This window comes from Rhinolophus ferrumequinum, chromosome 14 (genome assembly GCF_004115265.2).
Source record: "Rhinolophus ferrumequinum isolate MPI-CBG mRhiFer1 chromosome 14, mRhiFer1_v1.p, whole genome shotgun sequence".
In the NCBI taxonomy this organism is placed as follows: Eukaryota; Metazoa; Chordata; class Mammalia; order Chiroptera; family Rhinolophidae; genus Rhinolophus; species Rhinolophus ferrumequinum.
This window is the reverse complement of record NC_046297.1, coordinates 7,259,788-7,403,966: the sequence shown is the minus strand read 5'-3', so window position 1 is coordinate 7,403,966 and position 144,179 is coordinate 7,259,788.

Sequence of the window (144,179 nt, the reverse complement as noted above, 5' to 3'; positions counted from 1 at the left end):
CCAAGAACTGTGAATTTAGTAAATCAGGGCAAGGGAGATATCTGCCATCTTTTGTCATGGGTATGGATGCCAGAAAAAAATCTCTTTTGCCTTTTCAAAACGGTGTTTACATCCATGTCATTCTGCCTCATCAAAGTGTGCACTCTTTTAGACGAAGGATATTTTGTTCATCCTTTCGCATCCCCTACAGGACCTAGTGTTATATCTAGTTCTGAATATGTCTTCCACAAATGTTGCAGGAATTGGGTTATATTCAATATTGTGGAATAAATGCCAAAAATCTAAAATACTAATGAATGCAAAGAAAGTCCAACCATTAATAAGGCTCAAGTGATCTTCAACTAAGCAGAAGAGACTAATTCATAACGGAGGCTGAAATAAAAATTGAGTAGGAAATAATCATGGGTTCCTATTAGCCAAGTGATCGGAAATTTTGGAGAAGTTTACTCACAAATTAGAAGCTAATGAGAATGATTAGTGACAAAATAAAGGATTAGGGAACAATTTAAACTTGAGATGTTTTGGGAGCAGTGCCAATTTAAAGAGATTATTGGATGCTGTTTTATAAAAAGAATAAGATGACCAAATACTTAAGAGAACCATATAGTTGTATTTTAGTATTAATGGATATTACCCATTAAAAGGATTAGAATATTGTACTAAACAAATAGTAAGTATAATCAATATCACAGGAAGACAGGATATAATCTCTAAAGATGTTCAGATGAGAGAATGATTTTCAAACATGTTATAATTTAGGACTCCAGCTTTTTTTCCCCACTGACATTTCTAAACGCATCTTAAAAAGATCAGCTCGGAAACACTTCAGTGAACTTTATAATCAAAATGACTTATGATTTCTGAATCTCCTCTATTTACCTAAACTCTAGGAACATGCTGCTCACTCAGAGTACGGAATTGTTTCTATATTTCCCAGAGTTGAGAAATTCAGATTTATTTGCCAAATTTATTTGCAACATTTATATAGTGTTTTCTATGCTCCAAGCTTTCCAAGTGCTTTACAAAGATTCACTCGCGTAACCCTCATAACAACCTTATAATGGAGATATAATTTTTATTATCCACTTTATCAAAGATGGAAGCTGATGTGTGAAGAAGATAAGTAACTTGGCAACAGCCGCACATGGGTTCCCAAACTACACTCCTTCTCACAGAGCTTTGCTCCCTCTCACTGCCTCTCACCATGAACGCCCACCGCCTAGCGCCTTCGTGTCATTCAGTCCAAAACAATGCATGGATTTAAATATGACCTGTGCCCATAATGAAATGAGTTTATATTTTAATAAACATAGTGGCTTTATTCTTTATAGTAAATTTTTTTTCCAAAAAGTACTCGTTGGGAAGCTATAGATTTTCTTCAATGAACGTGCATGTACCTCATTATTTGTACCACTATTTCTTGCCCTTAAAAGAAATGTGTAATTCCTACAATGAAATCAGTATTGTTATTTTAACTCACTCCCTCTCTATCTCTTAAACCATAAATTATGTCCCCTCTTTGGATTTAAGGCACAACTTTCGTTGACTACCTTTTGTCAGTGCCTCAAATCAAATTTATTCTCTTAAAATGAAAATTTTCTAGCATGAGAGACATTCTTAAAAAAATAATAATAATATTATCTACAACGATGATATACTACTACGTTTCTACGAGAATGGCCAAAATCCAGAACACAGACAGCACCATTTGCTGGTGAGGATGTGGCAACAGGGCCCATCATTCATTGCTCGTGGGAATGCAAAATGGTGCCTCCATTTTGGAAGACAGTTTGGTGGTTTCTTACAAAACTAACATATTCTTAGCATACGATCCAGCAATTGTACTCCTTTGTATTTACCCAAAGGATCTGAAAACTTATATTCAACTTATATTCACACAAAACTCTGCACATGGTTGTTGATAGAAGCTTTATTCCTAATTGCCAAAACTGGGAAGTAACCAAAATGCCCTTCACTAGGTGAGTGGATAAACAAACTGTGGTCCATCCAGACAATGGAATATTATTTAGTACTAAAAAGAAATGAGCTATGAAGCCATGAAAAGACATGGGAGGACCCTGATTATATATTACCAAGTGGAAGAGCCCAATTTACAATGGCTACACTGTGTATAATTCCAACTATATCACATTCTAGAAAAGGCAAAACTATTGAGAAAATAAAAAGATAAGTCGTTCCAGGGTTTGGGGTGGGAGAGATGAATAGTCAGAACACAGTGGGTTTCTAGGGCAGTGACATGCTCTGTATGACACCATAATGATGAGTATAGGTCCTCATACATCAAACACATAGAATGTACAACTATAGTATAAATTATGGACGGTGCATGATTATGCTGTGTTATGTAAGTTCATCCATTGTAACAAAAGTGCCACTCTGGGAGGTGACGTTGAAAATGGGGGTGGTTATGCATGTGTGAGGGAAAGGGGATCTATGGGAAAGCTATACCTTCTTAATTTTGCTGTGAACATTAAATTGCTCTAAAAATGTAGTCTTAGAAATTGTCATGAGGGTTATACAAGATATCATGTATAAAGGGTTAAGCACAGTGCTTTCTGCAGCAACTGTGAAATCAAATGTTATTTCTCAGTGGTCATCAGTTTTAGTGTTTCTTTCCTCTGAAAGCTGTTTTTAGTCATCATTTCAGTTTTCTCTGCCTCTGTCATATTCTGAGAACATAACAGTTGGTTGAAGAGCTTGAGTGTTGAGTCCTGGCTTAGTGTCCTATCACTGTGGTAACAAACTACCATAAATGTAGTGGCTTAAAACAATACCTATTTATTTTTGTGTTAAAAATCAAGATGTAATCCTAAAATCACGGCATAGGTAGGGCTGTATTCCTTCTGTGAATTCGAGGGGAGAAACTATTTTCATGCCTTTTTCAGTTTCTAGAGGCCCCCTGAATCTCTTGGTTCATGGATGCTTCCTGTATCTTCAACACACATCATTCCAGCCTGTTTCCATCATCTCCCTTTTCTGACTCTCATTTTGCTATCACCCTCTTTCCCTTATAAGGCCCCTTGTGATGACTTTTAAGTCATCTGGATACTCCAAGATGATCTCCTATGTCAAGATCTTTAACTTAATCACGTCTCCAAAGTCCCTTTTGAGGTATTAAGTTAACCTCTTTACTGTCATATACTGTAGTCTGAGTAAAATACAGATATTTCAAAATAGTTTGAAGAACATAGTAGAATAAAATAAAAGTCAATATAAATAATTATAAGTAGCATGTTTATGATGTGAGGCTGGTAATAGTAGCACCCCACCATGTAATGGAGAAATTAATAAATATAAACACTCCAGGATACAAAAAAAAAACATAAAAAGAAGTATGAGGAGCTCTAATCTGGTGAAAGAGAGGCATATAATGAACACGAATAAAGCCAGGAGGACAGAATAATTTACTGCTGCTTGAGCATTCATAAATGTGACAAAACATCAAGTGAACAGAAAAATAAAGACATTAAAAGAGATGGCTGTGGTAATTAGTATTGTATGAATTATGACCAAGATCAGAATTATGATTTGTAGTGAGAGAAGGAGATGGAAATGGAAGGGATGATTTAGAATAATCTGTGAAAGGAAGAAAATAAAACAACTAAGAATTAAGTGACAAAGCCTAAACAATGCAAAAAAAGGATTTATTATAATAAATGATTGGAACTGATTTAAGGAAGTAGAAAGGAAAGAAGTAATGTAAGACCACAGAGTTTTATAAAAACATATACTGTACACACCTTGATATTTTTGAAGTTGGTTTAAAAACAAAGTAAGACTAAATATAGATACTGAACAAAATAGAAAGAACAAATATGTAAAGTAATAGAATGTAATTTTTCTACCACCATTTAAAAATGTATTTTTGCAGTACAAGTCACAGAATTCTTTCGTGGACTGCTTTGTTTATCACTATTCTTTTTAGAAATGAATTCCTAAAATGTGACTGAGCATAGGTTTATAACAGAATTGTGATTTAGATTTTTGGAAGAATAAATGAGTTGAGTTTTATATCCTAGTTGATTAGTAACATTATGTTACCAGAGGGTAGTGGGGGAGGGTGGTGGTAGATGATGGTAAACAGGATCAAATATATGGTGATGGAAGGAGAACTGACTCTGGGTGGTGAACACACAATGTGATATATAGATGTTGCATTACAGAATTGTATACTTGGAACCTATGTAACTTTACTAACCATTGTCACCCCAATAAACTTTAATTAAAAAAAAATCATTTTAGCTCTACTATCTTCTACTTGTTCAAGGCAACGTGAAGTGCCTGTTATCTAAGAAACGTTTACACTTTAAGTTCTACGATGTAATGTGACTCTAGATGATAACTTCACACATTAGTGAAAGGTAAAGGAGTTCTCTCTAAAATGTCTTCAATATAAATCAAACTACTAATTTTGATTCCCAAAATTGCACCATTTCTTTTTGACATTTATGTAAAAATTATACTCTTTAATTGTTTAGTTAAATGATGTACCAAATCACAGTAAGCCTTGTAAAGTAGAAATTATTCCCAGAGGGGTCAGAAATACAAATTTGTATGTAATAGCTTATCAATCATCACTATGCTTGGGCATGTGGCAGGACAGGTTAAAGAAATGGACAAAAATTATAAAAATTAAATTTGTTGCTGCAGACCGTCCTTATAATTTTTATCATACTTTGAGGAAAGTAGAACTATACATTAAATTCTGAACACTTGGACAGTTATTGACATAAGCCTGTCTCAAAAAGATAGGAAATAGGTTTTGCAAAAATATGAAAAAATTAGATTTTTCCTTTTTGTAAGAATATAAATATATGTTCAAGGAATGTATTTGGAGAATAAAAATTGATTGAATACTGCAGTTAGAAAATGATTAAACATCTCTGTCCAGAAGGAGAAGAAATCAGTTTATTTAAAATTAACACTAACCTAAGACTCTAACTTTGAAATTTTACAATGGACTATAATTCTTGGTCTCTTCTTTAACACTATTCAATTTAAATGGTAAATATCAATGCTACTATTTATGTTTATTTTAGAAAGAAATTATTCCCAGGCAGAATATACAAATCCGTGTCTCCCCTCCTTGACAATGACCGTGAAGGGGACATTTCTCTTCTGATGGCTTGCCTCACTTCTGTCTTCAGAGCTCTTGGCAAATTTAATATCTTCAAGAAGAGACTGAATTTATTAATTACATATCAGTCAGAACATGATGGCAAACATTAGTATAACTAGGAAAAGCAAATGTCACTAAACACAAGACAGAAAGGAACTCCACGATGCCCCAAATTGTTATGAGAACGAGCAACAGAAACGTTTAAGAGTAACTGGGAAATAAGAAGCAAAACTGGAAGAGAAGAAAATCGAGGATGAGAAGAGACGAGGCATGGATCCTGGTGTCCAGTGTTTATGAGTAAACAAAGCCATTGCACACATGGCCCACGGTTACTGAATTGATTAAGCTTTTATATTATTTACAGTTTCTCCTTTATTAGCTTGTTATTTATAAATTATGTCATTAGTTATGAAATAATGTGCTAGGGATTAGACTGGACTTTTCTGAATTATTCATACCTAATTTAAATTAGTGTTATATGAATCATAAAATAATCTAATTCTGTTTAGCCCTACTTGATCTTTGTGTTATTATTGTTGAGTATTTTTATTTTGTATACCACTTTAACCTCACAAAACATTATTACCATTATTTCACGAAGTCAGTATTCACACTGACCCACCTTTCTATGCTTTTTATTTCTTCTTTTGTCTCCAAGATTTCATCTGGGTTTATTATGAATGTGACTGAAGAATTAAGTTTTATTGTTTTCCCTAGTGTAGTTCTACTGGAATGCATTTTCAGTTTTAGTATGTGTGTAATGTCTTTAATTTCCCTTCATTTAGTTGAATGTACATTTCTGGATATATAAATCTCGTCTAGCAGTTATTTCTTTCATTATTTTGAAGGTTTCCATTGTCTTCTGATGTAACTTGTTTCTGTTAGTAAATTGACAGGCTTATGTTTGCTTATTTGAAAGTATTATACCTTTTTCTCTCTTTTTTTCATTTTTAGCATTTTTACTATGATGTGCTTTTATCTCGTTTGTTGTATTTATCCTGTTGGGGGTTCATAAAGCTTCTTGAATCCATGGCTTGATTCTTTCATCAGTTCTCTGCCATTGTCTCGTTAAATATTTATTGTGCCCATTAGCTCTCCTTCTAGAATTTCAGTTGCATATATGTTAGATTTTTTTCATGGTGTTTGATATACCTCTTGCTTTTTCCATATTTCCATCCTTGGGCCTATTTGTGTTTCAGCCTGGATTTTTTTCTCTGACCCTTCTAATAGTTCACCAATAATCATTTCTCCTATGTCCAATCTGCAGTTAACCCCATCCACTAAGTTCTTCCGTTTAGACACCTGTTTTTCTCTTTAAGAATTTCAATTTGGTATTTTTATAGCTTCCTATTCTCTTTACAAATTCTAATTTTTGTCTTTTAATCTCTTAAATGTATTAATAATATCTATTTTAAAATCCATACCAGATAACTCTATTATTTAGATCCATTGTGGGTCTGTTTCCATTATCTGTTGTGTTTTTCTCAAATCTTACCTTTTTATATGCCAAAAATATTTTTATGAATTTTGGTTCCGATGTATAAACTATTGTAGAGAAAGTATATGGTTCTGCATGATCTTATCTTCTAGAAATAATATATAGTACTTTTAATTTTGTCAGATATTTGGTCTAGGGGCATATATTCTTAATCTGATTAGGGACTGAGATGATTCAAATATGTTTTTGTCTTTGTTAGGGAGGTCTATTTACGATTTATCCTTACTCTTACAGTATAGCTTTCTGGAGTACATCCCAAAAGCACTGATGATTTTCAGGTCCTCCTTCTTGACAATCCCTGGACTCCAACTTTTGTTTATTGTAGCTTTGTTCAGATTGCTGAACATTTGCTCAGCTTCTTAACCCCTTTACCACGACTTTCACTTTTGCTTTGAGGGGGAGAAATAGTGATAAATACTGCTTGCCTCTCTTAATTCCCTTTCTTTCCCAAATCCTGGCTCCTCAAATTCTTAACCTACAGGTACATTTTATAATTTTGCAGATTTAGTAGATGTTCAGCTAGGTGGTTAGTTCGAGATCACCTAGACTGCCTTTTCCAAAAATGAGTCTCCTTGCTCATGTATCCTGGTAACTCTGGCAAGAGAATATTAAAGATCTAAACTCACAATGTTGAGAATTACCATTACGTTTGCTCTAAGAGTCATACTGTCTTTGTGAAAAGAGCAGTGCAACTATTGAGTATCACCCAATCGACGACAGGCTGACAATTGGAAAGTATGGTGGGAGGATACATTTTTCTCACATGAAGAACATGAGAAAACATTTTTCATTTGTATGCCATTGAAGTTCTAATAATACTTGAATATTATCCACAAAGCTGTAAAGCATTCATCACTGTTGATGAAAATAACTGAAGGAATATTTAGGAGTTTGAATTTCCTTTTAAAGTTTGCCTTTATCGTATTTTTCACTAATTTTAGCTGTTTGCCACTTCTGGGCCAAAGGAGTGAGTACATTAAGGCCACTAATTTGGATTATCCTATATCTCCATGGAAAGTCAATTTTCAGGCTGCATCTGTAGTCACCTTTTTCACTCGTAGTTGACCTTTCTATTTATTGAAACATCTGATTCAGCAAGTGGAGGAATTCTTCCTCTCCCTCTTAATAAAGTGTGGATTCTTAATTTCATAAGAGTTTAGTGTTCTAAAAAGCATTTCCAGGTCCTCATATCCTTACATGTATTTCTGTCCAAAGAAATCTTCGAGTCTTCACATCTTGCTCCGTTACTATACTATGTGCCTTTGAAAAAATATTTTCCTTCCCATTTGCAAATAATGTGATTTTTGCAAACAATGATAAACACCCCTTATTTAAAACAGCTCCATATTTTTATATTATACCTTTTTAAAGGAGATATCTGTTTAATTTATTTTAAGGACATTTATATAGTATCATGGTATCAAAAGAAGTAATATAAATTTGTTACATTTTACATTAATGAGATCAAATGGATTTGAAGACAATTCAGCTTATCAGTGTGATCTTCAAGATTTGTTACATCTTATCAGTTGCTCTTTATCAATTAGGGAGAGCATTAAATAATTACTTAGAGATATGAGATAAGTGATTGATAATCACAAGGCCTTTGTGAAATATGTAGAACAAATTCATGCAAAGAAAGTTAGTAAAAAGTATATTTGTTTTCTTATTATGTAAAATAGGAGCAACTAGATAAGTTTCCAATCAGGTAAGGTCTATGTGAATATTCATATTAACTATTTCCCAGTTATTATTTCCTGAGGAAAAATATCAGGCTTTTAATGCATCAAATATTCCGAAGCTATAATACTACCCTGAATTTTAGCTTGATTTTCTTAATCATCTGTCCACATGGCATCCATGCCAGAGTTATCAAGAATGTCAATAGTACTACAGTTATTTGATAATGCTTTGTGCTGCCAGAAGTGGCCCTGAAGAGAGAAAGAACCATATTATCTCATGCTGTGTAATTTAAGCAGTACCAAAAAAGGCTCCATTCAGTTAAATTGGCATCCCATCATGGCATCTTGCCTTCTATTTTGAAGTCCCCACCATGAAATTCATCATGAATGAAGTGGGCACTTTTTAATGCTTTGAAACATTATGCAGTATTCATTGTACTGGCATCCAAAGTATAGTGTTAACTACAAAAAAAAAAAAAAGGCGTAGAAAAATAACTAGTCATTTGCCTGTATAAATTATATACCGTATGCACCCATGTAGATATATTGTACATAAATATATACTGTCAAAAGTCTAGAAAAGTGAACCTAACAAGGTCAAATGTGGCTAGTTCCATAGACTAGTAGAGTAGGGGTGTTTGAATCAGGATGCCTTTATTTTCACTCTATATGTGCCCATATTGCTTTGCTCTTTCTCAATGATTATATATATTTTCATAATAAAAATTAAAAATTACACCTATTTAAGAACTAAGCTTCAGCTAATGCTACAAACATAACAGAAAGAACACTTTTTAATAGTGAGGTTGAATTTAGTTAGGGCATAGGAATTCCTGAATGCCTGCAACTAGTCAAAACAGTGGTTCTCAAATTTCAGCCAGAAAGCTTTATAACTTGCGAGAAGAAAATTGATACAATTTTCCAGACAATTCCAGCAAAGAGAAAGGTTACTCTGAATTATCTAGGCAATAAGCCCGTTTTTCTGCTTCCTGAGGCAGTGGGCAGTAGGATATGTGGAAATTTAAACATCTTTGATACAGTCATAAAGGTTCTGCATCGTGTATTCCAGCCTTAATAGCAACTCTTCCTTCCTAAGTAATGAGTTATCTCCAGGTGATAGAGTCGCACGACCACTGGACTACCATTTCTGGTGTTATCACATCTTTTAAGAAGCTTTCATTCTATGAAGTCAAAATAGATAAAATGCAATCAATCTATTAATTAAGCAATGTTACCAAATGGAAACTATAATATAGGAACCAAAGAAGAGTCACCGTTCCAGGAACATTTTGAATATAACAGATGGCTTCCTTCCTTATGAAAGGAGGCGTAAGAGAGTTAATCTTGTTTCTTTAATGGAAGTTAAGTAATCCACCTGGTATGTCTGCTTTCTTTAACTTTACAGTTACCAAAAATGTGTCAACATATGAAAGATTTTTTTTTAATGACTGCATTTTGCTTTTCACAGTTATTTGATGCATTCATGTGTAAGTTTAGATTATTAGGTTTGAAAACTGCATTTTGAACATAGGGATAGCTTGTATAATTGCAAATATAAAGCTAACTTTTAAATATTTTCTCTGCGTCAATAGTACTTAAGTCAAAATAACGTATATATCCACAAATTAAACAAATAGTTACCAAGTAAAATCTATTGGGTAATCTGCTAAAGGATGAAATGACATTAAAGGACGGCCAGAAAAGCATACCACTGAACGTGATGTACAAAATACCCTGAAGATTCAGACGTAGACATCATGAAGCTTTCTTTTCCCCCCAATTCTTTCAATGATATCCTTCCAGTTAATTTTATTTTTTGATGAACTTGTAACTACTGGTAAAAAAAAAAAAAAGGGGGCTAAACATTTCTGTCTCTAAAGCAGCTATTACTAAAAGTGGATTGAGTGGAAAATGTGCTAATGCATTAAAACAATAGCCAGGTGAACAAGGGAAAGACTATGCCTTATCCTGCAGGTCACATTTTAATAATATCTAATAATTCATGTGTAATTATTACATTTCAGATACTTTTTAAAGTAGTTTATTAAGTATTAATATTAACTCTTTTAAAATACAGAATAACTCTATGTAGGTATTATTATTATTACCCTTTCTCAAGTGAGAAAAATCGAGGCACAGAGGAGTTGAATAATTTGCTCCCAGTCACAAAGCTAGTAAATGGGATCGAAACTGGGAAATCTAGCTTGAGTCCAGCATCTTAATTCCTATGCTACACTGCAAAAGCTATCTCTTAAAAAAAGAATAAAAATAAAAGTTACGTTTTTATTTTCCTACTGACATTTGGAGAAATCACTTCAGCAATATTAACACTAAATGGTAAACTCTTAAAATCAACACTTTGGTACTTTTGAATTAATACTCTGTAGTGACAATTGTAGTGTATGTACATGGGAGCATTTTCGCTGATTGATAAAAGAAATTAACATTTGGCTTCTTATGCTGAACGTTGGAAAAGTGTTCATTTTTGTAGCACTCATTTCTCACTAATTATTCAGAGACACAGAAAACTTAGAAACTTGCATGTTCTTGCAGACTATCGTTCTCACTAATAGTGTAACTTTTGGCTCATCTAAGTGAAAAAGACTTAGACACACAAGGAGACCCCAGGGTCATTCAGTTTTAACGCAGTTCAGAATATGTCCATCCAGGAACAAGGCAAAGCCAGGTAGAACATTCAAACCTGCTCCAAAGATCACAGACTTTACATCTCAGGAGAGTAGATCCAATACCGGGTTTATTTGACTCTGCCTCTCCCGAATTTGCACTATGGAAAGTCTGCCCCTTTCCTCATCTCAACTGTAGCATTTATCCCCAGGTCACCATTTGTCAACACTCAGTTCCTTTCTCTTCTGTTTTTTTTTGAAAATAGGACCTACAATATTTGCAAAATTTGTTATGTTTAATTCAGTATGTTGCCATATTGTATTCAATATGAACCCTTCTGTCTCATAATCTTCTAGCATTTATTGGTGTCATCTGTGGACACCCACCATCCTTAAAATAAGTTAGTGAGCAGAACCTCCATTAGTCCTGGAAGAATAAAATAAGCTAATGTATCGCATTCTCCTAAATATCTACTGTATATCTTAGGAAAAGGTGATTGAGGTATCGTTCTAAAAACATTCAAGGATCATGACACTTTTGCCAAACTTCGGTCTTTTTCTAAATATATATTTCAGGACATGATTTATGGAGGCAGTTTATGTTCACGACTTAGGACATCGCTGTATAAATTCAGTAAATATTGCTTAAGGACCCGCTGTCACATGAGTGCCCTGATTCGTTAGGGATGTCTATCTAGGTGATTAGTTATTTGACTTAAAATGAAGACATTAAATTTCCACTTTCTAAATTATGGCACAAAGGCACATCAAATCAGCACAAGTGCATTAGGGTATTCGAGAACCATATTCAAATGGTCTCCTTTTTAGATTTCTTTAAATAAAAATTTCATGACAGTAGAAAGAGCCCTGTGAATTCAAAGATGAAGACTATTATTTGCCCTCTTCTTACCGTGGCTCACCAAGGTATTTAGAAAGCCTGGTGAGTGTGTTATCCAAACACTTTGTAGTCCTAGCCCAGCAGGCACCCACCCCCTCTGTGCCAGGTTGCCCTGCCTCTCCTGTGGTTACACTGTTTTTCGACTGTCATTTTTATTGAAAAATAAAAGCTAAATTGGAGTTTCAGAATACCTTCCATTTAACTCCTTTAATAAAATGGGAAAGATAAAAGGAACCTAGTCACAAGAGAAGTGTTTTTGAAAGCTGGGCCTTGGATATCAGAGATGCAGAAATGAAAGGCTGCTTCAAAAATAGAGCGCACTGGCCTAGCTAGCCCTGGCCCTCTCTCTGCAGCTCTTCTCCTGGACTAGACCTGCTTTTAGCTTTAATTTTTTATTCAAGAAGTTAAATGGGAGACATGAAATAGTTTGGATCAAATATCACAACAAATGAAAAATGGACAGCAGATGATTCTTTCAAATGCATTTTCCTTATGTACCTGGGCCGGATAACTTAGTCAGGAAATTGTGTTGCTATGTGTCGGAAAAGAGAATATTCCTTATGTTGCATTTCTTTACATAGAGAAACTGTTTTTTCCACTAATGTTATGGAAAGATTAGCATTTCCCAACGTGTGTCCTGCTTAATATGCTCATTAACGGAATCAGTTCTGAGATACTTTACAGTAAAACAAACAAAAATTATTTAGTTTTGTGTTGGCTTATCTGACTTGCCCATGGAATAATCTTTTAAAATCTTCCATGAATTAAGATCCCAATGTGCTAGGCTGGTGGAATTGTGACCCCGATCCTCAATTATACCATGAAATAATTTTAAAATCTTTTCAAAAGAAGGCACCCGCTTCGCTGTATAATTACCGGTCTAGTAAGCCCAGTTATGTACATCCTTGCGTGAATTAATATCTATCACAGATCAGTAACTCTGTGGATATCAGTAGGATCTGAATGCAAGTTGGCGGTGAGATATGAGTACAAGTACCCAAGACAGCATAATTCAAGGATGTCTGAATTTGGTGTTAAATATATTGTTACACTAACAGGAACAACTAAAGGGAACGTGGACAAGGACGCAGTAAGGTTTGGCAAAGGAAATGGATCCATACAGTCTTTACATTCTGGAGAAAAGACTGATTTTACTATTAAATAGTCTAGATCTGCACTACTCAGTAACCTCAGTGCTCTGTTCTGTTATTGCTGGAATGTTCAGCTGCTAATTTGCTGATGGTGACTCAGAAATTCCCCCAGCTGTATTTTACCATCTTCACAAAAGATGCTCTTTGGAACTGTGATCTTCTCTCTGGTCCTTCTAGATGTATAAACCCATATCTATCTATCTATCTATCTATCCAGCTATCTATCTATCTATCTATCTAATATATACAATTTATATATATATATATATATATATATATATATATATATATATATACACACATATATATGTATATATATACACACACATATATACACACATATATGTATATATATATGTTTAATATATATATATATATATAACATATAAACATATATGTTTATAGATAGATATTAAAAGAACACCTTGTTTCAGACACTTGATACTATTCTAACCAATCAGCGGGAAATGGGGAAATGGAAGCTCTGTTGACAAGGTGTCCATATCCCAGGATAGTCAACGCTGGTGCAGGCCAGTTTGTAAAGAGACAACTGCTCTCCCGACAGCCTGCTGTTGAGGGGTGTGCTAAAAGCACTCCAGTGGCCTTCAGTCAGTGCTGCCTCATTATGGTGAGCATGGTATTATTTTAAAATTATCTTTTTATATTTAATTAAATAACACCTAGGCTACAAAGTAGCTCTTATTGTTCATGCCAGCGTTCGGTAGGATTACCTTCAAAATACGTTTCATAAAATAGGCAAAGAATAAACAGAAAGCAATTACTTTGCTTTATGGAGAACAAGATAAAGGAAGGAACGGGAGTAAATTTGGCAGCCTGGCATCTCATCCTATGAAACAATCTCTTTTTTTAAAGGGCATCATTATACTTAATGATTGCATAATTTTCCCTAGGCTCCAATGAAAAGCAAAGAAGAATGATTCAGCAATGCTAAAATGTAAATAACATTACCTCTGTCTTAGGGTCTTCAGTGGAGTGTAACTGACCTGACCCAAATTGTGGTCTTTATCCAAACCATTTTCCCATTGAGGGGTTCACTTCCTTTCTTGCTTGAATTTTCTCTGGCATGTACCCTGGTCAGAGACAAAAGGGTAATTTGATGGCACTGAATACCATATTGTTTTTCAAGCATTCATAGAAAAGTTTCTTTTGTACAGTAACATAGCTTTTGAAAATGTAAAGGAGATAAGTATGTAATCATGGAAATTCTAATCTAGAGTGGCTTAATTTCATACAGATTTTCAAAATGTGGGATAATGTCTTTATTTGTTTTGTTTGGTTAGAGGACTTTGAAGTCCAGATGTCATAGCCCATACTACTTTCAGGATTTGCTAAAATGAAATTCATTCATTACATAGTATGAAAGTTTAACATTTAACATGTCATACCTTGGTTAAGGTGATATATTTCTAGAATCACTGGCGGTTTTCTGTTGTCCCCAAACTAAAGGACTCTAAATACAATGATTGTTTCTGTTCCTATACTAAATATGCACTGCATGTTCAAAACTCATTTTACTAATTGAATTGGTAACTACATATTTAGTGAACGTGTATGTATATTGTTGTTATTTTGAAAACATTTTCTCACTGATAAGGCAAGAGGAAAATATGTGTAAGCTAATTGTAGGTTGACGAGGCAAATTGGTTATGTTTTTCTCTGATTGCTAGATATGTTTGGTGAGAATTAAACTCTTCAGAAGAGAGCAAACTTATATATTATAATCATACAGAATTTACTTTTGGCATATGCCCATACTAAATGACATTAGGCATGGCTGGTGACTAAAATCTTGCTCTAAAATATTCTGCCAACATACTGGGGATATAAGGAGAAAAGCAATAGTGAAAGTTTTTTTAATATATATTTTCTTTATTTTATATTTTCTAAAATGCAGTAAAGATAACTGCCAGACATTTTTCAGATGTTGATAAGACCAGTATGTATTCATCAAAATGATAAGATATACCATTTGATTTTTAAATTAAAGGTTTTATTTTCAGATCATTTTATTAGAGTCATACGCAGTTGTAAGAAATAATACAGAGAGATCCCTTGGACCCTTAATCTTTTTTTCCTCTAACAACATCTTGCAAAACTGTAGTACAATATGGTAACCACAATATGACATTGATAATCTGGATGTAGAATATGCCAACCACTCCAACATGCCTCCTATGGCTTTTTTACAATCAACGTCCTACTTCCCCCCACTTCTCCTTAAACTCCTGCCGCTATGAATCTGTTCTCGCTTCTATTATTTTGTCAGTGCAGTAATGTTATATGAATGAAACTATTGCGTTTTCCACTCATAATTCTTTGTACACTCATCCAGTTTTTTCATGCATCTATAGCCCCTCCCTGTTTATTGCCGACCACTATTCCTTGGTATCAATGTACCACATTTTTTTTGTTTTTTTGTTTTTGTTTTTGTTTTGTTTTATTAGTTTGAGGTGTATAAAGCATGTAACAATTAGATATTTACACCCCTCACAAAGTGATAACACTCCCTCCCCCAAGCTACCACCCCTCTGACATCTTATATAACTGTTACAAAATCATTGACCACATTTTAAACATTCACTTGTTGAAGGACGTCTGGGTTGTTCCCATTTCTGGACTATATGAATAAAGCTGCTATAAACATTTGTTTTCAGGTTGTTGTGTAAATATACTTTTTCATTCTCTTGAATAAAAGTCTGGGAGTGGAATTGCTGGTTTGTGTGGTAACCGGCAGCAAGTTTAGTTGTTTCTTTTGTTTTTGTTTTAATAGTTGTAAATGATGTTATATTTTTAAATTTGGTGACCATGTGTTAATTGCTAGTATATATAGAAATACATTTGATGTGTAGGTTTGTCTTGTATCCTGTGACTTTGCTGAACTCCTCTATTACTTCTTCATGAGTTTTCTCATTGATTCCTTGGCATTTTCTACATAGACAATTACTCAGCTGCAAATATGGAGCTCATTTTTTATTTTCCAACCTGTATGTATTTTATTTTCTATTCTTGTCTTTGCCAACACTCACGAATAAGTTTTAAGAGCAGACATCTTGTCTTTTTTCCAATTTTAGTGGTAAAACATTCCATTTTTCACCAATAGGTATAATGTTAGCTGTAGTTTTTTGTTAGTTGTTCTTTATCAAGTTGAGAAATTCCCCTCTCTATTCCTATTCTTCTTAGGATTTTTGACATGAATGGGTGTTGCATTTTGTCAACATTTTTTTTTCTGCATAGACTGACAAATATGTGATTTCCTATTTTAGATAGTGAATATAGAGTACATTGAATGATATAGAACATTGAACCAGCCTTCCACTGCTGGAATAAACCCACTTGGCAAAGTGTATAATTCCTTTTTTATATTGCTGAATTCTATTTGGTGATATTTTATTAAGCGTTTTGCATCTATATTTAGGATAGAGATATAGATGCAAAGCCTATCCTATCTTAAGACAGGATAGAAATGATATTGATCTGCAGTTTTCTTTTTTATACCGTCCTTGGTTTTGGTATCAAGGTAACGTGAGCTTCAGAAAATGAACTGGAAAGTGTTCTCTCCTAGTGTCTGGAAGAGAATGTATTGTGCTTGTGTTAATGCCTTCAATATTTGGCGAAATGTTTCAGTGTGCTAATCGAAGACTAGGTATTTCTTTTGGGAGAGATTTTCAAAGTATGAATTCACTTTCTCTAAGACTTATAAGTTTATTGAGATTATCTGTTTCAGTTTGAGTCTATTTTGGTAGTTTGTGTTTATAGAGGAATTGGTCTATTGTCTAAATTGTCAAATTTATATTTGTAGAATTGTTTGTAGTATTCCTTTATTATCCTTTTGGTGTGTGCAGAGTCTGGAGTGATATTCCTTTTAAAATTCCAGATACTGGTGTTTGTGTCTTTTCTTTTTCTATCGTCTTGCTAGAGGTTTGACAATTTTATTAATCTCATGAAAGAACTACCAATTTGTTTTATTGATTTTCTCTATTATGTTACTGTTCTCCATTTCATAGATTTGTGTTCTTATCTTTCTAATATCCTTCCATTTTATTGCTTTGGGTTCATTTTACTCTTATTTTATTAGATTCTTGGGTTCCAATGTTAGATTTTAAGCTTTTCTAATACATGCATTTAGTGATATAGGTTTCCCTCGCAGACTGCTTTAGCTGCATCCCACAGATGTTGATTTATTGTATTTTCATTTTCACTCAGTTCATTGTATCTTCTAAATTTCCCTCTCCCTTTTACCCAATACATTGATTAGATTTCAGATGTTTGGATATTTCTTTTCACACTTCTGTTATTGTTTTCTAGTTTGGTTCTTTTGTGGCCAGAGAACACAATCTGTATGATTTCAATTATTTTAAAATTTCTGAGGTTTGTTTTATGGCCCAGTGTATGGGCAATCTTGTACATTCCGTGGGCATTATTAAAGAACGTGTATTCGGCTATTGTTAAGGGCCGTATTGGGAGCAGCAATTAGATATGGTTGCTTAACAGTGTTGTTGAGTTTTTCTCGCTAATTTTCTGTCTAGAATTTCTATCAATTGTTGAGAGAGGGGTGTTGAAGTCTTTACATAGTGAATTTGTCTATTTTTCTTTCAAATTTTGTCAGTTTTGCTTCACATGTTTCGCAGCTCTGTTGTTGCTGCATACACATTTAGGATTACTATTCTTTATGGTGAGTTGGCCCTTTTATCATTATATATTGTCTCTCTCTGTATCTGATAATTTTCTTTGGTTAATGTTTGTATAATATAATTTTACTGCTGTCTTTGGTTAATGTTTGTGTAATGCAATTTTCACTATCCTTTTTGTTCAAACTGCCTCTCTTATTATAGTTGAGATTTTTGTAGACAGTATATAATTATGTCATGTTTAAAATCTCCGCTAATCTGTTTTAATTGTTGCATTTAGTCATTTATGTTTAATTTACTTACTAACATTTTAATGCTTAAGGCTGCCGTGTTACTTTTTGTTTTCTCTTTGTTCTCTCTGTTTTTCATTGCTCTGGTTTTTGTTTTGTTTGTTTTGTTTTACATCTGCCTTACTTTGGTTATTTAAACTTTGTTTTTTAGAATTCCATTTTGATTTATCAATAGCTGTTTTGAGTGTGCTTATTTGTAGAGACGTTTAGTGATTTCTCAAGATATGTTATTATACATATGTAATATCTCTGGTTTTCAGCGTCTAAGGCACTCAAAACTCTACAGCTTTGTAACTGTGTACCAGACATCTATGGACATTGCTTGACTGTACCCACAGAGTTTCTCCAGGCATCCCTTTTCTAGTTAATTCAGAACAGCTCAGGTTTTATTTGTTTTCCATTCTGGGTTCAGCATAAAATTTTAGTTGAAGGAAAAAAATCTTCTGATTAATAAAAGTTTGAATATTTCTTAATTTTCAACTTTTCTCATCTGGAGTTTTACAATAGAATTAAACATTACTGGCTATGTTTTGACTATTTTATCAGCTCTTCCCAGAATGGTCCATAGCTAGTTACATTCTACATACATAGAATAGAAGTTCATTTATTATATACAGTGACTGTCTTAGGGCACGAGGGATTAATTCTATTGTAAAACTGAGTTGAGTAAGGTTGCAACTGTCATATATTGTCAAGAGTTTTGCCAAGGTATGTTACAGAGAACTAAGAGCTTAAAAACAGGAGCCAGTGCTATTTCAAATGCGGAAAAATAATTATACCAATCAACTTAAAATAAAGAAATGCGTCTTTATTCTAAAAGAGGAAACAGAAGTAGTTTTTGAGCATCTAATCAAATTACACTCTGCCAATTGCAAAGACAAACCAACTGTATTAACTCTGCCAAATATTTACTTAAAGCTTAAATACAAAGAATGAAGATAACATCAAGTTTTGAATGGCATCCTAAACTCATGAATATATTACTGACCAGTGCATGCAGAATATATTTGACGATAGGTATTTATCATCTAACAAAGCTTCAAAACTTTAGAAATCAGTCTCATACAATACTCATTTTTCTCCCTGCTCACAGATGAAAGAGATACAACTTTTCATCTTCTAGATTTTAGTTCGTCATACACGATCTACTCTATCTGTGCCACTCAAGTGCATCCCCACTGGGGGCAAGATGGTGTTTCTGATTTGTTGTGATACAAGAGTTAGTGACATATCTATTGTAAACTAGAAAATAGCAAATGCACCCCTTTCCGTTTTCTCCTGGGAAGTCTGATGATGCAATAAAGTCAACTGGAAGAGCCTATGGATTATAGTGAAGTTAGTCCCTCAGGGCAGACTTACCCAGCCAGAAACCATGCTTTTCCTCAGCTCTTATAAAACAAAACAAACGAAAACATATGGATGAATCTGGTGGCAGAAAGAAGAAAAACATATTAAATGCAGTAAAAAAAATGTCTGCTTCCATGAGCTTGTCAATATTGCCTGAATGATGAAACACAGACAATAATCCAGAGGGCTCCCTAGGATGATTAAATGTTCTTGTGACTAGCCAGTCTTTGGGTTTCAATTGTGACAACATGGATGGATCTTGAGATTATTATGCTAAGCAAAATAAGTCAGACAGAAAAAGCCGAGAACCATGTGATTTCACTGATATGTGGGATATAAAACTGCAAACAAGAAAAGAACAAGACAAACAAATGAAGAAACAAAAACTCATAGACACAGACAATAGTTTAGTGGTTACCAGAGGGTAAGGGGGGTGGGGGGTAAGAGGATCAAATATACGGTGATGGAAGGAGAACTGACTCTGGGTGGTGAACACACAATGGGATTTATAGATGATGTAATGCAGAATTGTACACCTGAAATCTATGTAATTTTACTAACAATTGTCACCCGATAAACTTTAATTGACAACAACAAAATACTGACAGCAAAAGTTTAACACCATTTCCTACAGATAAACAGTGGTGCAGATTCTCTAGACAGTTAAGGTCTACAAAGAGGACTATATCTTAGTAGCAGAATATTTTGACATAGCAAAATATATTTCATTTTAAGCCTTAACGAATTATATTCTGTGAGGACAAAGAGCTGCCTTATGTTTGTTAGAAATTATATTTTTTAAACCATCAAGAACCAGTTAAGACAAAGGCGATAGGAAGTCTTAAACCAATCACACCATGGTTTTCACTGTAACCAGGCTGATATAGAAGAACATAAGAATTCCTTTCACTGGAATAAAACGTAACAAAGTTTATGCATAAAATCTGGATTATCAAAGACCAGTTGAAATTAAATATTCTTTCTTATGCATTATAGTGATCTCAGAGACATACAGTCAAATAAATAAATAAAGACATAACCCCATTCTTTGAGGATTCCAATAACAGGAGAGCACTGGTGATTCTCTATCGACTAGAACGCCAGAGAGAACAGAAATAAAATAGGTGATTTCTTGTAATATATTAAGAAATGAGTATGGGTTAGGTACGTTATAGTCCAAGGTACTTGTATGCTGTTTCTCTTTCTTTGGATCCTCTTAGTGTTTTGTCCCAATTACTGTTGTTCCCCGAAAGTAAGACCTAGGCAGACAATCAGCTCTAATGTGTCTTTTGGAGCAAAAATTAACATTAGACCCAGTCTTATATTTTATATTATATTATATTATATTGTATTGTATTGTATTGTGTTGTGTTGTATTGTATTGTATTATATTATATTATATTAAAGACCCAGTCTTATAGTAAAGTAAGACTTATTAAGTAAAACAAGGGTCTTATATTAACTTTTGCTCTAAAAGGCGCATTAGAGCTGATGGTCCGGCCAGGTCTTATTTTCAGGGAAACACGGTACATCTATTTGTGTCATGACAAGGTTATAGCCATTTGTAATTCTACTTGCAATTTAAGTAATAGTTTATAGGAAACCTATGGAATACATAGAAAAGTAGCACAAGAAGCACAGTCAATGGTATAAATCGATTTTAATATCTACATGAAATTGAGTTAGACACCTCCAACAAGGTGAAAGGAAGAAGGATTGGAGGAAACACATTCTTGGGCTAATTATTTTCCTTTTATGATTATTACTCTATGGCTTAGAGAAAAAGTTAAGAAACAAAACAAAGCACCGGTGTAATGATGCAACTGTTACGTCTAATGAATCATTAAAATATATACAGAAAACATCTTGCTAATCATACTAGTGAAGAACTAAATGTGTATTAAGAGATAAACTGAAATCAAACATCTGCTATTATTGGGCAAACAAATAACCATCAGAGGCATTTAGGGATCCTTCATTCAGAGTGAGAAATTTGCCTTCTTGGAGTCTACTAAAGCAAAAATAGAGTTAGAAAATAAAATTAAGTAATTGTGTTGTGTTTAGGCTATGGGGAAGAAATAAATAAAAAGCTAATTGGACAGAAGAGTAGCAAGAAATCAGGAAAACCAGATTTCCTTATTGCTTGGGGTGTTTTGCTTCAATAAATTAGAAAGGTGTAAATTACACTCCAAATTGAAATTCAATCTACAACCATAAATAGAAAAAAGCAAGTATGTATCTCCCTTTGCATTTTGATCCATGGGACATTTAGAGCTACTATGACAAGGGATCACCTGGTGTCAGAGCTCTTTTTTTAAAAAGTGCGTAGCCTTCAACAAAATGAGAATGCAACAGAAATGGAGTCTTGAGGGTGTTTTAAAATTGCCATTTAAAAGAATCTTGAAAAAGGTCAGACTCATTCAAGGTTTGGGGAAGGAATTGAGGAGGCAGCTATAATCTATTACAGGCCAGTTGCTAAAGAGTAGATACCTTGTAACTCAGACAGAAGTGGAAAAATATTGGGAAATACTGGAGCATAATTATATCAGTAGTGAAACTATACTATATTCCAAGCCAAAATCTCTTTATATATTTATACCTATTATGATTCTAAATTTTTTCTAAAATCTGATTCTGTCCCCACAGTTAAAACCAAAAGCTTGGTCTAAGTGGCTAAGATCACTTTTAGCTTCAGAATCCTTTGATTTAAATATGTATATGAAGTGAAATAAAGTTTAATAGAAGAGCCACTAATTTTAATTTAAGACCTAGGGTGAATTTCGGGTTGGGCTTGGTTATCTTCCTTTAAAAACTTATCAAATTTCCATTCCATCCTAGGTCCATAATTTAGTGAATAGTTGTAAAAAAAAATAATAGTAATTAAAAGTCACATGAAGATATGTTCAAAAATATTGTTACTATCTATGATTATGCAAATTGAAATAAAAATATATATCAGTTGACTGGAAAACATTGGAGAGAAGGGTGATGCCAAATGGAGAATCAGAAGTGCTCTTGTGCTGCTGACGGCAGCTTGGGCAGGTCCAGTCAGCCTGGGGAGAGTACGGAACTAATCAGGCAAATGTAGCATTGTCTCACTCACCCTCTGAGGAATGGAGCCACTCACTCAGGGTATTCGTATCCCAAAGAAATGAGATGCAAGCCCAGATCATGTACAATATGTTTATGAAAATGTCCTGTGCAGTGGCAGAAAATGGAAGCAATCTCTGTCTGTCAGTATGAGAACAGGTAAAATGTCATGAGTATACACTCTGGATTAAGGCAATAGAGACTACATACGACCTACAGAGAGCTTAAAAAATATATTGTGTTGTGAAAAAAGGAAGAAACATTTTGTCACATTACATAAAACCATTGAGACAGATGAAACATATATACGAAGTAAACAGGAAACCATTTTGTTGACATCCACACAATAAAATGGTTTTCCTTGTGACAGGAGAAGATGACTGAAGTACAGAGATTAAAGAGAATAAATAAACATCAGCAATAATAAATAAACAGACAGATGAATAGTTAAAAATGAAAAAACTATATCGTATCATGATGAGGAATACAGTTAATCAATCCTATACATCTGAAGTCTAGAAGAAATAGAAGTTAAAAAAAATTAATATATGTTATTTGAAATGAAATGAAATGAAATGAAATAAACAGAAAAAAAAATTACACCTTAAGTTGAAAACAAAACTGAAAGAAAACCTCCATGAAATTTGTACAGACTGATCACTATATATTCACTATGCGCCAGGCTTGTGCTAGTTACTTTTAATGTATCATCTCTTTTCATCCTCACGGCAGCCCCATGAAATAGACATTCTTATTCTCAATTTACATTTGGGGAAATTGATCCTTAAAAGGTTCATGGTTGCCCAAAAGCAGATATATTTTTTTGTGTGGTAGACACAAGATTCCAAACAGCATTTCTTGGCACTGAAGCTCACGTCTTGAACCTTTATAAAAATTAATACTCCAGACGAGTAGTCGACTTGTTGGGTTATCACTTCGTGAGGTGTGCAAATGTCTAATCACTATGTTGTTTTGTACACCTGAAACATAATCATAAAACAATATACATACTCAAGCTTCTGAAAAGAGTTGTCCACATTTGCTATGTCTTCTTTCTATTCTCTCTCCCACCCATGGTTTAATTATTTTTCATTCCCACTGCCCTCTGGCAAGTGCTGTCACGTGACGTTCCATGAGACCTCATCATTACCAAATCTACTAACACTTTTCTGATGCATTAGACAATACTGACCATGCTCATGAAACTCTTAACTCCTCTTACCCCATCCTTGTTTTGTCCCCTTCATCTTTTCATAACACTCTGACTCCGTTGTCCAGCTTTCGAAACATTGGTATTCTTCAGGGTTTTAATTTTGGTGACTTTAGGGACTGGTAATCACTCCACATGTTCACTTGTGATAATCTCAGGCAGGCATCGTTTATAGATCGATGACTTCTAAAATCTATTCACTTCATCAAAATATAGAAATCAGATTTAATGTGTTTCCCTTTTTCTCCATAATCAATCAATGGACAATTCTTGATGATTTTAATTTCTAAATGTTTTTCTAATCCATACTCTGTTTTTAAACACTATTAACACTGTGTCGGTTCAGACCTTCATTCTTTCTTGGCTGCATGGTCACAGTAGCCACCTGGTGGATCTCCTTTTCTCTGCTTTTGTTCCTCGTTACTTGATCCACAGGAAGTCGTATTAATCTAGCTAACCTACCAGTTTAAAGCACCTCTTTCAAACTCTCTAATCGCTTTTCATTCCCTACAGGGTTATCTTAATTTCCTTGGTAGAACCTACAAATTCTACTATGACATGGTTTGTATACTACTCTCCTGCATCCCGTGTTATTATCTAGGGATGCTGACCTAATAATTCCTTATACTAGGCTGGCGAGTATGTTATTCTTTATAATATTCTCTTTCTAGAATACCTTTTTTGTCTTTCTTTTCCTGTGTTTTATCTTTTCACCCTTAACGATCCAGCTGAAGCACTGTCTCCTCCATGAAGCCATGTGTTAATGTCTAGCCCTACCATCCCATCTCACTGTGCCTCCAGCAGTATGCTTCTGTTTTATACTAAAAGTAATGACCATTGTGTCCGTCTATTTCAGTGTATACTTTTTTTTGGTAATTTATATTTACTGTATTTCTATTAAATTTATAGGGGTGACATTGGTTAGTAAAATTATGTAGTTTTCAAGTGTGCCATTTTATAATACATCATCTGTATATCGCATGGTGTGTCCGCCACCCAACGTCAATTCTCCTTTCATCACCATATATTTGACCCCCTTTACCCTCTAAACACCCCCTCGCTGTATTCATTCTGAGAGGAGAAATGCCTGCATGGTCCTCAGTGTTCAGTAGACTTTCAAAGAGTCTGATGAAATGGGTCCCTTGCGATTGCTACACATTATTATTACTGTTATTTAGAATATCCTACTTTTCAGGTTCTGTCCTATATTGAATATAGTTTTCCATGCTTGGTTTTTCTCTCTTTGGTGTATGGGAAAGGAAAAAAAAAAGAAAAGGGTGTCTGACAAAATTACGTAGTCATCATTGAATAATAGATAAAGAAATCCTTTGAGGAGTTTGCTTTTGAATATGTATGTTTGACTTGATTTGCTGTCTTTATCATCATCCATCATCACCAGGAAGTGTAAAAAGACCCATAATTGTTTTGGGTTTTCTGATGTAAAACGAGATAAATGTATATAAGATTATCAGTTGAATTTCAGGGAAAGGGTATTGGTGGCAGTGATATTTTCAGTTATCTAATCTGAATTTACTGAGAATCTAAAAAGTGAGCTTAATAAATAGCCTCATTTTTATCATCCTTTGATACAACATTTGCACAAACTGCAAACTCATACGGGAACAGTTATCCACAACTATTACCTTTTATTTCATTATTTATTATTTTAAAATAGGTAATTTAATAATCATTTTAATATAAATATCTTATAATATATTATAATATACTTATACTATCTGTGGTCTATGTAACTTCTTTGGTGCTTCTGTTTGAAGTTAATGCAAACAATATCTGGTAATACTTTTATTATCTTATATCTAAAGTAGAAATGCATATTCTTTGTTGAATCATTTTCCCTCAAAAGACTTCAGCATTCTACTGAAATTTATTTAACTATACTAACCTTAATGGCAATTTGAAGTATATTTTGAGCATAATTCAAAGATATTGCTTCTTTTCTGCCGAGTCTCTAAAATAGAATTTTTACATTTTATTTAAGATTATCCTTAACATCTTTGGAAAGGTAATATTGAGAGCAGAATATAGATAAAATCCATAGGATTTTAACCAAATCATAATTATACTTGAAAACTGTCGGTACTCCTTTCTCAAAGTTGACAGAAAAAGTTATCCAAAATGAGTAAACATATAGATGACTTGAAAAACGCTAACAACCAATGTGATATATTTGAGATTCGTAGAATTCTATGCAAAACACATGTTCTTTTTTAGTTGTGTATGGAAGAGTCACAAAAATAGACTATCTGCTAGGTCATAAAGTAGGTCTCAATCAATTTTTAAAAGTTTCAGTCATACAAAGTATATTCTCGGACCACAACAGAATTGAATTAGAAATCAATGATGGAAACATATCTAAAAAATCCTTAAATATTTGAAAATTGAACTACACACTTTACACACTTTCAAATAAGTCATCATTCAAAGAAGAAATCATAACAGACATTAGAAAATATTTTGAACTGAATGGTAACTCATTATATCAAACACTGTGAGATGTTCGTCAAGCAGTGGTGAGAGGGAGATGATAGCTTTATATGCTTGTGTTAGAAAAGAAAAAAAAGCGACCAAATCAATGTTGTAATTGTTCACCCGGATGAGCTAGGAAAAAAAGAGACCAAAATTAAATCCAAATCAAGTAAAAGGAAGGAATTAATAAAGATTAAAAACAAACTTTGGTTAGTATAATAGCTCATAGGCAAAAAAAGAGGGAGAATAAAACAAAGGCTAGTCTTTGAAAAAAAATTTTAAGGATCAATTTTTTTAGCATGACTGATTAAGAGAAAAAGGGAGAAAAATACATATAACTTGAATTACATATATAGTGTTTGTCTTAGTCCACTCAGTCATATTAATCTAGCTAACCTACCAGTTTAAAGCACCTCTTTCAAACTCTCTAATCGCTTCTCATTCCCTACAGGGTTATCTTAATTTCCTTGGTAGAACCTACAAATTCTACTATGACATGGTTTGTATACTACTCTCCTGCATCCCGTGTTATTATCTAGGGATGCTGACCTAATAATTCCTTATACTAGGCTGGCGAGTATGTTATTCTTTATAATACTCTTCTTTATAATAATACCAATTCTTTATAATAATACCAAATATTATTACAGAGTGGGTGATTCACAGACGACAGAAATATATTTCTCATAGTTCTGGAGGCTGGGAAATCCTAGATCAAGGCACCAGCAGATTCAGTATCCAGTGAGAACCTACTTTCTGGTTCATAGATAACCATCTCCATCTCATTGTGTCCTTAACATGGTGGAAGGGGTGAGGGAGCTCTTTGGGGTCCCTTTCATAAGGGCACTAATTCCATTCATGAGGGCTCCACCCACGTGACTTACTCACTCCCCACAGGTTCCCCCATCCTAATACCATCACACTGAGAATTGGATCTCATCGTAAGAATTGTGGGGGAGCATAGATATTCAGGCTATAGTAGGGTGAAGGTTGGCAGGGATGGGGCATGAGGGAATTTTGAGGGGTATTAGAAATGGTTTGTATCTTGATTGGGGGTGTGATTACTTGGAGTACATATTTGTCAAAAACACATCAAACTGCACACTTACTTTTTGTAAATTATACCTCAATAGAATTGATTTTCAAAGTTGCAAGAACTGTCTTGTGTGATACAGTAATGTAATAATTACAGCAATCTGACCATCAGGAATGATTCTGAAGAAGTTGAATAGGGCTATTTAACAAATGTTAGTCACAAATACTTTTTGAGAATGTAAGTGAAATACATTTGAACTCTCATTTTAAAGTGTTTAATTTAAGGGGGCAATGAAATGGTAGTATTTACTGATTACATACTACCTAGTGAATTATTTTCCTATTTTCTCTCATCAACCTTTTTTCCCGCTTTATACATGAAACATTGGAGACACAGAGATGTTAAGAAAATTGGCCAAGATCTCCATCCTTTAAAGTGATGGAGCTAGCAATAACGCTGGGTCTGTTGGATTCCACAAAGGATGCTTTTTGTAACTGCATGAGGACCTTTATGGAGACTTACGATCTTTATGAATAGTCTCTATACTATGAAGTGATATTTTGGGTTCCTAGAATTTCCATGAGACACTTGGGCAGTACCCACAGTTTTAGAAAAGTTTAACTTAAAGATTTATTCTACTTTTCCTTTGGAGCTTTTTTTTTTTCTGTTGGCCCAGAATTTCTGAAGGATCCTGCATTTCAACATCCAACCTCACTAATTTGGATCTAAGAGATAACAGTTGAGATAAATGAGGTAATAGTCCAAATTATAAGATATTCTTGAAGAAATATAGCTTCATCACTTTTAGGCAGCGAGTGTAACTTGAGCTGTCCCTGTGAGGGCCACCTATACAATTTCTGTGGTTGAACAGATTAGAATGATTTCCAATTAACATACCAAAGCACTCTCCAAAATACTGCTGATTGAAGCTTGCATCGTGGATCCCTTTTATGTGAAATCCACTAAAATGTTTTAATAGTGTATATCCCTAACTTGATAAATTTTTTCACTGTATACCTGATTCTTCTAGAAATCCTCCCTGCCTCCTTTCTTTTTGGAAACTGACAAGACTAAAATTTTTCAAAAACCCAAAAAAACAAATCTCTTAGAAATGCATAATGTGAAATTAGGAAAAGCAGAAATAGAGAGGCTTAGCTGCAGCAAAAGTTATTAAAATGTCGAGAGTGGTACCACAAGGCAGGTATAAAAGTGAGTCCCCTGGAGTTGAAAGAGAATTCATATTTATCGCAAGTCCCAAGGATTCCTCTTGCAAGAGAAAATATTTGCAGTAGGGGACAGCGGAAAGCCTTTTTTATAATAATTTCTTGAGCTGCTTGTAGCCAGAACCATCCCCTCTGCTGTTCCCTGTCACTTTTGGAGGTCTTTGAGCCAAGCTCAAGCTGCATGCCTGTCCCAACAGTGGTGTTTTCTCTTCAAAGGACTGTGGCTACAGCCTCTCAGTTCTGTGCAGGAACTGAAAAGACTTTGAAATCGGTGCAGCCTCACTGCACAGCTAGTAATCAGCGGTAGAGAAAAACACGCAGCTCATTTGTTTAGAAGTTCACTCGCTTCAGTGTGATTTAGACATATGTGAGGTAGGTTTTGCTTCGTCCTGCTCAACCCCGTGCCAAAGTAGAGCTGGGTCCCCTTTCAAAGAGTTCCTCAGCCCTTCCCATTGCTGAGCTTCCGCAACAATGGGGCTTTGAACGGGGAGGGAAAAAAAAAAAGAAAAAGAAAGAAAGAAAAGAAAGAAAGAAAGAGTAAAGGACAGATGACACCAGTGAGAGAGGCTGACAGCTCAGTCCAAAGCCAGACAGCCCCTCTAGTGTCCAGGACAGAAGGGCACATCTGAAGGTGGGCTGAGGTCTGGGTTCAGAACAGCCCAGAGAATTAATTTAAAAGAATGTCCCCGCCCATTCCCTGTAAAGGCCGCCACAGCAGCTCTAGTAGAACACTTCCCAGATCACAGGGCACTTAACCATGTAGATTCTGCCGTATTCCTAGAGAATACCCTTTCTGGGAAATAAATCTGAGAAACAGCTGATTCTAGGCTGATTTCCTACCAGGTACAACTAACAAATAAAAACCAATGATGTTTTCATGGAATAGGGGATCTGAACAATCAACACACATGACTATCGACAGGCCATTTCCTCCAGAAACGATGCTCTTTGCGAAGACCGGTCTGTTCATTAGTCATGATGCGTAACAAGTGGCAGTCATTTTGATCATTGCAATCAAGGTCTGTCTTTGCTAACCTACACGGACATATTGATAGCGCGGAGGTATGATGCTGATTCCACAAGCAAATGGATCTATCATTACGATCTTACTGAAAGCCCAGAAATTGCTCTTATATTTAAAACCTTATTTTGAGAGCCATCCGGCTATGGAGTATACAAAACCACTTGTAAAGTGCGCCAGAGATTTTTGAAGTAAATCTGAACAGGTACAAAAGATCAAATATAATGTCTGTCATATGGGTTTGATGTGTTTAAGCGCACCATTCCAGGCCATCTTTTTAAACCACACGAAATTTGTGGGCACAATTAGAGCAACCATACCATGTAGCTGCTTGTAAGCTAAAATAAAGATTCAAAGGAGTGAAAAGGCTAATGAGAAACAGGGCTGTGGGAAGACAATAATTTAATTACACGCCTATAATTAGGCAGTTGTGTGATAATTTGAGTGTGGCTAAGCCCGGTGAAAATTTAGTCATCCACTGCAGTGCTTTATCAACAACAAGAATTTGAACATCTTGAAGATTCAATAAAACTGACTATGCTCTATAGGAGGAGAAGGCTGTGAGTGGTATGGAGGAGAACAGGCTTGGCGCTACACAAACAAGTTCCAAATCTGACCTGATTACCTACTGACAAAAATCACCTTGGCCAGTACAAGTAACTGGCTGTAGGATGGATGGCTGAGAAAGCAGATGACAAGATAGAGGGTAGCATTCCGGATTTTCATGAAGCTGTGACCTTGGAACCAGCACTGTGGAAGAGTGGGAACAGAGAAGGGGAAAGTTGAATGGAAGTGCCTGTCTGACTAAAACCCCAAAGGCACACACACTGAGTTCTGGAGTTCAGAGGGCTCTTCAGTGATGGCCAGGTCTTCATAGGCCAGTGTCAATCTGCCATTGTATGAGGACCACTGAGGGAGGAGGCATAACCTTGGATGAGGAGCTCTCTGCAGATAAAAACATCTTTGATGTGCTCACAGCACATAGCTGTCTGCTGATAGCACTACCAACAGAAGGGGGTCCGGGCAGTGCTTGACAATGGCCACCAGACTAACGGAAGCCCCAGGTAGTTCCCTATAAAATGGACATAACCATACCTACAACTCATAGTTTTGTCTTATTGGACAATGCCTAATGTATGGGTGCAATCGCTGTGGATTTCAACACGGTATCAGTTTTTAGAATAGCAGACTAAGAAATCATACAACAATTCATCACATAAAATAACATTAAAGTAAAAGCTTAGTTACAAAAGATATGTTGAAAGTATGCTTCTACTGAGTGGTGACGACTAACCTATGTATTATTTATAAACATTACAAAAGGAATGAAGCAGTAAGTGAATATTCAGGACATTTAAAGGATTTAGTTTCACTTACTATTAATGGGAAAAATACAACTGATTCCTAGATCTCGGCAGTTCACAGATACAGACTGGTGCCTATCTGCAGTACCATTGTTTAATATCTTTAAGGTAGCTTTTCTGATACTGTCTAATAGTATAGCATAGGCAGTGGCTACTGTTCCCATGCAGAACTGTTTTTCCTTAACTTTTATTAAATCAAGTGTATAATACCATTCATAGTTTTCGGAAGCACTCTAATACTGCACGGTGACATACCCCAGACCAAGTCTTAGAGCATTTTTTTCTACCATGGTTTAGTAATACAGGAATACTGCTGTTCCTTTAGCTATAAGGGACTGATAATTTTTAACGGTACTGTTACTACATATATAGTCTCTGCTTGTTCATTTTTTGAGTATCAGTTACAGTATTGCTATAGACTGAGTGTTTGTGTCCCCTCAAAATTTATATGTTGAAACCTAATCCCCATGTAGTGATCTTCAGAGATAAGGCCTTTGGGAGGTGATTCTGTCACTTAAAAAAGGATGAGCCTACAAACGCGGCCCCAGGGACCTCCTTTGTCCCGCCCCACCATCATGTGAGGACACAGCGCTAACAAGGCCCCCTACAAAGCAGGACGTGGCTCTCACCAGACACTGAATTGGCCAGGGCTTCTTAGACTCCCCAGGCTCCAGAATGGTGAGAAATACATCTCTGTTATTCATAAGCTGCCCAAACTATGCCATTTGGTATAGCAGCCCGAATGTACTAAAACACTGTGAAACAAACTATATATTCTCTATACTTTCCCTAGTTTTCTCTTGCTGGGTTGTAATATCGACACAAAGCTTATTAAGACACAACTGTCTGTAGAACATATATTACCAGTGTGCTCCCACCAGTCCTTCAGTATTTCAAATCCTGTGGGAGTCTGAAATCTTTAAGTCTCGCTTTAGATGTTGCGTAATTAGCATTTAGTTAAAAATATCAACCCACAAAATAAAACGTGTCACACAAATCTGTCCTTTGCAGATTTAGAGCAAAAGACTAGAGGTTTGTGTAAAACACACACACACACACATGTATTCCTCCGAACTCCAATGAGTTTGAAAAAAACATTGGTTGTTCAATGAAGAGAGGGATTTTGTCTGTCTCCTTTCTTTGGTGATGAATTTGAATGTGTTAATTTCAGGGAAAAGCGAAATTACCACTGATAGGCATGACAGTATATTGTTTATCCTCAAGTTTGTCACAAGGGTCATCATGGTGAATAAATTATTGACAATGAAAAAAATTCTCAAGTTTCTTTTTGGCTTCCCATGAAAATCAGTATTCAAAGTACTTTGCAATGTGTGAAAAGTTGATTATACTTTTGGATAATCATAGATGCTTAGATATATTTCACTGTTAGTATTTTCAGTTGCCTTTCATGAAGACTATAACATTACTTTAACTGACTAAGCTAAATAATTCTATGCCTGATGAGCTTTTATTGTGGTTTCTGCTGAAATGAAAGGATGACACAAGCTTACGGTTTGCTAGTTGAAATAATTTCAGCAGGCTGCCCGGAGCAGGGGTTGTATCTAGTTGTTTGGTGCCTGGCCCTGAGGTAATTAGGGCTGGGGAACAGTGGCCCAAAGCATGGGAGCCCAGTAGAGAAGGTGGGGGGCAGTGCATCTGGAGTGGTTGGTTTGCATTGGAAAGGTCTGCTCCCAGGTAAGTTATTTACTCTCTCTAGGAATGGACTAGCCCCAGGAGGGACAGTCCCCTCAGGGTCAACGAGGCCCCAGATGTCAATACCTCTGGATCAGAAACACATGGTGAATAGAGGAACAGAATAGAAAGCCTAGGAACAGACCCCAAATACCTAAGTATTTACTGTAGGAAGAGAACATTGAAAATTGGCCTGAGCAGGGCTTTGAAAGATGTGGGATTTACATTTATTTACATGTAAACCTGTATTTACATATAGTGTTGTAACTACTGATAGGAAAAACATAAGATACTATCAGTAGTTACAATACTATGTGTAAATACAGGTTTACATGTATTCACATATATACCAGATCCTTATTTTATACCTTACACACAAATAAATTATAGAGGGTATTTGTTTCCTAATAAATTCTAATTTTTATTACAAAATGCAATAAAATAAGTTTAAAATAATGAATTGAGGAATAAATGTACTTTATAGAATGTAAAATATGTCTTTTTTAGAACGTATACCATCATTTTTGGATATTGATATTTGTTTTCTGATTAACCCATATACATGTGCAATGAAAATAAGGGAGTATAAGTTTTTTTTTCCTCTCCAGGAGTATCATTTTAAACAAAAAGAAGAAAACATATTTTAAGATTTCCTCTCCGTATAAAATAAATATGTTGCTGATATTGACCGATGGCTGTGAATAGCTAGTGTTCAATTGCAATGGTTCTACTACATATGTTATTCAGACCCGACTTGAATCAAGATAATTAGCAGTTTTAAACTGTTTGCTTCATATGTGTGCATATAGAACTGGACTTTAGTACCTAAGTGATATCTTATTTCTTTTATCAGAAAAAATAATACAGATTCTCAAAGTAGGCAGCACCAGCCTGTCAAACTACATAAGATTGACCCACCGTCACTGTCTGCTATAGTCCGTTTCGCATGTCAGTCACAGACTGTTAGTATCTCTGTGTTTTAAAACCATAGTGATTCCGAGAAGGTCTCAGATACTCTTTCTCTGGATCAGGATCAGTTCCTGCCGTGTTTCCCCGAAAATAAGACCTCGCTGGACCATTAGCTCTAAAACGTCTTTTGGAGCAAAACTTAATATAAGATCCGGTCTTATTTTACTATAATATATAAGACCGGGTCTTAATATAATATAATATAAAATAAGACCGGGTCTTATATTAATTTTTGCTCCAAAAGGTGCTTTAGAGCTGATGGTCCGGCTAGGTCTTATTTTCGGGGAAACAGCGTACTAAAGAACACTGTGTTTGGCAAGTCATGTGAATTGTTCCATGGAGTAGCAAAATGTCTATCCATGACAAATGTTCATAAGAAGAAATGTGTTATCATTTTAACCTAGAAGGGAATTTGATGGTCTCCACAATTTAAACAAGAGAAGTTTCGACATTTTTTTTCTGGAAGCTGTTCTTATCAACTATAACTGATTTCCACCTACCACACGATCAAGAGCTGTCTTGACCTGATCATTCCATTAATTCAATATCACTTTTCCTTCCATTCACATAGCTGTAGAGTTTAGATTGCTTAAGTCCAGGGGATCACAATATTCTAATAGATCCAATTCTCAGAGATTTTCACCTAGGATATTCTCTCAAGGTGTCCGGTGTGATATAAAATCCCCACATCTTTGAATGTGTTCCTGGAACATTACAATACTCTCTGTCATCCCACCAGGAGTCACAATATCTGACTAGATCTCTAAGCATTCTGGTAGAAAAGGTCTTAGACATTTGGAAACAGTTCATTACTTTCACAACATGAACAGTATTTTCATAGGAATACTCCCACATTCCTGGGGCATTTTCCTGGACATTCTAAAAGTTGGTTCTGTAGAAGTACTCCTAAATTGTCCTGTGATACACCCTGAAAGAAAGCCCCCATTCCAGTAGTTGGCACAAATCTACCCCCGTTAACCTGTGTGTTGCATTAATGGAATCTCTTCAAGAATTTAATACTTTCATCAACAGTCCTTATTTCGGATTAAAAGAAAGGACGAAAAGACCTTAATATTTTTTTCTTGGGCAATAAATAGAGCCAGTTTCTCTTCAGAATGCCGTTCCTTAATTTTGGTAATGAACTTCCATTGTCTACCTTATAATTGAAAATCTTCTTGAAGGTTTTCACATCAGAAACCCTAGAAAAATTCCGAAACACCATTAATTAAGAAGTTGGCTTTCAAAGTAAGCTGTTTTTGAATTTTTTATGCCTTCTCTATTCCACATGATGATTCTGATTCACTCACAAATGGTATTAAACAGCTGTTTCATAAAATTCAACATCTTAATGGCAATTAAGACAGATTACATCCCAAAAGCAATCAGTTCAAGATATTAAATTAGGAACCCCTTGCTTCAGAATAAAGTAGATGAGGAAATTCCTGGCTGCCTGACAAGATTTGATATCCTACTAAAAATATGCAAACTAGACTGAGAGATTTTGTGTTTTGGATCTGTAGACAGTGGTAATTTAGGAATATTTAGCACTAACGAAGAATATCATCAGATCAGTTCAAGTAAATTAGCACTTCTCTTCTTCCTCCAGAGTTCCTCCATTATGTTTCATTCAGCATTAAATCTAACCGTGTACTTTTAGGAATAAAAGTGGGGCCTGAATTACAGATCCTTGGGAAAAATTGGCAGCTGAACACCAGCTTTCCACATTCATTTGTCAACATCAACAGTATATTCACGTTATGGTAGCATTAACTTTTTTTTTTACGTGTTTCAAAAGATATTTCCTTATTTTAAAAATGAAATTTATATGTGATAATATTTCATGCATAAAATAATATACTAATATCTTAAAATACCAACCAATGAAATGGAAGACATGGTCTTTTAACTTGCTATTCATCTTTCTCAACTAACATACTAAAATATTATGAGTGCAAAACGGTTTTTTTAAGATCACAGTTCAAATAATTATTTAAGTTGTGATATTTGTGTCTTATTTTTATGGACTTAAAATGTCCTTGTGGTATGAAGTGTATTTAGCATTTTCTAAAGGAAGAAAATCATTTCTATTTGAGTGGTGTGAGTTGGAACGAAAAGTATTTGTGTACTTAATTCTTTTTCTCTCTTCAAACTTCTTTTTTTATGCCTATTTGAGTCAATCGTGAAATATTTTTATGAGGCTATTTTGTTGTTTAGCTCCCATGTAATGTTCTCTTCTTCAAAGTTTCCTGTACTTTAGTATGTACAAGGTACTCAGATTCCTAGAAACTCAATGGAAGTAGGGCTGCAATAGTGGACGGTTTGATTCATCAGTTACTTCATTTATTCATTCTTTAAACATTGCTGAGTACCTACTATTTACTATGCAGTTTAAAAAAATCATCTCCCTTGCAGCATGTAAGTTAAACCAAAGTGTAAGCTTTTCAGAAAATTTTATAGTTTTTCTTTCAGTGGTATTCTGTTTTGGCGGATTTCTTTCTCAACTCCTTTGCTTAATAGACATGTGACTTTGGATGAGTGAATAAACTTACTGAGCCTCAGTTTTCTTACATAATTGCTGTGAGGATTTATTGGATTATGCATACAAAAGTGCTATTAAATTTTAAAACTAAACATGGAGATATTATTATTATTGTTGTTGTTATTATTAGGTTGATATCCAATCAAAGGTATCAGAATTACTATGATTATTATCACTTTTAATGTTACCATGATCTGTGTGTTAATGTTCTGTGTATTAAAAAGAAATGCCTGGTAAGTGTTAGGAAAAGTAAGAAAAGATGACAGGAGGACAGTACTACCCAACATTTATTGTGATGGTGATCAGTTTCTCCAAGAAATGGTACTAATAGTTGGTTCTTTGTTATTCATTTCTACAACAAAAACCGAGATGTTGTATGCATACTATTTTAAAGCAAAGTATAATTTACATCTTACAATGTAAGTAGCTTATTTAATATTCTTCATGTTTCATGTCCAGTAGCCTTCCGACAATGACAACATATTTTTTCCTCTGAAGTTATATCAGAACATTATGCAATATTATGGACATTATTGTACATAATCTGAAGGGGTTAGATGATCAATACTGAATTCAGACCTACTGATCTTCAGTTGTTAAGAATACCAAATATACTGGAAACCTAGAAGACAGCAGTGACTGTGGGTATAAGAAAAAAATTTCAGGTTTTTTTTTTCCCCCAACTGTTAATTTGCTAACTCCATTAATATGCTTTGGTCCTTCATTCTTTTTTATCTAAAAAAAAAAAGAGAGAGAGAGAGAGAGAGAGTCTATTTATTCTCAACCAGAAGATGTCATTTAAATACTTTATATCATTAAATCGGGTAGGTTGAAATGAACTGTTCTAAACCCTCTTTAAAATATGTGTTATTGTCTAGGCCAGAGAATTTTCCCCTCATTATCACCTCATAAAACAACTAGGAGAGGAGACTAGACTTCTTCCCCTAATGCAGTTGTAACGAAGTGAAAGTTTTCTGGTTTGCTTTGGATTCTTCCTCACAGAATTTTGCAACCCAAGCCAGAACATACCTTGGCTCATGTATTAGTGCATTTTTTTTCTTCCCCAAAATTAGAGGTTAAAGACTAGTGAGCTTAAATGAAAGCAAGGAATTCTTGAACGATTTGTGGCTAATCACTTACTCTGAAAATTAATGAAAGTCGCAAAAAGGAAAATCACCAAGTTTCACAAAATAATCGTAATACTGAGAGCTTTTAACAGGTTTAACATAAATATTTCAGAGGGCACTAATGGAAGCTCTGTTACCATCAGAGAGTAGTAGTCTCAAAAACAGAGAAACTAATTGTGGCCTCAAGTATGTGTACCAGCTGGTAAAGTTTTAAGGAACTAGAAACTATTGAAAAGAGAGGTTGGATGTTTGCGTTGTAAAATCCACATCTATCTCGTTCTAAATTATACTAACTAAAAATCAATACTAGTTTAAACCCCACTAGAGAATTCTAACAGGCAATAATGAAATTTTCATCGGTCTTATTCTAGAATTTTCCATCAACACCTCAGTCTAGAAAGTCACATGAGTTAAATTTTAATCTCTCGTAGGTGTTTAGAAGAGAAGGAAGCAACTCTGAAGAGTCATGCTCCTCTGCTTCATGCACTCGGCATTTCTGTAGTACAGATTTTATAAACATGCCCTTCACTATTCATGGAAAAATTCTGCTTTCTTAATAACAACCACATTATGAGCTGCTGAGGTCTTTCTTAAAAAACCACACAACCGCACACTAATGTAGCATATAAACTATGATTTTATTTTTTTTAGAGTTAGTTCACAAAACAACTTGTACAATAGTGAATACACATACTTTTCTAATTTCTGAAATTTAAAGACATGTCTGTCTGTACAAAATTAGGAAACAGTTACTTGTTTATTTTATTATCTGCATACCAATATTTGGGAAACAAATGGAAAAAAGCAACGTAGAACAGTAGTCAAGAAAGGTGGGATATATGACTTCACATTTTCTTGTTTTCTTTGGGGAAAAATGCTACAGGTTCATTTTATTTCTGTCTTCCTAAGTAAATGCTGTTTTATCTTTGAAGGTCCCTTATAAACTCTCAGTGAACCTACATTGTCTATTTTCCTAACTTAAGTTGAAAAATACATTAAATATCTATTGTACTTCAATGATGAATATGACATTTATTGAATTAAGGTAATTTAAAACTTGTGTGAAAACTTCTAAGGACTATATATATACTTCAAGATATCATCCTATAAAAATTATTACATGTGTATATTCAAAATAGTTTCTAAATGAATTTCAGGCTTAATATTAGATCAGAATATTCAACTTAATTTGGAAAGAATAAAGGACAATGTAAGGATTTATTGCCTCTGGCAGTATAAAGCTTTAGAAAGGAAAGCAAACCCTAAATTGATAAAATTGTTCATGAATTCTATGGCAAGTTGTTTGTGATAGTATTTATGAGTGCTAATGAATTTATCTAAATGTGTGGGAACACAGCTGACCAAGACTGCGGACCTGGCTGTGCATTCAAATATATTCAATTGTGTTTGAAGGACTCGAAGCGGAGCCAGCTGGAGAGCTAAAATATATAAAATATATGATTAAATATGTAAAATAGTCACTTTATTGTAAACATAGTTGAGTAGTGGTAATTTCTTTTGGTTCAGCTTCATGTCTACACTTGAAGACGATCATTCTCATAGACGATATCTCTTCATTAGGTAAAAGAAAAACCAGAAGGATATTTTTGAATACATTTCAATTAGTGCTAAAAGTTAAGGGTGAGACATCTGAGCAGAAAAATATTATTCCTATCATTACCATTACCATAATTCTTTTACCACTGCCTGGATCTAGGTATAAGATATATGTATGTATATATCTATATCTATATCTATATATCTATATATATATATACACACACACACATATATGTGTGTGTATATACATATATATGTATATATATACATGTGTATATATATATATGTGTGTATATATATATATATGTATGTAATTTTTTTAACAGAAAGGAAGGGATATTTGTTAACAGTTGTTGTCTTTTCTAAGTACTATATTAAGCCCTTTGTCTTTTACTGATGCAATCCCTTAAATCCTTTTTTGTTTCCATGACTAAGATGTAAACCTTGAAGTCAAAGAAAGGAGTACAACTTCAAATCAGTATATAAAAGAGTAAACACCAAATTCTGTGGAAGTGACAGACTAATCAATTCTTCATTGTTGATAAAGGAGAGAAACTTTAGATACGAGGTACTTTTCAGAGGTATTGAAGAAATGGTGCCCAGAGTGGGTTGGGGAGCCAGAGCACAAGTGAATTATTTTGGACCCTGGCATTAGAGGCTGTCACCCACCCTTCTGTCAGATGCTGTTGGGACCTCCCACTGCACCTCCCACCCCTGTTTTACATGGTCCCCACTGGAACGTGCAGGTCTCCCCTTGAAATCTGATCTGAACGTCAGCTTCCTCAGCCTTCTAGAAATTTCTTCTACAGTCAATTAACTTTTCCTATTTTCAGCTTCAACTTGGCCACCTCCATGATTTCACTGAAACAAAATGCTTCTTAAGATTGCTCTTCCCAGGGAGCCCTTTCAAATGGAAGCATCTTTTTTCTGCTGCAGCCTGGGTATGTCTTGGCCAGAAAGTAGAATAGGAGTATGCTTTGTTCCATAGGGCTCCTTGAATGTTCTAGATTCTTCCTGTAAGAACTCCTTTGAGGTTTAGACCCTCCAGATGTAACATCTTCCTCCTTCCTCATTGCTGGTCACTCACTGTCACTCACTGAAAACTCTTGACTCAAAATCTTCCTTTATAGTAGCCTATGTTTTGTAACTTTCCTGCCAATGTTCTGGCTACCCACTTGGTTCCCTTCACTTTCTGCAAGAAAGATGGATAAGTGACAGCTGGAAAATCAGTGTGACTTGTCCTGTGGTATAGATGAGTCCTAAGTGCTGGCATTGAGTCTCTCTCTAAAGCCATGAAGCTGAACTTAAATAACAAAATTTGATTTACTATGTCATGCTGGAATGGCGTGCCCACAGACTCAATGTGAGATTAGTATACAAGTACCCCTCTCGCTGTGAACCTGATAATACATGTCCTTTGGTTTCTCCCTCACACTGTCCCTTCTTTCACTCATCCTCCAAAGGGTGCAACTCCCTATAGGGTGCAACCTGTGCCAATAGATGCGTTTAATATTAACATTGTAAAAACTTCCTTTCACTTTGCTTTCGTAGAAGTTTTGCCAAGAAATACATTTGAGAGTTTACTAAAGATGAATACTTAAAGGTTCCTGGCAAGGGTTATGGAGCCCCACCCGGTGTTTCTGTTTTGTTTATGCTAGTTATGATTGCCACTTCACGTATGGATGAGGGCTTTTAGTCCCAGATTCTTTTCCATTCTAATCGCTTTCATCACACGTGAAGGCTTCAAAATACACTAATGTGACACACGAAAGCGTACCTCCTCATCCAGTCACCTTTTCCTCCTTCCCACCATCACGTCCCACAGAAAACCCTGAGACTGTCATTACCTAATACCTAAAATTGCTGATGCTAAAACCGTGCTTTCCCAATTATGATCTTTGTACTGTCTTTTTTGCAAGTGTTTCTTCCATAAAAATCTTTTATCTCTATCCAAAATCCGTTGACCCCACCATATTCTCTAACCTTTCAGTGTGCTTTATTCTGGTTTTTTGTTTGTTTGTTTTTTTCCCTTTTCTCCAGGTCAAATTATATTGAACTTCATTATAATTTTTCTCTTGCAAGCATCCTCAGTTCTCCAGCCTATCTTTCCCGATTGCATTCTTACTCTGCACGAAAACCGAAAAATAGGTTTTTGATCTTTCTCACAGATAAACCACTTCCTATCTACCAAATCAAATGGAAACGGGTTGGGTAGCCTCTCATTTTAAAGACTGGAGAACTTCTGCTGCTCTACCTGCTTCCTGTTTCTCTTATTCCAGCCAAATCCCTAGTGTCTCTTCTGATGAAGTTGCAAGTTCTGTTCCCTCCAGTAGTAACGTGTCATGCTGCAGGTGGTTTTCCTTTTTTGTTGTTTATTGTTCGAACCTGGCTTTGCATCTGCTCCTACTTATATGTTATCTTTCCCCTTTTCCTTTCAAGCGCTTCTGAGGGCAACTTTGGGAGGAGTTCAGAGACTACTTTGATTTGAGGCAGGATTAACAAAAGTATCGTTTACATTCATGGCATTCTTTCCATTCTCTTTTTCTTATGGGACAATGTTAGAAGCTGTGTAGGGCTCCTCCACCACCTTTATATTTTGTTGTTGTTTTTTAAATGAATTGCTGATATATTTCTAAGTTAGCTTTTTAGAATTTTGTCAGAAATTTGTTATACATATAAAATTTTGTAATTCCCATTACCTACAAATATGTGACAAATGTATTACTCAATTGAATCTTCAATTTCTTAAATACCCAATTATTTTTGAATTTGTTTATTATGAGTTTGAGTCTATGAAGTATTCATTAACACAGGTTAACATTCTTCCTCTTTGCCTTACATGATTTCATATTCCATTTGCTTTTCTGCCATATTTTTATGTCTTCACCCAATGTTGAGTGAATTCATGCATTTTTTTTTTTATCCTGATTCTTGAATGGGAAGCATTTCCAGGGGGGGAATAATGGTTACATTCTAAATTAATGCTAGCCAATCTTAGTTGGATCCTAAAAGCTACTCTGCAATTTTTTACTTTCATTTTGCACATCAGCTATTCCAATTATTTTGCTTCGAACCCCCACACATATAGGAGTATGTTTAAGTCCTACTTTATTACAAATTTGGATGCGAATTAACCTCAGCTTTTTGCCCTATTACCCAATTCTCCTTGTGCATAATCATTATCTTTGCTCTTTTCCCTCCAAATCAGTAAAAGAAAAAAAAAGAAATAAAACACTTTTTCTTAAGATGAGGTCTTCTAGTTGTGATAATTAATGCCATGCTCTTCTCCGGAATCCTTCTGCAGCAATATCTCCCGTCAATCATATGGTATATTTACTCAACTCCTCCATCAGTCTTCAAGTCTTCCAACGTACCCTTATGCTAACACTTTCTTTACTATGATTCCTCCTCAATCTATTGCCTATTGATTTATTTTCTGAATTCCAGTTAGCAACAATTCCAATGTGACGTGGTCTCCTTTCAGCGACTCCTTTCACTTGCCTTCGGCAAATCTGCACTCTCTTGATGATTGTTTGCTGCCATTCACCCTCTCGTAATTGCCTCCACTATTTTCTCTTCTTACACACTTTAGTGTGGCGATCTGAAACACTTGCCATTGTTTCAACTTTCACGTCCATGCAAAAGAGTATGAAAACATCATCTCTAGATGCGCCCTTTTCCCTCATCCTCTGACTTGTGCTTTCGCTGCAGTTTGACGTGCTTCTCATGGAGCATCTGGAGAACCTTCAAGCTCTACTTGTCTCTCCTTCAAAACTGTTCATCTTCCTGGTTTCCCAGTCTCTCGGGCAAGATGGCACCACTCTCTTTCTTGACATGATTACTTACTTGCAACTGTCAGTTCTGCCTTTACAATATTTTTGCATCTATCTCAGTTCTTCAGTAGCATAGATTATGTCCCCATTATCATTTGTAAATAATACTATAGCCATTCCTCAACTGGGAACTTTAAGTGAAATGCTAAAAACAAACAGAACAAAACCCAAACAAGATAGGAGGTAGAACGTAATTTAATCAGTGTCATTATTTCAATTGCAAATGTTTTACTTTATTTCTGAACTTCAGTTTCCTATCATTCTCATTATTTCAGAAAAACTTGAAAACAGCCTAATTATGAATAAAGTGACTAAATATTTCCCCATAAAAAAACACAAGTCAATTGCCTAAGTACAATGACAATTACATTTTTAAAATGGCAGACGACACAAAACATTCTCAGTAAAAGTTTTCCATTGTTTATTGCCCAAGAAAAATTCTTTCTTAAAACTTAATTTTCTCTATATAAGTTGACAAAAATGGGTGTCCGAGCTCTTACTCTCTTCCCTTTTCTCTCTCTTTCCCTTCATTCAGAGTTTAAAAGACAGCATATATTTTTTGGTAAATTGCACTTATACTAAGAGGGGAAAGATTGAAGTTTTGAGAGCATACCGATGGGTAGAAAAGAGGCATTCTCAAAACTCCTCCAAACCTTCAACTTTCACATCTGTGTCCCACTACAATTCTGTGTGTGAGTGCACCTAAAAATGTGGAACTTTCGGAGGAGGAGAAATTGCTGTAGTTCATGTGCTCAAGAACTCTGAACTGAGAAGTAGAAGCAAAATGGAAGTCGTATAAGAGGCAGTGAGAGTGAAATAATCGTCTCACATTGACAAGATGTCACGCACATGTCCCAGCATAAGTGCAAAGGGAAGAGCCAATCTCAGTGAAGAGCCACCGAGATGACACTGAGCCCTGAATTCCTCCCGAGAGGTCACATGCCAGATGGATTTAGGAGTGTCAAGAGCAGTACAATTCAGACCATGTTTCTTTGTTTGATCAATATTGGGGGTGGGGGGCAAAAGCTAGATATGAGAATATTCATTAATGGAGAGACTCCATTGCTAATGAGTGTTTCTTCAGAACTTCTTTTACCAAGAAGTCTAACATGGAAAGCATCCACTCAATGGAATTGTTGCAGAATAATAGTTAATGGTCATCCTCTTTTAACAAGAATTTCCTGTAGTTTCTTCTGCCTGGGGTGGTCTGCCAGACCCCCCCTGTTGGCAGGGGATGTTACAGAAAGCCAAACCAAATATTTTGTGTCTCAAATAATTGATCTATAATATTTGTGTATATTGCTCCCTCCCTCAAGGTGGTAAATATACTAATTGTATTTACAGGCCACATCATGTATATGTTCCTGAATGCCAAGATGGAAAATGCCTTAATAACTTATTTGTTCTTGTATGTCTCCCACAGTGTCTGGCACAATGTTTTCTATAATAAATGTGCCCATACAAAATTATTTAATCTAATTATTTGATGTCCTCAATATTAAAAAGATGAGTTTTATTCAGAGCAATTGCTGCAGAAATGAAATTAAAATCTCGGTTTCTGTGTCATTGTATATTCTCACGTCCCTGAGTGTAGTGCAGAATCTTTAGGTAGGAACACCTAGGTGGGTAAATTTTACCTGGAACTTTGTTGCTGCAGTATGTGAAAGCAAATGATACCACCTTACTTTGGTGTACTCAACCATGTCTTTAATATGTATAAGGTAGAGAATTCATAAAATAAGGCAAACTCAGATCTAACAACTCATTATTTACTTTGTAAAATATTAAGCATTGATTGACCGAATGTATGAAATCTACTAAACTGAACCAATGTTAGTTACGTGAATTTCTAGTGGCCTTAGGTTTAAGTTAGGCTGACACTTAGTCCATAGGACTAAAATGAACTTTTCTGTTTTTTACCCTATGTAAGTTCATTAGCTTTCAAGAACTGTAGACTTTTCAGTGTTCCTAAAATTTGGGTCTGATGGTGTCATTTCAATCACTGTATTTTTCTTGTAGGTATTAGTTGCTGCTGGATTTATTCATTCATTTATTCAACACATATATACCAACTGCATTTACAGGCCACATTATGTGTATGTTACTGAATTTAAAAAAGTTGAAATGATATATATCTGCCCTTACAGATTGCAGTTTAGATTGGACTGAGACCTGCAAGCAGTGACAATGCAAAGTGTCAGCTGCTTTAGTGGAGGATGGCAGGATACTCTGCGCCAGCTTATGCATGTGCCAGGCTGCCCAAGGCTGGGAATGTATCAGAGAAAAGTTCACGCTTGAATTGAGACTCTCATAATGAATGGATTTTGACAAACTTATTCCAGGAAAGGCATCACAAGGAAGAGTTATCCTGGTGACGTTCTACAAAAGGGCTCCCAGCCAAGGGGGTGGAGAAAAATCAGTCTGAAGTACCACTCTGTGTCCATTTGTAAGGCCATGTCCCCTGCAGCACAGCTGGTTCAGATCCAATAGAGAGGTCTTTTTGCTAATTCATTTGTTCAGAAAAAAATGCCTTATTTGTAATCCATCTGCCCAGAACGGCCATTTTGAGATCCTGTGGACAAAGGCAACTTCTGTGCTACCCGAAACCCCGGCCAGCTCCTTGAGAGGATGTGAAAGGCTAGGGAAGCAGTAGACCCCGGTAGTCTGGTGACTGCAGAATGGAAGAGCAAGAAATGATTTGAAATGCAGAGAAGAGGTGAAGGAATCTTGGAATTGTAAAATATCCACGGAATTCTGAAAAAGGGTCCTAATTGGTCAAGCTAATTAGTATAGTAAGTTCAGTGGAGTGGTGAGTAACTGGTGGCAGCAGATAGGGAAGTGGTCACAGTGAGATTTGAGAGGCAGAAAATACAGTGAGAGAGAGACCTAGCTGCAGGGGAGAGACTCAGGAATATTTATGTTCAGATACACATGTGTAAAAACCACCCAATTCAAGATCCAGACAATTTCCAGAACCTCTGGAGCCTCCCTTGTGTCTCCTCCCATCCCATGAAGACACCCCTATACTGATTTCTGTCACCATAGAAGACATTAGCCTATTCTTTGACCTCATACAAATAGGACCATGTGAAACATACTATTTTGGGTTTAGCTTCTTTCTCTCAAATTTTGACTGCACAATTCCCCCATGTTGTTATATGCAGCTATAATTTGCTTTTTTACATTCCACTGTATTCCATTGTGTGAATATACCCCAAATTTTTAGCCACTATCTTCGTTTAGTCACCATTGATGAAGAGTTCTTGATTGTTCCAGTTATTATCAGTTTGGGGTTATTACAAACACAGCTGCTATTACCATTCTTGTGCTTATCTTTCGGAAGCTCTATACCATTTTTCTTGGGCATAAATCTAAGAATGAAATCGTTAGATCATAACTGAAGACTCGGAAAGAACCACTTAGACTCCCCCCTTTCCTGCCTAAGACATTCAGTTGGAAAGGGATGCTTCAGGAAGGGAATCCTAGGATGTCTGCCTGGGACTAATTTGAATTAAGTATGGTAGATAGATAGGCGCCAAGCAGGAGCCTGGTAGCTGGATCACCCTGTGTCCCTTTTAAGCAAAAATCAGCCTGCCCTGTGCATCTGGCCCTTCCTCAATTACCTGTAAATCGCCCGTTCTCACTTTTGCAATCTGAGATCCTTTTCCTCCCTTTTCTCCTTTGTCCAAAATGCCATAAGTACCCAATTTTATCTCATTGTCTTTGAAATTTTCATGTTTATGTGAATCCTCCATGCACACTATTTTTCCTGTTTCTTAAAAAAAAAAATCATAATACAAGCTTATGTTTAGCTTTAATAGAAAAATACCAAAGTTTTCCTAAGTGGTTGCACTCATTTGCACTCCCATCAGCAGTGTATGACAGTTACTCTGTGTCTTCGCCAACATTTGTGTTTCCATCTTTTTTATTTTAGCCAGTCTGGCAGTCATGTGTTGTCGTTCACTGTGCTTTCAATTTGCACCTCTCTGAAGCCTAATTATGTTAGCATTGTTTTGTGAAATACACATTCAAATCTTTTGACTGTCTTTCTATTTGGTTGTCTTTTTAGTATTGATTTATTGAAGCACTATATATATTCTAAATATTTGTCTTTTTCAATATCTGAATTATAAATATATTCTCCCATTTCATGACTTGCCTTTTCTTTCTCTTCATGGTATTTTTAAAAATGAGAATTTTAAAATTTAAACAGGTATTAATATCCTTGTGTCCTTTTTACTATATATTGCCCAGCTCAAGGTATGAAGATATTCTTTAATGAATTCTTCTACAAGCTTTATTGTGTGGCTTTTTACATAAAAGTTTACATCCCATCTGTAATTCATTTTGTTCGTGGTATGATGTATGGACCAAATTATTTTTTCCCCACATCTTCAAAAGAACCAGCATCATTTAGAGAAACTAAATCCTTTCGTAACTATTCCACAGGTGACAGTCTGTAGTGGGTTTACTTCTGCATTGCCCATGTTGATTTCTTTGTCCTTTTGTCTATTCTTGCAACAATACAATACTGTCTTAATTACTGTAACTTTGTAATTTATAATCATTCTTTATCAGGTAATTTATGTCCTCCTTCACTGATGCTTTTTAAATATTGTATGAACTATGCTTGACCCTTTGCCTTTCTTTTTAAATATTAGAACAACTTGTCAGTCTGCAAATACAACTTGAAAAAACTGCTGATTTTGGGGGAGGGGGTGTTCTATAAAATCTTAAGAACAACTTAGATAGGAATCTCATGTTATGAATAGTGAATTTTCCTATTCATCAAAATTGATTTCTTTATCCATTTTTTTATCTTATGTAATTAGTATATAACTTATGTAATTACTATATCCTTTTAAATCTTATTGATTTACATTTATTTCATATTTTTTATTTCATCATTGTCCTCCGCTGACTTCTTTTAGAATATTAAAATGTTTTAATTCCATATTTTTCTCATTTATCAATTTGTTACACATCAATTTATTATATTTGACCACATAAATGTGTCTTGCATACTTGAAAAGAATAGGTATTCTGTCACTGTTGGATGGAGTGTTTGATATTTGATTAGTTCAAATTGGTTCTTTGTGTTGCTCAAATCACCTTTAATCTTATTCATTTTTTTCCTGCTATTCTTTCACAATTACTGAGAGTAGTATATGTAACTCTCTAAATAGAATTGCATGTTTGTTTTATTCTCCTTTGGTTCTGTAAATTTCTGCTTTAAAAATTTTGGTAGGTGTATGCAAATCTAGAATTACTGTATCTTTCTGTTGAATTGCTTTTCTTAAAAAAATCAAATGTTCCTCTTTATATCTTTTAATAATTTTGCCTTAAAGTCCACTTTTTCTACTTTTAACATAGCTGCTCTAGCTTTCTTCAATTAGTATTTTTATTTTCAATATTTTTCTCAAATATTTATTTGCTTTTATATTTAATATGTGTTTCTTAAAAGCATATAATTGGGTTTTGCTCTTCTATTGAATCTGACAGTCTCTGGCATTTAACTGAATTATTTATTCAATTTACAATTCATGTAAATACTAGCATAGTAATTTAATTTTTTTGTTGTTTGCTTGTTTTCCATTCCTCTCATCTTTACTTTGTCCCATCATGTCTCCTTTATTTACTGCTTTTGTGTTATTCATGTATTTTTATTGCATTTTTTTCTTTATTAGTTGGTTGGTTAAAAGTTATTTAACATAATTACTTGATGAATTACAACTTGCATGTTGTAGTGTGTGTAAATAATCCTTTTTATTACCAAATAATATTCCATTTCTGGGTTTAATTTTCTATAGTTTTCTCCTCTGCAGGATTTTTCTCTTCAAGTATTAGCTGCTTTGGCGGCCCCTAAATCTATCTAGTCCCTTTCTCCTCAGCCCAGAGAGTCTGCCTCTTTTTATTTTTATTTTTTTAATTTTTATTAAATTTATTGGGGTGATAATGGTTAGTAAAATTACATAGGTTTCAAGTGTACAATTCTATAATAGATCATCTGTGTATTGCGTTGTGTGCTCACCACCCAGAGTCAGTTCTCTTTCCATCACCTTATATTTGCTCCCGTTTACTCTCATCTACCACCCCCTCTCCTGTCCCCTCTGGTAACCACCATACTGCTGTTTTTGTTTGTTTGTTTGTCTTGTTTGTTGCCTTCAGTTTTATATCTCACATATGAGTGAAGTCATGTGGTTCTCAACTTTTTCTTACTTATTTCACTTAGCTTCTTTCTAAAGGAACTCTGTTTTCCTATACCAAGATGATAACTCACCCTGGTAAAAAGCAGGCATTAGTGAAAATTTCGCTTTTGTGTGCTCTCTTCCTTCTAGAATTATGCTCGTCAAATACTCCTTGCATTGGTTCTTCTGTAATGCCTCTAAGCAGTTGTCTTATGGATTTTGTTCCACTTTTCTTGTTGTATATGGTGAAACATGAGTCTGATACAAATACAAATATTAAGGCCAGAACCGGAAATTTACTCTGTATAAGCCTGGTTCAAAAACAGAGTTATATGCAGATAACTAGAGAGGACGGTAAGTTGGGAAGTGTCTGCGAGCACGAGGCACATCAGCTAGCTTAGGTACTAAAGGATTCAGTGGAAAATGAAAGGCGGAGGACTCAGGAATCAGGAGTTCATATGAATAAGTTAGCATTGCATTAGAGGAGAAGCTTCGTATAGGAAGAATTCGTGAGATTGGTGCCAAGGCTCACGGAAGAGCAGAAAATTGACATCGTTCATGTAACCTCCATTTCTATGTGAAATAAGAATACAAGTCATTGTCCTGAATAAGAGAAGAGTAGAAGAAGAAAGAAGGCTCAAAGTAGTAATGATGCTTTAGAACACATGCTAGAATGATTACAGAGGAAGTTGGCAGAGATGGTTCATAGCATTTCTGAGCTATGTCGAAGGGTGAGCCAAATATCACGCCATCAGTTCAAATATCTTTTTACCTCCATAGCTCAACTCAGCAAGGCAGCTCTTTGGCTATGGGGCCAGGACTATAACTGTCCTTTGACCATTGTCTTATCCTGAACTTAGGCTTTGGTTATTTGGGAATTTATCCTGAGAACTTTGTATCTTGAGGGGTACATCAATTCTAATTCTTGAGAGTCACTGCTGGTGTTTCACGTGTTAGGCAGAAGATATGACTTGAAGACGCAGAGAATAGTGAATTGATGTTAGTATTCCATTTGGACCATGTAACTTCTCAGTATCAATTACTTGTAAAGGACCACGTTGGATTTCATCTCAGATTCATCCTTAATGGAAGGATGTTATGTACTGACCACCAATCCATTGCAGTGCCTCTATCCTCCTACCTCCCCGCTGCATGACCTCACCAATAGCCAGATGTTCACTTATTCAGCTCCTTTAAGACTTGTTATGTTGGAAGTGGAGGATTAAATCTGAGCAGAAAAGTGTATTTCTAATTATCATGAGATCTATGACTTCATCTTGCTCATCAAGATAAGGCTGAGAAAGATTAGGAATCAAATTATCCTGGTGGCAAGGTCTGACTCACCGATATGATGCTGTCTTTATCTTATTTATTGAGAATAGTAAATGCTGAACTAAAATGAACGCAGTGTAATTCTTCCTTTACACATGATGAGTTAGTCACAAATATTGTTGCATAGCAAAGTACCTCCAAACCCAGTGGCTTAAAGCAACAATCATCTCTAATTGCTCACATGTTTGTGAGCTGGCTGGGCGTCAGCTGCCCTGGATTGTGTCCAGCTGGGCAGCTTGGCCCTGCATCCTCCTGGGACCGACAGGCTGGCCCGGGTGTTGTCTTCTTATGGCAATGACAGATGTGCGAGACTGCAAGCAGAAACATGGGAGACCTCTCTTGCCCAGGCATGAAACTGGCATACTCTCACTTGTGTCTGTTTATCATTGGCCAGAGCAAGGTACATGTCCAAGCTCAATGTCAAGGGACAGAAATGTGTATTTGACCGATGACGAGGCCAAGGCGAAAGGATTGATGAATGGAGGAGTGAAAAGCAGGGCCAATAATGCAACCTGTCACACAGGGTGATGCCCTTTCCCTCTCCTTCCCCACCAGTTTTTCATGCAGGGTTCAGGAAACTTCTTAGAAGCCACTCATCGTATGTGTATGGAGAACAAAAAGTGCATGGGCTTGTTTTTTCTTTTTTGTTTAAGTGTAACTTATCTTTTCTTTTTTGTTTAAGTGTAATTAAGTGTAAGATTATGCTTGAACCAAACCGAAATAATTTCATATCTAGGATTAAACTAAGAAACAATATAGAGTGATTAAGGAGAATGACCTCTGCCGTTAGAAAGATCTGGAACACAGACCCAGTTCCAACACTTTTTAACTGTTAACTTGGCAGCTTGTGATCCTTATTGTGAAATGGTGGTATCAATAGTGCTTTCCTCAATTTACCTCTATTCATGAGGTTGTTGAAGTAAATGAAATGACAGACACGTGCCTGGCATGGAGTCAAAGACAGGGATTGGTAGATGTTATTATTTCCATAGAAGCTGTCACAGAGTGTAGAGGAGATACTAGAGTACTGGAATACTAAATGACTCTTGCAATGAAACAGAGAACATCTTCACAGGGCTAATGATATTTGAGATGCTTGTTGAAAGATTTCGCTAGTCAGTGAAGTAGTGAAGAAGTAACCTAAGGATTACTCATTACTAGATTAAATGAATGAGAATAAATAAACATATGATAGTGGAAGTCTTAGGGATTTTGGTGTATCCTATACTGTTGCTCATAAAGGATGGTATTTATCTATATGGTAATTATAATCTTACCACTCTCTCTAATGCCCATGTGACATCCACTTTTCAGAATCCCTCGAATTCATGTTCTAACAAGGACGAAAGGGGGGCTTGTGACATGGGTCTTTTGTAACTAGCAAAGTTGGTAAAATGTTCAGTCACTAGAAACGAAAGTGCAGCTGTAAATAGCAGTCATTAGATTAAAATACAAAGTAATTTTCATCAAATGCTATTACCCTGTAGGTTTAGAGAAAATTATATATACCATATAGATAAACACACTATTCTTTTTTGCTGAAGAAACAGTGATTTACATTCCAAACCATAAAAATGTTAAATGACAATAAAAGGCCACTTTCAACTTTGCCATTTACAGGCTCACTTATTGTTCATAACTCTTATAATTGGAGCTTGATTATATTATCCTGCCACACAGCGTGATTTCCTGGTATTTGTCTAATGTTTTTTAAAGAACAGTAATTCAATAACTATAGAGATGTTCATCCTTGGCCCCTAACAAATGTGCTATTTCATAAAGCCTGTTTATAAAATACGGTCACAGTCGATGTATATTCCATGCTTGTCATTACGTGACTTTGAAAACAATGCAAAGCAGAAAAACAATCTCTAGGCCTTGTGACGTTACTTTGACAAAGAAAGGAACTTTAACTTTTAGGGTGTCACAGTTTCATTTCTCTTGAATGCACTTTCCGTTTATATTTGCTCCTAAGAAAATTGATTTTATTTCGTTTTCATAGAAAAGTCTGAACCGTGTATTTCCGTCCCAGGGAAACATTTTAAGTTTTATTCTCTACCCAACACACAAATATCCTAGCACTGTACTATTGTCCAACCAAACACAAACAAAAACTCTAAAACTATAAATAACATATTTATTGTTTGTTTTCATGTTATTAGAAATATACATCTAATGTAATTTTTGAAAAAAATTTGAAATAGTTACACTTCTATTTCAGATTTTGGCAATGAAATTGATGCATTTAAATAATTGTTGAACTTAGTAGAGAACGGATAAGGAGAAGAGACAGAGAATGATTATTTTATACACATATACTCACACACATGCACATATAATTACATATATATGCACATATAATTAGTTAATTATACACACACCCCAAATTTGAAATTCTAAGATAATCGCTAAGATAAGTAGATATCAGAATCCTAAAATAATATAATATTTACACACTTTTAAATGTCCTCTTTTCATCCTAGAAAGCAAAAGATCAGACCTAGAGAGTATCTTGTTTTATCTGTTAATAATTTCTTGAACAAGTCTCATAATGAAGAAATTTTTTTTTAATCATGGGACTTTGCTATCCCCAAGTCCTTCATCTTTTAACTTTTACACTTATTCTGCCTTATGTAATTATGGAAACAAATACTCTGTTGTCAAAAACTAGACCAGAATGCCTTTGTTCAATAGACTTCAGAGAAAAGAGGTTGGTTGTTATGCCGGTGACACCATGTTGGGATGGTAAGAAGGGATCTTCCTGGGAATTAAAGCAAACATGATTTCTCTTATATCATACTTTTGGGGTTTTTTGTTTGTTAGTTTTACTTTTGCTTTTAAATGTGTTTTGTGATCCAAACTAGCACTTACCCAATATTTTAGGCCGAAAATATATCTGGATCTAAACACGTTAAGTCCTTAATACCATGTTTTTACTTTGAAAAATTAAAAAGCAACAGAAACTTTATTCAAATGGGTTGTCTATCCTACTGCCAAAGAAAAATTATATTTTTAAGTCCTACCATTATTTCTTTATTAAGGGATTAGAATCCAGACATTTACATATTATATTTTATTTTGGAATTATTTACTATAGTTCTAGTTGATTGAATCTTAGTTTTCAACAATTTCAGGTAAGAATTCATGATATTCAGCTAACCCAAAATCAGATTTTTTATTTTGAAATTCACATTTGCTCCCACCGTCTTTCAGTTGGGAGCCATTTTATGTTGTGGAATTCCAGTGCAGTGGCTACAACTTCAGATCTTTTAAGATGCGTTTTCCTGTTTTACATTTGAAGTCTGAAGCGTTTAATTAGTTCTGTTTAGTTTGGGGAGGAGGGACTTCCTATTTCAAGTTGCATTATTTCATCACCTGCATGTGTGTACCCGGAGAGCGAGGGAATTCGCTCACAGATCATTGCTGTAAATACAAACAGCACACAGATCGGTTGCCAACTATTCTCTCGCTTCTTAATGAACACTTGTTCTGTGATCACCTTTGAAGTGACGAGCATTAGCTGGAGTGGTGGTTTCTGCGGCCTTCACTTACTGGTAGTAACCAACAGCCGAACCAAAATCAATCTCTGTCAGGCTTGTAATTGAGCACTTCCCTAATTTATGAGACAGTTTTCCCATTAACAACAAAATCTCGAGAATTAAATAAAAACAGACCTTCACAAGTGCTGCTGCATAGGTGAATGTGCGATAAACATTGATGAATGCGCGTGCCTTGTGCAAGCCTGACTTTGAAAAATTCTGTGTCAGAGTTTTAGGTCAAATTTTGACAACAATTAGGAACACTGAAATAAATAGTTGGCAATTCTTCTTTGTTATGACAGGGGATGTAAAGCCATCTTTACCAAGAAAAAGCCTATTTTATGAATATGAATTGTATTACTGCAGTGCTCAGCCATCTTGCTGTGACTGAATCTGTAGGCACTTCTATTATAAACCAGGGTAGAATCCTTTTGAAGATTTGAAAAGTTTGGTTAAGCTGTTTTCACCTCATTATTTGTAAAATTCCTGTGCTACTTCAATTCTATGCTTCAAACAGAACCCACAAAATGGTTTTTAAAAAGTTAATATCTAATGTTTACGTTGAGTCTGAAAATATCTAACTATAATATTTTGTGAAATATTCTGAGAAAATCAAAATAACTCAAGAGTGCTGGCTGAAATGCTAAGACTTTCAAGTTTATTGTAATTTTATCTATATAAACTTCAAAGATTCACCTGTTGATAGCATAGTCATGAGTTAATTTCTTTGATTATATGTATCTTCATATTTACATTGATCTAAAGACTGTCATTTATAACAAGAAAGAGTGTATTGCATGGATTAGGCTTAGTCTACATGGATACAAAACTACTAGCCCATCTTGTCATAAATTTGGACAAGTCCTATCTGAAGCTACTAACTGAATTTGACAATTCATTTAAAAACAGATTAGTAACCCTGCGTCCTCTGTGGTCATTACATCGGCCTTACCAAGGATTTCTCTGGAGAAAACAAATCAAAGCAAAAAAAAAAAAAAAAACATTAAAATAATAATAATGAAAAAAATCAAAGGCAACTGTTCAACATACATTTAAGAATAAAAGCAAAATTACTGAAAATTCTAGAAATTGAAATGTATCCATAACCTGTAAAAACAGAACCTACGTAAAGTATGAATATGCAGTTTCATATATACCCATATACACAAAACATAGTGTACTAATTTGGGTGTTTTGGGTTACAATAACAGTCATATACACCTCCTATACAGTCAAACAACAAGTCATATAAGTGTTCCTTGGGAACACTTGGGAAGGAATAATGGCTCCGCTCCTGATGATAGTTCAGAATCTTCAAGTACCTTATATTCTGTGGTTCTGCCACCCATTGGGGCCATGTTATTCAGCCTAAAGAATAGCAAAGACGGAGAGTGGAAGTATACTCCCAATTTAAAGTCCATTTCCTAGAAATGGTACTCATCCTTTCCTCTCACATTCTGTTGAGTAGGTGGCAGTCATATGGCCACAGCTACCCACAATTCTAGCTGTGATATCAACTAAGAAGTAGAAAGGAATACACATTTGTTCTGCTACATTTCCATAATGACTGAGAATTCTAATTTAAATTTCTATAGTCCCTACTGGGAACTGAACTGTTTTGCAACCTTCTATGATTAGAATGCAGCAGTAATTAAGCAAAGGGGTGCTCAGCGCATCTGAAATAGATATTGTAAAGTGCATGAATTGAAGTACTTGACTTGACATGGAACCATTAAGATGGCCACCCAGATTCTAATGAATGTTTGCTCTTTGTGTAGTCATGGCCTGTGTTACTTGGTCTCTGCTCTGCTATAAATTAAAAGAAATAAATGAGAATGAAAAAAAAAAAGGACGTTGCCATAGGTAAGTACACAGAAAACAGCCTCCTATGCAAGGAAGACAGGTAAATAAATGCATAGACAAGCCAATTGATCAAACAGTCAATCATACTAGTTTGAAGCTGTGTAGTATGTAGTCAAACCACTTATCTTTCACACGTAGCTCCAATAAGTTGCCTTTTTTTACGTCTTCTTTGAATCTCTTTGTCAGAATTTTCACCATCTCTTCTGGGCTCTAAATCCCTCGATATTTTTTATTTACCTTCAGTATGGCACTTATAACATTTTCACCTTTTCTAAACTGTCAGCTTTTGTAGACTAGGGAGGTTTTTCTGTTTTGTTTTTTGTTCAGTCTTCCCTCACTCTCTGTCCTTAGCACAATGCTTACCATAAAAATAGATGAAATGAATGAATCAGACTGTATTCCAATATCATCAGATGAAATCTTACATTATAGCAGGGGAAGTATGATATACAATCCAATTTAGAAATGAGTGTTCAGATTATAACATCAGGTTCCTGCAAGAAGTAAATTTTCACTTATCAGAAAAGCTTATCTATACACACGTTATATATAAATTAAAATGCATAGGTACTATTATGCATATTATCAATTTCTTATACTCTCGAGGAATAGAAGAAATAGAAACAATTCCAATGTCATTGTGGCTATTATATGCATTTCGTTTTACTATAGCTTAATTAGAGCTTGCATAGCATAAATACACACATGGAAAATTTAAATATCATGAGTTAACCATTCCACAAATTTCAGTTTGGATCTTCAGCACCATCTTCCATCACTTCTACAAACAATCGGAGAAGAAGACACATATAATCCAGCAGGGTAGTTTTGATGTTCTGGAATTCATATTGAATCCGAAGGTCCTAGGGCAATGCCTCAGTGAAGTGTCCATTTACAGGTCATTACTGCTGAATGTCTCAAATGCACATCCATAAATTGACTGAGTCGTCTCTGTCCAAAGTGCCTAAATCGCAATTAACAGTGATGTTTTTGAGACAAGACAATTTTATATATTTCAAATCTATAAAGATACAAACCAAACTTCTATCAGTCAATTGTTTAAAATCTTCTGTATGTCTTAAGTTTTGCAAAGTGCACAAAATTGTCCTACGTTGGCTACATTTCTTTCTTTACACATTGTACTCTCATATTTAGAAAGAGTTCTCCATTATGAATATTTCAGTGAAAGATCACCTTGATGGTAATTTTCCTATTTCAAAAAATATTGTTTCTGTTCAATCTGTATCTGTTTGGTGGATAAACGTATTTCATCTTTGGGGGCTGGGAGTCATCATACCTTTGATAGATGAAAACATAATCACATATGCTCTTCATATAATGTTTAAGGTGTGAAAACAGCTTCTATTGATACCACAACTGAACAATGTGTCAAATTAGTTGTTAAGTCTAAGATCCCATTAGAATAGAAAATATTATTTGTTTTCCTGAAAATGTCAAACGTATGGCAAGGATAAAGACTTCAGTTTTAATAACTTTCAAGGACAAAAATATGTGGATCTTGGATGACACAAAGCCAGGTTTTTTCCCCCTTTAAATAAATTAAAACTGCTAAGATATAAATTTCCTGAAAAATGGAGTTTACAATAGAAATGGAAACTAACCCTTCACCATAGTGGCACTACCGGATGCCGTTATAATAAGCTTCCCTAGACGCCATGGTGTAAATGTATTAGCTGTACTAAGAGACCTACTCCTGCTATAATTATGTTAGGAACCAATAAGACAGCTCAGAAATCAATATGCTAAGACAGATAGAGTAAAGGACCATGGCCAGCCCACTGGGAATAGATTAGTCTGGCAGGTCCCTAGCTGAGCCATGAAGAAGGAGATATCTTTGCTGTTGTAGAAAGCCATTAATTGTAAATTTTCCTGAACAAGGAACTTGAAGAGAAAGCTTAGACTGCCTTGTTCATTCCACTCAATGAAAACTGCAACTCTTATTGATCAAGAGTTAAGATTTTATTCTTATTTCAAAACCCAACAGTGCAAAAATCTAAATGTTCACGGGGATTTTTGAAGCTTTTCCCACAGTGCATCTGAAACTCTTCTGTGGTTATTAATTTGTTTTAATATTTTTAAAACTTCTAGACTAGATCAATAAAATCAAATTTCAACAATGCCCTCAGCACTGACAAGTTTACTGACATGACATCGATTATCTAATTGATTCATATTCCTGTGTCACATAATATGATAAGAGAAACGATACATTCTTTGCAGTATTCTTCTCAAGTTGGTAATCACTTATTAAATATTCCTGAGTTTACTACCACTAAGAAGGAAGAGCTGCTGCACCTTACTTTAACTATATCTAATTGAGTTTCCTTAATAGTGTTAGGCTTTCCTGAGTCATTTGCTTAATAGACAGAAGCAGCAAAATTTATTAGTGAGAGAGAGAGAGAGAGAAGAAAGAAAGATGAAGAAGAAATGAGAAGAAAACAAAAGGCCGACCTTTTGTGGTTACAGTTTGGCACATCTGCTCTTGTCCAATCAAGCTTTCAAACAAAAGCAGCGATCAAACAAGGACAAAGTCCCAGACATAAGTGGTTTGAATGAGTGTGCAATTTCTGCCCATATGACCATCCTGACACAATTGCTCTAATTTTCTTTCCAGAAATGACTGATAAAAGATTTAGGTAATTGCTATGGAGACAGACTTCTTTCCATCACTAGGTATCTTGAATAATACAGCCTCAGGGTCATAAGATGGACTGTCAGTTTCTGCAGAGTCCTAAATTAATACTTGTCCCTGCTTTAGCTACACTTCCTGTACATCTAATGAAGTGAATGTAATTTATTTTGACAATGTATTGAAAATCACTTGATCAAATGACTATTCTGTAATGAACACAAAAGGCACTATAAGCTTGGAAACTATAAACTCCAAAATAACATAAATACACGTCAGTGTTCTCAAAGCTCGTGTTTTTCTAAAAACTATATATGAAGGCAGAATAAATATGAAACAAAATAGTTTCTAAAAGCAGAATAGTTCATGCACATTAAAAACAAAACAAAGTGTTTTTTGCTCAGATGCCTGAGGTTGACCTGAATCTCCATTTAGCACATGACCTTGTCCTGTCTAATCAAACTTAATTTATCTGGCTGATCTCTGGATTTCTAACTATTAAGTAGCACGCAGGCAGAAAGAAGACCAGAGAGCCAGGAAAAGCTCGTACTCAGAAGGAAATTCTGAAAACGTTGCACATCAACCCTGCCAAATATTTTATCTTCACTCGTGAACAGTCAGTTTACAGGAGAATCTTAAACATATCCACTAAAACTTCATGACATCAGACAGACTAGAGTTCGAGGTCTCCAGAATGTTATGACATGTTCAACAGTAAATGAAAACTTGTCGTGGGCTAATGAAAACTTCCTATACTGACATCATAAATAATTAGAAGGTTGCATAATTTGTTCAAAGATACACATGCAAGACTAATGTAAAAGAGAGTCTGTTTATCAACAACAACAAAAAACGTTCTTAGGTCTCGTGTTGAGTTTTTTTAATTTTTTCCCCCAGTGGAAAACATTACCTAAGATTTGAAAAAATTCAAACACTTAAATTATGTGCGTATTCAATTGTACCAGAAACAATTACATGAGTCTCTTTCTTCAGAAAACCAGCAGAACAAACCCCTTGGAAGGCGACAGAGGTCATATGATTGAACTATTTACTTTGCACTAAAAGGAAATACACTAGGTACAGTCTTGGCAAGAAGGCCCAAGCAAGGCAAGTGTCTGTATGGTGGCACTGTGGAAGTACAATGTAGTGTTTAAATACAGCCAGGCAGAAGCCAGTGGATAATGCTCAGTAATGGGTTAATCAATACTTATTATGGTTTTATTGGTTCACTAAAGAGAGAACAGAACCTAGTGAGCACAGAGTCGAAAAAAATCACTGCATCTGATCTAGATAACATCTACTCTCCCTAAGGGATTTCCCTATTCAAGAATCCAATTTACCATGCCTGATTGACAAGGATTGGATCCTAGGGAATCACATAACTCTTTTTAGGACCCAATAAAATCCTAATGGATTTGTCTGACTGGCCAGGAGACTTCTGGTTTTACTAAACTGAGGTGGTTTGTTGCAATTAGCCTTTATTCCACTTGCAGTTGAAAAAGTAGGCTATTAGGAGTCATCCCCCTTCTTTAAATGCTGGAGTCATGCTGGGATGTGCCTGCTGGAAGGAGGTACAGTGCTGTATAAAAGAAGGCCCTTCTGATAAATTGTAAACATTTGAAAGCTTCTGAAAAATGGTAATCAAAACAGGATTCAAATGAAAAGGAGGCAAAGTCCAACTAAATTGCACGCTTAAAATCCATTTGTTGGTCAGTTAGCCCTTATAATTTATTTCTCATTCAGGTAACGGTAACAGAAAGGAGCTGCTCTGTTGGAAAGCAGCTTTGAAATGTGTACCTTTTGCTATCTGAGCTTCCACTTTGATATCTGAAGTTTGAAAAAAAAAATCATTCTGCCACAACAAAAACCTTGTAGATAGTTGTCCCTGTACCCTCTCTTTTTTCCTAGATAGAATGTTTTTACTAAGCAGTTAACTTGTTCAGCACATTGGTTTTGATCACGGCGTAGTAGCTCAGTGGCTCTTTACAAGTCAGAAAACAGTGGGATTGTGATGATGATTTGAAGTCAGGCCTGAAATGCAGCTGAAGGAGAACTTTTGAATAATATAGTACATCGTATTTTGAAGCAAACCTTAATTCCTTTAATATAAAAATCACTGGTGTAACCCATTTCCTTCTAGAATTGTGGCTGCTCTTTTATAAGGCATAAATGATACTGTGTGTTTAAATTGAATGAATTCCATCATCAGAAAGAGATTCACTTATGAAATGTCTTTGAAGAGTCATCATGATTTACTCTTTCTCCTTGGACTTGGAGGGACCTTAGTGATATTCAGAGAGCTTACAAGACCCTTCATTAGCCACATCCTACTTTACAGTTTCCTACTCAAAAAAAAAAAAAAAAAAAAAAAAATCTAAAAAGGTTATGCTAATTGAATGTAAAAAATCCATTTCCAATAAGAGATGTAGAATTATCTCTGATGACAGATATTTAAACATATGAAATGACACAACTTTATATGTTTAAACATATAAAATTATTTAAATATAAATGTAGACTTACATTTAACTATATATTAATTTTTAAACGTGGCATCCTCGCTTGATGACTGTTAAGATGACAAAAAAATGCTGTGTGTGATAATTATGAAGGAAAACTGAGAAAGAAATGAAAAAGCAAAAGAGGAGAGGGAGGCCGGGAGAAGAAAAACAAAAAAGCAATTGACTAGAAGAATATCGATAAAATATTACCATGATTATTTCTTTAAGTAAAATTATAAGTAATTTTAATGTCTATTTTGATTTACTCTAGTTTTTAAATGAAGACACTTTTGTTGTGGAGTAAGAAAAATATAAATGTCATTAAAAGTTCAATGTGATACGGGATTAAGCATAGTGCAAAAATTATATTTTTCAACATAATTCTAAGGAGGCTTTAGTTAGTCTCAAAAATGTTAGAGTGATATTGTAGAAGATGAGTGAAAGTGGTCTTTCTGTCCTTACTAGAATAAATTATAAGTATCTTGTTAAAGTTTGTAGGGTAAGTTCTAAGTAATTCTGACACTCTAGAAATGAAATATCTAGAGCTAATATATTTAGTTCACCTTAGCAATGGAAACAATGAAGTGTTTCCAGGGACCAATGAATCAATTTAAAGATGTCGATAGAAGTTACTGGGTTAGCTTTAATCAGAATATGGAAGAAATATCATTGAAATATTATCGGAATATGGAAACGATTGTTCAGTGAATGATTGGTACGTCCTTCATTAGAATTTTTTATATTTGTTGATAATTATAATCCCCCCAACAAATGATTTATTGCTTTTGGTTAAGAGAGTGGCAAGAATTGTCTATATATTTTAGATATTTAGATTGCTTGTCCATGTATGATTTTCTAATTAATATTATTTAATTTTTATTGCTGTTAATTTTATTTCATCTACAGCACAACTAACAGTATTTCCTCCACACATTACTCTATGTAATTTTCACTTTTAACATAAAATTTTAATTGTAAAATGTAATCCAATTCAAGGGATTTTTATTCAAAATCATCAGTGTAGTTGGTTAGAGAAAAATAAAGAAGATTCCAATTTAAAATTTTTGCCTGAGCCATGCAGTTGCCTATCTTTTCTCATGAAACTCAACTATAATGAGGGTAGAGGCATAGCTAAGTATGTGAACACATAAAAGCAAACAGGAATTAGATATGATGAGAAAATAAGAAACTGAACAAAATTCTGAAACACAGAAAATAAATGAGAGCATGTTAATGAATGAAGGAGAGTCGAGGCACTTGTATTTTCCAGAAATGATCACAGCAGTATTTCCAAACCAGAATGGCAGTATTCCCATATGCCATTCCAGAACTTTGCTGTTCTCCCATAAAATAGTGAAGTCTCTTCCCTCTGCCTGGAAATTATGTGGACCTGTTTCACCATGTTGATATCCAGACGATGGCAGATACGATGCTTTGTAACATCTAAGATTTAGTCAGAAAAGGAGATATGCCTCTGGTCTGGCTATCTTTTTGGGGTGTTTGTCCATGGAACCTAACCCCTGTATTGTGAGGAAGCCCAGGTGAATGGAGAGACATGGTAGGCATTCCCGTCACCTCCCCCAGCTAAGATCTCAGCTGACAGCCAGCCTCACCTGGCAGATGCGTGAATGTGTAAATCTTTGGTTGAGTCTAGTCCCTAACCTTTGCTCCACTGATGCCAAATAGAGCAGAAATGGAGTGATTTCTGTTAAGCCGTCACCAAGTTGGAAAATCATGATCAAAATTAATGTTACTTTTCTTTCAAGTCACCAAGTTTTGGGGTAGTTTTTAGGTGGCAATACATTATCAGACCAATTTTGTTAATTAGAAATAGGGTGCTATCATAAAATGCAAAGCATGTTGCTTGGGGGCCAGGTAGCAGATGAAAGCTGCAAGGGCTTTGAGGAAGGTGTTAGGGAAACATTAAAGTGCCTTAAAGAGATTATTAACAGATCTTTTATGGCACTTTGGGAGACTGTTAGTGATGGTTTAAAGGATATGAGGAAAATATTATTGGAAGCTGGAGGAAAGGCGACCCTTGTTGTATAGTGGTAAACCGTGTCACCACACTCGGTCTTTGATAATGTGGAAGATAGAAAACACACCTCAGGAACTGAGGAAACTTCTGGGCAGACTACTGAAATTGCCACCTGGTCCCTTCTCACTGATTTTGATAAAATGAGAGAGAGAAGAAGTGAGTTAAAAAGTTATTGTTTAGTTTTCAAGTAAAATTAAAAGGAGATATAAATTGCTTGGTCCTCCCAAGTGAAAAATAAAATTATTTCATATGACTGGTCTCCCCAAGATCCTCAAATTATAATGGACATCAGAGCAACTATCAAATCCAAGGTGGGAATACGGCATCATTTTTAATACCTCTGAATATTTAAGAATTGCATCAGAAATTCATTCAGTCAGATAAAGCCCTGTAATTATGTTAAAGGTGCAGCTTACAGATCTCCATCAAACAACAGGCTAAAATTCTTAAGGACTTTGTATGTCAGAAGTCTTTCATGAAAGCCAAGATGGAATACGACTTACCAAAAAAGATTTTTGGGTATGATTTTGGCTAGATGAACAATAATGAGATTCATAAAAAACCCACTGAAATTTTAAGGAAATCGTGTGGTTGGAAACACTGCGGCCTTGGACTGAAAAGGACACAGCCAGGACAAAATGAAAAATGACTTTTAGATCCCTGAAACATTATGAGATAAGCAAGCTGATAAAACTATTCAGTAGTAAAAAACAGCCATTCTTCATGGAGGGAAAAAAAAAAAAAAAGACATAGACAGTAAAACCAAGAGCCTAAAGATCAGAACCAAAACCAATGGAGACTCATTACTAGGCAGTAGTACAAAGCCCTAATAAGTGAACTGGAATATGTACTTAGATTTCAGAATTATTGTGGAGCAGTGAATTCTGCGTACTTCCCACCTTTTTGGTCACCAATATAACACAAATTGCCAGCCGTGTGAGGGAAGCCATCTTGCCTCAGCCCCAGTCAAGCCACTTCAGCAGATGCTGTGTACGTCAGAAATTAGCCATCCTTTCAAACCCCGTCCCCAATGCCAATCACGGATAAATGAATGATAGTTGGTTTTTAAGCCACTAAATTTTGGCATGGCTTTTTATGCATCAATAAATAACCAGAACAGCAATTGATAATATGAACTATATACAGAGGGTACAAAAAAATGTATGCACACTTTAAGAAAGGAAAAAAACTGTATTAAAATTGTAATACTCAATATATACTGATAACAAAAGATGAATACAAGTCAGGTGTATAAATTGTTTTGGCACCCCTGGTATATGAAAAATCAAGGCATTTACCAGGAAATAATAATCAAATTGACTTTAGACTTCTCTTCAGCTCACAAGATTACAAAACACATTAGGCCAATGCTTTTCAATGTCTGAAATAGGAACTTATAGTTGACAAAACAACTCTTTTTAAAGCACATATAGCCTGTAAATTCTTAATCTATGTAATTTTCATATTACACTTTGAAAGGTTTTCAAGGAATTCAATATTTAACCAAAAAAATCCTTCATATCTTACATACGTTTAGTATATTCTCTTTAGGTGAATGTGACTAATCTCAGTGAACAAAAATTATTTTTTTCCAACATCGATCAGGTAAAGCAGGCCTGAATTAATGCAGGTTGAAAACCATGCACTTATCAGATAACCTTACTTATCTGAATGAGTTCTCTTAACAGAAACTAAACCAAACAAGAACATGTCATACATAGTCAATTAATTTGCCATTTTACTACATTAATTATTTATTTATTTTTCTTCAGTGTCTGTTAGCACAATAAGGCTATGGATTTTTCAAAGCTATCCTGTGTCTTTCATAGAATGTCCCTTACAGGTCTTAGTGTTCTGTTGTGATAATAAATGAAAGATATATATATATATATATATATATATATATATATATATATATATATATATATATATATATATATCTGCAATCGACTAGGGGTGAAGTGAGCATGGTGATTAGACTGGAGTGGAGAGGGGGTGGACTTCCCTCAGACTGAAGCTATTCTTTTGCCTACTTGCCATGTTTTTGTTCAGAAAATGACACAGCACGGCCTCCCTATCGATGCTGCAGAAAGATAGCTCATTTCTGAGCTCTACTTGTGGTTAAACCAAAGCACAGCTGCCTCCAATATGTCTAATTACTGCAGTAATTGAAGTTCTTACCTTACCTGTGTAGTCAAGGACACAAGGACTCCTAATGGGGACAAATCTAGATATAAAGGCTTGCTGTCAATTAGCCTTGATGGTTTGAAGAAATAATGAAGGAGAATGAGGGTTGAGTTACAGCTCTGTACAATAACAAATATAGTAATTCGGCACCTCTTTCTTTTCCTGGATCCTACCCAAGAGTTTGGGAGAAGAAAGACAAGAAGATTACTTGGGTAATATGATCTTAAGACTATCAATGGATAATGGTATCCTCCGTCAACTTTGTACTCGTGCTTACCTCTAACAAAAGACGCACTGCTACAAATGCAAGCCCTTCAATCTGGGAACAACACCACCGTTCAGTTTCTTGTCACAGATTCTGTCAATAGCACGCAGACCAAAAAGAGAGAAAAGAAATGTGACTCTGTTGTGGGCAGTGTTATGCTTGGTACTCTCTCGGCGACATCGCCTTTCCTGATAAGCCTAGTTTACACAGGCTGGCAATATGTTGAGAGTATATTTTCTTGGGTTTTAAAAGAACGATGGTTCTTCTATTTTGATGAGAAAATGACTGTAGTAAGTTCTGGCAGAGCTAAACTTATCCACTGGGAATTGTTACGGTATTCCAAAAAAAAAAAAAAAAAAGTCATGGAAAACTTTTCATCCTTAGAATATCCTAGGAGGATTGTCTATTGATGTGAAAAACACAGATATGATATACATTATTTGGAATGCGGTTGCTGCTAAAACCTTTCAAACTTGCCACTTGATGCTGAAGGTCATCTGCAGACCTGTTTTCTCTCCCAGGTTAGAAAGTCATTGAGACTATATTATGCACAAATCCCAGAGCCTTTGTGTCCAGCAAAATGCAGATGCTCAATCTGTGTCTTGATCTGAACTTCAATTTTGCATTCTTTATATTAAATTCCCATTCTATTGATTAAGTGAATGCTAAGCATTCCATTAGGGACTATCATTTCTTCTCTTGTGTGTGTGTGTGTGTGTGTGTGTGTGTGTGTGTCCTGTTCTTTTTTCTCATTTTCCCACTTTTGTCATACAAAGGAAAATGCAGTAGTATATTATGATGGTTAGTTTTATGTAACAATTTGGCTAGGCTATAGTACTTTTTTAAAAATCAAACACTAATCTAGATGTTGCTGTAAAGGTATTTTGCAGAAATAGTGGAGGTTTGCAATCAATTGGCTTTAACTAAAGGAGATTGTCCTTCATGGAGTAATTGGAACCCTCATTTGCTGATGGTATGATTGGAAAATGGTGCAAGTACTATGAAAAACAGTATGAAAGTTCCTTAAAAATTAAAAATTGAACTATCAAATGATCCAGCAATTCTACTTCTGGGTATATATCCAAAATAATTGAAAGAAGGATCTCAAAGAGATATCCATGCACAACTACTCATAGTATACTATTCACAATAGCCAAAAGGTGAAAGCAACCCTAATATCCATCAATAGATGAATGGATAAACAAAATGGGGTATATACTAACAGTGGAATATTATTCACTCCCGAAAAAGAAAGGAAATCCTGTCACATGCTACCACATGAATCTATCTTGAGGTTTATGCTAGGTGAAATAAGCCAGTCACAAAATGACAAATACTGTATGATTCCACTTATGTGATGTATCTGAAGTAGTGAAATTCATAGAAACAGAGAGTGGAATGGTGGTTACCAGGGGCGGGGGTAGACGGAAAAGGGAAGTTGTTGATTAATGGGCATAGAGTTACAGAGTGGCAAGATGAAACATGTTTGGAGATCTGTTTCACAACAACGTGAATATACTCAACCCTAGCAAACGGTACATTTAAAATGGTTAAGATGGTAAATTTTATGGTTTTTTTTTTAATCACAGTAAAATATATCTATATAAGAATTCCAGCTCTATAAAGGCTGCAAGCCCTTGATATTTCAAAATAACTCATATTTGGTGGATTTATTTTAAAAATTATGTTCTGAACCTTGACTTTTGCACTTTTTGGAATCTGACATTGGCTCTATACACAATTACAGTTTTTCCGAATTCCAACTTGATTTCTTTGGTTACAGCATCACCCAGGTTCTTATTTCCAACTGTCTCAAGAGTGATTAAGTTAAAATGTCTTCTCCTATGACTCTAATTTTCTGCTTAATCATGGTTTTGAGTGATCAATAGATCACTTTGAACCTCTTCCATTGGTGTGCCAGCTGTGTCATCTCAAGGTTTGCAGATTTTAAGTTCTTTTCTAGACCAGAGAGAGCTTATGTCTCCCTTTGCTGCAACTGTCTAACTGATAAGCAGCTATCTTTCGATCATGTATATCACTTGTTCTTGGTTTCCTGCTATTTCACTTCCATACTTGACTGTATATAAAGCCCTGTTTCTTGGACTTATGACCTGATATTTGAAACACCTATCATTACAATCACCTAACATTTTCTTCGTATTACTGGGGGGAAATGCTAAAGGAAAAGAAAAAAAAAATGCAGGTAGTCTGGTTTCTCTTTAAGATGATGTTACTTTAGTAATTACGATTTATCAGAAAAGGATATCAAACTAGTGATGAGTCTACCATTCTTACACATTTAATGTAGTTCCATCTTGTCCAAAAGAATAATGAAAATACCTTGGTAATCCAGATAGGCTATTTCTATATCAGTCCTTGAGAATACCAACCTAGTCATTATGTCAAAAATAGGGAATGAAGAGTCTACCATACCTTGTTCTTGGTGAACACATATGACTGCTGCTAATCATGACCTTTCCTGGTACTCAGAAACCATCCATCCATTTAGTATTTCCTTCAAATATTTTACTGAACATAAATGTCAAGATCCCTGGTCTACAGTTTTAAGGCACCGCCTAACCTTTTCAGAAATTTGGGACATTTGCCTTTTTTTATTCTTATGGCAGCTTCCCTATTATCAATAACTCCTCAAAGATTACTGACATTGATTTTATCTTCACAGTGACTCAGTGCCCTAAATTAGATGCTTCCTGAGCCAGAAAAGTGAAGTCATTTGGAGAATTGCTACACTTCTCTATCTCTTCGGCTATTTTGAATGTTAATTTCTCTTCACCGTTTTAGTTTTACCCTTCCAACATAAAGATTATTCTTTTGACAGAGAGATGGGAACAAAATTGAGGTTAAGAAGGTAATCTTTCCCTCTTTTGCTTTATTATCATAGTGTTTGGCTTAAGGAGAAGAATTTCATAATTTTGCTTACAATATAACTAAAAAGCTTTGTTTTCTTTAGGAGGTCTGAAAACGTTAATGCACTTTGAAAATCAGCCTTCCTATTTATGTTCTGAAATACACCTACTAATGTTTTCTCATGTTCTTTTGTTTTTGATACATTTTAATTTTTAATCTGTGCTCATTAAATGATATCATGGAAAGCACTTTGGTCTTTATAGACAACTACCATGTTATTGTTTTTTTGTGTGTTTTTTTTTTTCCACCAAGGTCATTCATAATTGTATGGCCAAAGCACCATTTGAGAGCCTCTTGTAGACAATTTTCCAAATTTCATTTATTTACATATAGTAGGTGTTGAGATTACCACTTGGAACAGCACGTATAACCACATATGTGATACATAATCAGTTTCTCTTCAAGTCACATCATTGTGATTTCATAAAACAGGTGATCTACTCGTATATTGATTCATTTAGTCTCTATTAGCAATTCTCATTTTTTTCCCTTTCTCTCTTGAGATGTGAAATTATTAGCAAGGGAAAAGATCAGTATTTTCTCTTAGTACCTTACTGATATTTGAAGGTCCCCATGGTATCATGGGCTCTTTGTAGCTCAGTTTTTTTTATCTGTATTGGTCAAGTATTTGTAGTAAAGGTTTCTGCACGTCCATCCACACAGGCAGTTTTAAAATTGTCTAAAAACTAAATCTGATTAAATCTACCAATCCTAGAACCTAATCCCAAAGATTTAAATGCAGAATGTTAAGGCCAGGGCCATGAATGTCATTTTAAATACTTACCCATATAAGTGTGAAGATAAGCCATGTCTAGGAAACATTCATTTAGATCACACGCTCATAAAAATCTAAGCCTTTATTCTGCCTAGATCTGTACACCCATATATTGTCATCTATGCTTTCACCATCAAATTTGGGAATTTCCACCTGTTCTGATATCACCGCCCTTCTCCTATCATATATATTTCTTCTCACAATGCTTATAAGTCATTGCTCTCTCCTATTTATGGATCTAACTTCATCAGTTCCATCAAGATCCATAAAGTCGAAAGTATCTTCTTAGCGAATATTTGTTCATTTTACCCGTTATTCATAGTTTGATCATTTTTGTTTGGAGAACTCCTCTAAGAAATTACATGTGGCTGTCTTCACTCATGTGATGCTCCAGAGAATCTAATGTGCAACTTTCATTATATTTTCCTTGATCTCCTTCTGTTTTTATGTTTTTTATTTTAAAGCCATCTCACACATAGTAACAAGTCTCCTGCGAATTACATTGTTCCAGGTCTGTGCTGTTGTTGATGACAGGCAACTGAGTGAGGATAAACACAGTCTACTAATTTGGAAAATAAAAGGAACGAGAAGAAGAGTGAAATACTCAAACCATTATTTCTAAATATTTCATTATAGAAAAATAGCATATTTTTTTTTAGTAAATGTGAATAGGCAAAAATCTGAAAGATTAAAAAATTTCTTATTCGTGTAGTTATTTTTTCTTCCCCTTAAGTTGCCATAGACACAAGTTTCCTTGTGTGACCACAGATATATAAATAAACTGTAGATCAATCTTAGGCACAAAGTAATTTGTATCGTAAGTCATCCAGATGTAGCCTATCCCATTTACTAATATAGTAGATATTCCCTTCTCATATTCACTTTTTTCCCCAAAGTTTTAATTCCACCCCCAAATTTTTGTTTTTTGCTCAAGCCCCTTGGTTTTGAAATGGTTTCTTCAATTCTTCAACCTATATTATTTGTACCCTTCTAAAAGAGTAAAATTTTGGAATATTTGGCAAATTCAATGTCAGAGAGGAAAGAAGTTTCATCATTGCTTAGATAGCTCATAGCCCAGACAAACAGTGCACTTCAGCTCCGTGTGTGTGTTTACACGTTACTCAAAATTTATTCAAAAAATGTATTCAGAATTTTGGGGGACAGGGGATGGGAATAACACAGTGTTCAAAAGAAAAAAAACTTCTATCTCCACAGAGTTCACGGTCTAGATTAGAATTCCAACACAAGACAGGAATTACCACGTGGTATGTTAAATTCTGTGGTGAGAAAAGGCAAGATGTTTAAGCACCTAGAACAAACCTAAACTATACCTGGATGTCAAATCAATCAGCAAATATCATACTGAGATCAATCACAAATTTCCCAAGATTCCTTATATTTAAAAAACAGTTAACGTGTGTTTTTTCCATAAAGCTAAGACTCACTGCCTATGGGGGAAAGTCTCATGTATGTTTCCATCTTCTCCTCCCCTTTCTTCTATGGAGCCATGTGCTTTTTCATGACCTTGGCCTTGCTTCCTTACACATCCTCTGTCCTTTTAAATTTATTTGTGGATGGCACCATGGTTGAAGTACTGAATTAAATGCAGAGTTTCGCAGCTCACCGTGATAAAAACACTTAGCTTTCTTTATATCTCAAACTTTACAATCATCTTATGAGATTTATATCTGTGGTGTTCAGATGGGAAAATTGAGGCAGAGAAAAGTTAAGTAGCGTGTCCAAGCTTACCCAAATGGTAAGTGCTAACTAGAAGAATAGCTCTATTATCTATGCTTTTATCTACTACACTATGCTATATCTCATATCTGACAGAAGGAGAGTATTAAACAGAAAACTTACTGCTTTTTTTTTTTATTTGTTTGTTTTTTTGGTTTGTTTGTTTGTTTTTTCTAAAGTGACTTGGATCCAGACTAACAATAAAAATTTAAGAATTTGGACATGTTTAATATAGAGAAGAGCAGATTGAGTAGGAAAATGCTATTCAACATCATGAATGTAAAAATCAAAATCGTACGTGGATTAGGAATAATGCTGATCCAAATGGAATTTGGGTTCAAATTTTAGGCCAAAAGATGGAAAAGAATTTTCATTGTTACACATATTTTACATGACATTTAATTGGTCGTGAGGGGAGCAAATAGCATCTCTGTATAATTTTCAGGTATTTATTTATGTAAATAAGTATGAATATGGATTATAAAAACCATGTTAAAATGGACATCTAAGACACAAGACTGCTACCAAGAAAAAATAACCCCTATAAATAGATGCTGTTCTAGAGTGTACCGATGTCATATCATAATACTCCTAAAGTAAGAACATTCCTGAACTCTCCCTTTTACCTACCAGAATTTATCTTCTAAGCCATGGAAACCATAGTCAGCAATACATGAAAGGAAGAGCATTCCCTACATGTTTTTTATGATACCGGACAATAATTTGAGTAGTTTTAAGGCATATTCTGAAAGAATGTAGATTTGCTGGCTTTGAGTTTCCAAATGTACAGCAGAATCAAAAAATCACTTCAACGGTATTTTAAGCTATGATAGATTCTTGAGGTAACCACTGTTAAGCAATTAATATCATTACTATATATGTTCTAACAAATTTGATATTTTTAATTATAAGTTATTGTCATGATATATATAGTATGTATACATATTTGATATCTTCATATAAATACACCATCTTTATATATAACTGTGTTAAAAGGAGCAAGCTGCAAGTATTTGTGTAAATGTACACAGATGCACAATTATATATTTTTACCCGTGTAAGTTGGAGAATGAAAGTATTGGATAATATACTTAGTCATAATAAAAATATTCATTTTAAATGCTGCTAAAATAAAATCTTAACATCTAGAGCTCTCAAACCAAAAACTCTTTTTCTTATATGACAGAGATCTTACACAAATCTGACATACCCAGGTTAATTTGATGCCACTTCAGCAATGAATGTCATACATAATTTTGTATTTTAAGAGGTGACTTCTGAAAGCTGAAAAAAGATTCTTCTTTGAATTTATCAGAATAGGTAACAGTTACTGAGTGCTTATAATGTCCAAGCCTGAACACAGCATATCACATACTATATTTAGTCCTTGCAACAATGTTATAGGATAGGTATTAATGTCTCTCTCTATTTTATAGGTGAAGAATTTTTGCTTTGAAAAAACCTAGCAATTGGGTCAGTATCATACAGTTAATACAGGTGGACTCTAGATTCAATCCAGGCCTACTTTTGCCCAAAATAGTAACCCTTGTACTATACAATGAGTCTCATGAGTTAATTTTGATTTTTAAAATAAGATATATAATTATTTGAAGATTATAATGGAGAATTATTCATTGGTAATTAGTTGTGCATTTAGTAATATTTTGTTAGTTGACAAGCAAAATATTATATTTTTGAGTATGACATTCAAATTATGATAAACATATCCCTATCAAAACTGAAACCTATCTTGATACCAGTGACCCTGATGTTTGAAAAGAATATTCTTTTATGCCTCTCTGATTATTGGAATAATATTTCTGACAAGTCTTACAGACTTAATCAAGATGACTGGATTAAGAAACTGTGGTACATTTATACAATGGAGTATTATGCAGCCATAAAGAAGAAAGAAATCTTACCATTTGCAACAACATGGATGGATCTAGAGAACATTATGTTAAGTGAAATAAGTCAGACAGAGAAAGATAAGTACCATATGATCTCACTTATTTGCAGATTCTAAAGAAAAGAATAAGTGAATGAACTAATCAGAAACAGTTTGGGAGACAATGAGGAAAAACTGAGGGTTGCTAGATGGGCGGGAGGGGTGGGGGGTGGGGGGAGGGTGAGGGGATTGGAGGGCAATCGGTGACCATAGGATGGCCACGGGCTTGAAAATTAATCTGGGGAACGTAATTTGGTGGTTACCAGAAGGTAAAGGGGTTGGGGGGTGGGGGATGAGGGTGAGAGGGATCAAATGTATGGTAATGGAAGGGGAGCTGACTCTGGGTGGTGAACACACAATGTGATTTATGGATGATGTGATACAGAATTGTACACCTGAAATCTATGTAATTTTACTAACAATTGTCACCCCAATAAATTAAAAATAAATTAAAAAAAAAAAAGAATATAAAACCAAAAAAAAAAAGATATGTATTAATGAAATTATATCATACTAATAATGATGTTAAAAGATCTGAAAATCCCACCAAAAGATCTTAAAACTTCTTTATTTCTATAAAATAAGTTTTTTTCAGTTTATTGATTACACAAATATGTGGCTCCCTTGCCTATTAACAAAAATATTCATATTAAAGCCAAAAATGTTCCAACATGAAAGCATGATTCTAAGGTTCATACTAAAGTTGAGATGTCTTTTTTCCCCCTTCTGTGAGCCCATCAGGAATTTTTGTTGATATTAACTTTGAGGCACTTGTACCTTCTTACACTAAACTAATAAAATATTGGTTTTCAATAGACATTTTCTATCTTTTATAATTTGATCTACTTAAGATATAATTTTATAATCTACTTAAGGCTTAAACTTTTGAAAAACAAATCCATGAAGCTTTGACAATTAATATTCAAAACATGAAACTGGGCTTGGCTTCTAATTTGCTTCCGATGCAATATTAAACCAAAATATGTATAAAATATTAATGTTATATTACTTCTGAATTTACTTTTTATTTTAGAATAAAGCTTTCCTACCTAGATGATTTTTGAAGGACATTTTAAAAGGAAGTCATACTTATTGATAGCCAAAATAATAATTTAATAGTAATTAAAGAATAACTTAATAGAATTATATTAGGAAAACTATGTGTAGTAAAGTTTTGAAAAAGATCATTGTGGAAATATAAATAAGCACAATATTAAAAACATCTACAGGCACAATTTTACTTACAATTCAGGAGTCTCATTTCTATGCATGTTTAATATATCTCTTTTTACAAATAAATCTTGATAAGAGAATTTTTATAATATGTGCTTTAACTAATTTGACTCACATCACAAAAAAGTCAAAACAATAATGAAAAACACCCAACATATTTTTAATTCAACAGAAGACATTAACCAGTTGTTTTAAAGGGACACTGACAGAATTTACTATGGAACTGGATGTAAGATACTGATAAGGAGTAAAGGATTGAAAAATACTGACAGAATGGAGTATAACTGACTAAGATGGGGAAGTCTACCAGATGACCTGGATGTTAAGAAGTCAAATATGAACCAAGTATCACTGTCAAAAGAGTACATTTGTTGGGTACAGTAAAAGTACATGTGCTCTAGTTAACATCACTGACTAGTCAGAATACAATGGTGTTTAAAAACTTAGGGCCTGGAAGAACATAAACTTACAAGTAAAAGCTTTGTAGGCAGACAGTCATGTGAGCTATTATGACTTTGTTCAAGGAGCTTTGCTAACAAGCATTAATTTCCTTATTTGGAAAAAGGGGATTTTTTTTTTTGAGAATAAAGATTTTTTCAAAAAAAATTAATAAAACAATAATAATAAATTAATAAAATAATATGCCTGTAATCACAATGCCCAGTAAAAAATATGAAGTATAATTAGTGTCTAATTTTCTCTGATCACGTAGTTGGCATTATTCAGGCGATCATCAGGAAATAGGCTCAGGGAGCGGAAATCGTGTTCCCAGTAATACTTGGAGGTAATGTCAGCGCCATGATGGGCTCGCTTGAGGTTGACGTCTTGCTCCATTCCGTAGCTCATCCATTAAATGACTCTGCTTCTAAAGTTCACTGCACCTTCTGTAGATTAACAAACACCATTGGTTAAATCTCAGTGCACATCTACCACACACTTATTTTTAAAATCCAGAACCACAGAGTGGTCCCTTTACTCCTTCCTTTTCCAGATAAAGGCAATGAGAAATAGACTAATAATAATGATAAGTATAGAAATGAGCCGTAGTACTAGTAATAATTATTGACATAAACACAAGTAGAGCTTGTGTTCTACTTGTTCACAAAGTAAATGACTCATCCATTTCCTCAGTATTAATGGCTTTCAGAAAGGCCCCATCTATCATATTCATTTTTAAAGGAAATGGACATAATCATAAAATGTTTGCATCTTTAATTTTGAATTCATGAATCATCTCTTTTGGTTAATTTGTGTCTTAAAACAATTCATAAAATAAATTTAAATATTTCACCCAGCTCCTCAGACTAAGAAAACAGATTGAAATAAACAGCTATCAAATGATCACGATCAGTTTTTTGGGTGTGTGTGTTTTAATTAATTGGAACTTGTCAGTGACCATTGTGGAGTCTATATTGTTATACTCTGTGAGGAGAGACCATCATTAAGATGACTATTCAGAGAATTCAAGGAAAGATAGAACTGATTTTCAAAAACTAAACAATGCAAATCCACACGCACACACGCGCATCCACACGGTCAAAGATACGAGGAGTAATAAAACTTAGGAGGCAATAAAAGTTTTTCAGTTAACAACGGTGACTATTAACTAAATATCCTTCCTTATTTTTTCTACAACATGCTTGGGTCTATGTAATCATAATGAATAAGAATATATACCATTCACAAGCGTTGATTGCTTCACATTCCACTTTGTCAAAAAAAAATTTTGTTTTGCCATAAAAGTTTGATTAATTAGGAAGATGACAATTTTCATCTGAATTCGGGGAAAACTCAAGTTTCTGAATTAAGTACCTGACACTAGCACTTGATATTTAATTGTTTCCTTTGACAGGCTTTGATTCAAAATTAATTCAGTCAGACTCTATCAAAGTTAATAATAAATTAACCTACGTGTGAGCTATTCCAAGGTAACATTGGAGGTCCTTTTCCCTTGCAACAGTAATGACGTAAACCTCTATAAGGTATTATACTTTTCTTTGGAAAGCAAATTTACCCTTGAAGGAGGAACTTTCTTCTTCCCTGAACCTCAGTCATAGACTTTGAAATGTCCTTAAATATTTGTGTATTTTTCTGTCAATATTTCATAATCACAGTATTTATGATAAAATATATATAATTCTCTACAAGAAAGAATGGGAATTTACAATATAGAAATAAAATTAAAATTAATCGGGAGCTATAGTTTACTGCAAAACAAACTAGATCTGAAAATAAGATACAAGGAAAAAGACCTCTGATTTGCCCAAACAGCATTGCCTGTCAGGCTGTGACATAGTTCCTTTGAACTGAGGAGCGTACTGTTTTAATTTGTGGGTATACCAAAAATTACAATAGTCCATTTTCCCCAATTATCCAGTAAATTTAAGATATATACCAGTCGCTCTTTGTTACACACGAGTGCTATTTTTCTGGAGAATATGATGAGTAGATGGTAAATACGCTGCCCTTTTGAGTTTGAAATATTGCTTGCTAATGATCTAGAGATGAAAGGCTTTGGAACCCAATTATCGTTTCTTTTCTTATCCAAGTCTTTTATACACAACTTTTTAAATAATAAACCATATTTTCACGTACATTATAGAATCATGAAGGGAATATAAAATGAACAAGATACCTTTCCCACACTGCATATATATTTTATGAGATTATTCATTGGTTTTGAGTGGATTTGTTATACACACAGTCCTTGGGCATTCTTACCCTCACAGCCTACAAGAGGAAATGACCTAAATATTAAAAATGATATACAAAAATAGTACACTTTTAAAGGATCTAGATTTGTGGCCAAGATTTTACATCTTCTTCCTTTGATTCAGGGAGACCAGAATCTCCAGTATTCTAAACAAGCAATAGTGTATGATCAGAGTAACTGCAGGAGTACCACATAAAACATCTTAAAGGAAGTCTGGTCAAAGGAAGTGTTTTAATACTACTGACGCTCTCGCCACTCTTTAAAACTTGATCTCTGTTGCTAATATAACTTTTAAAGCACATGAAAAATTTATAGTCAATAAAAATTTTTCAAAACAAAAACATGCCCAGTATTACTGTTAATGGTTTCTCCTTTCCGTCAGTTTATAGAATATTATTTTATTGGTTAAAATAGCGCATTGATTCCATGTGTTAATGCTCAGATTTTTCTCTTTTGATAAAGGTGACTTTAAATATGGCCAACCATTTCTTGATCCTCAAATTATTCAAAAGGGAATATTATGATCTACACAATAGACTAAATAAAGAGATATTTTAAATGGTAGTATTTATAATATGCTCTTGTAAGATGCATGCTCTGATAAAAGAGATTCCTTAAACTGTGTGGCGATTAAGCTTGGTGGCAGAGTATTTTAATATTGTAAGAGAAATGATTACAGTATCAGCATGTTCCTCACGCCGTAAGAAGCAATGAGTTTAATGGCTTTTTCAGTCTTTTTTAATTATTATTTTGCAATCTTGAGTTTAGCTGAAAAGAATTTGTGTCCAGATGTAATTTTTCACTTCTGTGTTCCAAAAATAGACCATATATGAGTACATTTAACCAGTTATTGAATTTTTAAATGACTTTCCATTTAGGGGCAAAATAGTATTACCACTTAATAAGGGATTACAAAGAAAAGCCTATTTCTGAAGGAATTTTTACTTTATGAGAGTGCAGTGTCTGGGAATTACATGAGTGGGCTTCATTCTTCCTTTCAGGTCTGAGTGGATGCGAACAAGATGTTTCCTCGATGGGAGAAATGTCTCCCTCTGCTCATCTCCAGCTCAGTTTCCTTGAGTCAAGAGAAGCATGACTTGTCTCGACGAAGACAGAAGCTGTTCAGTGGAGAAACAGGTATGCAGTTTTTTCCTGCATTTTTGGATAAACATTTTATTATAAAAATGTTCAAGCATATATAAAAGTAGACAGAATGATATAATAACTTGCACACACATACCTGTCACTCAACTATCATATAGCTTCAATAATTATAAACATATGTCTCCAAAGATTTTATCTATAACCCTCACACCCCCACCCTCTGATTACTTTAAATAAAACTCCGTACCACATATATTTGATCCATAAATATACCAGTGTGTATTTCTCAAATGGAAGGGCTTTTGGAAATGTACTTCAGTACAGTTACCACCTTTTTTTTTTTTATTTATTTCCTTGATGTCATTAAACGTCCACTCAGTTTGCATGAGTGTCCCATAATTTTTAAAAGAGTTAGTGGACAACTATATCCAAATTAACTTTGTATGTTGTAATGGGTCAACATGTTTCTTAAGTCTCCTTTAACTTAGAGGACCCCCTGCCTCTTTCTTTATTTCCCCCTCCTTGAAACTTCTATGTTTAAGAAACTGAGATTTTGGACTATAGTTTCTCAGTCTGGAGTTTGCCAATCGCTTCCTTAGGGTTTTCTTTGACATGTTTATCTCTCCCTTGTATATATTTTAAACTAGTGACGAGAAAAGATTTTTTTGACACTTGATTGATAAGGTTTAAGTTTTTGGCACAACATTTCTTAAGTGATATGGAATAATTCCAAAAGAATGGATATAATATTTGGTCATCTTCCTTATTGATTGTCATTTATCAAATAAAGGGGGAAAAATGGTTACTTAAAAATTCTATCAATCTTTATTCATTAGTTAGCTTAAATATTTCATAATGAAAACCCTTGTCTAAACTACTGTTTAGTTATCCTGAAGTACAGATTTATAAAAAAGAAAAAAAAAAGTCAGGGGAAAGTACTTCTTTCCCTTTATTTGCCAAGTTTTTATTGAATATGTTGGTTTTCTGACATCCTTCAGAGGTGACTTGAACAATATAATTTATTGTCCAAACCTAGGCATTTTTAAGTGAAAGGAGAAACCATTAAAAATTATTCTTAGACAACAGAATCAGACAGTCTGCTTACCATAGGTAAACGAGGATGAATAGTCACACTGTTCAAAGGTGATAAATGGGGTTTTAGGTTTTGATTTTTGTTGTGCATTTTATTAATTAAAATTTGGGGGTAACATTGTTTAATAACATTGTATAAGTTTCAGGTGTATAATTCTGTAATATGGCATCTGTATATTCCATGGTGGGCTCACCACCCAAAATCTAGTCTCCTTGCATCACCATATATTTGACCACTTTACCCTCTGGTGGAAATGACATTTAGACACCAAAATCTTGGGACTGAGTGTTTATTATTACTGATTTGCTTATTGTTTCTAGGCCTTTTTGGTGAAGAGAGATAGAAAACAGTTTTTTAAAATAAAATATATTATAAAATATTGCTTCCATGTTTTATTTACATTTAGGGCTATAAAATATTTAAGGTTTTGAATCTCATTTTTGTATCTTGTTTTGCCTAAGTGAAAATACACTTTTTCAATGACACCAACATAGTCATTTGTTTTATTTCACAATACACATGTCATAGTCTCAGAACTACAATACTAACACCACCTCAAAACTGGTTATTCAGAAGAGTTTAAATATTTTCTTGCTTTTGGGTTTTGTTTGCATTTTATTCCTTATTTTATATAAACTAGGAATGTTTAACTACTGGATTTTAAACTGTCTTGAAATAGTTCCTCTTTAACGGTTATTGGTTATGTGATCAATTTGATTAGGTTCATTAGTTTCATTTTGCTTTAGATTTTTATAGATGACAATTTTTCCTAAATGTATTTTTAATTATATAAAATATTTACATGATTCCAAAGTCAAATCTATTAATATTCAGAATAAACAGACATATTCAGGAAAGTCTAGCTTCCATGGCGCACGCGTGCACACACACACACACACACACAGACACACACACACACACACACACTTACACTTCATTTACCCCTTCCTTACTAACCATTTCTTGAATATTGTAGTTTTCCCCTATCCTCTCCACCCCTTTTATATTTTGGCATAAGCAAATTTGTCTTGTGTATTTGTATCTACCAATCTCTCTTGGAAAAACAGTGACATACTATATGGGTTTTTTTCTGGATTTTATAGGTTTTAGCAATATGCACTAAAATTACTTCACACATATTGAACTAGTTTTTTAACTATTTTATATCTCACTGAGTGACTATAATTTCATATATTCCAGTACACTATGGATAGATATTATAAAGCTGTGTTAAGTCTTCTGCTCTTTTGAATAGTACTGCAATAATAGTCTTCTGCGTATATCTCTCATATATTTGTCAGCATAAGTGAAGAATAGATTTCTAGTAGTGAGAGTGCTGCATCAAAGAGTAAATACAGATGCAATATTAATAGATATTACCCAAATCCCTCTCCATTAAGGTTGTGTAATTTTCCATGGCCGCCAATAAGAATGCTGATTTTACTACCAACTCACCAACATTTTCTGTTGGCAAACTTCTGAATATCTGAGAAATGGTATATTAGTGAACTTTTAATTTGTATTTCTCTTGTTATGAGTAAATTGAACATTTATTATTATGAATATAATTGAACATTTATTAATACAATATAAAGACCCTGACATTTCTTTTTGTAATTTTTTTAGTTTATTTCCACATATATGTAATCAGAGTTATCAATTGCTTTCCTTATGGTTTATGGATTTGAAAAATAATTATCAAATATTTCCCTATCCTCACGTAATAGAGAAATACACTGATGTTTTCTTCTAGAAGCTTCATACTCTCACATTTTACCTAGAAATTTCTGATGAATTTCTATTTTTCAATTTCTATTTTTTTTCTATTTTTCAATTTCTATTTTTCAAAATGAGAATGTTTTCTCATTTGTCTTGTTACAGATAAATCTGTTAGCTTTTTAAAAATGTGATCATCCATTAATATTATCATCACTGATTTTAGAAGCCATATTTTAATATAAAATTGAGTATATTTCTGAATTATTTCCACATCAATTTCTTTTAGGCTTGGCGAATGTCAGTAGTACATTGTTTAATTATGATGTTTTGTATATTTTATAATATCAAATAGAGGTAGCCATGTTTCATTACTCCTCCCAAATATATTTCTATATCAGGATTTTCCTGGCTGTCCTTGCTTATTTGTTACTGCAGATAAACTTGATTTTTAAACCAAAATGCTGTTCTAGCTTTTGAGAAACAAAAACATAATTGTATATTTATTAGGTTTATGTCAAATTTGTAAAGTAACTGAGAAAACTGGTAGATGGTAGATAGATAGATGACAGATTTGCTACTCAAAAACATGTTAAGTCTTTACATTTATTCAACTCTGTCTTTGCACAACTCAGGAGTATTTTAAAATTTTAAGGCAGTTTGCATGTTTGTTGTGAAGTTAATGCTTTATCTATCATCTCTAACATAAAATTTTCTCCTATTTTAGGTTTTATCCTGTTTTAGTAGTTTACATGAAAACTATTGATTTTGCATGTTGACTTTATAAGTTAGTAGTTTATCAAGTTATCTTAGTTTTTGTAATAGTTTTCTCCACGGACTTCTTTGGGCTTTTCAAATAAATTATCCTATCATACACAAATAGATAAGCATTTCCTCTCCCCTTTCAGTTCTTATACCTTTAATTCCTTTCTATTTTCTGACTACCTTGCTTCATATCTACAGTGCATATGGCAGGTAATTGGCTTCTTTTTCTTATTCCTACTTCAGCAGAAAAACCTCTCCTGTTTTCACATTAGGATGCTGGCTTTTGGTTTAAAGTATATATTATATTTGGTTACGTTAAGTAAGTAGCCACACAGTGCTACTATACTGAAGGTTTTTAAACATAAAAAGGTAATACATTTTGCCAAGTATGTTTTCTGCATTTACAGAGATGACCATATACTATTTTTTCCTTATTCTGTTAATGTAATGAATAATACTAATGAATCTCTTAATATTATATGACTTGTGCATCTCTGGAATAAACACCACGTGGACATGCTGTATCATTTTTTTACATGGGCTATGTTTCCGATTGGCTATGTTTTATGTGAGATATTTATATTGATAATCATAAGTAAGATTGGTCTATAGTGTTATGTTGGGGGCCTTTGCTCTTTGGCAAGTTTGGGAAATCAACAGTATATACTCTTAAGTAAAATAAATTTGGAAATTGTATTACTTTTATAGTATAAAAGTTAAAGTAGAATTGTGATTGCTGACCTTCCTCTTTGGTGATTGAGACCTTCTATTGCGAGGTAAATTTTGGTTAGTTTTACTCCTTTAGAAAATGTACTTCATAGAGTTTGTTAAGTAGTTGTCTCAGTTCAGTTGCTACCGTGTTTCCCTGAAAATAAGACCTAACTGGAAAACAAGTACTAGCATGATTTTACAGGGTGACATCCCCTGAACGTCTAATGCATCTTTTGGAGCAAAAATTCATATAAGACCCGGTCTTATTTTTGGGGAAACACGGTATTAAAAAACAAACAAACAAACAAACAACACACACACGCACACACAGCCCAGGCATCTTACAGACAACAGAAATGTTTGCTGTTCTGAAGGCTGGAAGTCCAAGATCAGGGTGGCAGCAGGGCTGGGTTCCAGTGAAGGCCCTCCTCCATGTTGTAGACTGCAGGCTTCTCGCTGTGTGGAAGACAGCATGGCAGAAGGGACCAAGGAGCTTTCCTGGGTGTCTTTTATAAGGGATTCATCTCATTTATGACCTAATCACCCTCCAAGGTCCCACTTCATAAAACAGTCTCGTTGGGCATTAGATTTCAATATGTGAATTTGGGGAGGGACACAAACATTCAGATCATAGCAGGAGTTTCATGGTTTTATATTTTAATTTTTACTCATCGTTATGAGACATAATTTGCATAAAATAAAACACACTATTTAAGTGCAGTGACCAATGTGTATTCTCTCTCTCTCTCTCTCTCTCTCTCTCTCTCTCTCTCTCTGATTATGTTACATGAGATTGTAGTGCCAATCTCGCTGGAGCTTTTTTCTATCCCTTGGTGCCCCACAAATCCTGTACCCCATTTCACCTATTGTTAACATGGTCCATCACCATGGTATAACCTGTCACAGGTAGTAAATCAACATTCGTCCATTGCAGTGAAGTAAACTCTATTCTTTATTCACGTTTTATTACTTTTCCCCAAAAGTCCTTTTCCTGATGTAGGATATTATGTTGGATACCACATTATATTTAGTTACCATGTCTCCTTAGCCTCCTCTGTTCTGTGAAAGTATCTCATTTTTTCCTTGGTTGATGACCTTGAGAATATTGAAGAATATTGGTCAGTGATTTTGTAGACTATCCTTCAAGTGGGGCCTATCAATGTTTTTCTTGTGAATAGATTGGGATGATGAGTTTTGAGAGAAAGATCACAGAGTTGATATGATCACATCATTTTGAGGGTACATGCTATCAAACTGAATTATCACTTATTATGGGAACTTTGCTCATCTAGCCACGGTGTTATTTGTCAGGTTTTTTCATTATGAAAGGACTGTTTTCTCCTTTTCCAGTCTCCTGTCTTTGGAAACAAGTAGCTAAAGTACAACTCACACTCAAGAGTTGGAAAGTCAGCATCCACCACCCTAAGGGGGAAATATCTACATGAATTATTTAGAATTCTTCTCTATAGGAGGCTTCCCTCTTTTGCTTCATTTAAATATGTTATTTAATAATTGAATTACTTGTGTATTGACTCATAGGTATTTATACTTTGACGCATAACCCAATACCACGTTATTGTGATCCATTGGGAGCTCTCCAAGGTTGTCCTCTTATGTCCCTTTGACATACCCTGATCCTTATGTTTTCCAGTGCTTGCTTCCTCATTTTAAGGTACTACAAGGTGCTCTAGGTCCATTTGCGTATTCCCTGGCTCATCCCTAGACATAACCATTTCTCCAAGGAGTCCTGGTTGCTTTTAGTGGCAAAGGTTATTAGAAAGCAAAGTCTGGACACTGGATTTGCTCATTGCTTCTGGAGAGTCATTGTGTCTATGTTCTCAGTGGACTGAGGTAGGAAATATATGTATCTATACTCAACTCTTGTATATGTACATATATCTGTTGTTATTTCTGTATCGATATAGCTGTGTTTATATTAAGCTAAACATGCGTGCATACTGATCTTTGACTCCAGTCCAATATAACATGGTTCATTGTAGCCTTTCCCTCTTGCCTATCTGTACCTCCCCTTCCCAAAGTGAGAAGCCTACCTCCCACCATCTGCTAGACATGGCCTTTGTCACCAGGATCCTCATGCAGCTATGAGTAATGGAGGCATAGTTGGAGAAACTGGCAGGAGAGTTTTACAGTTTGAGCCACAAGATTCTACCAGTGGCAGATGTCCCTTTGCATTGGGAATCCTATGGTATGTATTCCATGAACTTCACTAAAAATAAATAATTACTGCACTGTGCTAACCAATGTGAAGAAGTGGAGTGAAAGACGGATTGATACATAAGAGGAAATGATGATACCTGAAATACTTTAAGAAGAGCTTTTGAAATAATTCATCAAATACACATACAGGCTTTTGGAGTTTCACCTACAGGAAGGGTTGTAGAAAATAGTTCTCATCCGCATTGTGTTTAATTTCCTTCTCCTCATTGTGCCGAGGTCTGGCCTCATCAGATGCATGCTACTCCTAGTGAATTGAAAAGAAGTTGCATGGATACCTTTTCATTATTAATCACTGCCTCTATTGTGAAAAGCTATTTGTCGATATTTTATCTCATTCTATCTAAAAATTATTCTGATGTATTTATGGTTTGCTTTTCTTTTGTACTGCAATTTGGCATATAAAAATGGTGCTGTACAAATCAGGGAGTACTGAAAGTAATAATTTGTCCACCCAAATTAGACTCAGATGTACTACAATTCTCTAATGTCTCTCATATTCGCCTCTGTATCTCCAACCACCGTGGATTTTTTTTTTTTTTTAGATGTGCAAAGAAAATTGCAGCTATTTAAAATAACCTAGAGAGGGAGAACGATAGGCAGTATCCTAACTACCTTAGCCCTTTACATTTCAGCAGCCTTGTTGCCAAGGAAACCACTTGGGACTTTAGGGAAATTTGCAGATATTTAAAATGGATTGTGCCTGTACATAGATAGACACTTGCACAATTCACATTGCAGAATAAAAAGCTTCCAGTCCTACAATATTAAGCCTGAATTTCAAGGGCTGAAGATGGAAAATAACAAAATGCAAAGGCTGATTCACTTATATTCCAAATAATGTGCTATATATAGTATTTCCGATTATTATTAGGGTAGGATTTTTTTTTTTTAAAAAAGTAGATTTAGCTAGAAGAATAAATAGTACAACACAAGCCTATAAATCTTATATTTTCATTTGTATATATGATTTGCAAATTTTACGTTGCATCACAATTTTGACAATTCCCAAGATTTATTGCAATTTTTAAAAATCTAAAACAGGAAAGCAAATGCATTCCTTGCTGAGGCTCTTTGGAAATTGGCTAAATTCTATATAGATGCAGACATGAATCTTTATTCACAATTCTGTGAGTAAAGTGAAGATATAAGAAGAGAATAGAGATAGGCTGACATATCAAAACCTTTGCGCTAGTTTTTCAGCTTCTGTATATTTTTGTCCGTCCTCTTATTTTTGTCTCTTTACAAATTTCTGCTGAAGGTGTGACATTTCTAGTGAGACAACTGGCTGCAGAGTAGAAAGCAGGTGTACAAATTGATTTCCAAATACTGTTTTCACATATGGTCCTGGTTGATTTTTGAACCAATACTCAGAGTCTCATTCTCCCTAAACATGCATGGTGGCTTTTCCATACTCTCCATACACCTCTGTCACATGGGCTGTTCAGCTTCACCCTGAGTGTGTAAGGACTTGCACACTCCCCACCAGTTCATTGGAATAGGCTCTCAAATATCTGTGCACAAGGTTTGCAAAGCAGCGAATCTCTGCCCAAACCATGTATAGGCTTTGTGGTTTTTTTCTTTTTTAAAAAAAAAAAAAAGATGTAACTGACAGATGGTGACATGGCAGCTTCTACTTCCATGGTTTCAGAGTGTGACTAGTGAAAATCTATGAAGTCAGAAGTAAAAAGCGAGATACAACAACTCAAAAAGAGGTAGTTCCTTCATCTCTTAATTTAACATTATGAGGTCTTACAACTCATAATTTATTCATGGAATAAATATGTTATTCATACTCACATTTATTCATGGAAATATTTTTTTCAATGACAAATCAACAATGACATCAATATATAGTATAAATCCACAGCTGTTCTCTTCCCCAACATTACTGGGCTTTTCTCTGCATCACTGGGCTCACTACCAGATAGAGTAGGCACTAGCAGCGATTGCACCGTGAAGAAAAAAGAGCAGTACACCCACTCAGTTTGGGGAAAACGTCGGTTATTGATAATATCTCATCAGTCAGTGTTAGGAAAAACGGAAAAATCAAAACATGTAGCCCACAGAAAGATTGTGCGTAATAAGATGAGGTGAGTACAGCACCTCCAAATCAGAGGAAGGACACACTTTAAAAATAAAGTAACTACTACAGAATGCAGAAGTAGATTTCAGAAAGGGGCTGCTTTGTCTTGCAGTAAAAAGGAAAAGAAATGAACACCATGAAACAAGAGATGAAAGATGAGAGGATAAGACAATAGACAGATATAGAAAGGAGCGAGCTGGGAGCCAGACAGAAGGGTGAAAGCAGCTGAATGAGATAAGGAAAAAATGAAAGGAAACAAAAGATACAGTAACTAATTTTAAAACTGCTTTAAAAGCAGTAAAGAATCCATACTGTAAACACTGAATCAGTGATGTAAAAGCTGAGATGTTGAACCGCTGAAAGTTTTTATTATTCAGCAGCAATAAATTGCTTACAGTTAGACTAAGTTTTAAAAATCACAAATACGAGATTAACCACAGGAAAAAATGAATGGGGGTTATAGCAAAAGTTGATAAATATTTTTTGAAAGCTAATAAATAAATTTAAAAATAATCACCTCATTAAAAACAGAAAAGCTTGATGTAGTTGAGGCTCTCCTAAATATAATAAAGTATGTTAGTCAATATATAAAATACATAAATAAGAAAAAGCTCTAAATGAACTAGAGGAAATAAACAGATGTATAGGAACATAAGAGAGGAAAATCTAAGCTAATGCTTTTGAAAAGCTTACTGAAATACTTAATGTTCTAGGAAAATACAAATTAATAAAACTATTTCCCCAAACTTCGATGATTTAAAAGGACAAATATTACAAAAGACATTGACTAACCAATATTCCAGATTTCCCAAGGAGAGTTTTTAGCTTCATTTGGTATTATAATTTCTTCTAAAATTACAAGAAACAAATAATTGTCTCTTAGACATTGTTCCAGGGCATAGAAAAAGAAGAAAGCCACTTTAATTTGTTTCTAGAAGATAACATAACCCTTTAGCAAAAGCTGACAGAGAAACTAAAGATAGATCTCATTTAGGAACATTCTTAATGATATACTAGCGTAACAAATCCAGAATGTTATTAATAAAGTAATAAAAACATCCAAGTAGGGTCTATTCCAGTAAGATTATGAAGTATCAGTATTAGAAAACCCTGTTACTATGTAGTCATATTTGAGAAACAAGGAACAAAAGTTATATAATCATTTTAGGTACTGAAAAGACATTTGATAATACTGAGCATTCATTCCTGGGATAAAAGTGGTTGTAGTTGTCAGAAAACAGGAATCTTCCTTAATATTTTAAAAATTATGTAAAACCTTTAAAATGGTGTAGCAGGGCCAGTTCTCCCTCAAGTCATCTACAGAGTCAATTCAATGCCATTAAAAATCCCAGTAGGTACACATAGGTGTTTGTAGGGGTGTGTGTGTGTGTGTGTGTGTGTGTGTGTGTGTACACAAATTGACAAACTGATTCTAAAGTGTATCTGAACAAGCCAAGAACAGAGCTAAACCAATATGGAAGAACAACAAAGTTTGCGGGTCTGAGTTAGGACCCAGCACTGGGAACCAGGGTATTATAAACCATTGCAAGCACTTTCTCTTCACCCTGGAGAGATAAGAAGCCAGTGGAGTAGTTTGAACATAATGACAAAATCTTGTTTATATTTGAAAATCCTCCCTCTTCCTGTTGTGCTAATAGCAGAGAGTAGAGGAGGCAAGGATGAGAGAAGGGAAAATGGTCTGAAGATGAATATAATGATTTAAGTAAGGGAGCCTGGAGGCTGGCACCACCAGAGTTCCAGCACTGGCACTGGTCAGAGGTAGTCAGATACTGAATTTGTTTACAAGGATTTACTGATGAATTGGGTATGTGATATGGGAGAGAGAGAAGTCAAGGATCACGCCAAAGTTTGGATCCTGCACTAGAAAAATAAACAAGTTGTAAATTACTGAACCGGGAAATATCGTGGGGGGAAAATATATTGAGTGGGGCATCAGGAACTTGGTTTTGGACAAAATAAGTTTGAAATGTCTGTTAGATATCCAAGTGAAATGTCAGTTAAGCGATTCGCTATGTGAATCGAGTACAGGGGAGTGGTATAAATTGCAAGTCGTTTAGTATATATTTGTATTAATATTTAACCCCATGGCAGTTCTTCACCTAAGGAGATACTTGGAGATAATAACTTATTGTGACAAAAACAACTGCTGCCTCGAGGAGAATGAAGACTTATCATTGGCCATTGTTTTTGACAATCTGGAGATCACTGCTAAATTTTATAACAGTTATGTCGGTGTAGGGGTGGGGGCCAAAGGCTGCCTGGAACAAATTTAAGAAAACAAGTTTGAATATAGATTTTATTAGATGATATTAATGCATTAATTTAATTTTCTTGGGTATAATGAAGGCAATAAAACCGCGGTGGTCTCTGGTCCTTCTTCTCAGGTGGTACATGATGACGTATTAAGGGGCAAAATGTCATGCAACTTCTGTTTAAAATATTCAGTAAAAATTACATCTACGGGGACAGATAAAGCAAGTGTGGAAAAATGTAATAAAAAGAAAACCGAGGACAACAACAAAGGTTTTTCATGGAAGAAGTTTGATGTGAAGGAGTGGAGATAAAGAAGAGATGGGTAGAAAGAGATGATCAAGAGAATATCTGTAAATATGAGGGATATGACATCATGTTTGAAGACTTGTGGGAACGATCCAGGAAAGTGTAAAAATTCGAGCAGTCAGAGATGAAACAGATACGGTTGCCAAAGCAATGTTATTGAGGGGTCTAAATCCGATGGAATCCAGTGCACAAGTGGAGGCATAAGCCTAATTTTTATTTTCTTCTTGGATTCCTCCATATTTTCTAGATTTCCTATAATAAATATATACCACTGTCACACTGTGACACCTGAAACCTCCTATCTTAAATCATAAGATTATGTAAGTTGTGTACAAATATTTTATCACCCTCAGTAATACATTAAAAAGCAGAAGGGGCACACAGGTAATTTTTAAAAAGTGAAAACAGACTGAATAACAATATGAAAAAATATGACAAATAATAGACTGTAAAATTATTTCATGTGCATTGAAATAATGTAGAGAAAGGGTTCAACGATCTGGTTCCTGGATAAAGAAAGGGTAGCCTCAAGCAGAGCAGGGGTGTGCAAACTCCTGGCCCCTTCATGAAATCCAGCCCCTCCCCCCATTTTTTCACTTAACCTGGAACGCTGCCACCCTCGTTCACTTACATACTGTAGGGCTGCTTCAGACTGAAAGGGCAGAGCTCAGTATGTACCCCCACAGAGCCTAAAATATTTACTCTCTGATACTTTGCAAGAAAAAGTTTGCAAACCATAGAACCTTGCTATTCACAGTGCAGCCTCCTGACCAGACGGGTCTGTGTCACCTGGTTATGTATTAGAAATGCAGGGCCTCTGGCTCTACCCTTAACTGAGTCAGAATCTTTATGTGAACACACTTCCCAGGTGATTCGAATGCGTATTGAAGTTACAGGAGCCTTTACGTAGAGTGCATCCTGAGAAAGAAAATGTATTTTCTTCTTCTGCTCAGGAAAACAGACCTGAGTGTCAGCCTCACCACCAGTGTTGTAGCACGGGATACATGTCTTTTAAAATCTTACTTTATGAAGGTCTGACAATTAAGTTCGCGAACTCATCCTAGAAAAAGTGCTACATACCTCATTTCTGAATATTACTACTGTCACCTTCCAAGTATTCCCTTTGGGAAGCTATGCACCAACACCAATGCCTGGTCCATCCTTCAAAGCAATTTCGGAACTCTTTTTCTGGAATGGCCATCAGAGCTGTCGTCGTATTACCCTGGATGTCCTGAATGTCATCAAAATGTCTTTCTTTCAATATTTCCTTTATATTCGGGTAAAGAAAGAAGTCATTGGGGGCCAGATCAGGTGAGTAGGGAGGGTTTTCCAATACTGTTATTTGTTTACTGGCTAAAAACTCCCTCACAGACAGTGCCGTGTGAGCTGGTGCATTGTCGTGATGCAAGGGCCATGAATTGTTGGAGAATAGTTCGTCATGTAACTTTTTCATGCAGCCTTTTCAACACTTCCAAATAGTAACTTGGTTATCTGTTTGTCCAATTGGTACAAATTCATAATGAATAATCACTCTGATATCAAAAAAAGGTTAGCAACATCGTTGCAACAAGTTCGCGAACTTGATTTTCCTACCTCATATTATCTATTATCAGATACAGTTTTTTTAAACTCCTTGTTATTGAATCTGTAACATATTTTGGTTCATTAGCCACCAAAAGCCTCAGGAGAAAGATGGACCAAAGTGATACGTTTCCTAGGTTTGTTGGTTACCAAAAGATGTCTTAACACTGGTGACCTAGATTGAGTCAGGAATTGTTGTTCAGCCCTAATTGCTCCAGCTCATACATTTGGCAAAATCACCTGGCTGAGATCTAGAATCAAAAGTTCAACTGCTGTCATGACACTGAGATCACCTATTTCTGAAATGTTGTGCAGTGCTCAGGCCAGGGAGCTGTAGTTAGAAAGGCACAACCAGAGTTTACAGAGGTCCATCCCAGTCAGCTCTTAATTATCCACTGGGAAGTCAGAAACGCCAGCTCTCCGTGACATGGGGGATGCATTATGTAGTATCGTAGCAATTTTACTCTCACTGTTATATTCTGTGCGGTTCCTGCTTTAATTGCATCACTGTGGAGAGTACATGCTAATTCGAAGGTTCGAGAAGATGCAGGACAGCAGATCATTTCAATACGTAATAAGTAATTAAACTTGAAACAAGGATTTATTGAACTTGACAAAGGGAGAGGCAATGTGCATATGTTAAGGACGCTTAAAGGGAGTAAATAAAAGTCCATGAATTTATCCTACCAATGAGAATATCATATACATTTGAGTGATTTTCAAACTCTGCTTAACTGCAAGAATACAAGTTTTAAACACGAGTGTAGTTCAGTACCATAAAGTTGATGATTATTTTCCCCAATAACTGAAGTATATTATGTATTTTTAAGTCAGAATAATTTTGAGTAGTGACATTTTTTATGTATTTTACAAAAGATGTTTGGAATTTTCTTTTTCCCTTGGTCAGGGTGAGAGTGCCATAACTGTGTCATGGCTGTATTTCTGAAGATACATAGCACTAAAAGAACAGTTTAGTGCTTAAACAATGTTCTATTTAAAAATAATTTTGTTGTGTGTAATTGTAATTATAGGGAATTTAACAATAGCTTTTATTTTTATTTCAAAGTTTAATGATAAAATTCAAGAAATACTGTTAAGCTCTATTAAATAAATGAAATTGAAAAGTTATGTTTCACCTCGTCTAGAGTTTTCTAGGGTTTCTTGTATTTTAATTGGCTATTTTAACTTTGTTTTATTTCCTTTTCCATTGATTCCTATGAGTCCTTTGTGTTTTTAGATATAATCTGAATATCAAAAAATACTGAATAGATCTAGAGTAAAATTGTAGCATGTTTAAACTTAATGTAGGCACAAATGGGAAAATTATAAAAGTGAAGTGTCAGCTTGGCAACTCCAGTTCTTCTGAGCTACGTGGAGATGTAGGACTCTTTAAAGGCAAAACTTAGAAGAATGGGAGAACTCTAACTTCATGTCACTGGGTGTGAATGTCAATTTCCACAAGGGTTTATGTCGCCACCCTTACTCATGGGCATTTTCGAAAGGGAGACTTTTAATGAATGAATGAATTAACTAATTCATTCATTCATTCATTCATTCATATTTCTTAATGTTCTATGTTCTAGGCATTGTCCTAGGGCAAGGGACAAATGTTTCACCTTCTTAGAACTTACATTCTAGTGGGACAGTAAATGCTACCTAGTAAATACACAAGTTACCCTGATGCTAGGAGTGAAAAGGACTATGGACGACATAATGAAGCAGAAGTCAAACATGAGCTGTGAATTATGGGAATGAGTAATCCAGTGGATTATCTAAGGGAAGGAGTTTCTGCCTGGAGAATAGGAGTTGGAATGGCCCGCCCCTCCGTCGGGCCTGAGCTTGGCATGTTTGAAGAGTAGGGAAAAGCTTTGTGACTAAAGGCAAAAAAAGGAGCAAGCAGAAGAAAATAAGGTCAGCGAAACAAGCGTGACTCAGATCATGTTAGATTCCATGGAAGAGGACTGGATTGAATTGTAAATGTGATTGAGATACATTGGAAGGTTGTGAGTAGGAACATGGAATAATGTGTTTTGTAATCTTAAAATCGACGCCGGCTGCTTTGTAAATAATACAGAGCAGGGTGCGACAACAAAGCTGGGAGAACAGTAAGAGGTGCAGTTGTTCAGATATGAAAGAATGGTGGTGGGAAGTGGTTCGACTCTAGACATGCTGTGAAAGTAAATGCAGAAGACTGCTAATGATGGGGAGTGAGGGAGAGGGCAGAATTAAAGGTTAGTTCTAGGTTTGGGGCTGAACAGCTAGAAAGGTGAGTGTGCCATTTAATGAGATGAAGGGAAATTGGGAGGACTACATTTGAGAAAGAAAATAAAAATTTTAATTTTAGACATGTGTTGAGATCTCATTACTCCTCAAGTGGAGGTCCACATTTCTGGAACGCGGGAATAAGAGCTCAGGTGAATGAAATCATCAAGAGCATAAACTGAAAAGAGAAACAATCTGATGCCTGAGCCCTGAGAAAGGGGACGGACTCAGCAAAGGGACAGCAAATATGTGACACAGGAAGAAAGTAAACTATGTAGTTTACTTTAAAACATAGTGAGCAGAAGCAAAGTGAAAAATAAAAAAAGTAAAAAATAACTTTCTCAAGAAGAAAGAGATCAAGCTGTCAAATACTGCTGAGGTGGAACAGCATGAACCCAGACCGATGAATATTAGATTTGGCAAGTGGATGTCATGGGTGACCTTCAAAAGAGAACTTTCTGCGGAGTAGTGGGACAAATTCTTGATGGAAATGTGTGAAAGAGAGAATGAGAGATTTCCATTTCTAGTCGTATGGTTGACTATATTTTGCAGAAAAACACTTTCTCAAGCAGCAGGCCTGATAAGGCTGCCTAAACTATAAGAAACATCTCTTTTAAAGCATGGCTGAGCTGTCAGTAAAGTAAGAGAAACAACTGAAACATGAAACAATAAAAAAAAAAAGGTGATTGTAAAAGGATCACACCCGGAGAACCCTGCTCGTCCTGGGAGCCTAAGAGCATGGGTTAATGATACACAAGCATTAGGGAACAAAAGACAAATCTTGGGGCCTCAGCAAATCAAAAGTCAAGCTAGAGACTATGTATAAAGCCAGGATATTCTCTATGGGTAGACCAGAAGCACATTCACTACACAGAGAAAGACTTTGTTTCTTTAGACATTGGTCATAGTCTTGCATCTTTTGGGCCAAGGGTTACTGCCTTTGCAGTTGTACACAGCATAGTTGTGTTATGTGAGGTGGAAGAATGACCTTGTATTATCATTATTTGGAGATTAAGTATGTATTAAGGAGACCCACATGGCTGCCCAGTTGACAAACAGTGGATTTGTGATGGTTAATTTTAGATGTCAACTTGGCTGGACTGCAGTGCCCAGATAATGGGCCAAACCTTACTTCTGGCTATTTCTATAAAAGTGTTGTTTTGGATGAGATTAACTTTGAAGTAAATGGATTTTGAGTAGAGCAGCTGACTTACTCTCCAATGTGTGTGGCTCTCATTGAATCAGTTGAAGGCCTGAGTAGAAAAGGATTGACCTCCCCTGAACAAGAAGGAATTCTGCCTTGAGACTGCCTATGGACTAAGGCTGCAATATCTACTCTTCCCCAGTCTTCTCCAGCCTGCTCGCTGCGTGCCTTGCAAAGTTCAGACATGCGGGCCCCACAACTGCGTGAGCCACTTCCTTAAAATCTATCCATCTATATCTATCATCTATCTATCTATCTATCTATCTATCTATCTATCTATCTATCTATCTATCTATCATCTTTGATTCTGTTTCTCTGGAGAACCCTAACTAATATAACATTTAGATTTTAAAAAGCCTACAGTTCTAAGATAAAAAGATAGCCATATTGTAATGAGTCTAAAAATCTCCAAAGACAAAAATAAAATAAAATAGCATTTCAAAGTCGTCAAACAAAATTACCCACAAATGAACAATACTTAGAATGATAATTGACTTCTCAAAGGTCAATAAGGAAAACAAAATAAAAACAAATAAAATTTTCAATTAAGTAAATAATAAATATAAATGAAGCAATAACAATGAATGCAGTACTGTGTATTTCAAAATTATATTTTGAGGGGAAAAAAGCCACTCTCCGAGGGGCGGGGGGCAGAACTGAATGAGTTCTTTATCAAGAGACTTTCACTGAGGAAAATATAAAGTATGTACTTCAGGGGGGAAAAAAAGAAATGGTCAAAGAAGGAAATTTGTAAAATGTCAGAAGAAATGGTGATAAAAGTAAATTGTAAACTTGCTGATAAACCCAAACAGTATGGCTGATGAAACAGTAACAATGATGCTGAATTTGTGAGCTTAAAAAATTAAGACAGAACAAAGAATTTTGACAACCATAGCAAATGAGTCAGAAGGGAGTTGATAAGAGCAAAAACATTTTTTAAGAGTATTAAAGATTTGGATGAGACTATATTAATTTAAACATGCATACAAAAATGTCTAAGAAAGAAGCCTACTCGTAGAGTGTGTTTATTTCCAATCACTAGGGAAAAGAAAAAGGAGAAGAAAGAATGGAGAGAGGGAGAAACAGAAAGCACAAAATATATGATGGAAATGGATCTAGACATATCAGTAAGCACAATCAATTTAGAGGGACAAAATACTTCTATTGAAAAAAATAAATAAAAAACAGCAATATACTGTATATAAGAAGCATTTTCCTTTTTTAATTTTTCAATTAGAGTTGACATATAATATTATTTTATATTAGTTTCAGCTGTACAGCATAGTGGTTAGACATTTATATAATTTAGGAAGTGATCCTCCTGATTAGTCTAGTACCCACCTGACACCGTACATAGTATTACAATATTATTGACTATATTCCCTATACAGTACTTTACATCCCCGTGATGTTTTGTAACTACTAATTTGTACTTCTGAATCCCTTCACCTTTTTCGCCCAACCCTCCAAACCACCCCCCACAGCTGGTGACCATCAGTTTGTTCTCTGCATCTATGAGTCTGTTTCTGTTTTGTTTGCTCGTTTATTTTGTTCTTTAGATTCCACACATAAGTGAGATCATGTAATATTTGACGTTCTCTTTCTGACTTATTTCATTTAGCATCATACCTTCTAAGTCCACCAATGTTGTCACAAATGGTAAGATTTTGTTCTTTTTTATGGCTGAGTAATATTCGACATACAAAAATAAACTCAAAATGGAATAAAGACTTAAATGTAAGACCTAAAACCCTAAAAATACTGGAAAAAAACATACTCTATAAACTCTCTGACAGTGCTCTTAGTAATATTTTTTCTGATATATTTCCTTGGGCAAGGGAAACAAAAGAAAAAATAAACAAATGGGACCACATCAAAGTAAAGAATTTTTGCACAGCTAAAGAAACCATCAACAAAACTAAAAGATAAGCTACTGAATGGGAGAAGATATTTGCCAATTATATATCCAATAAAGGGTTAATATCAAAAATTTATAACGAACTCATACAACTCAACATCTGAAAAACCAAACAATCCAATTAAAAAATGGGCAGAAGACCTGAATGGACATTTTTCTAAAGAGGATATAAAATGGCCAATAGACAAATGAAAAGATGCTCCACATCACTAATCATCAGAGAAATGCATATTAAAACCACAATGAGATGTCACCTCACACCTGTCAGAATGGCCATCATCAGTAAATCAATAAACAACAAGTGTTGGCAAAGATGGGGAGAAAAGGGAACCCTCGCTCACTGTTGGTGGGATTGCAAATTGGTGCAGCCACTATAGAAAACAGTATGGAAAAATTAGAAATAGAACTACCTCATGACCCAGCAATTCCATTTCTGGGTATTTACTTAAAGAAATCCAAAACACTAATTGGAAAAGATACACGCACCCCTGTGTTCACTGTAGCTCTCTTTGCAATAGCCAAGTTATGGAAGCAAACTAGGTGTTCATCAGTACAGGATTGGATAAAGAAACATAATTTTAAAACAGAGATTCAGAAAGGATAAAAATTAAAAGAAAAAAAATTAAAAGTCAGGGTATAATTAGGAGACTGAGCCACAGTAATGTGAATCAGGGAAGTATAACATAATGAATAATTAAATTACAATAAAGCAGCAGCTATTAAGATATAGTGAGAACTCTAACGGGTAGTCAAGGGCAGATGGAGAGTACTCAAGGAAGAACTGACTTGCAAGGGGGAAAGAACGCCTCAAGGCCAGATGTCAGACCTCATTGAAGAAGGTGTGGGTGCAGCCCCTGGATGAAGCAGGTATTTGCCGGAATTCCTGAGTCAAAACTGGAGTGCCACCATGGTGCAGAGTTCCCTGGCTTTCTGTTTCATTTATCCCTGAGCACTAATGCAGCACTGGGAGTCAGATGTTTCAGGGGATGTAAATATGATTGTGTAGATAGGTAGTGTCCCTACCCCCAGGGAGCCTACAATTTAACATTTGGCCCTCCATAGGGGGTAACAAGGTAACACTCCAGAATCAATATTCGCCCCCATATTGAAGACAATAATTCAATCATCCCTTAGCTTTTCTCTTTTTTATTTCAAACATAGCAATTTCTTTGATTTCCCTCTTTAACCACCTCTGCTTCTCTTCTGTGAGTCATCCCAAACATCTTTTATATGTCTTGAGTTCAGTGAACGTAATAGAACACAAATTAAAAGAAGATTGACATTTTTATCACGTTGATTCTTATAAGATGCATCTTTAAATAATGCTAAGCGAAATAAGTCAGACAGGAAAAGCAGAGAACCATACGATTTCACTGAAATGTGGTATATAAACCAAAAACAACAAAAGAACAAGACAAACAAAAGAGAAACAAAAACTCATAGACACAGACAATAGTTTAGTGGTTACCAGAGGATAAGGGGGGGCGGGGGGTAGATGAGGGTAAAGGGGATCAAATATATGGTGATGGAAGGAGAACTGACTCTGGGTGGTGAACACACAATGGGAAATATAGATGATGTAATACAGAATTGTACACCTGAAATCTGTGTAACTTTACTAACAATTGTCACCCCAATAAACTTTAATTTATATATATATATATATATATATATATATTTTTTTTTTTTTTTTTTAGAAGTATGTGAACATTTGTATCTAAGGAGTCTTTCCCAAACCTAAACAGTTCAGGGATTTGTGCTTTTTTTAATCTCCTATTCCACCCTGCTGTATGTGTAAACTTAATTGGAGAATTCTTGTTTTCTCCACCAACTGAAATACTAAGTAGAACAACTCAAGACACTGGAGGTGCAAAGATACTCTTGAACTAGCATCTGTGCTGTCCCAGCGTGATTCAAAGCTGTTACCTTTGGCTTCAAGTTATGTATATGAACCATCTAAGGACAGAATGGAAGGTGTCCCCCAGGTGGGCTGGTTCATCAGACTGTCATGTGAGGGAGAAGGAAAACCTTTCTAAAATCAAGTCATATCACGGCTTTTGTGCCCCTTGGCCTGTGTAACCTGTCTGTGACATACGTCCTTTACCAAAACATGGTTATATCTCAGACTTTTCTGGGTGATCACTAGATTGTGTGCTACTTGTTAAGTTGTTTTCACAGTCACTCACACTGAAATGGCCCTGTCTATGATTTACAGATTCAGCGTTCCTCCCTTTTTAGAAAATGGAAACATCTTCTTAATTCGTCCATAAATTATCAAAAGAAGGGACTTTTGTTATGTCCCACCTTCTAGGTGATTTTTAGGTTAAAGCTAAAGCAGTTTGCATTTCTGACTCTCTCCACTTCATTTGTTTGGTTCATTTTTGAAAATGATTTTATTCAGTAAACTATTTTTTTTTCTGAAATAAGATTTCGAAAAAGTAGCACACAGGTATTGGGGAAATGCTTAAAAGCATTATCATAACTTCTACATTAATTGTATGTATACAGCACCTTTAATACTTTTATTCTTAAACTCAAACACTTAAAATAGCATTTACCTGTTTTTTATATGTTATAGAGAGGAATATAATGTCCGTCCCCAAGGAACATTCATGAAGCAGTTACTCAGCATTTTGTAGAAATATCCTAAGGAAATGTAATGCATGGGAAGGTTCTAATCTTGCCTCTAAAACCTCCTTGAGTGATTCTGAGTCACCCGCATTCCCTGGGAGTTTCCTCCTCTGTCAATGAGAGAAGATGGGTTTACTAACCTGAAATCCACTTTCCCTCCAGGGTTCAATGTTATGTTGTATTTCCCTCCCGTAGACCATTTTTCATTATGGCCATTAGATGGGCTTGTTCCAGCCCATCCAAACCACTGTATTTGTGTAAATACATGGTATGTAGATGTGGCCAGGTGGACGAGGACGCCACCAACTGACGACAGTACAGGCCCCTTATACGCAGCAGGTGGGCAAGTGGAGACGGTTTATTTTGTATTTGTTTGATCAGTCCTGAGCGTAGCCGTGTTCTGGGCTTTCATTGCGCTACTTAAAATACTCTTATGTTTTGTCAAAAAAGTAACCTGTTCTATTTCATCTATGAAAGCTTCACATTAAAAGAATATGAGGTAGCAAATATCTTTACTGAAGCGCTGTTGGCAGCTAAAATCGCTGACAACTTCCTGGCTGTGATTCCTAATCTATATCGGTGCCTTTGAGACAGCAGGCTATTGATTTTCCCTGTCTATAATCCAAGACCATATCCAGAGCTTGTTAGACATCTGTGGGAATATAAACTGAGTTTTCATACAAGTTAGGAAGGTTCTCTTAGCAGGGCACTTCGTTTTTGTCTTAGAGAAAAATCTTCACACAAGTGTAATCTTGGTAAACTTTTAAAAAACAAACAATTCAGTATAAATTAGATTGCAGGCTTTGGGGCAAAGGACATTGTGAGGTTTTGTTTTGTTTTGTCCAGAGTTTAAATAAAACAAATTTCTCCAGTGGTTAGTATACTACCTATTAAATAATGATTGGGCCTTTTTCTGTATTATACCTGAGAACAGCTTTTATTTAATGAGGTTAATTAGGATAGATTTCAGATACTTCAGGGAGGTAAGTATAGGACATAGCCCTAAATAAAACTGTTAAAACAGTCATATGGTACCAACTCTAAAGACATTTCTGAAAAAAAAGAATGACTAATACACGTCAAAAGTCTTCTTAGCTCTGAAAAATGTGTAAATATTTCTAAATCATTATGTATGTGTTTGGCGAAGAAATACAAATGCCCTTTTTTAAAAAAAAAAAAATAGACATCTCAGGGAGAAAAAAGTATAGGTTTTTCCCTGAGGTAGCTTTTTAAGTAACAGTGAATAATGTTTATGTAATCCTATCACTTTAGATGGAGATGCCACATTACAAATTCAGGTGCATGCACATTTCAATATGAAAACAGAAGAAAAAATGGTATTTAATGTATACTTACGTAAAAGTCAGGCATAGCCACATACTAATACTGATGCAAAACTTACAATTTCTAGAAAAATATTACCTAAAATGTGCTGTTTGCATTTGTTATACAATACATATTCTATTATAATGCTATTTCTGTCGAAGATTTTATTTTAATAAAAATAACATTTGATACTTACAGATACTCCATTATGTGGCAAGAACTCCTGTAAGTGCTCTGACTGGGTTACCCACGTGACCCTCAGGATAATCCTGCTATGCTTATGATTATGATTATTACCTTCATTCCCATTTCAGATGAGGCCAGTGAGGCACAGAGATGCTAAATAACTTGTCTATGGTCACACAGCGAGTAATGGTCGCAATCAAGATTCAAACCCAGGCAGTAGAAATCCAGAGATTAGACTGTTAAGCGCTACTTGTCTAACTTCCTTCAGCGTATGTTGAGCTCCAGGAGGACAGGGATTTTTATTAACTCACCTTTGTATCACGTGCAGTAATGAGCACGTTCCCTTGTACATACATTATCAATAAACCTTATGAATGTAAATTGAACCATAGAGAAAATATGTAAGGAAAATAAAATTAACTTAGGCAAAGAATAATTAGTGTTTGGTCCCTATTCAGGTTATTATCTTGGTGACCAGAAACACATCACTTAGAAGAGTGTTTCTCACAGTTTCTTTAACTGGTGGTGTATTCTGATCAAGCCTTTCATGTCCATTTGTCCAGCTTCTGCAAGTCCTCCAGATTATGATATATTGTTTGAAAAGCTTGAATAATAGGAATTGTGTCCTAAATGTAGTTTTTAAATGTTACCACAACCTATTCCCCAGCTGCGAATCACTATTTAGCTTCTCTACACGTACCTCTTCATAGGTACATTTACCTGGTTTGACAAATGTATTGGTAAATCTTTTCTAAGTATATTAAATTATCTGTTGAAGAATAATAACATACAAAACATCCTAATGCCTAATATGCATTTTCTGGTTAAAAAATTGTTAATGCAAAAAAAAAAAAAAAAAAGCTAGCAGACAGTTGAAATTCATAAAAAATCTGAATGGAAAAAACAGACCTTCATCTAAAAAGAACGTTCTCCTAATGCCAAAAAGAGTAAACCAGGGAGGAAATAATAACAACAACAAAAATTGCACTGCAGCAGAAAGAAAATGAATGCTTCCAATTAAAAGCCAATCTCTGAAAAATCATTCACCACAGGAACCAGAAAAAAATAATTTTAGAAAACTATTTTAAACTCTCCATGGGACTTGGGAAAACTCAATGAAGTAGATGTGTAAACCATAATAACAAAGTAGATTGAAATGAAAAGACCAGTTGATAACATGAAGAGAAAGAAGTATGAGATTAAAAAAAATAATATATATATGTGTGTGTGTGTGTGTGTGTGTATGTATAGACACACACATATGTGTGTGTGTGAAAATAAAAATATAGTGGCAGAATTTAAATTTTAATTTGAGACAATGAAGTGAAATAGATGTGTAAATGTAAGTTATTAGGATGAAATATCAAGTACAAGCAACCGAAATAAATTTGAAAAACTTAACTAAAGTAAACATACTGAAACATGCACAATTCTGAAAGTAACAAAAGAATGAATAGAAACATGAATCAACTAAATTACAATTAAGATACTGTAATGAAGAAATAAAGATACCAGGCTACCATGGTTTTGTAAGTGAGCAGTACAAATTGTCAAGGAATAATAATAATAAAAAAATCTATTTTATGACTTGCTACAGAACACAGTACTAGATTGTAACAAAAATGTTAGCTAACCTAATCCAGGGTTGGAAAAATTACGTGAAAAAGTCGTACTGAGCCCAGAAAGAGAAGAACAGTTAAACATCAGAAAACTTTCATTAGGACTCATCATTATCATGAAATAAGAACAAAAATGCTATATTAGTAAAATGCTATATTGATTATAACATCCTATATTAGTAAACTTTTAAGTATTTTGTAACTTTCAACTTATTTATAAAGTTTAAAAATGATCAAGTTTTGTGCACTTTCATGATTTTAAAATATTATAGCATATGAGGAATGCAAGGAATGGAGAAAAAGTCCTCAAGGTCATCCCACCAAAACTTGCAGCCAATATTGTAGCTAATGAAGATACTTGAGTCACATTCCCTTTAAAATGAGTGGTGAAAACTATGACTACTCTTTTATTATAGCACTGGAGATTCTGTCTGCCTTAATAATGACAGAGATAGAAAGAGAAGTTAAAAAAGTGGAATCAGAAATGAGACCCAGATATTTTGGGTTTCTGCCAAGATTGTGAAATAGCCGAGGCTGCTGGTTCCTTCTCTGAACTCTGGAGAAACTATTAGGGAAAATATGGAACCAAGGAAACAACAATGCACCCCAGAAACCTCTGCGGTGATTTCAGATGGCTCCTCTGAACTCATATACGTGGAGCTGGGAGAGAGTGTTTAGAGTTGCTGGAGACAGCCATGAAGGTTGTACAGTGCAGAACTCCAAAGGACGCCATTCCCGTAAACGATGGTGTGAAAGATGCCGCATAATTTTACAGAACCCGGAGGCCTTGAGAGCATGGCTGCAACTTGGGTGACAGCATTTGGGAATATGAACTGTAGAGAAGCAATCTGATTTTTTTCTCCTTTATTTCACCCACCATTGCCTCATGCCAATAATTTCCTGCAGCTATCTATATGGTCATGGTTCATACTTCGTGTGCAGCTATCTGCAGATGTAAAATCATGGCAGTACAAACACGTGCCAGGGTGAGAAGTCGGCAACATAAGTGTTACGTCTCGGGCATTCACTCCTGCACCCTTTCCCCTCCCATCAGTCCAGATTGGTAGAAAGAGACTGCTCAACCCAGCGCTGCTTCTTGGGGACTTGCAGGGGATAGGGTGAGTGGTAAGAGTGATTAACTGAAATTCTGTTTTACTTGGGCATCGCCACTCTGGAGAACAACTCTTCCCTTCCAAACTCACCAGAAATGAGGTGTGACCTTGAAACCTCCTCCCAAATATCTGCCAGGACTGAAACACCCGTAGCCTCCAAATAATCAATTCCCACAAGCCAAAATAATGAGACACGACAAACGAAACAAAAGATGCCCTCTGAAGCAGAAGTGTTACAAAGATGGACCAAGACTATGAAATAAGCTTAGTAGTTTACTAAAACAGGTATGGAAAATATTAGCAAAAATAAATTATTAAAAAAAAAAAAACATTAAAACCACCAGTTATGAAAATTAGATATCAAATATTAGGCAGTTGATATAGAGTCCAAATTGTTTTTATTTGCAGATGATATGAGTATCTGCTTAGAAAATCCATGGGAATCAGTGAACTAATAAAAAATACGAGATTTCAGTATGATTGTCAGATACAAGATCAACCTACAAAAATTAACCACCTGGAAATTATAGCTCATAGGATTCTCTAGAAACTAACCTAACCACAAATACACATGTCCTTTATGATGAATATTTTCAAACTATTAAAGAAGAACTTAGTAAATGAAGAGACATACTGTTCATGGATGGCAAAGCGTAACATAATATAGATGTCAATTTGCCCCAATTAATTCATAAATTTAACTAAATTGTAATAAAGACCCCAGCAGGATTCTTGGCATTACTTAACAAATATTCTAAAATTGATATTGAAGAATAAAGTTTCATCAAAAGATGAGGCAATTAAAAAAATTAAAGATAATTTACCCTATCAGAGACTAACATATTAAAAAGTTAAAATAATTTAAAAAATGAGTAAGCTATTTGTGTTGGAAAAGACAAAAATATCACTGAAAATGGAATGGCTAGATAGCGTATGACAAACTAAGAGGAAATATATGCCGTACTTAGTAATTTTTCCTTGGTATTGAGAAAACTGTCCAACTATAAAAAAAATAAAGATATACAATATAAAAAAGTTTATTTCAAGTGAATTAAAGACTTCTATACATAAGATAAATGGAGGAAAATATCTTTTGACCTTTGTATAGAAAAGAATTTATTAATCAAGAGTCAAAAATCGTAAACAATTGGGGTAAATTTCTCAAAACACAAGACTTCAGTTGAAAAACTTGGATCATAGATAAATTTACACAATAGGGAATAAACAAAGAAATAATGTTTTGCAATGCCTAAAACTTACAGGAATTAGTAGAAAAATATCCAAGGAACTCCCTTTTATCAGCAAGAAAAATACAAGAAACCCAATGCAAAACCCCTGGTAAAAGTATACAACCAGGTAGAATCCAAATGGATTTTTGTTGTTTTAAATAAATAAAGACATGAACAACTCTACCAATAGCCAAAGAAAGGAGGGGTAGGAGGTGGGGAAAACCAGCGAGGTCACACTTTTTATCCACCAGGTTAGAAGAAACAAAGGTGATTCTTTGAAGAACTATTGAAAATCTCAGGATACAAGAGCACCCATAATCTGATGGTAAAAGCAGGATTTGGTGCATTTTGGAAAGTAGTCTGCAATATTAATGAAATAAGTACGCTTACATCATAAACCTACCTAAAGCTAAATCTATCCTAGTATATATCCCACAGAAATGCTCACATAGGCTCATGCAGGGATGTGTATGGTAACATTGGATTTGATAACAAGGATTTGAAGATCAATTGGATGGCTCAATAAGTAAAATACTCCTATAAAATATGCCTGGCATGTGCATATAATGTAATAATTTTCAACAGCATTAATAAACTCTTTTCATATACAGTAAATCCTCACTTAACGTCCATAGGTTCTGTGACTTTAAGCAGACTTATAAAGCAACTGATTTTTACCAAGACTCATTGACAGTTAGGGAGGTGCAAAAGTAATTGCAGTTTAAAAGGTTAAAAATAATTGCAAACCCCACAACTACTTTTGCGCGGACCTAATATAAACAAGAGTGAAGTTCGTAGGGCATCTCATCAACATTATAATGAAATGACACTGAACAAAATGAAGCTCCTGAAAGACCTCCTGCATGGTGCCGTGAATGCCACCCAGAAACATCGTATTTAATGGGGAACAGAATGAAAATTGTATCAAAATTCCACTGCCATATATTTAAACAGTCTACCAAGCAATACGATATTTTACAAGAATATGCGTAAATCTAAGTAAATGCATGAGTAGATGGTTTAAGGCTGTGGCAGATGGATGGGAGTCGAGATAGGGAAATAAAAGGAAAATAAAATAGAAAGAAGGGCGTTGGATGAACAAACTGTCAGTGTGTCCCAAACTAGGAATCTGATTAATTCACATGTACACATCTGAGTTCCATAAAATACAATCAATGAAATGACAGACAAACTTGAGACTCTTTCAGGTTAAAGAGCAAAACAATGACGCGATAGAATACAATTGACATTAAAAATAAAAATAAAAAATCCAACACACATGCTAGGGATAGAAACTTTAAAATTTTGTTTAGAAAAATATATAATTGCAAGAATTTTTTTTTCTAATTGGAAAATAAAATCCTAAATATGTAAACTGAAAAGATTATAATATTCCAGGGAACATCAAGAAAGAAACAGCTACTAGTTATCTATTACGGTGTTACAAATTGTCTCAACAATTAATAGCTGAAAATGACATTTATATCTCACAGCTTCTTTGGGTCAGGAATGTGGGCACAGATGCACTGGGTGCCTTTGGCCCAACATGTCTTGTCAGGGGTGTTGCAGTCATTTCAATGTATGAGTGGGGGTGGGGACCTCTTCCAAGGTCACTTATGTCGTCCTTGGAAGCATGGGTCTCTCCAGTAGGCTGTGTCACAAGGCAGCTGGCTTCTGCTGGGCCAGGCTGAGACTGTGTGTGTGTGTGTGTGTGTGTGTTGAACACTTCCCTAATTTCTGGCACTACGAGTCTCATCTTGTATATTTCCTGCCACTGGTCTAAAATCAGCCATTTCTCCAAGGAACCTTATGTGGGCACTGGGTGTGATTGTTGCTACGCCGAAGTCATTTCTTTTAGTCTATCTCAGCTGACAGAACAAAGATATATATGTGTGTGTATACTAACCCAGGTAGATACAAATACCTGTAAATGTTTCTATATGTAACATCTGTATATGTAAGCAGAAATATTTTGAGTTCTTACTAACATCTCCAACTCTAATCCATTACTACAGTGGATAATTCTAGCCGCCTCCCTTTGCTTACCTAAAAATTCCCACTGCAACAATGGAAAACCCAGCTCTCACTGCCATCTGTTCACTTAATTGTTCCATTCCACTAGTTACGTATAGTCCTATGAAATTGTACTCCCAGGGGACACAACTGTATCAGTTAGAGGACAGTGCACTTATGCAATTCCTGGAAAAATCAGAGCATCAAAACAAACAAAACTTTATTAGATTATGACCCAAAGTGTAAAATGAATACCCATGAGTCCATGCTGATATAAATAAATGATTAAATAAATTAATGAGGGAGAAGAGCCTAATCTCTTTGCAGAGGAATTCTAAAGGAATCATGTAAATACTCCGCCTTACAGCGGGAGTAGCTTAAGTCCCCACTCTTTCTGCGTGGGCTGTACATCGTGATTTCCTTCCAAAGAGTACAATATGGAAGGGGCGGGGGTAACTTCACAAGGGGGACCCTGACAGACACCGCTTAGAACAGGTGATCAGGGTCACCAACAACACAGGTGAATCGTGTACCCTTCATAGGGTACATGATGTGATGCAAATGGCACTTGGTCTGTGATGTTCTTCCTAAAAACCATGACTCCAGATGAATCATGAGAAAAACAGACAAATTCCAATAGGGTGGCAGCCTACAATATAGCTGACCAGGACTTCTCAAAACTAAAGGCCATCAAATAGAAGGAAAATGTGAGAAATGGCATATCCAAGAGGAGCGTAAGGGGACAGACTGCTAACCACCACATAATATCTTGTATGTAATCATGGGACAAAAAAAAAAAAGGACCTTAGATTAAAACTAAGGAAACTGAATAAAGCTTGAACTTTAGTTAATAATAATGTATCACTTTTTATTCATTAATTATAACAAATCTACCATATTAAGATGTTAATAATAAACTGCATTGGGAATATAGGAACTCTGTACTATCTGCTTAATTTTTCTGTAATCTAGACCTGTTCTAAAGCCTGTCAGTTAAAAAATTAAAACGTAAAAAATTAACATATATTATACACTTGGTACAATTTGACACTTAGCAGATGCTCAGTAAATTTGATACCTAGTGGTTTTAATTTCAGACATTGAAAGCAGAATAGTTATGTTTGGTTAGCTGCTTAGTAAATATTAATGTAATTTGATTCAAATTACTGCTATTTGATTAATCAAAAAGAAATGTTTTGTTGTTGTTATTGAGTAATTCTCTCTTTGAGCTATCTTCAAAGAATCTCTCCTTGTAAAATAATTTAAAGTAAAATTCTCAGGGATCTCCTATCCTAGAACGAACTGCACCATCAGCTGGGGATAATGTAACTTTGCACAATAGGTAGAGAATTATCTATGTGTCGTGGATGAGACTCAGGGAGAGAAGGAGTTTAAGGATAGGGCAGATTTCAAACAGAAGAAGAAAATAAAGGAATAATTACTTAGGTCTAGCGAATAAATGATTGTAAAGCCATTTTTCCCTGTACGAAAAGTTCCAGAAATGTCAGTAACAAGGAATTTATGAAAGAGGCCACTTGATTAAAATCCCGATAATTTCCTCTTTCTTAGAGAAAACGTTCAGTGGGATCACGTGGAAAGTTTGGATCAAATCATACCTATTGTTCTCATCAGGAGAGGATTATTCTTCTCCATTCTTCACAGTCTTTTCAATAGAGTTGATATCGAACATTCTGGTATCTATGAATATTGGTGGGAGATTTAAGTTTTTCTTCATTATTCAAGAAATTCTAAAATATTACTTATTGTGAAAACAATTGCATTTCATTGGTGATATAATTAGTTTGTACAAGTGGAGAAATTCAATTATAAGAAAGTTCCGTATGAAAAATATGACGGAATGTGGCAGGGGGATAGGAAGAAAAGATAAAAATTTAAAATACTCCTTTCTTGAAAGCGAATTCCCTGTTTAAATTATTTAAGAATCTGAAAAATGTTTAAAATAGCAGTTTAAAGCAGAAAATGTGTTGGCTTACGTAAAGATATAAAGTGAAATTAATTCTCACTCTATAGTTAATACAATTAATATTAGTTCTCTCTTTAACTTAGCACTCTACTTGCTCACATGTGAATAATCAGGCAGTTTTCACAAAGTTAGCGGAGAATCAGTGTCTGATGGACTCTGAATACCTCTGATCTTCAAGTGGAACTTACTGGAATACTATGCTAAGATCATGTATTTCTTTAAATGGTCACTAGGAAACAATACCATTCACATCCAGGTCAGAAATGTTTGCCGGTTCTGAGCTTGTCTGCTTCACTGGAGGTACCAGGGGCAAGAGCAGAGGGATTCAGCAACATGTCTGTTCTCCCGAGATTAAAGAGACATGCTTTATTCTTTCTCTCTCTGCTTAAACCAAGAATATTCTGTCTTTCTTACCTTTTTTTCCTTCTTTTAAATTTTTTATTTTTAGTGCATTCAAGAGAAAGTCGTTTTGTTTTGTTTTCAAAACCAAAATTCACTAAATGACAGTGTTCCTCTGTCAACTTCGAATAATACATATATGAGATCTAATATGTGCATATATATAATATCTAACATCTAATGTCTAGATAGATAGATAGATATAGATAGATAGATAGATAGATAGATAGATAGATAGATAGATAGATATAGATAGATCGTAAGACAATGTTATGTTTATTTATATGGAGAGAGAGAGAGAGATGGAGACAGACAGAGGCAGAGATGGAAACAAAGAGAGCTGGCTCTTTCCTTATTGTGGCCTTGATCAGCTTTGCATATGTGTGACGACATGGCTTCACTTATTGGCAACTTAAGTTTGGGTGCCACCCTGCACCTGCCACTACACTCACACTAAAAATCAGTCCAATGGATTATTGATCTCTTACTGCCTGTCCAGGGCCATGATGGTTGCAGTTGAGGAAGTCGTAGAAGGATTATATATGTGATACATGTGACATAATCCACCCCACATCAAGGAGCCCACGATCATATTGAGAACAGAAGTCTTACATGGAAACATTGTAACAAAGAGTACGTTTAGTAAGTGAGCGCTAAATGAAACTCCTGTTCTCTTTTTCACTGGTGCGTCTTTTGTGTCTCTGGGAAGCTACAGATCTTCTTCCCTCTTTCCTTATTATTCTCTCTGTCTCTGTCTCTCTCTTTCTCTCTCTCATGCAATTGAATCACATTAGTAATTTCAGAAGACATTGTACTGAAAAGTACTGAGCTCCGCTGAACAGTTTACAGTGAGTACCCCTGCATGCACAGGCATGCCCCGTACTTACCTGATATGTGAGTACGCGGATGTGTGTCTCTGTCATTCAAGTCCAGGAGCAAAGACTATCTGCCTCTAATGAAGCAGATCCAGAAGTCTAGTCTCATGGCATCTTGGCTTTCAGAAGTCACGTGCCTCCTTTCAATCAATCAGTCCTTGAGGCTCCAGAAGGGGAGCCAGGGACCAGTATGCAGGGATGAAGACTCCACCCCACCCTCACACCAGGGGGTAGAGTCTACCTAAGCAACATGACCTGAGTGGAGAGGGTGAGACCCCAGACAAAATTAACGGATGTTATTGGGGCTCTTGGAAATAAATACTGAGTGGTTTGATGAAAATCCACCTTTACATGGTTTACAAATCTGCATACAATAATCTTCATACCTCTCTCTCCTCACTCATCACTCTTGCCCAGCCTCCTCTTCCTCTGTGCTTTACAGACATCGAGCTTCTTTCTGTCTTTCCAAATCTCTATACTCTCACCCACCGAAGGACTTTTGAATCTGCTTTTCCTTCTACTTGGACTGACCTTCCCACTCCTATTTCTTCATTCCCCATGTCTTTCTCCCTAAATGGTTCCTCATTCTTCTAGCCTCAGATTAAAGTAAGTTCCTCAGAATCTGTTTAGTTCTCTTCACCTATGAAGCCCATGTTAGTCCAATGTCTTATCCTTTCCTAGCACCAATATACAGAGGGTGCCAAAGAAATGTATATACATTTTAAGAAAAGAAAAAACTGTATTAAAATTGTAATACTCAATATATACCAATAACAACAGATGACTACAAGTCACGTGTGACTTCTGCATTTACAAGAGGTGCTCAAAGTGGTTCCCATCAGTGTCCAGACACTTCTGATTACGGCGAACTACTGCTTGGGCAACGGTGACCAAAGTGTCCACTTGTATACATTTTGTGGCACCCCCGGTATACCTACAACATACTGTTCACTGTTACTATAAATAGATAATGCATAGTCATCAGTGGTATTGTTTCAATGGCTGCTTCCCCTACTCCAATGTTATAAGCTTCATGAAGGCAAGAATATTGTCTCTTTCCTTCACTGTTGGATCTTGAACTTGTAGAACAATGTTTGCGACATAGAAAGTGTGCTCATTACATATTGTCGAACGCATGTGTGCATGAATGAATAGTAGTGCTAATATTAATGAGATAGCTGAGTTTCTTTGCAAACCATAAATAACATTTCATGAATATAAGACTTTGTTATTATCTTCATGATTCTTATTAGCTGGGCAACAGTAAAGCTAACTCCAGGGCAAGCAACAAATATGCAATGTAGTTCCAAGACTGAATATAAAGGTAAAACATTGTGACTTCTGTAACACGTATACATTGCGTGTGAAAAATTGTGACTGCGAAAATTTTATAATGTAGGGGTTTTCTTGCCGGTAGTTGCTTTTTTCACTACTATGTAATTAAATAGCTCCAGGTAATGGTAGGTTGAGGAAGAATCCTAAGAAATAGTTAATAAAGGAATATAGAGGCAGAATGAAATAAATGGTCTCCAAATCAAGGCAGCATGTTGTCAGTGACGGGGGACACTTTCATTAGCATGCTGGGCTCCGGAGAAGCAACCTCAAAGCAATGTTCAAGCAGTAATATTGTGTCACCCTGCCTAGTGTTTGCTCTCTACAATCCTGCCTCCTTTTTCCTCAATTTGTTTCCTCATTCCGTAATTTTTTAATGTTATTCCACAATCGTGACCCTACTGCCTCTACTAGTTAAAACTCGTCAGGTTTACCTTCACCAACAGCCTATGTGTTAGCCCAAGGCCCCTTCCCTGAGGTAGGCTGGACCCTGTACTGTTTTCCAGGTCCCCAAACCCCACCACCACCTTCCTGGTTTCACGCTCTTTCTGTCCAATGTGACACCTTGTTCACTCTTTTATTGGTGGCAGCTGTATAACCATTACGTTCTTGTTGTGCTAAACACCACAGACTTTGTCCGGTAGCAAAACCATTTGTGCATTTATGCCCTTGCTGGGATCTCAGCACACAGATCACTTTGTATTGTTTTCCCCTCAAGTTATTTGTTGCATTTATTTTGTTGTTTTAACCATCACATATATTAGAAAAATGTATATTTTGGATATTTATGGGTGTGACATTGGTATTTTTGCCATTCTGTTTCAATGCATGATTCCTTCCGATGCCAAAATAAGCATTAGCGTGTAAAAGGCCCTGCATTGGGAAGTAGGCGAGCTGGGTTCTCGGGTGCTGTTCCCACCAGCTGCAGGGTGGGGGAGTCACTTACCATCCTCCAATGGTTGCTCTCCTGTGAACCAGTGATTTAGAATAAATGATCACGAGGTCTTCCTGCTCTAGTCTTCTAGTGGTCAGTGACCACCCGTGTGCTGTACGTTCACGACGGCGGCTTCTGTACAGGACAGAGTTCTCCCAAGCCAAGTTAATTGGACATTTTCGTATTGTTCTCTCTGCCTCGACAGAGAAGTCTCTGCATTCTCTCTTTATGGAAATATGGTTAAAATATGGTTAACTGGACCCCACTTACCCACACGATGGTATAACCAGAGCTTTTAGCACATGAGATCACTTAGGCAGATAACCTGTTTTTTTTTCAATTTTTTTTCTATCTTAAAATAGTACGTATGTATGTCATATATGAAAAGCAATCACATCAACTCCTGATTTTACACATGTTAATATGTAAGTTGAGGCTGAGTTTACTTAAGATGAAAAAGTAAGGAAATGCAATGAGAATTATTCTATGGGAAAACTCTGAAGGTGCTTTGGGAAAATCTGCAGACTTGGAACCTTGGCTACCTCAGTTTCCTAAACGGTCTGAGAGGATCCTAACCTGTTGGCCTTTTGCAGCTTTGTACTTATTCCTATATTCCTCGAATGCTGCTTTCCAAAGTTCGAGAGGCTATCGTATTTGTTCCTCCACGGAAGAGTTTGTCGATGTTTGTTTTGCCTGCTTGTATGTTTGAATTTATCGTTATTAAAATCCCTGCTCACTTGGCTTCATTGGAGAGTACACTATACATAGCCCCGTCAACATTAACGGGTTTTTCTACAGTCCTGAATTTGACTGCAACTTTGCCCTATCTCTAAAAATTGATCTGACAGCACAGGCGACACCTCCACATGAGAACTGACAATCAGGGACAGCTGCTGGGAGGAAGAAGGGACAACGGGATGTAGCATTAGCTAGAAATCTTTTTCAGAAATACATCTGCAAGGCTACAAAAAGGCTTCATTGTTGTAGGAAACATCGCTTCATTAATAGACTGAGGGTTTGAAGCTGAAGTCAGCAATATTTTGAAAAATTCAAGCTATCGTCATTAAATTATTTGTACCCAAGTTTTAAGGGATGTTTTTTAAAGGACCATTTCACAGCAACTTTTGCAGATAGGGTAACTGAAATTCGTTATCTTCTCAGCCCTGTTCCCAGACTAACTTTAATCACAGGGAGTTTGATACTGAAGACATACAATTTCTATTTAATTAGATGGTCTAGGGCATATAGATGAGCTAATATTTCTAGAGGCGTCTCTAAGGCTTTTTGCAAGGGCCATTGTGTTTTACAGTGTCACAAAAAAATTAAATCATGATTTTTACTAGGGCTGTAGGAAAAAAATAAATAAAACAATTGCCTTGCATTGTAAACAGGATTATTCAAACCCCTTCTGCCTTTAGCGAAAAGTAGAAGGGCATCTTTTAATCAGGTTATTATAAAAGTTCAGTATGTTCTCAGTTTCCAAAGGATACAAATCGAATGCCCTGCGCAGGTAAGTGTAAGAACAATATCTAGATACTCAAGGACCATTGGGAAGCAAAAGAATCAACCTGATTTTAGGCGGCTCAAGACATTTAAGCTATACAGTTGGGTTTCTCAATTTTTACATATGTGTGTGAAGTATGTGAGTTCTCTGTTTAAGGTAACCTTAATAGTGAAAGATACAGATGATACTAAATCAATATTGAATGGAGTTTGATAAATGAGGCTCTCTGCTTCCCCTCTGGTCTTACAGTATCCTTCGGCAGCTTCCTGGACTTTCTTATAACGTCCGACAGTTACTGTAAGATGAGGGTTGCTCACAAAACCAGTAATATACATTAGTGTTTTATGTGGGTACTCATTCTGAAGCCTATGTTGATATTTCAATCTAGCTATTATGCTGATAGGATGAATCCAAAGTAATGTTTATAAATGGGTGGCCAACTGAAACTTTGTTTTGAGAGTTCATTTCAATTGGCCCTCAAGCATATTCTCTCATACTATTTATTCTTCTTTCCTTATATTTGACCCATAGATGTAATTTTCTTTCTATTTGATGTAAAAGCAAGCATAATATCTCTGATAGCTGCTGTAGTCTCTGATGTATTGTTATGCTGAACTTTGTCTTAATTTTGCTGCAGGTAGACCTTTTCTCTTTTAGCCTAATAGTCTTCTTATTTTTCCTTAAAAAAAAAAAGTGGGGTCTTAGCTTTAAAAAAAAAAAGGCTTTTTTTCTTACTTAATACTAATATAAAATATAGAGGAAATTTTAATCTGTTGTATTAGCCAATAAATGAAATTTATTGAGCAATTAGTATGTGTCAATAACCACACTACAGGAATAGATTCACCGTGTCCAGCTGTTAACCATCTACTTTTTGTTTTGGGATATAGCAGTAAAATATAATAAGATAAGTGGAGAATAGTCTAAAACAATTTATTACTGAGAAATAGATTATCTGGAGCAATGTGATGTAAACTTTGAAATTAAGAGTACGATAAGGACAGGTAGAAACAAATTACCTAGGGGCGGGAAAGATGTAAGAAAACCAAAGGAAGAGGAATGAGGAGCTGTTTCCTGTAGTGAGGGCAGTGGGGGCAGCTTAGGAAACATCTCAAATGCTGGACTGGCAATCACATCACTGAAAATAAATGTCAAGTCCTGGCCACAGGCCAGAAGAGCCGTGCAACTAGAAGGAGGTAGTTATAGAATTGGAGTGTGTTTCCACTTGATGGTGCTATTTTGTTATCCAGGACCTGCTATCTGAAATTAATTGATTATGCTGAGAAATAAACATACCAAAGTTAATTTTGTTCTTTCACAAAATAAAATAAATATTAATACTAGCATACTGGCAAGCCGTGAGGATACTTAAAACAATAAAAATAATGTCATCGACCTCGATTGAAGGACAACAGATAAGATATAAAATACAGACCCAATCAGACCTCTGTGTTCCATCTATATTAGTTGTTTCTAAAACAAACCTATGACATCGTGAAAATTTTGTTACCAAAAATCACCGCCCTATCATTTTTTTTTCTTTAAATACAAAAGCATCCACGTTGCATTCCTTCTCAAAAAGCGGACTTTAATAACTGCTTTAGCTGCTTGCAGCTTTGGCTAGAGATTCAAACAACTCTCATCCTCAATGACAAACAATCCTTATTTTACTCGTTTCTATTTTTACTTCAGTTTGTCTCATACGTGAGATACACATGTTCATACGTATTTGATAATGTAGAAAATGCAAAAGAGTGTAGAGGAGCAGAACAATCATAAGACATTATTCATTGATTTGCTTCTCAAATATTTATCTAACACCCTACCCAACACTGGCAATTCAACAGCAGTTCCAATGCCATAGCTGACCTCAAGGTACCCACAGTCTAGCCGAGGAGACACACATGCAGGCTGACATTTCAGAGAAGAATAACACAGACACTCTCGAAGCTCCCAGGGCCATGTAAGCTAGGCTAAGAAAGGATTTCCACAGACAGCAACATGCAAACTGAGCTTAGCAGTTCTGTTTTTTTTTTTTTTTCTTCTGTCCTTTGTGGTTTCTAGGAAGGAAGAAGTCAAATAGGTGTTTTGACTAAAAGCCAGATGAGAAGAAATATTTAGAGAGGAGATTGGAGCCCAGAATTTGGGGTGTAAAACGAAACACAAATGAGGGAATTGGGCTTGTATAAGCCGAGGGACAGGTCCCTCATTCTCTGAGACTGATAATCATTCTTTTTTGACGTGGTAGAAGGCAAGTAGAAAACAATGGAGATAAATATCGAGTAGTGACTTCTTGAGAAAGTAATAAAGATTTGAAGTAGTCTCTGAAAGAAATAGGGGAGTGAGGTGATCAAGAATTACTGCAAAAGATCAGCCTGGTGGTAGATGGCCTGACATCTAAAAAGATGAGTTTGCAATGAGCCTGATTATCATTGTTTTTGTGTATCATTAGAAACATTGGTTAAAAAAATAAAAGGTGCAGACTTGGCATGTAAAACCTAGTAGCAATTACTGTTATCACAGTAGTATTAATCTATTGTTGGCGTTACCAAGTTAATACAAACGTATGGAGAAACAAGAGCATGGAACTTTCACTTTCGTCAATTATAATTGGGATGGAGGAGGAAGAGTTTATTGTGTGTCTTATTTTTAACAGCTCCCGAATTATATGAGTTATAATATGTACTCTTTCAGGGCACTTTCTCCTTAGCACTATATTTCTTCATCACACCGTCTCCCCAGCATGTTACTAATAAAAATGCCTTTTGTCCTCAAGTCTGCATCTTCAACATCTACAGATCTATCAAGGCTAATTTGAAATCTTACCTCCTGCATGAAGCATCCCTTAGTCCTTGAAATCCCATTTCAGACAAAAATAACCCCTCCCTCATGTAAAAATTCAGTCTTTTATTATATGTGTCAGTTTCAAGATAGAAAATGATACCAAAGTTAGTAGTGAACAGACCTAACCTCCTCTACTATCTGCAAACCCTCTTAGGGTCGAGTGCTCGTCCTTCTGGCTCCATACCACCCAGTGCAAGCCTCGTCCACAGCAAGGGCTACTAAATCAATCAATAATGTAAAAAAAAAAGAAAAAAAAAGTTTTTAATAACTGAGGCTGTTGGCAGGGGGCCAAATCGAAATTTAGGTTTTAAAGGAGGAGTTCAAACTGTAGAGAAAAGTATTGTGAAATGCTGTATCCATTTCCAACCACAGGCACAGTGAAAAATTTACTTCTCAACTTAGTGTTTATCTTTTGAAGTTTTCAGAGAGGTTAATTATGATTCTAATGTGTAGGAAGTACGTACTACAAACACATTTTTCAGTTCATTTCATTCAAAAATGCAGATCCATGTTCTCAGAGGACAATGTAAAAATCCATCCTAAGCACGTTAGAAGCTTTCTCTTGGCACGGATTCTGTTTATGTAATATCAAATTGAGCTGCACCTTTTTATTCTTGTTCACAGCTCGAGGAATAATCTGTAATTTCATCCAAAACCTGGTCAGTCAGTTCTGATCCATCCATTTCCAAATGATTGACTTTCTCCTTGATAGCTTCACTGTAATGAGGGCTATGCTTCATTATCAAGTCTGGACATTTGGTACAACAAATGCACTTTCATTTCCCAAATTATGAAGCGCTATAAGGAAATTTCAAACAGCTTTGTCAGAAAAAAAAAATTTTGTAAGTGGATTTCAATCATAGCTTGTCAAAAAAAAAAAAAACTGCATTTAAACACTGAGTTTCATATATAACGTTAGAAGAGATTTCTTTCCATTTTATCTTTTCAGTGTTATTTCTGGGTTGTAATTTTACCCCCTGTACCACAGAATTTCTTATCTTTGTGTCCCTGCCTGTTTTCCACCACTGAAGCCAATGCTTCCTACTTGTCAGTCACATATGCAAGATTGGAATAAGCACACTGTGGAAAACAACGGGGACGTTTCAAATAATCACCACGGCATATTGGGAAGATTGTTTGGGTAAATTGGCACAGCACTCACCAGTTCTGTTTATATTATTTGCCTGCTGGTTTTGTTACTGTATTTCTTATTGTTTAATATACAGCAACAAGCTCAGGCACCTGCAGAGATACTCAAAATCCAGCGGGCCTCCAAGGATAGAAAAGCAATTTGTTTACATTTTCTTAATTCAAATACAAATTTATTTTCTCCAGTTTTTCAAAGTGTATGGCACAGCAGGCTCAATTTCTAAAACATTTCATCCAAATAGTGTTGTGGTAGCAGTGTTGGTTTTTCAAGCAAGACTGCTTTGAGGAGAAGATTAAAAAAAAGGTAGAATTCTTTTCAGTGGGGCGGGCCCTGCAAACAGAAGCATCTCCCAGCCACCCAGGTGGACCTGGCTCTGCTCCCCAGAGGAACAGCAGCATAACCTAGTGGAAAGACCCCAGACAAGGTTCTGAAGATGGAAGTTCTCAAGTCTAATCTTGACACTGCTAATCACTCACTCAGGCTGTTTCTCCAGCACGGGGCGAAACAACTACCTGGTGTAATGAACTTACTGAGAGAAAATGGAAGAAACTAGTTATTTGCCATTAGGGATTTTGTACATCTAATAGAGCCTTGTAAAAAAAAAAATTATAATCTGGTCAACAGAATCAAGTTCAATTGTATATGTAATCATATTCCAAATACTTGCTTCTCCTCTCAGAAAAATTAGAAATAGTGTTTGTATGCATATATGAAAATTGAAACTCTGGAATAAAGGTGCATGTAGATTTCAATAAATGTATTTATCGTAGTTCATGTAATAGATGTCTTCTTTAATATTTTACTTATTAAAATTTATTTTCAAACATAACACATGTATGTGTATGTGTAATATATATATATAAAATCATAAGTCGAGTTTAAGCCACACAGTACATTTCTTGAACTTAAATCTCCTAATTTTATTTAGTATATTACTTAGAAGTATATTTTAAATTTTTCCCTTACGGGCATTAGCATTGTTAGAAAATAATTTAATGTTATGTAATCTAGAGATTTCTATATACAAATTTTGCAAAATGTTCATTTGTGTTAGACAGTCCAGAAAATATTTAAGACAAATGAGACAAAAATACATTTTCTAAAATCTTTTCATTTTCACCCAGTAAGATACTTAGAAACTTTATCTTCCTTTGCATGCCATTAAAATCATTTACAAATTCATGGTTTAAATATAAAGGCTTTGAGGGTAACGGAATTGGGTTGCAATTCCAAATCTCAAATCCTATCTATATATTGAGGAGGAAGGGAAAGACAGCAACATTAACCATCAAAAATATTCTATAGGTAATCTATGCATCCAATTGAGACATACTCGATATCTCATTTCTGGATGAGGAATTTAGGAGCCAAATGTACTGTAGTATCAGCTAACGAATGCAGCATGAACAGGAGAGGAACCTTTAAATTTACAACACTCACCCTTGTCTCTTCTCGTCTTTTCTGGCTGGATCTTTAGTCAGTGGTTCATAATTTCACTGGGATTAATTTGCCAGCATTCTGAAGACACTTATCTTATTTTCTGGAATTCAGAAAGGATCAGCCTCCACACAATCTATTTCACTTATCTTTCAGAACAGCAGCACATGATGAAAGGAGATTCATGGTAAATGAATATATATTTGTCATTGTCCGTGGTGCCTAGATTATATGAATATGACCCAGATGATTTTTTTTCCCTGAACACAATGGGACAAATTTATGCATAAATAAATCCTATGCAATTTAAGAACTATCCTCTTTCCTAATTCCCATCTTCAGTCATAATTTATATCCTCGCCTTGATCATGAGTTATGTGCCTTAGAAAAAGAATATTTTCTTGATTCTGAAAGGAAAAGTAGGGATTCCTATAGTCATTTGTATAAGCCATTCAGTTATCTCTTTGGATTCACTTATTTTTGAAGCCAGATTATCATTTTATAATTGCAAACTGCCTTGCTAATTCAGAATCTATTTAGATGTCAAAATATACATTGGTGTTATTTTTCAGATATGTATATACATATAATACATATACGTATATATACAATGTCCATATATATGTGTGTGTGTGTGTGTGTGCGTATGTGTACACGTGTACACATACGTGCGTGCACACACACACACACACACACACACATAATTGAAATGGTAGCGAACTCCCTAGTTCTCCTAGCAGGTAAGATAAATAGTTCTAAATGTTTCTGTCCTTCCTTTTACATAAAATGAACTTGGTTTCATTGAGGTTTCTTCATTTTCTAGATAAAAAGGAAAAGAGAAAGTAAGAGACAAGTGGACTCCATAAACATAAATCAAAGTGCTAAACTTGGAAAATCTTGATAGCTGCGACTTCTCTGGCAGTGACAATATAGGGGACACATTTCACTTTTAAACTTTTTTCCATTAGTTTTTTGACAGGAGTACACGAGTTCAGCTTTAATGAGATTCTAGTGTAAAAACTTCAGGGCTAAATAAAAGAAACAAACCACGAGGACCGAGTGATTGCCATTTAATGTGAAAGAATGAAAGTGCAAACAATCACTGTATGACATCTCACGGTGCTACTCACTGCAGAATGACAGGTAGAACAATTCCAAGTTACTGATCTAAAGACGGAATAACAGCTTATACGTTTGAAGTGCTCAGAAGATGAAGAAATAAAACAGACTCTGAGATAAGACATGGTTAAACCTTTTAAATTCCAGGCTCTGTTTTCAGCATCACGTCAGTGGTCGTGTATACATTTTTTTTCTGAAATCATGTGATTTGAGAATATTCATTTTAGAGCTTATTTTATGGTTTTATGCTTTAGGTGTCAGGTGTCAGAGTTTTTTTTTAGGCAAAATAAGAATATGACGTATACTATGCTTGCATAAATCAAAACTATATTTTTACTGGTTTGCTAGTCTGAATTGTAAGAACACACATCTAGGGTTGTATTCCGGTAGTAGGTAAACTTATCCCCTCTGAGTTCTGCTTTGATTTGAAAGAAGACATCATTTTCACACTTACAAACAGTTTTAATTTCACATTTTCCTTTTACTTATTTATTTCAGAAAATAAAGAAAATTATCAATTCTTTTTATTTCCAATAAGCCTTTTTATCGGTGAAAAAAACCCATTTTAGTTACTGCTGGAAACAATAATCTGTAATTGCTGCTTTCAGTCCTAATTTGGCCTGTCCTTACTTTTTCATCTCAATCTAATCTAAACCTATTTGAGCAAATAAAATGATATTTACCTTATCCTCTGTTACAAGCTTTCAAGATTACAGGCTTCCAGAAAAATCAATACAAAATACCATCTTAGCAGCAGGTTTGTGCTCAGAAAGAATGCTAACTTTTCTTTCCAATATTTCTTACTCTCAGCTTTCCTGGAGTGAAAGCAGAACTCATACCAATAAAAAGGCAAAATGAGAAAAAACAAAACAAAACAAACAAACAAAAAACACTTCAGTGATGTGCTTGGTGCTGGGTTTGTAGCCACTTTCAGTTTACAAGGCAAAGTGGAGTGTGGTCACGCTCCCAACCTTTAACTCTTGTTTCTGCAGGACGCATCGTGCAGAGTTCGCAAAAGGAGTTTCTTGACCTCACAGATGATTTTTTCAGACTGAAATACCATCTTCATTCATTATTTATGTGCTTCAAGCAGTTGGGACTGGAGGTATCCTCATACCTGACTGGTTGATTTAAGGAAGTGGCTCCCTCCCTGTAGGGGAATCTCATGAGAATAAAATCCTATTACTTTCCAAAAAGATTACTTCATTTACTTCCCAGAATAAGCGTTTGATGAAAACATTAGAATGTTGAGTTTGTAAACAACCAAGAATTCTCAGAAGGGTTGCCCTTTTTTTGATGTTTCAAATAGAAGCTTATTTTATTTTTGTTTTATTATTTTAGTTTACGAATTGTATTTTTTTGGTGCATATCCTTTTTAAACTTAGGATTTTATGAACACAAATAGGTTAGTTCTTGTAAGCAGAGTCCTTACCGTAATATTGAATTGTAGCGTGTCTGTGATATTTAGTGGTTGGTCTATAACGTAAAACTCTGTTTTTTAAAGCAAGTTGTAGACAAAAATTGTTGAAAAATGACATCATGCTTTTTCCCCATCCCTTACTCCAGTAAGTGGAGAAAATGTCTGGTAAACATTTTTTTTTTCCCCAAAGCACTACAACAGAGTAGTCAGCATCATAGAGATCTCAGTAAATTTCTGAATGAGGAACATGTGCTATTTCTTCCATAATTAATTGGCATTCTTTTTAAGATTATCATATTGTACACAAAAATAAGTAAACTACTACTTAAAGAAAGCTAGTAGTTAGAATACTCTTCATGTCCATAATACAGGCAAATTTCACTATAAGAAATACCATTATATAACTGCTCCTGACTCCACAATATCTGACACTACAAAGCACATTTGTCAAGGTATTGTTTATTGAGAGTTGTTAACCTTGTTATAAAGATGATATTAAGGTTTCCAAATGGTACAATTATAGAGTGCCATTCAATGGATATTCTCTGATTCAATTGATATTTATTAGGTTTTAAAAAAACAGATTAAACAACATTTTCTGGGAATATAGTCTTTTATATTAAGAAAAATGTTGTATTCAGTAATAACCTCAGGTTAAACAATTTCCAGACTTAATCTGTTATGTAATTAGTTTCAGAAATATTCAGTACAGCAAAATAATAACACAGTAAAGCAAAATAGTGTTAATTATCCTTTGTTTCTTGCCATAATGCAAATTTCTGTCTGCCTTTATGACCTAATTACTGGATAAATACATTAAAGAATTTTCAAAATTCTCCAATAGTAATTTTTACAGCACCACAGAATAATCATATCTAAAACTTCTCATAATATGAAATCACACAAACTTGGATTAATATATAATATATCCAAGTTGAAAATTCTAAAACTAAAATGTGGACATCTTAAAAACTGCCTAAAAGAGAATGAAACTGCAGGGTTTTTAATTTATTGTCCACAGTTATATTCATCATCAAAACAACCTTAAAGCTATCAAGTAGAATAGAATATATATATATATATATATATATATATATATATATATATGAATAGGAAATACACACACACACACACACACACACACACACACACACAGAATGCCAAAAAAAGTATACACATTTTAAGAAAGGAAAAAACTGTATTAAAACTGTAATACAATGAATGACGCCAGCATTCATTTAATTAATGCCATGTTTTGAGAGAAACATCATACTATACATTGCTACTCTAATTCAATTCAACTTCGAAAAGTGATACATAGATAACATCTCTTAAAATGTGTACATTTTTTGACACCTTCAGTATATATCACATTTTCTATTCTATTGTGTGTACACACATAATTTCTTATATAAGTATTTTAAAACAGTCTTATATTAATATAAATCAAAAGACAGAATAGTAATTTATGTGATTCTTTCTGAAACCTAGATTTTATCTGACATATTTTATCTGTGCATCATTTTAAACAGTTAGTAAAAATGGTTAAATCACAGAAACTTTTTCTTTTGGTAAAATATTATGCTGTTGCAAGAAATCCAAGAGGGTTTTTCTTATCACATATTAATTATAGTTTGACGTGAAAACCAATGTCAAGCATTCTTTTGAAGGCCATCATTTCTAATATCAGCTGATTATCAATCACCTAGACATAAAAAGTAGCTTTATAGATTGAAGAAAATAATTATCATTTGAACATTTTGGTTCTTCTGCATTTACTCTGTGCCAAGTTTTTGTTGTTGTTGTTACAGACCTTATTCAACAATTGTGGAAAGCAGACAAGAATCTATTTCCTGGTTTGCATACCTTAAATGTAGTGTCCTCATATAGAAAAAAAAAAAAAAAAAACAATGAGCTGTCATTAATGTCAGGATTATTTCATGACTTCTGAAATTGTGGAGCAAATTGGAAAGTTTAGAATCGTTCTTATTAGACTATTTAGTAAAAAGGGAAATTCAAGAAATTAAAGAAAGAATTTTGAATTATGAATGATCAGCCAGAACGTACCATAGCAGTGTTAGAAATTATTAGGTTGGTTCAAACGTAATTGTGGTTTTTGTAATTTTTAACCTTTTAAACCGCAATTACTTTTGCACCAACCTAATATATAGGAGCATGTTTGCAACATGAATTTAATACATCCAGTTTTTAATTTTCTTTTTTGTTAAAAGGAGATAATTTTCTTTCATATGCTTTGATGAAAAAGCACATAAATGATACAAATTGATATATACACATGTACATACATACATATAGTTAAGACATATTGCACACCATCCAAGTTCAGTGGAGTGTGTCCCACGTTTGGCCACTGCAATATACGAATTCGCCAGCATTTGTTGGTTACACAAATACCATACATTATTTAATAGACATTGAAACTTAAATGTAGGCAGTGGCTTTTCATATAGCGTTATCCATTTTTCAAGCATTGTTTCTTTAAGCTTAGGATTTCTATTGTGTTGAATATTAAACTCTTGATATCTATTTTGAATTTAATTTTTGTCCATGACATTTCTAAGAACTAAATGCATTTCTGAATATTTATATTTTTAGTGTGAGGAAGTATTATTTTTTAAGAGTTTTCTTTTAATAAAAGTTAATCACAATGACAATTTTAGGACTTTTTTTTTTACATAATTATCATGGCTTTGAATATCTAACTAAATTAACAATAATTCCTCAACATCTATTCCATGTTTACATTTCCTTGATTGTCTCAAACATTTTTTTTCTTGTAATTGGTCAGTTCAAATAAGTACCCAACATCTACTTGCAGCACTTAGCTCATCTATTTCTCTTTTTTCCAGTTACTGAGATATAATTGATACACAGCATTATATAAGTTTAAGATGTACTAGCTGATATATTTCTAAAGACTCTTTTGTTCTGTAATTCTCCTTCTATTTTTCTCTTTTTAGTTTCTTCCTTTTTTTTTCGTAAAATTGAATCACTTGACTAAAGGAATGTACAACTGTTTCTTGGTAATATTGTTGAGCTTGTTCTTTTATTCTCAGTATTTGAATGGATTAGATTAAGGTTCAATTATTTTAGGCAAGAATGATTCATAGGTTGTGTGACATCATTTCTATTGCATCACATGAGGCGTATAGTATTAGTTCGTCTCATTTTGTGTTAGTGAGCAATTAGTACAATGTGAACTAATTTCACATTGTACTAATTGCTCAATGTGAACAATTGTGCACAATGTGAACAATGTGAACGAAAGAAAGCCAAAAAATCTCAGTGACATACAACAAAAAATGTTTATTCTCATGGATCTGAGAGTCCGCTGGCTTAAGCTAATCTATACAGGAAGAGGTTATATATCAAGTTCTGATGGCTGTGAGAGCTCTGCTTCAAATGTCTCTCATTCACCTTGGAACATCAAGCTTAATTCTCCTCAAAAGAATGGAAAAGCCACAGGAGGACAAGGGGAAACCCATTAAGCTTCTTAAAACCTGGGCTTAAAACTGGCATAGTAGTTTCACAAATGTGCAATTGGCCAAAGCAAGTCAAATGGTCAAGCCAAGATAAACTTGGCAATAAAAATGGATATAAAAACTGTTGAAGAATTGGGACCATTCATTCAACCCGCCACACATTTTCAGTAATGCTAAGATGAATCATTGGGTTCCTGTAGTGTTCGGCTTATTCCTTTAATAAAAATGTATCCCTAAGTTTTTCACCCCATGATTTTAGCATCCATGGATAATTGTTATCTAGGTGCTTTAGATGCATATTTTTATTTATTTTTTTTCAGAGGTTGTGAAATGCTTAATTTCTGTTTTATCATTCTTTCTGCATTTAGCAACTGGAATTCTTACTTAAAACAATATTTTCCCTCATTGATTGAATGTGTCTGAAATTCATATTTGAAAACCTAACCCCCAAAGTGATGGCATTTGGAGGCGGGGCCTTTGGAAAGTAATTAGGGTCAAATGAGGTCATGAGGGTGGGGCCTTCGTGAGGAGACTAGTGCCCTTATCAGTAGAGACCAGAGAGCTTGCTGTCTGTCTGTCTCCACACTGAGGAAAGTCCATGTGAAGACAGAGAGAGAGCCACCATCAGCAAGCCAGGACGAGAGTTCTCACCAGAAACCGAATCAGCCCGCACTTTGAACTTGGACTTCCGAAACTCCAGACTGTGAGATATAAATTTCTGTTGTTTAAGCCACCCAGTCTATGATATTAGCAGACTATATGTTCATCAACTAACTATTCCATTACCCTAAATTATATTGCATGAAAGAGACACAAAATAAATGCTTGATAATATCATTTTATTAATTTTCTGAATAACTAGCTGATATTCTAAAACATCCATAATGAGCTATATTTTTAATCTAATATTTTTAAGTTCTGATTATATATTAATATATATATATATGTGTGTGTATATGTATGTGTGTGTATATATATGTCGATATATATGTATATATATATATATATATATATATATGATGTATTTCAAACTATTGTGCTCATTATTAAAAATAAAACAAAACAAAACACCTCAAATTGTTGCAGGTTAGGCCATATAAACTCATCAAACTACCCATTTATTTTGCAGTGAGCCCATCAGTCTTTGGTAGCTTTTTCTTTATGGAAAAAAGAGAGATCTCAATCTCATCTTTCATAGTTTCTACCCTATATCTGGAGTTAGCCATTTACCACGAATCTCTCATTTCTTTTAGTGGGAAATGGTATTTAGAGACCCCAATCTGAGTATTAGAGTTAGGAAATACCTTTTTAAGAAGACAAAAATCACAAGTTGTTACCAATTAGAAATTTAAGATTAGAAATTTTTTCTTTGATTTGTAAGCAAATAACTTAGGCATTTACATGCACAGATGACGCCACTACTATCATTAATATGACATGAAATTGTATTTACCTTTGAGGTGATTTATCGAGATTGTCTTGCTCTCTCTGTGTGTGTGTGTGTGTGTGTGTGTGTGTGTGTGTGTAATGGTATGCCTAACTTAGCTTACTGATCTGGATTATGATTGGCCATGGATTCAAAAGAAAATGGTCCATGCAGTGATCAAATTCATTATATGAACATCATTAAATCATACTACTTTTGATTTGGAAATCACATAAGAGAACCTATGGTTTAATCGTCAAATTCAAATATTCAAGGGAAGAAAGTAAGGGATTTGTAGGGAGCAGGGACAGAGAGTACACGAATCAGAATTCAGTGGAGACTGGGGGTGAGGGAAAAAGTGACTCCAAGGGATCACGAGAGGTTTTGTCATAATAAAACTGTTCTATATGTTGGTTGTGATGGTGGTTACATGGGTGTGTGCTTTTGTGACTTCATCAAATGCATTTAAAATGGGTTAGTACTGTTTGCAAATCATACCTCAATCTCATGATTTCAAAAAATCCTTTGGCGATCTCAGTCAAAACTCTTATGCCAAACATTGCCATCTCAGACATAGTGGATTCTGGGCAGGGAGCCCCAAGTGATTCTGTCGAGAGCCAGTTACCTAATTTTACAGATGAAATAGGGGGAAAGGGAAAACTTGAGTGACCATCGTCATAAAGTCAGAAGCTTATCCAAGACTGGAATGAGTCTCCAGACTCTAGTTCGTTTTTTTCCCACAGTAACAAACAATTGAACTCATTGGCTTCTAAGTCTGTAATTGGAGTCATTCTTGAGCCTTATAGTACTAAAATTGTTCAAAAAGTAGTTGTGAAGAACAAGTCAATGTAAAGCTATTGTCAAATTTAATTCTTTTAAACTCTATTTTATAGGAACCCACAGCTAACATATTTTAAAGCAGATCCTCATTTCTATGTAGTTATAGAATAAAAATTTCCAAATATAGAATATATTCTATGCTTTTGGAAACATTATGGTTGCTTTTTTAGAACAGAAAACAGTTTCAAAGCTATTTATTAGAGTGTTTTGCCTAAAGTGAATGGATTTAGAGAAGATTGTTAAATGGAGAGGAGGTGACGTGATATATAAAATGGTTATGTAACAGATATCAATTTCCTGTTACACAAAATAGTGTATAAACAGAGCACCATTATATCTGACATTCGTATAAATGTGATTTTAAATAAGGATCCTGAGAAGTCTAAGAAAATCTGAATCCCATGACAATGGAACCAATAAAATGGTGGAATCTTTTACATGAATTTAACTGCTATTAATATTTAACATTATTAAAGTAGAGAAAAAGTGAATTATATCAATAGAGTGAAAGGCTTGTTCAAATGTTGGTCCCTATTGTTCAGTTCTTTATTGTGAGGGTAAGGTGCCTTCAAATCACCTTACCGACCACCAGATGGCACTCTGGGGTACACGGGAGTATAAACCAGTCAACTGCTCTTGCTGGTTTGGGAAATTCTCAAGGACCAACCACCCTCGAAACAAATTACACTTTTGTTTTCTTTTGCTTTCAAAATGTGTCCAAGGAAATAGTTAATGATTTCAAGTTATTTTGAATCTTCTCTTTAAAGTTCTTTTCAATTTTCCCTTATGGTAGTTAACTGAACACACTCGCACTCTTAGCTTTAATTGGGGGTAAATTCTGGTCACTTTCTTATATATTAAGTAGTTCCATCCTGTTAAAATCTTGCAAACAGACCATGGCTTCTGCCAAAATAGTTCCACAATAATTCGTTCTTAATCATGTCAACAACAGAAAAATTTATCCATAGCAAGTTTCTAGGGACAATCCTAAGTATATGCATTCCCAAATCTAAAAGGCGCACTGATTTTCTAGCCTGCTCCTTGAAATATTTTCTGAAATTCTCCCAGTAAAATATTCTTGATGGCAAAGAATCTATTTTTTTCTTTATTTTATTACTATGAGCATTAATCTCTCTGAATTTTATAATTCCAAACTGTTAAGAAAACAAAAAAAGTCTTGTCTTAATAGTCTATTGCATCAAGATAAGTATATTTTCACTTAATTAAATAGCAGTTTCAATGTTACCATTTGGACCCGTGAAAGGTATAATGTTAAAAGAATCTTGTCTCTTTGGCCCTTCTGCAAATCTTTTACAAATTCAGTTATGGAAGCCAAAATACGGGAACTTCTGTTCCCTCCTACAACCCATGCCGTCTCCATTCACCTTTCAGGGTAAGTGGGACGTGAATCAGCCTGGTGCCTGTCCTCAGTGCTTTGTACAGTCTTTTCTATTACATCTGGACTCGCCCTGTAACTATGGAAAGAATCATTTATTTAACACAGGATGGTTAAAGTAAACAACAGCTACCAAAGCTGAGATGTAAAGTGTTTTCTGCTGTTTGAAAAACCATTTATTTGGTAATAAGAACTTCTACTCTCTTTCTCAAAAACCAAACATAGGGAGGGACCATTTGCTCCACGGTGTCTCTCATCAGTGGGATAACAGAGCAATCATTTTCACAAGAAAATTGTTTAGACTGTGCGTGCTAAAGAGAACTAAATGTTTAGCTCAATTATACTTTTAAAATTCGATGCAGGGGTGGCCGGTTAGCTCAGTTGGTTAGAGCATTGTGCTGATAACACCAAGGTTGCCGGCCACTGTGAGCTGCACGCTCCTTAAAAAAAAAATGAAAAATAAAAAATAAATTAATATTTGATGCATAACAGCCCAAAGAGTATTCCAAGGAAATAATCAGGAAAATAATTAATTGACAACTTTGTTACTCAGCAAATTATTCAAATCAAATTTCTACATTGATATGTAGGGATTACCTCAACAATATTTCAGTAAGTTCACAATTGCATTGTAATTGAAAAGAAATGAGCAATTTGGCTTCATTCTTGATTCTTAGAATGTAAGACAGGACTTTCCTATGGGATTGGTACACATATATCTCTACACATTGTCTCTAAATGTACTCCATTAGGGAAAACTGTTTATCACTAAATTGATGACTTTAAATGTGCCTTTCTCTCTGCTTTATTTTAGTGATAATCAATTATTTAATTTTCTTCAGGTAAAATATCCAGTGAACTCAGAGCGCTACTCTGATTTTGTTTTTGTTTTTTTGCTGTTTTTTTAAACTTTACAATAAGGAAGATTCGAATGTAACTCTCTATAGTACTCTATACCTAAAGCACATCTAAATGAAACAATCTCTAAGAACTTACCAGGAAATTTCATAAGAATGATAGACGTGAAAGAACGAAAAGTGACAGGTGTTTTGACCAGGGTGACAGAAAGCCCAAATGATTGGCACATTCATGTATTGGTAACTGAGAATCACATTCAGGGCAAGTGAGAGTCAGATTTTCCTTTTCCCTATAAATATTATGCTTCCGCAATTAAAGAAATCTTTTTTAAAATAAGCAATGTTGGTAAGAGTAAGGCAGAAATGGAAAAAGAAAAGCAACACAACACCAAACTAATTTACCCTCTTGTGTGTTTTGACAATTGAGTAGTGAATTCATCACTGCATACCTACACTGGAGAAAATAAGTTTCAGAATCACTTAAGAATGCTGTATATTTCTTAATAGGGGATTAATAAAAGCCTTAGTCAGTGAATATGTGAATGTACATAAAAAGTTCTTTTATAAGGCAAAACTTCTGGCTCTCTTAGTGGATATTCTACTGCCTTAAAAGCAATAGTGTTTTATAAACACCTTTAAAATACTTTGCTTTGTGTCCTCTAGAAAATTTGTATTTATACAATGTTTACTTTATCCACTGTGGAATTAGAAAAAATATATATAACAGCATTTCATCCTACTCTTCGACCAGAAAGTTGTTTTGTAACAAAATAATTTTCCTAAGATTATTGACTGCATTTCATATCTGATCCTTGATTTTTAAATAACTGTACTTCATGTTTTAAAAAGAAGGAACTATACAATGCAATATTATGTACACTAAAAAGTACGCTTATTGAAATAGAGTCAGTATCAGGTTCTGAAATATAATTTTATTTTCTTTATGGGAGGAAAATTAAGTTTTTTCTTTAATAGACTCTGTATCCCAAGATGATTTCAAAGTATTTTCACTTAGAAATAGCTAGCTGCCATTACCTATGAATTTTCAAAGCTTGCCAAAGCTTTGGAAGGAATGATGAAAATTACTATTGCACGACCTTCAGGTTTTCTTTGTTTCACAAAGGGCTAAGATAGCATTTTTGTCATTTTTCTTTCAGCTCTGGTCTTTCATCATAAATATCAAAGCATGTAATTATGCCTTCTCATATCCTACCATATTCTGCCTGTTTTTTATATTTACGGTGATGGTGCTTTCTCTCTTTTTCACAAGACTTTTATTTGGTTTATTGAAACTCTAAAAAATAAATTCTATTAATTTGTTGAATAAAATAAATTCTGACAATAATGAATATTAGATTGACAAAATATTATTAAAATAATGACATTTTTGTCAAAGGCAATATCAGACACTAAGAAAATTCTCTACTAAGCTGTCACCATCTTAATACTGGATGACTTGACCTACAGGTGGGATTTTATTATTAATGTTTATTATGAGAAGGAGGCTTGTCTAACCCTCTGCTGTCTTTAATTTTGCTACTTTCACTTCTCATATGAAATCTGCCTTCTAAATGAGTCTTATTATTTTATCTCAATATGTATTCCAAATAGTTTCCCCTAGATCCATGGTTCCCAAATGTTTATTTATTATACTTATCTTAAGTTAGAACTATCATGCATAGGTTAATGTGATAGATGAGTAGTAGTTTTCCATATAATTCCAAAAACCAGAAATTAAAATAGCATACAAGATAGATTAAGGCAACAGACACAATGGTAGTTTTGTATACAGTGTGTCCTCTGTCTAAGCACTGGATAACATCCCGAAAAGTTACAAAGCAGACAAACATCTGTATTAGAATCTATTTCCACATTTGTGTCCATTAACATTTTAGATATTACATTTATAAAAAGATAAGTCACCACACAATATGATAGAAATTACACTTAAGCATCTGATTATTCACTGAAAGGAGGAATAGAGAATAGCTGGGCTCTGGCGCCAGGCAGACTTTGAGGTGCTCATTTGTTTTCGTATCAATGAACATCTTTTGCCAAATTTTTTAACCTCGTCAGGCTTCAGTTTCCTATCTAGAAAATGGACACAATAGCAGTGGCACCTCGTAAAGTCATTGGAAGGATTAAATGAGAAAAATGCAAAGAATTCAGCCCAGTGCAAGACAGATAATGATTTGAATTCGTTATTATTCTTAGTCCCTATTATTTGGTTGACTTTGTCAGTTTGTATATGTGAGAAAATGTGGATGTCTCATTAGGTAAAAGAGGTGCATTTTATGAAGAAGGATGGCCATTCTTACGTCAGTAAGATAGCGGGCTTTAGAAAGCTGAACTGAGACTCCAAGGCAGGCTGGGGCTTTGATCTAAGGTAGGAAGATCCAGCCAACAAGGAGGAGGAAGACGAAAACGCAGAGAGAGCAGGCAACAGGACCACACACACGCACTAGGGAGGTGTGGAGAAAAGCGACGAGAAAGTGTGCCACGCTGGCTAAAAATCAGACAACAGCCAAGCACCTGAACAAAGGAGAGCAGCATCACATTCCTCTCGGTGGTTGAGACTAGCTGGACGAAAAACGTCCGAGTGCGATTTTCTTACAGGGGCTAGGAGCAATCTTTGATTGAGGAGTTAGAGCACTTCAATAATAATTTAGGTTGCATAAGCTGGCCAAAGACATGATTTGTGTGGGAAAAACACTGGGTTTGGGATGAGGATCTATATTCAACTTCACTCTCCCCTTCACCAATACGGTCTGTTTCAACAAATCCAAAACACGCCTGATCTTGTTTCTTTGTAAAGCTGATGACATCTAGGGCTGTGGTGACAAGAGAGGGAGCCACGTCAAGAGCAAAAGAGGACAGTGAGCCAGGGTCACAGTGAGCCATAAAAGGATAGCAGGTAGAAAAGGGTTCATTGCGGCATTTTGTGAGAGTAAGGAACCAGAAACACCCAACATGTCCCTCAGTAAAGGAATAATAAAAGAGATAGTCTGATATCAGTACTATTCAATATTATGCAGACATTGGGAGCAGTCATATCTGCAGTTCCCAAGTGAAATGGTCCTATTGGAAGAAAAAAGCGAGATGTAAGAGAATGTGTATAAAAATATTCAATTTCTATTTATTAAAAAAAAAAAAGTTCTGGAAGGCTACCTCGCTAAACAGTCATATTATCTAAGCCTGGAGGATGGAAAAGGAAGAAAAGGTAGAGGCAGGAGAAAATTTTCACTTTTTTTCCCCTAGAATATTTATTTAAAAATTTTTTTTAAGAAAGGAAGAATCAAGTATTGTATAACTGTTAGTAAGTGATTTCCATGTATGTTGACATTATTTATCTATATCTGCATAGCAAGCTTTGAAAATATTGGCATTTCATTTAAATGTCAGAACTGAAAAAGCTGCTAAATATTACTAACTAAAGCGAATCACAAATAAATATAAATTACTAATTATATGGACAAAGAGCAACATGATTGGTAATGCCCAGTGCTGAAGAGTATAAACCTATTTAGAGGTCAGCCTGCCAAAATATATCAATTTTTTAAAAGGACGTACCATTTTATTCAGCAGTTTAACTTATAGAACTTTATCCCGTGGAAATAAATCATATGGTGTACTGTATATGTAATAATTCACTGCAGCGTTTTTTTTTCTGATTTGGAGAACATTCGCACTTTCTTCAGTAGGGGATTACATATAAATTATGCGTATTCCATACAACCGAATACTTTGTAGTAATTAAAAATAATATGGTAATTCTCTATGCATCAATATAGAAACATGTCCATGATAATTTTGGTGTGAAAACGTCCGGTTATAAAACGAAATTTAAGGTATGACATTTGTCATTATGTTTGTGTTTTGGGTGCAGAAATTTGCACAAATGACCAAACTATTTGTAGTGATTATCTCTGGCTTGTGAAAATACAATGGGTGGGGAATAGAGGATTAATATTCTATTGTTGTAGGGTTTTTTTTTAAATGATATTTACATTATTTTAGAATTTCAAAACAATTAAGTCCATTTTGGAGAAAAGAAAAATAAAGTTATATGTTTCCTTCTTGGAAACATAGGACAGTAGAGACAGTCCAGCCACTCCCCCTTATCTTTAGTTTTGTGGCTTTGTCAGTCGTGTGATGAAACCTCATGGGTTCTGGTTCCTCCCGCAGAGGACGTGACTTACCCCTATATCAGCGTCCCCACACGCATGTTTCCCGCCCATTAGTCACTGCGTAGCTGTCTCTGTTATCAGATCGATGTGGGGGACCACAGAGCTTGTGTTCAAGTCACCCTTATTTTACTTCGTAATGGCCCCAAAGTGCAAGAGTAATGATGCCGACATTCGGATAGGCCAGAGAGAAGTCTGAAGTGCTTTCCTTAATAAGGAAAGGAAAAAATAAAATGCTAGGTTGTGGTTGCTAAGATCTACGGTGAAAACGAATCTTCTATCCATGAAACTGTGAAGGAGGAAAAGAAATGTGTGCTACTTTTGATCCATCAGATGGTCATTAGTAGCCGAATGCTATTTCGTGATGCCTAACTATGCATTGACTTCACTTCATCTCTTCACGTAGGCATTTCATCATCTCACGTATCACAAGAAGAAAAAGGATGAGTACAGTGCAATAAGATATTTTGAGAGAGAGAGACCACATTCACATAACTTTTATTACAGTGTATTGGTATAATTGTTTTATTTTATTATTAGCTATTGTTAATCTCTTACTGTGCCTAAATAAAATTTTATCATAGGTTTGTATGTATAGGAAAAAACATAGTGTATATAGGGTTCGGTACTATTTGCGGTTTCAGGCATCCAATGAGGGCCTTGGAACATATTCCCCCTTGCATAGAGGGAGGACTATTAGAATCATCGGCGGCAAATGTGTATTGTCCAACTGGAGAGTGGGTGACAGTGTGACAGGTGGAATGAGAGAAAACAGAGACAGAGAACCCAAGGAATCCCCAAGGCAGGGGAAAGCCCTTCTCAAAACATTGTGAGAAGATCAGGCTTTAGTGATACAAGGATGAAGTGCACAGATACATGTGCAAAAAAGTAACTTCAAAACCAGGGACCCAATCAACAAGGGGAATGCCAGGTGAGTCATGATTGCTATCAAACAAAAGTAAAAACTAGGTTCCAGATAAGTGGAGTTTCTCTCCACTTACGGTAAAAGAGATTGGGGAGGGAAAAAATGTCAAATAAAAGGTAATTGGTAAAGAACAGGGCATCTAGTTGTCAGCAACAGAGAAGCTGACAACCTCTACTGCAGCCAAAGGAGATATTTATTATTCTGGGACAGGGACTCTAGAACCTGAAGAAACAATATGGACAGAGAACAATAACAAATTTACTTGAAAGAAAATTAAGTTTCCAAGAGCAAAATTGGACTAGCATCAATCTGATTTTGTAATAAATTTCTTCTTTAACTTTACTTTTCAATACCTTTAGCTAAATGAGTGTCCATGGTTGACTTCCACTTCTGAAAACGTGGCAGGTTAGAAATATTAAAAAACCCCATGCTAGAGGAGAGCTAAAAATCATGACTACAACAACACAGAAAAGGAATATTTTTAAATGTCTCTCGGTGGGCACAAAAACAAAAGGAAATCCCTCAGTCCGTAAAAGTACACAAAGGAAAAAAAGCAAATTGCAAATCAGTGTGAAAGCAACTTTCCTGCTATGGGACTTTGCCATGCCCAGGAATTTAAAGTCTTGGTTTTCTAGGGCTGCATGAATAGGACATAAGGTTTAAGACTCAGACGTGGTGGAAAGTTAGAACCATGACTTGTTCATACATCAGGATCCTTGGAGGGCCATACTTTAGTTAGAGTGAGCTGGGAAAAAAAATCTACCTGTTGGCCAAGGGAGCCAATAGGAAAACAGTTCTCTTGGCTTTAGCTCTGTACAAGAATAAGATGTACAAAAAATAAGATGAGAAGAAGTAGGAAGAGGAAGAGAACGCTTCTCGTCTCTGCCTCCAACTCTTCCCACAGACCTCCCTGAGAATTTGTAATCCCTTTCTTCACAAAAGTTTGGAATTTAAATGGCAGTACCCACATGGGCTAGGAAACCTCAATCTGAAAAATGAAAGTAGATTTTTGGTTTCCCATAACGTAGAATGAGGCAATCTCTCTGATGGAACTCCCATTTGACTCAGACCTCACAGAATTTCCACAGATTTTGATCAGTCAAATATGAGTTCAGAAACATAATTAGAAAACACTGGGCAACAAAGTCACCATGATCATGAGTCAGCAAAACAAACAAAACAAAAATCCAAAATTAGACTCCTATAGACTACAGGTCCTAGGATTTGTACCTAACGAATTTAAGATATGCTTGTTTTAAATGTTTACATAAGGGAAAATAAAATCACAAAGTTATTATACAAGATCATAACAATAAAGAAATAGATTATAAGAAAGACCCAGTAGAACTTTTAGTAACTAAGAAAATTACAATTGACATGGAACACAATGGACAGTTTAAGTCACCTCTCAGACATATGTAGAGAAAGAATTGTGAACTGGAAGGTAGGTTGTAATGAAACTACACAAAACAAAGAGACAAAATATGAAAAATATGGAAGAAACATTATGAGATAGGAGGAAGGAATGGAAATGACAAACAACTTAATTGGGCTCCCAGAAGGAAAGAATAGGGAGAATATGAGAAAGGTAATATTCGAATAACAGATTTCCAGATTTATTTCTAAATAAATTCTCAGATTCGTGAAGCACAAGAAAATCTCAAGCAAAATAAGTAAAAAGAAAATCTACATCTACACAAAATCTAGTGAAGTTGCAAAGCAACAAAGACAGAAAAAGAAGTGCATAAAAGTAATTCAGTTTCATTTTTTCAAAAGATAATAAAGAAAGAAAAGAGTATAAATTTTTTTAAATGGTAGTTACCCTGGCTAGAGTCCAGTACCTTCATGTTGCTTCCCTTTGCCCTCTTTTTGAAAAACCTGCTCTCAGGAACGTTATGACAAACCACTTTCAATAGTTTGGAATTTATCCTTTATGATGTCTTTATGCAGGAGAAAGTAAGCAAGCAAGAAACACAAAAGCAAGTACTTAATTATTACCAACAGGTAAAAGTATGTGATTTTAAAGGAAGAATGTTTTTCCTCATTCTGGATTTACTTTTTTCCCATAGTTGATTTAAAATTGTATTTCCTATATTTTCCCATAGTTGATTTAAAACTGTATTTCATTGTTAGGAGAAAACACATTTGAATCTATAGTACATCAATAAATAAATTGCATCTATAAACCCCAGCATAAACCAGTCCAGTCTCATACCTCTCCTTTCCCTATATTATTTCTCAAGTCTAAAGATAAATTGGAACCCATAATTGGACACAGGGATAGCCCTACATGCTGGGGTTAATGGACCCTACTTTCAAGAGTAACAATACGTGTTAACATTGATTTCCATGTGGCAGGCATCATGCTACGTGATTTACATAGATAATGCATTTGATCCTTATGACAATTCTGTGAGGTAGTTGCTATGTTTTACACCACATCACAGATAAGGTGATTGAGGCTTAATTAAAAATTTTGCCCCAAACTCACTGCTAGTAAGGAAAGGATTCACACCCAGGTGTCTTGTTCCAAAAGACATGCAGTCAACCATTCCACTTCATGTCTTTTCCTTATTTAAACTGCAGGTCGTTTTCTATTTTTACCTCAAATTGTGTTTTCTTCTATAATCCGTATATACACATGTAATGAATACAAGTGACAAGAATGGGTATCCTTGTGTTGTTCCTGATCTTAGAGGAAAACTTTCAGCTTTTCATCATTGACTATGATGTTAGCTGTGGGCTTGTCATATGTGATCTTTATTATGTTGAAGTGCATTCCTTGTATATCCAATTTGCTAAGAGTTTTTAACATGAAAGGATGTTGAATTTTGTCAAATGCTTTTTCTGCGTCTGTTGAACTGATCGTATGATTTTTTTCTTTTTTTTTGTTAATGTGGCATATCATATTTATTGATTTGTGTGTGCTGAACCATCCTTGCATCCTAGGAGTAAATCCTACTTGATCATGGTTTATTACCTTTTAATGTCCAGTTGTATTCGGTTTGCTAATATTTTGTTGAGGATTCAATTCTTACACTTTAAATAGTTCAGTTTATTGTGTATTGATTTTACTTCAATAAAACTGTTGGAGATAAAAAGGGATCTACCTTTTTAGTAGCTTCAGTGTTTTTCTCAATTTAAAATAGGCACAATTATGTTGCCTCCTTCATAATTTTAAAGAATGCATGAAAAGTGTTGCGCACTTGCTGAGTGGTCAATGAACATTTGCTTTTGTTTTAAAGTATTTTGAAGTTTCTATTACATTGACTTCTCTGTTCATTGTACACGATTACTTCCATTTTTTTAATGTATTATAGTTTTTTAAATTACAAATATATTTCTTAGGTGTCCTTCTCTATTATGGCTGATCTCAAAAATGTATTTTCTATTCTTGCTTGAGGAGTTTTTCTTCACCATCACAATAACGATAACTTCGCCATTTCCATTGGTGGCTATTTTCATTAAAATCGCATTACACTTTAAATTGTTATGAAGAATGAATATTATCATTATAAATGCATTTTTGTAATTATCATTGTAGTTATTTTTAACCAAAAATAACTTTAACAAGATTATAGAACAATTCCGTATTGATATGCCAAATAACTGGCTTCACTTAATTTTTGACATTTAAATCTATTACTCAAAATTCCTATGCTAGTTCAGATTTAATATGCCGCTTAAATATGTTCAGCAGAATTACCGCTTTTGAATTTAAAATTGCTTCTGTTATTGTTCACCATTTTATAGATTCTGCCATTTTAGCTTGCTTTGGAAACATCCCATGCTGGATGACAAGCATCACTGAATTTAGTTATTAGAAAAACATTTTTTTTCCCCCCAGATTCACACAGAAGTCAAACAAAAGACCCAGCATAAATCATGGGAAGTAGCTCCTCAAAAAACGTAACAGTCTCTGCTGATCTTTTTTAGCATAGTTTATCGCTGGGAATTAACACATCAAAACGAGTTCTTAATGAAGTTCTTTCTCTCGCTATAAAATTACAAAGACACTGAGATTGTAAATGTGTTCCTGTAACAAAATGACCTGAATGCGTGGACTCAGCTTATTATGGTACCTGCTGTGACTATGGCTGAAGTCAAGAGGCTGATAGATGAGCTTTGCCTATTCGGGTCTTAAGGGCCTTGAAGTCACTTAGATGAATGACTGCTTAACGAGAGCAACATAACATTTTTGTACAGGACAAGAAATCTAGCTTGGCGCCAATAGACTGTGATGCTTTCCGAAACTCAATATTCACATCATGACTATTTAATTTATCTGTCAGTGACTTGCTTCTGATTTGCATTACTCCTATTTGGCATCTCTATGCAGGCAGCAGTTTTGTATTCAAGGTGATGTAGAAGAGTGTTCTGAGCATTAGAAAAATTATTTTTTTTCTAATCCTATTTTTATTTTATTGAGACGTTTATATTTTAATTGATGTGGCTAGAAATTAGATATGGTGACATATGAAAGAAAACCCATAAATATTCATTTCAGCAACTTGGCAGTCTCAAGGTGGTTTAAATTAAGGTTTGGGATTCAAGTGTTAAATCAGCACATCAAACAAAAGAGGGTAAGAAAAAGAGATTATTGCAAACAAGTCTAATATTATACAGAAGAGTACATTTTAAATTTTTATTTAATAGAATCCCATTTGTAATTAAACAGAATATAAATGCCATATTCCTATAAACTTTTTGGAATAGTGTGCTCCTTTTCAGTTACTATAGAACTATATTAAATCATGCATTTATTATATCAAATATTTTTTGGCAGTGGTCTTGATATATAAAAGCATGTTTGCTTTCATTCCATTCTAATAATCTATGTTTAAGATAAATTATTATTAACTTGTTTCCTATTGATATCATAGGTATGTTTAAACTTTGAGAAAACTGAGAACTGGCATACAAAATGATAGTTACAATAACATACCATGATAAAAATATAATGTATCAGTCAGCTTAGGATGCCATAACAACATACCACAGACTGGGTAACTTAACAGAAGTTTGTCACAGTTCTGGAGGCTGAGAAGTTCAAGGACAAGGTGCTGATAAGTTAGGTTTCATTCTGAGATTTCTTCTCTTAGTTGATAGATTGCCACCATCTGTGTGTGTGCTCAACTGACCTCTTCTTTGTCTGTTCAAGGACAGAGACCTCTAGGGCATCTCTCCACATATAGACACTAATCTCATCAGACCAGCATCCCACCCTCATGACATCGTCTAATCTGATTTACCTCCAAAAGCACCATCTCCAAATAGCATCACGTGGGCGGGGAGGTGGGATGGGGGAGGGGGTTAGGGCTTCAACATGTTAATGTATTAATTGATACAATACTTGAAGGGATGCAAACATTCAGCCTATAACATGTAAGAAGAGATTGCCTAAACCATGCTAAACATACAAGTTCATAGTAAACAATACACTGTTTTATCAATTATTATAGGAGGTTTCTGTAAGGAGGATAAAGACGTACTTGATATCATTCTTGCTCTGAGGGAATTTATAGTGGAGTGAAGAAGGAAAATAAGTATGGATCCAATTTTCATATGAGTTGAATTAAATGCTATACTAGAAATACACACTAAATGTTTTCACTGCTCAGAAGAGGGAAAGATTGAGTTTGCCTAAGTCGGTCAGGAAAGGTTTACTGGTAGTGACGTTACTTCTGCTTGCTCCTAAAGGTTGGGTGAAAATGTTATAGTACCCTTACGTGATAGGATAGACCTTTGTGATTGAGATTAAATTCAGTTTCAAAAAGAAAAAAAGCTCTGCGTGTTAATTCCATTTTCAGTATGACTCCCTACTTTTGCTGTTCTGCAAATTAATCACCGTACATACATATAGACAGCCATAGGTAGGTTGTGATTGAAAATAAAAGCATTTTATTAGTTGTGCTTTTATTCTCTTCTTAATGCATATGTGATGGATTTTTTTTTTACTGAAATGTGTTAATACGTTGATAAATAAAATAAGGTTGTATGAGTTATATAATAGGTAGCCATGTATCTATCCTCCTCTGCTGCGCACGTGCGTAGCCTTGACAAATACTATTGAGAAGGCATTAAGCTAGGATTATGAGCATATTATTCTACAATGTATAATCCCTAAATTTGAAACTCTAAAATTAGTGCTATCCTGGTTTGAGAAGACAGTCTGTTCTTAAAATTCCCATTTACTGCCTCAGTTTACATATTTCTTTAAGATGAAAATTGAGGGACAAATAAAGTAGCTTTCTTGACTAACCAGTCCAGAATATATGCTGTAAATTTTAACTTTTCCCTCCTTGAAAAAAAAAAAAAAAGCATCATCGTCATTGCAAAACTGTTTTTATAAAATGATGCCAAACAAAAAGAAGAAAATTTAAATGTCACTAATTCCCCTCAGACTTATTATTCAATATTTATTATTCAATAAACACATCAAACATATTATTTATTGGCTGTGTGGAAACAGATGTACTTGATATGATTATGAAGACATATTTGCAAAATTTCAAGTTTCAAACCTGAGTTATTCTAAATCGTGGCAGATAACTTACTATTTCATCATTAAGTACCACTTCTTTCCTAATAAAAAAAGTCTTTCCCTGCTACTATACTCTTACTCCTGGCAGACATAGCTAGAAACTGAATAATGGCTGAGATTCACTTCTAATGTGATGCTACCTGTGATGGCAAACAAAGCATCCAGTGGTGATATTAAGCCCTACTCTGAATCTTGCTTGACTTCTGTATCCGCAGTCGAAATTACTGTGTCTGTAGAAATTAATAGAAGAATAATGATAGGGGTAAATTGAAAAATGTCCAGCTGCCTCCTATTTAAAAGTCAGAGTTGAAACATCTACTAATTTAATCAGGCTTTACATTTATTATTTAAAACATGCTGAAAAAAAATGTTTACTATCCTATAGAATATATGGCAATATTTGCAGCATTTGAATCTTTGTGATGATTCTTCCAGGATTGGCTTAATATGATTTGAAGTGGTCAATTAAATAAGCTCTTCCATTGTTCTGGCTGAATAATGATTTGATTTTCCAAGCCTACTAATCCATTATTTTAATTAGCATTAAATTCGTAAAAAAAAAAAAAAAAAAAACACAAAACCCTAAATAGGCTTTAACGGATCTTCAAAAGCCTGAAATAAATACCGCAAATGCAATTATCAGAAGGAAAGACAATAATAACTCTCATTTGGGTAATAAAGTAGAACTGCTTTCACAGAAAATAATTAGAGCAATAAACCCACACTTTACACGTAATATTTGGAAGTGTTTGAATGCCACTTAGATTTCTGCCACCCTTAGGAAGATACTTGGAAACATAGTTGACAAGGAGACATTTATTGATTTATTCAGCCCATTCTATGGAGCACACAGAAACAGCAATGTAGTGTGAACTAGAAACCACCACTAGGCTTTCGGAGACAAACCGAAAAAACAAAAGCTAAATGTCCATCTGTATTTTCAGAAAGGCATTCAGAGCGCTTAATCCAAAGAAAATTGTACATATTCTGATATTGGAGGAATATAGGGCAGCAACAGCACAGGGGTGGTGAGATGGCTTATTAATATGTTTACCTACATGTTATTGTACCTATTTAATATCACGGAAATCATCCGAATATGGAGAAGTTGGGAAAGGAGACCTGCATTAATAGAGCAGTGATAATTACCTAAATAATAAAAGTATTAATACTTTTACATGTGTCATCCACATTCATTGTTTTCATTTTCTCATCACCTAGTGACTTTTGACTCATGTCAACCCCCTTATTCTAAAATCTTTTTACTTTATCTTGACTTTTTCCTATTATAAACAGTATATAAACAGTATTTTAGCGAAGCTTCTTTGCACGTTTTGAATGGTTCTTTTATTGAAGATAAATTCATAGAATGGTTGGGATGATAAGTGCATCATGCAGGCACAGAATAGCCAGGTGAGCTTATAAGAAGCAGCGGACCTCGGTTTTCACTTTGAATATTTCAGAAGGATTCGTTAGGAATCAAGAGATTGCTATAGGAAGGGACCTCTAATACCTTCTAATTCAGGTATTAGAACTACCTGAATCATCAGATTGGTGCATAGTTATGTGGGAAGAACTCTGATTTGGTCAGTTTGTCCACCAAAACGAGGCTGAGCTGAAGGCCCATGTGCACGAGATTTAGTAAGGAGTGCTCTCAGCAGTCCCGGGCCTTGAGGGATTGAGGCAAACAGGGTTCAGCAGTAAGAGAGGGTGAACTTTGTGAAGTTGCGTGGGGCCTCAGCTTATGTGATCAGCAGCTCTGCAGTTGGCACAGACATTTAGCGTCGTCCTGAGTTGAGGTAAGGTAGTTGAGCCTTTGTGTGCCTGCACTGACAGTATGGGAACGACACATGACCTTGGGCAGGTCGCTCCTGTTGGCTGACAGCGCCAGCCAAAACATGGGCGGGGGGAGGTGAGCTGCTCGGTCCCCAGAAGGAGACCTGGGTGGTCTCAACCCCCACCATAAACATCTTCTTTCAACCCATATACCTTGAATGCTGATGTTCAATGTCCAGGCATGATTTTTTTGTATGGGATACATTTTCATTCAACATTTTTTATCTTCATTAAATTTATTGGGGTGACATTGGTTAGTAATACATCATCTATCTATCTCATTGTGTGTTCACCTCCCAGAGTCAGTTCTCCTTCATTTCTAAATCATAAATTCTTATTATATCCCTTCCTTCCAATGGCCTCCTTCCCTCTCATTGACCATCTTTTTGCTTCTTCACTCTGTGTTGCTGAGGATTCAATATCCGAAGAGATTTTGTTTCTAAATTCGGATTCTTCAACCTAAACAATGTCAACTAAATCAATTCCTAAGCATCATTAATATGCAAGTATTTCATTTGTAGGCATCATCTTTACTCTGAAATCACATCTCCTAGACATCTCCAAAAAGAAAAAAAAACAAAACATGAGACTTAGTGTACTTTGTGGTGTTACTTGTTGTAATTTTATTATATATTTTTTTAAGAATCTTGGCACTAGAATTGTATCGCTGTTTTTAACCCGTTGCGATAGATGCTTGTCCACAGCCTTGAGTTTCAGAAATTGCAGTGATGAAAATTGGAAATTACTTGAAATCTCAACCCTTTCAAATATGCTTAGTGTGTAAAAACAAAACAAAGCAATACTTGTGAATACAGCGCCATTTTCTCAATAGTCCCCCAAAAGGGGAACATAAAACTCAATAATCAAGCAGAAAACAAAAGAATTTCAAAGAGTAGTTAAATATGAGTGTCAATTCATATTTGCATTCTGTTACACTTCAATAATTATTTCACAAATCTCTTCAAACACTTACTAAAAGGATTCCTAAATTAGGAGGTCATTAGTATATGAAGGAATGTTTTAAATATCAGCATTCTTTATGAAGTCATGTCATATTATGGCACACTAATTTGTATAACAGGAGAAAAAACATCATATTACATTCATGACTTTGAGCCTTACACATAAATATTAATGAAGAGTCTCTTTGTTTCCTTCCATTCAGAGAAAACCAATATTTACTTTAATGCTGCTTACTTAGAAAACAGGATACCATTTTGTCACCCTCATCAGCCAAAGCGTTTATTAAGCATGCATATAAGGCTTTTCTTTGGGGATCATCTGATATAGGGCTCAAATTCTCTCACCATGGTGGTATATGATGCAGGAAAAATACCCAAAACAGAGCCTACCATGCCCACAAGAGATACAGGGTTTAGGTACATGAACCCGTCACATAATAGGACTAGATATATTTCAGAGCCCCGATCAGGCTCTTCATCATCATTATTGTTTTAATAGCCAGTGGTTGTGAGCGTTACATATCCTAAATAAGTCTCTGAATAGCATTAGCTAGGGAATTACTATGTCCTAGAATAAAATAGCTAAAGGGATTGACCGGTATCTGATGGAATTATACTAACTATGCCTACTGATTCAGACTTTTTCATGATTATTGAGATATAATCGACATATAACATATTAGTTTCAGGTATACAACATAATAATCATATTGCAAAATAATGACCACAATAAATCTAGTTAAACATCTATTACCATACATAGATACATTTTATTTCTTTTGATGAGACCTTTTAAAATCTCTCTTAGCAACTTTCAAACATGCTATGTAGTATTAACTGTAGTCACCATGCTGTACATGACATCCCCAGAACTTACTTATTTTATAACTGGAAGTTATACCTTTTGACCACTTTTGCTCATTTGGCCCACCCCCTACTCCTCACTTCTGGGCGACCGCCCACAATAAAGTCTAGAATTCTTATCCAGTGATCATATCAACTTCTCATTA